This window comes from Lethenteron reissneri, chromosome 51, assembly GCF_015708825.2.
Source record: "Lethenteron reissneri isolate LAM-NWPU_2019-01 chromosome 51, ASM1570882v1, whole genome shotgun sequence".
NCBI classification, from domain to species: Eukaryota; Metazoa; Chordata; class Hyperoartia; order Petromyzontiformes; family Petromyzontidae; genus Lethenteron; species Lethenteron reissneri.
The window spans coordinates 8049995-8191549 of NC_083829.1; the positions used below are offsets into that span (position 1 = coordinate 8049995).

The 141555-nt window shown below is 57.4% G+C and overlaps 6 protein-coding genes across 6 annotated transcripts in view; 1 reads left to right on the plus strand and 5 right to left on the minus strand.

Annotated features, from left to right (window-relative positions):
- The first annotated feature begins 209 nt into the window (after positions 1–209).
- TAFAZZIN (tafazzin, phospholipid-lysophospholipid transacylase) lies at positions 210–10024 on the plus strand. The gene is made up of 10 exons (XM_061572815.1): positions 210–469; positions 2044–2172; positions 2798–2843; positions 3482–3567; positions 4457–4537; positions 5151–5192; positions 5859–5921; positions 6402–6454; positions 7140–7217; positions 7571–10024. Exons 1-10 carry the CDS (start codon positions 358–360, stop codon positions 7667–7669), a joined length of 789 nt encoding a protein of 262 aa, XP_061428799.1. The 5' UTR covers positions 210–357; the 3' UTR covers positions 7670–10024.
- A 2596-nt stretch (positions 10025–12620) lies between these two features.
- LOC133355480 (NF-kappa-B essential modulator-like) lies at positions 12621–21735 on the minus strand. Its single transcript, XM_061572797.1, has 6 exons — positions 21244–21735; positions 17222–17292; positions 16011–16121; positions 14718–14784; positions 14071–14196; positions 12621–13307 (listed from the first exon to the last, which is right to left on the minus strand). Exons 1-6 carry the CDS (start codon positions 21433–21435, stop codon positions 13077–13079), a joined length of 798 nt encoding a protein of 265 aa, XP_061428781.1. The 5' UTR covers positions 21436–21735; the 3' UTR covers positions 12621–13076.
- Positions 21736–24487: 2752 nt separating this feature from the next.
- Positions 24488–43080, minus strand: LOC133355483 (protein shisa-4-like). Its single transcript, XM_061572800.1, has 5 exons — positions 42145–43080; positions 33562–33739; positions 31899–32035; positions 31456–31731; positions 24488–31049 (listed from the first exon to the last, which is right to left on the minus strand). Exons 1-5 carry the CDS (start codon positions 42206–42208, stop codon positions 30976–30978), a joined length of 729 nt encoding a protein of 242 aa, XP_061428784.1. The 5' UTR covers positions 42209–43080; the 3' UTR covers positions 24488–30975.
- Positions 43081–48102: 5022 nt separating this feature from the next.
- Positions 48103–91177, minus strand: LOC133355505 (laminin subunit beta-2-like). The gene is given in 39 exon segments (XM_061572830.1): positions 48103–49699; positions 50922–51081; positions 51278–51454; positions 51846–51987; positions 52944–53151; positions 54323–54467; positions 54895–55098; positions 55636–55877; positions 56396–56456; positions 56458–56581; positions 57206–57396; positions 57940–57996; positions 57998–58122; positions 58943–59039; positions 59242–59462; positions 59916–60140; positions 60403–60566; positions 60891–61117; positions 61119–61123; positions 61587–61730; positions 61916–62108; positions 63228–63348; positions 64092–64219; positions 64386–64544; positions 65514–65600; positions 66850–66994; positions 67120–67199; positions 67439–67551; positions 68383–68562; positions 68889–69077; positions 69721–69841; positions 71883–72085; positions 80361–80424; positions 80950–81138; positions 81320–81393; positions 81648–81789; positions 82482–82669; positions 88064–88127; positions 90928–91177. Coding segments are annotated over 38 exon segments (5457 nt in total). The 5' UTR covers positions 88089–88127; positions 90928–91177; the 3' UTR covers positions 48103–49562.
- A 7359-nt stretch (positions 91178–98536) lies between these two features.
- On the minus strand, positions 98537–104758 carry ATP6V1F (ATPase H+ transporting V1 subunit F). Its single transcript, XM_061572825.1, has 2 exons — positions 104548–104758; positions 98537–100886 (listed from the first exon to the last, which is right to left on the minus strand). Exons 1-2 carry the CDS (start codon positions 104703–104705, stop codon positions 100685–100687), a joined length of 360 nt encoding a protein of 119 aa, XP_061428809.1. The 5' UTR covers positions 104706–104758; the 3' UTR covers positions 98537–100684.
- A 4692-nt stretch (positions 104759–109450) lies between these two features.
- Positions 109451–141555, minus strand: part of LOC133355641 (sarcolemmal membrane-associated protein-like) — a 36087-nt gene continuing 3982 nt past the window's right edge. Inside the window, 28 exon segments of the mRNA XM_061573010.1 lie at positions 109451–112286; positions 113013–113147; positions 113467–113566; positions 114086–114185; positions 114547–114625; positions 114627–114698; positions 115112–115150; positions 115153–115283; positions 116092–116166; positions 117070–117174; positions 118790–118840; positions 119349–119408; positions 120006–120068; positions 120476–120553; positions 121345–121404; positions 122717–122779; positions 123283–123348; positions 123514–123564; positions 123890–123946; positions 124495–124663; positions 125026–125163; positions 125352–125492; positions 125827–125898; positions 126367–126462; positions 127147–127209; positions 128229–128259; positions 130031–130103; positions 130892–131039. Coding sequence (XP_061428994.1) covers positions 112203–112286; positions 113013–113147; positions 113467–113566; positions 114086–114185; positions 114547–114625; positions 114627–114698; positions 115112–115150; positions 115153–115283; positions 116092–116166; positions 117070–117174; positions 118790–118840; positions 119349–119408; positions 120006–120068; positions 120476–120553; positions 121345–121404; positions 122717–122779; positions 123283–123348; positions 123514–123564; positions 123890–123946; positions 124495–124663; positions 125026–125163; positions 125352–125492; positions 125827–125898; positions 126367–126462; positions 127147–127209; positions 128229–128259; positions 130031–130103; positions 130892–131039 — 2400 coding nt within the window. The 3' untranslated portion in view covers positions 109451–112202.

Consider the following 141555-nt stretch of genomic DNA (forward strand, 5'->3'; position numbering starts at 1 on the left):
CAGCCTTTAGACCGAGCCATCAAACTAAACAAAACCCGCATACAACTTCCACCTTTGCAATAACTCGTTACAACTGCACATTCTCAACACGAACACCTCCACACGGCTTACATCTCGACCCAAACAAAACTCGCAACAGTAAACCACCACCACCACACGCAGCAGCAACAACAACAACACAACAACAACAACCTGTCACCATCACATAGACACGACCTCACGTGGAGGTCACTGTATCAGCCGAGTCTTGGGCGGCAGGGAGTGAAGAGGTGGTTGGTGGTGGTGGCGTTTGGTGGTTGGTGGTGGCCTTTGGTGGTGGTTGGTGGTGGCCTTTGGTGGTGGCCCCGTGATGCCGCGATGCCGCTGCAGGTGAAGTGGCCGTTCCCGCGGGGGCAGCCCGGGGCCACGTGGCGCGCAGCCAGCCTCGTGGTGATGGGACTCGTCGGCTCCTACAGCCGCCTGTGGATGAGTGAGTCCCGCGGGGGTTGTGGTGGTGGTGGTTGTTGTGGTGGTGGTGGTTGTTGTTGTGCGGGGAGCGATGGTTATTGTGCGGGGAGCGGTGGTTGTAGCGGTGGTTGTTGTTGTGCGTGGAGCGATGGTTGTGGTTGTTGTGCGTGGAGCGATGGTTGTGGCGGTTGTGGTGCAGGGAGCGATGGTTGTAGCGGTGGTTGTTGTGCGGGGAGCGATGGTTGTAGCGGTGGTTGTGGTGCAGGGAGCGATGGTTGTAGCGGTGGTTGTTGTGCGGGGAGCGATGGTTGTAGCGGTGGTTATTGTGCGGAGAGCGGTGGTTGTTGTTCTTACTGGACTAAGAGTTCTCACTGAGCGAGGAGTTCTTATGGACTAAGAATTATCATTTTTATTTAAAGCTTTCGTGATTGCAGAGATTCTTCTTCTTGGTTCTTTCGGTAAAGTTACGTAGAAGGGAAATAATAAAATAATAAAAATTAAAATAAAATACAATTCTCACGACGTTTCGGCCACAACGCAAGCAGCCGTCCTCAGGTGACGAACAGGTCTGTCGGAAAGACAGCGTCTGAATCAACACCACCAAGCTTGGCAGCGTATATTTAATCCTACATAATGCACGGGCATAATATGACTTTGAGACCCCCCCCACCTCCTACACATTCCACAAGTAGTGACTAATCCCATATCTGCATTTACCATAAATATGCTAAATTCCTCTGTTGATATGCAAATTCCTTTGTCAAGGCGCCCTTTCTCCTCTAACCCAGTTTAAATATACGCTGCCAAGCATGGTGGTGTTCATTCAGACGCTGTCTTTTCGACAGACCTGTTCTTCACCTGAGGACGGCTGCTTGCGTTGTGGCCGTAACGTCGTGAGAATTGTATTTTATTATGTTTTATTATTTTATTATTTCCCTTCTACGTGACTTTACCGAAAGAACCAAGGAGATGAGAGTTCTCACTTAGCTAGGAGTTCTTACCTGGCCAAAGAGCATTTGCTTGACCCTTGATTGGGGCCAGAGATCGCAAACGGGCTTTGATTCCTTACCCGTACCCAGCCGCACCAGGGTCTCAAATGGGTACCCGTACCCGGCTGGGTACGGGTACCCGTTCCCTACCCGTACCCTACCCGAAATGAGTGACAAACGGTTACTCACCAATCTTAATTTTGGAGCTTTCGTGACTGCAGGAATTATTCTTTGGTTCTTTCGGTAAAGTCACGTATAAAGATAAAATAATAAATTAAATAATAGCATACTACGACGTTTCGATTGCAACACAAGCAATCATCATCAGGTATAAAAGAAATAGCAACAAAAATCTAACCAGAAAACTATAGACAGACATATAAGCAGACATATATCACAAAGATACACAGAGAGAGAACATGTATCGGCAGTGACTCACGGCCTACCAGTACCCGTACCCGGCCGCACCAGGGTCGCAAACGGGTACCCGTACCCGTACCTGGCCGGGTACGGGTAGCCGGGTATCGGGTAGGGTACGGGTATCGGGTAGGGTACGGGTATCGGGTACCCGGTTGCGACCTCTGATTGTGGCTCCCGCTGCCCGCAGGAGTGGTCAACCGGCTGGAGGTTCACAACGCGGCCGCCCTGAACGAGGCCCTCGCCGAGCGGCCGCCCGGAACTCCGCTCATCACGCTCGCCAACCATACCTCGTGCATGGACGACCCTCACCTGTGGGGTGAGCAACTACCCCCGACACCTGTGTGGTGAGACTGGCACAGAGGTGGGTCGATGAACTCGTTTCATCGACAAAGAGTTTGTAATCGACTGCTTGTTCGATTACTCGGCCCCATTACAAAGGGCGAGCACACCCCGACATCCTGTCTCCCGAAGGCAGGAAACCCCCTACAGGCCACGCCCAGCGGCACACGTGGTTAGGCCCCCATATTCAGCCCCAGTGGGCCTTGATGCCGTTATGATCAGCCGAGGCTGCCCCCCTGCCTCCCTGGGAGCCTTGCTCCCTTTTTCCACTGTCACCTCCGATCCGAGCCAGCGTGGGGCCCTCATGGCGCCCTAGCTTTCCTGAGCCGAGCCAGAAGCAAACTGGTTGCATCTGGCTTGGGGCCAAGCAGGGCCAGGGCTAAAGACGTGTTGGTTGCGCGTGACGTCAGCGCCACGGCTCAGCCTTTTGCAGTGGGGAAAAACAATCTGGCACCGCCCGCCGGCACTGCTCGGTCGTGCAGTGGAAGAGACAGGACCCCGAGAGCCCCAACGCAAGAGTGATCTTTGAAGGAGCCTCACCTCGCACGTACGTCCTGTGTTGTGTTACATGTATGTTGTGTGGTGTGTCATGCTCATGGCAGGGTCCCTGAAACTCAAGCAGCTGTGGAACCAAAAGCTGATGAGGTGGTGAGTAGCGTTCAGGGAAGTTCCACAAACCAGGCAGCAAACCTCGCAGTCCTAACTTCACCATCGCGATACAATTGGTGGTTATCGTATTGATTGTGACTGCGCTTAGTTTTAGAACGTGTGGCTCTTTAGGAATAAGTCGGTGCTCAATAGGTGCACAGTGATTCAATCTCCGACAATCCCATGAATTTTCGTGATCTGGGATCGCAGTTGGATTCGAGGATGTATTTGATTTCAAAACAAGGGTTTTGTAGACAATTCCACGATCCATATCTGTTTTTGGGTGAGACCACGTCGTAGTTTATGCCCCAAATCCTCATGCGTTGGAAATCCTTAGATCTGTATCGGTCGGAATTTGACGAGTACATCCGCACGTATAAACAACACATTTGTAAACGTGACCGTCCTGTCGGGTGGTTGAGCGTTCACGACAAGAATTTTGCCTTAAAATCACCACGTGGCCTAACCCACAATCAGAGGTCGATCGGTACGGTTCTGCGCGTCTCGCGTGCACCGTTTGTCTCGTGCGCTCTGCCCTGCTCTGCCTCGATCGTAATGAGCCGAGTGACGGTGGTACCCCCCCGCCCCTCACCCCAAACTGCTGTCACGCTCCTGCACCCCCCCTCCTCCAACCCCAGGACTCCAGCCGCCTCCGACATCTGCTTCACCAAGGAGCTGCACTCGCGCTTCTTTAGCCTGGGGAAATGCGTGCCGGTGTGCCGCGGTGAGGCCGCAACAGCAGCAGCAGCAGCACACCACTGAGCGTTGCAGCAACGCTTTCATCGACGTGGGCGGGTTTCTCCACGCCACGGTCGCGACACGTTAAATACCTCGCCTGGTATACAGGAGGTCGTGATTTTGAAGCCGACCCTGACGCCTGTTGTATATTTTGGAGTTTGCATGTGCTCCTCGTGGTCGCGTGGATTTTTCTCCGGGTCCTCCGGTTTTCCCTCCACGTTTAGAATCGACGTTACGCGTTGAGAGTATTTGGGCTGCTTTAAATTTCCACACGGCGATAAGCCACTTCGTTGAGCTATCATTTGTGGCCGGGTCTCTTCTGAAAAAAGAGCTATACAGCTCAGTGGGCCTTAGCTGGTAAAATAAAAATTGTTGAATAGTTTTAGTTTAGTCCCCAACAACAATGCAATCTTATACCAGAGTATTGTTCGTAATGGCGACTCTTTACTAGCAACATCACGGCCCTCCACTACAGACTGGACAGAGCTCATGCAATGTTGCTCCAGCCGTAGGTGGAGAGCGTCAAAGAGAAACGTTGGTGGCCAATCACGTGTGGGTTTTCTGTTGAGCCGTCGGGACAAAGTGCTTTTGCGAATGTTTATTTTTGCTCTGGTTTGTCACCCCTAGTGTTTGGCAATAACGCTTTAATCGGTGCGTCTGGTTTTCTCTGGGCGAGTCCCTAACAGCAACACGACTTGACGCTCAAGTTTTGTCCATATTGGACCGTCTTGACGAGAGTTATCTCGACCCCCGTTATACACGGACGGACGGAGCTCATGCATCGGCGCCTTTTATCTCGCCTGGAGAGCGTTGGGCGCACGGACGAGGCGACGGTGGCGCGGCTGTGTCTGGGTGCTGTGTCTGCGCGGCTGCAGGTGACGGCGTCTACCAGCAAGGCATGGACTTCCTCGTGGAGAAGCTGAACCGTGGAGACTGGGTCCACGTCTTCCCCGAAGGTTCTCACGTTCGCCTCACACGGCCGTCCCCAGCCGGTGCACAGCACAGCGTACCGGGGGGGGTGGGGGAATGGAGACGAGAGGGTTCAGGGCGGTGGCGCAGTGGTGACGCCTGTGCCTTGCAGCAAGAACGCCTGGGTTTGATGCCTGACTCGGGTGCCTTTGTGTGTGGAGTTTGTACTTTCTCACCGTTTTTGCAGAGCGCGAGTGAGTGAGTGCGCGCGAGTGTGGAGTTAGCATGCGTGGCTATGTACGCATGTATGTTGAACTTTTTTCGCAACGTACGTAGCCGACAGTGCCAATCGGAGATGTGTCGGGTATGAGAGTGTGCGTGGAGTTTCTGCGCGTTAAATTCTGTGTGCGAGCGTGTGTGCGAGTACTGCTCAACAGTGGTTGTCACTCGATAAGAATGTGGAAATTCCATCGCTGGCTGCTCGTTTGAGCAGCGGGAGGTCAGTGTGACTTTGACAAGTGGGGCTAGTGGGCAACAGCTGCGACCGAGAGCAGAAGGGGCGTTGGACAAGGAGGGACGCCCTCGTCAGACACATTGTGAATAAAGTCCACCGAACGCAGGATTCGCGTCGACCACTGAGCATTGCCTCTGTCTCCCCAGGCAAGGTGAACATGAGCCAAGACATGATCCGGATTAAATGGGGTACGTGCCCGCTCTTGCTGCCGCCGACGCCGCTTTGCCGGGGATGGGGCCGTGAAACTCACGGTCGCGTAAAGGACCGAGGCACAGAATGGGCGGCTCTCCGCGTTGGCCTGGAGAACACGAGCTTTGTGTTCCGAGGGACGTGCCGAGTGCTTTTCAACTGCGAGGCGATGTCACGCCACCCCTCGTGGCCACCGTGCACTTTGGGCAATCGCTGCCGGAAACTGTCACCGGCAACTCTTTTACAACGCAACGCATTTACACCGCGTTTACTATGAGCAACGGTGGTGACATGGCACGGCGATGATCTGGAGCGACGGAGTTGAGTCTGGCCAAAGAAATTAGTTTGTCGAGAAGTGTTATGAACAGAAATTGGGCTATGGAGCACGCAACCTGGGGTTGTTACGTGACCCCACTCTGCGATGTCAGTGATCCGATTGGAAGTTTTATCTCCAGAGTTGCGATTTGTCCACATTTGGGTGACTAAAAGTATTATTTTTACAGAAAAACTTCCAGAGCAACTGTTGCCGGTGACAGTTGCAAGCGACGATTGCCTTAGTCATTCTGGCATATCACGTTACCTTCGCCGGTGTGGCCATCGACGACGGCGTGTGTGGTGCAGCGTGGTGTGTGATGGCGTGTGGTGGTGTGTTCACCATGGTGCAGGGATCGGCCGCCTCATAGCGGAATGTCGGCTCAGTCCCATCATCCTCCCGCTGTGGCACGTTGGTGAGTCCACCCCTCCCACCACACAAACACATTCCTCCTGCGGAGGGAGCTGGTAGGAACGTTGAGTTGCTCGGTCAATGGCCAGGGTCAACGGCGGCGTGGTGTATTCCGCAAATATGGCCGACTGTGAGGGCGGGCACAAGCCGGCGTGAGTAGGTTAAACGTTGAGTTTTATAAGGGCACCACGGGGTGACCAGCCCCTCCCCACCCAGCCCCACCCTCCCCACCCAGCCCCTCCCCACCCAGCCCCACCCTCCCCACCCAGCCCCTCCCTGCACGACAGACAGACACATTAATCCCCTGTGGGCTGGTGTAACCAGGAGGTTCCTACCAGTATTACACACAATAGTTATACCCTGCCACGCATTGCCATGCTCCACCATAACACCCCGTCATGCATCATCCAACAGTGGATTCGCAGGGATCGGTAAACATTTGCACTCATCGTTGTGTTTTGTTCCCCCCCACTGCCCGGATCAGGAATGAACGACGTGCTCCCAAACAAACCCCCGTACGTCCCTCGGCGAGGACAGGTGAGTTCCGGCCCTGCCACTACTGCCCTGCCACTACCACCCTCCTTCACTCTCCCCCTCGTCGTTTGCCAGCCGCACATCCATCGAGACAGTCCCAGGCTCTGTCAGCAAGGTCACGAGTCGCGGCCCGTGACTTCCATCGGAGGATCATGGCTACCTTTCGGTCACCAATCCATTTAAGAATAATTTCATTTCACCTCCCTCATTTGCAGCGTCTCCCCATATGCTCCATCATTCGCTTGGTCTCGTACGTTCTCATACATTCCGCGGGGCTCATTTTGTCCTTCCGGTGTGTGTCCCGTCTTGCTTGTATTTGTCAAAACAATAATTATGGCCACACCTTCAGATCTTTTAAGTCGGTGGTCCAGACAAGGCCAATAGCATTGTACAAGAAATGTGGTGATCACATGACATGCACACAAGAGGCATGGCGGCCGTCCCTGTTTGTGAGAAACACCTTTGTGTGTTATATCTATTGTGTCATTTATTCCATCTCATTTGTATTCTCATGTTTTTTTCTCATCTGTTGTGTTCCACTCCATAAACCTAAAACGAACAGTCTGTGAATAACTGTTGCGATGTTGGAACCGCGAGCCGTGAGGAATGCATGCTAACTGGTGACTCGTTGTGCATGCCGTGGTGGCGCTGTGCGCCTGTGTGTCTCGCCCGATCACTGTCGTCACAGCGGGTCACGGTTGTCGTCGGCAAACCCTTCACTTTGAGAAACCTCCACGAGACTCTGCGCCGCGAAAACCACAGCACGGTGAGCGAGGCTGGGCGTTTGTCACATCGGTGACGCGCTTACGAATGAGTCATCCTGGTCGTTTCCTGTTCACGTAGCAGTCACCGCCCCCTCCTGGCAGACGAATGCCCATGTGCCGCACAGGTACAGCTGGGTGCCACTGGAGGTGCCCATTGAAATGTGTTGAGATGAAATGAAAGTCACTGTGCCAGGGTGTAAATCGCTTCGAGACGCCCCGGCGTAAATATAAGACACTCCATCGATAACAAATTATTGTGCTGATCAGAAAGGGTGAAGGCTTGGGGCAGCCTTCAGCTAGCAGTGGATTGTGCATGCCTCCTGCTGCTGCTGCCGTTGATAATGCGTGTTCACAGGTGGAGGTGCGCAAGGCGCTGACGGACGCGGTGGAACGGGAGCTACGCGCCCTCAAAGACAAGGCCGAGGCCCTGCACAGCGCGCTCAGCACCGGCTAACAGCGCTGCCTTGGGCCTAAGGGAGGGTCGCTGGTACTGCCGCCGTGACCTCGCGACACACCAGCGGTCAGCCGCCCCCTAAACTCTCCGAAGAAGTTTCCGCACGAGTATGACGGCGGAAATGAATGCCCGCACCTGGCACTTAATACTCGGCTGCTTTCGTATCGGCTGTACGCACGGGTGGTACATGTAGTTGCCACCAGTTCCTGGTTTTTTCAGGACCGTGTTCTTATTTGAGGTATCGTATTACCTGGATTGAGACGCTCCTAAAAGCAGGACACACGTACGCAAAAAGAAGTTATATAAAGCTGGTCACATATGTACACACCTACCAGAGTAAGACACACCGAATGAAGTTTTATGAATTTAATTATACACCCACTGCATTATAAGATGCACCCTCAAACCCTCGCTTGAAAATAAGAGGGAAATAAAATGTGCAGCTTATACTCCAAAGAATACGGCAGCTGCTGTCCTAGTAAATCGACCCAGGACATTAAAAAGTTCCAGTGTTTGTCAGTTGCGCAATAATAGTAACGCACCAATCGGCACCATGCAATTACACGTACCTCCCCTCTAATTTCGACTGTGCGCTCTTCTTCCTCGGGAATGTTCACATTTTTAATTTTTTAAACCTCAGGTGGGAGCCCGAGTTTGCACAACGGTCAACTCTTGATTATATGGAGTTCCGAGGAGGAGGGGCTGGTCCAGATTTTGACATCGCTGGTAATGCAAAGCTTGCGTCCATTCGTCTATGGAGCCGCGTTCGTGGTTTCACGCCGGGAAATGGTGAAGGTGTCGTGCCGCGTCCTCCGTTCTTATGGCTTCTGACGGTAACCGATTTTGCTCGTCGCGTTTGCGAGCGGCAGCTCTGAACGAAACCGGCGATGGGCAGAATTTTTCCGCGAGCACACGCGAGCCGCTGCCCACGTATTCGAGAGTTGCCTCTTGCTTGGATTGTTCTTGGCAGGAGTGGGTGATGGGCGAGGGGTGGCAGGGTTCTAGGATTGTGCCGAGTGCCATTCGCCCAACTACAAGCCCCACGAATTGTGTTGTTGAGCCTGGGCCGTGTGCGATCACATGCCGTTTCCCAGACTCACAAGTTCCAGACGTGTATATACACACAGTGGAAACTTGAGAGTTAACAAAACTAAACATCCCACACCTTTGCCAATCCACTCCTGAAGGCATCCCCACCCCACAATGTATCATCGGTCATGGGGCTTGTTTGACCATACTTTACCACATTGGACATTTGTGAAACGGCTTGTTGGGGGGGGGGGGAGGGGGGGGGGCGTTGGACCCAGGACCGGTTCAAATATCGCTTCCCAGGAATCGAACTCGGCACACTAACCACTATATCCTGCACGACGATATATGTGTATGGAACCGATGGCTCCCATGCGGCGTTCTAATTGACGCACGGACAATATAGTGCATGTGTGTGCGTGTGTAGAGTAGCAACAGTTGACTGCCTTAACGAGGGGACTGCCTCACTTGAGCGAGCGATCGCCAATCATGCAATAGGATTCCTGCATTAGAATCCGATGTTGCAATAGGATTCCAATGCAAGGGACGTGTTTGCACGTCCGTTTCCCTGCACACAGTTGCCTACAACCACCTGGGCATAGCTGCTGTCCGCCGTGTATATACCTCTTGTTTTTCCCCCACTGCACAACCGAGCAGTGCCAAGGGCTGTGCCGAGCCGGCCCCGCTCAGGAGGCACCAGGTTTTCCCCCACTTTAGAAGCTGAACCGTGCCGCCGGCTTGGCAACGCGGTGCGTGATGTCAACGTCACATGTTCGGGTGTAGCGATGCAACGTCACATGTTCGGGCTGTAGCGATGCAACGTCACAAAAGTGGTTCACCCAGCCCCTTGGCCCTGCTCGGCCCCCCCGAGCCAGATTCACGGGTTTTCTTGCAAGGCCAGCATAGCACGGTTTGGTTCTGGCTTGGCTCGGGGAAAAAAAACACATGTACTGTCAGAGGCCCTGCGCTGGCTTGGCTCGGATGCACCAGTGGAAAAGGGGCCGTTATTGCTGCCAGGTCGCCGCCGCTGCTGCTGCCGGGAAGGCGCCCGAGTACCACCAGCTGCTGTGTCCGCCGGGGTTCTGTTCCTTTGACACCCGAGGCACCAGAGAGCCGGGGTGACTCGCTCGACAGCGCCCCCTTGGACCCGCGGCCCTCGGCATGGACCCACAAGGTCACCCGACGGGCACTGACCTACCACTTTTGTGGGTTCGCTGCGGGGATAACCGCACCCTACACCCGACTGTAACCTGGGGATTATTCTGTAAAATAATGTGAAATAAAGTTTGACGACGAAGGCGCACGTCGTGTTTTTGGAAGCGCACACCTGGCCCATTTCATTGTCGTTTTCCTCCAATCCCGGGTACTGAAGACAGCACAGATTTCAGATGGAGCTCTGCGAGATCTACTTCCACGGGACGTTCTCTTAAGACAGTGGGTCGCATTGCTCTGCGGGCGATCTGAACGCATGCCGATGGCGAAATGGGAAATAAAATTGGGGAACAAATCCCCACGAAGATGTTTTTTAGACGCAAAAACCGAATAAAATTATTTTGCAGAGCGCAGTGCAAACCGTCACCCGTGTTAAACAGGCGCCGGAAGGTGACATCAAAGCACGACTCGAGGCCTTTCAAACTTGTCCCTTGTCCACAGTCGATGACGGTGCGAAATGTATTTTTAACCATCGCACCGTGACAAGGCATTGCGCAACCCTGAACCCCCGCTACGAGAAGAAGTCTGCCGGTTCAAGGCTGCCGCAAGAAGTCGTCCGCTCTAGCGCCGACGCAATGCCAGTCGGTAACCCCCAACTCGTGGTCACCATATTCTCGTCTAGCAGGATTCACTTGCATTATAGCAGGTCACGTGACCTCTCCCCTGGAGAGCCCTGGCTTATGACACCCACTGACACCCACAGCGAACCGTTATAGCATTTAATGATTACACACAACACCGATAGCACGTAGAGTCACCCCCACTGAGAATAGATTGCACAGTCCCACTGCCGAGAAGACGTCACACCGTGTGTTAAAGTACCACCACCGTGTACACGTACGTGCACGGCCCCGCTCATCGATCCCGCTGCTGGATGAAGGCCTCCCCGCGCAGGTCGTTGGGGGGCTGTTTGACCACATGGCACATGGGTCTGCCCCGTGACCTCCTGCCAGCGGGCGTTCGACACTTCACGTGGCCTTAACGTGCACATAGCCTGGCGCAAGCGCCGTGGTAACGTCATCGCCACTTAGTAGAGAATGGCAGTTGTTCGACCACACGTGGCCGTGCGGGCTCCGTGAAGGGAGGGCTCAAGGAGCGAGATACGTTGCGCGAAAATTGCTTGGAAAGCGAAAACTCGTTAAACGATCGTCGTTTTCCAATTGACTCCCGATGTAATAATAACCTTTCTTTTTACATGAGAAATACAAAAAAAAATTTGAAATGGAGGAATCAAACATCAAATGTAACCTATGCCACACGACGAACCACAGTGCTTGCAGGTGCCCCTGGCATGTTGTTTCAAGGGTAAATGTTCGTGGGTGGAGGGGAGTAGCAGCAGGGGCCATGCAGGACCGCTGGTTAAAATATGACTCGGCTGTGGCTTGGAATCGAACCACGTTTGCTGGGTTCAGAGCCACGATGCGAGATGGAGCGAGACTTCCTGTCCTGAGCGTCTGCAATTAGCGCCGCCCGTGCCACCACGAGGCCCCCTCCTGCATGCGACGAATCACGCGGGCACACAGCACACAGCTGGTAAACAGCTGTGGGCCGCAGTGCGCTCCCTGCATTAGATCGGTCCGTCTCCACTCGCTAAGCAAACTTTTTGCCCGTTTTGCGAACAAATTGGTCGCAAGGCACGCCTGTACTGCGCAACAACGGGCTTTGGCGCACTGCCCCGCAGCGACCTTTGACCGCCTGTTTGCACGCGGCCGTCGCCCTTCCAAGCATTGGCCAGGTTCCACCCTTGATTGGCTTTCCGAGATCGGTTGAGACCCCGGCACGTACCGGGTGGTTCGGGTTTGGGCCACGCGATCGGACGGAACTAAAACGGAGCTCAGGTGAAGTCGGTGAAGCCGCTCCCACCCCGCACCGAGTCGCACGTTACGAAGAGTGCGGTACGTGTACGCAGTGGCGGCTGGTCACGTCGACCGCACGCATCACGGTGCAGACTCGGCATGCACCGATCACCACACCACCATCCCCCTCCACCCAGCGACTCCGAATCGAGGCTGGATTCTCTCGTACCATCTCAACGGCCGGTCTTGGTCGTCTTGTTTTGGCTGTCCTACTCCCATCTCATTTGAACGGCGACACTCATTTGTGGTTTGCACCTCGTCAGTTTGCATGTTCTCCCTGTGGTCACGTGGATTTTTCTCGTCTTCCGGATTTTCCCCCTTCACATTTAGAAACATGCGTTTAGAGTATTCGCCTGCTGTAAAATTTCACGCGATAAGCCACTTCGTTGAACGGCCGTTCATTTAGTTTGATTCTATTGCCCCATTAAAACATTTTATTTTTTTAAACCATTCCCTCTCACTTGAAACAATCACGTTCACCACCCCTACGAGCTTCAACTGCAACGCTGCCAAAGTCACTTATGCGAATCGAGAGCGCGAACGATTGGGACGCGTAAAACAAATGCGTAACTATTCATCTTAAGCAACGAGTGGGCGACGCAAATCACACGACGACCTCAAACCCCGCCAAGCACTCCGCCGCAACGCCTGGCGGCAATGGAGGCTGCGGTGGCGGTGATGGTGAGTTATGCGTACGAGCAGCAACCCGTGTCGACCGGCGTACAAAACGGCACGGACACGTACTCACACGCACACACGCTCGCACACACGCACGCACACGCACGCACGCATGCACTCACACGCACGCACACACTCACACGCACACACACGCACACGCGCACACACACCACACACGTACACATGCGCGCGCCATGACTGGCAGCCCGGTGGGAGATAGTACTTCGATCCCCATGGACTTCTGACCCTGGGTAAGATTTTGATATATTATTTGAACTCTACCCCCTGTGGTAGTTTAACCCCACAGCCTAATTCAGATTCCAGGGGAGGGGGCAAGCTAGGGGACCGGCTAGAACTCTCACCGTAATTCTGACCCTGACACTAACTAATAGTATTTGCACCCCTTGGCGTCCAAATCCTATAAAGTATCGCCAACCCCCGGGAAGCGGAAGGGTATTATTTCCCCACAGTGTGGTGGGAGTCACATTACCAAAAACATAAATCAAACCCGGGGTCAAAAAACAAAGCATCGTATTCTGGATCCACCGGGGTCCAAATTGCTGTGAGTTGGGGTCAAAATACTTCCACTACGGCCGCTGCCGCCACCACCACCACCACTGGGCATGAGGCGCTCATGTGATGCATCCCTGCACGTGGATTTCGAGGGTGTCATAGTCCGGCGCGCAGTAGTTGCAGATGGGGCACTGGTACTGCGTGCTGGGCACGGGAATCGAAGACGAGTTCTTGAAACGCCCGATCTCGGTGCGTGCCAACTCCAGCTGCGAGAGCAGCTGCCGATTCTCCTGATCCTTCGCGGCCAGGGCCCGCTCGTGCGCGTTCAGGTCCTCCTGCAGCTCGTGCACCTGCAGCAGAGCGAGGACGCGGGTGGGCAGGGGGGAGATGCCCACGGGGGGGGGAGGGGGCGGTGACGTGGGACGGGAGGAACAACGCGTTCGTCGCTTGTTGCAGGGGTTCGTGGTTCCAATCCGGCAATGGTTATTATCTGTGACGTCATTCGAAGAAAAGTAGGCAAATGTGCGTTGGCGTCGTGGTGCAAATTTGGCAAGTTGTAAAAATCGCTGTGAATACGACAATTAGAAAACACACACATACTGTGTCCTGAAAAAGCGTCATGAGACTCAGCGAGGCTTTCTTTGGAAAACGAGCAGAAAAATTGGTATATTTAGGGGCTCTCCGTGGCTAAAGAGCTGCACTCCGAGATGTTTTCTTACGTGATGGGTGTAACATTCCGCACCTCCAATTAGCGCAGTTGCCTATGTCCGGTGCAAAAGAAGTTCAACATACACACAATATCAACACAAGTTATATTTATATTAGCGTAACGCACACGCATGCACACACACACAGATCAAGCTGTTGTAGCCTAAACACTCACACGGGCTCCACGCAGACTGATCTTTGCCGTGGGCGGGAATCAAATTCGGGTCTCGCCAAGTTTGTGTCGCAGTGCGCTAGCCACTGTGCCACCGCTCTCCACACACACTCACTCGCACACGTCCACGCATACAAAATTGGGTGACTGTGGGGGGCCCGTGGGGGAGGTGATGGCCGGGCCCGTGGGGGTGGCGATGGTGGGGCCGATGGGGGGATACGGGGAACTTGTACCTTTTCACGCAGGGCGACGACATTTTGCACCTTCGAGTGCTGGGTCTCCAACTCCTCCTTCAGCTTGTCGATGTGCTCCTGCTTGGCCACCAGGGCCTGCTCGGCATCCTTCAGCTCCTCCTCGTACTGTGGAGGAGGGGGGGGGGGGGCAGGGGGGGGGACCGCGTGGGTATCAACGCCGGTGCAGGACGTTCTACCGGTAGAGAACTGCGCGCTGGCCACCACTCGCGACCGACACTGGCACCACCAACTACGCCGGCTGTGGGGAGCCTTCGGCCTGTGGGGCGGATGTGCCCCGCAACCTCCCGTCTCATACGGCCCCTGGCCAAGGGGCCTACCGCTTCGACGTGGCGTGAAGCGGGGGTCAAGTGTGCCTTCTCCCACATCCTCCAAGACGCCTGGAAAGCATGGAAGAGTAGGCCAAATACCCTCGGGAGCGAGCGGGGGGGGGAGGCACTTCTGCCGGAAGTGTGGCGTGAACAATTGCAGGGCTGTGCCTTGACCATTTGGCCCGGGCTACCTGGGAATAATTTGTCTTTTTCTCAAGCGTAAATGTATTAATTCTGGCTGCATTGATAATATTTCTGGGCAATTGCTCCAAAGCTTTGCCTTCCCTTCCACCACAAACACCCCCCCCCCCTTCTCACCTGGGAACCTTCAGGCTTGGCTTCCATTTTCCTCTTGTAGGCCGCCTCAATCTCTTGGATTTTCTTTCTGCACGGTGCGAGAAACTCGATGTGAGCATTGCATCGACGACGATCGAGGCGGCGATTCTGGCTCGAATGCTAGCGAAACTTGGCGTCAGGCTTTTTAAATAGGGCCAGACAATAACAAAACACACAACCAAAACACCGACATTCGGGAGGGGCGGTGGGGAAGCGGGGCCATCGTCTACGCCGCACCCGCACACGTTGGATCTGCCACCGCTCGGAGGTCACGGTGGTCACCGAAAACGTGAATTTGTAAAAACGTGAGAAGCTAATCCTCGGGCAGTGGAAACGCGGTAGATTAGGAGCTCCCTTTCGTTAAGTTTCCGAACGTCGTCTGTGACGTGCTGAGAACAGTGCTGCCATTGTCATGGCTACTGGGGAGGGGGGGGGGGTAGGGGGTTGGAGGCCGGTGGGGTGGAGGGAGTGGGAAATGGGCTGTCCCTACGCACATCCAGCGTCATCTTCATCCACTCCTTTGAATCGATATCCAAACTGCTCCGTACCAAAATGAGCAGACAGCACGGCTCCCTCCCATAGCCGTCTCTCCACATAGCGCCGTGGGGGTATCGACCATAAAAAATTAACCCGTAAAAACAAAGTTTTTCACTATAAATCCTTTATATGCGTGGCATCGGGGCGGCTAGAGTCCTCTCGTCCTCTGGCTTGAGATGGCTGCCACCTATGGGTCAGATGCTTGTCTGGCAGCATTAAACAATTGGTAAATAAATATTTTAAAAATTTCCCTAAACAGTGTAAAATTTAGCAAATTTTTTTTCACGAAAATGCATTGTCACGCACAACGAGTCTGTGTGCAAAATGTCAGCTCGATTGGATCACGGGAAGTGGGTTAAAAAAACGACCGAAAGATTTGCACGGTCCTAAGCAAGCAAGCGAACTTAATATAAAGGATTTAAAAATACGACTCGCCGTCAGATTCCCCGTGGACGTAAAACATCCCGTGACGGCATTCGCAAGAGCAGGCCGCTGCATGCGGCGTCACGATCCCAATTTGCCGACCTTCAAAAATTACACTGCAAAATTTACTCGATTGGAATACACACGGCGAGCATCGCCTCCTCCTGTGAAAACCTGGCAGGGCCCTCCTGAAAAAGTGTCATCAGAGGGCATCCCACCGGCCCCCCACAGCCTTGTGGGAGTCAATGTGTCAATGATTTCAGCAGAATTGGTTCAGCACAAGGAACGCTCCGGAGCGGTTGCCGCCGGGCTCACTTGTCGGCGACGCTCGCATTGCGGAGCTTGTTGATCTCCATCGTCATGGCCTGCTCCTCCGCCTCGTGCCTCCTCCTCTCCTCCTGGAACTTCCTCTCCAGCAACTTTGCTCTAAGCACATGAAGACAAAGATCCCCCCCCCGCACCCCCGGTGTCGTCAAAGGGGCTGCTGGGGCAAGCGCTGCAAGCGAGCACCTCTGAAGACCGGCGCTACAGCGCAACTGCCTTCGTCTCCCTAGTGCTGATGTTTACACACGATACTAGGTACACGCATTTAAGGCCGAGTCCACCTAGGGCACGAATGTCGAGTGTGACTGCTGGCCCACCTACGACTAAGCGTGAGCGACAGTGGCGACACGGAATCCCCGCTGCCTGAATGAAGATGCAGACTCAAGATAATGTAATAGTGGTATTAAGAGACTGCAATGCACCGAAGAAGGCCAAACAGGGCGACCGGCTGTGTCTTTAGATAAAGATCTGCCGAGTTCACCGACCGTCTGACCTTGTATCACGAAGGACGCCTGGCTCAGTGAGACCACTCTCGGTGACCAGAGCGAGAGAATGACGACACGAAACCCTCAGAGGGCCGCACGCTCAGTCGCAGCTTGACTCAGGCAAGACATCTCTGCGCACTGTCGCAAACGCGCTATCAGGATTCGTGGGAGCCGAGCCCAAGCCGAGCCAGGACTGTGAATATGGCGCCGACGCTCGGCCAGAATTCCACCGGCTGTAATCGACGAGGCCGAGAAACTACGACTGCGATATGAGGAACCCGCCTACCGCGGCACCACTGCGACCGCCCCCGCTGCACGAGGCACCAGAGGTCGCAAACGGGTTTTGATTCCTTACCCGTACCCGTACCCGGCCGCACTAGGGTCGCAAACGGGTACCCGTACCCTACCCGATACCCGGCTACCCGTACCCGGCCGGGTATCGGGTAGGTTACGGGTACCCGATTGCGACCTCTGGGATGAAGCCATGTTGCAGGCGCGGGTGGGTTGATTCTAGGAACTTGAATTGTGAGAGGAGACAAGACGTTGGAAAATGAGTGACAAATGGTGACTCACCAGTGACTCACGGCCTACCCGTACCCGTACCCGGCCGCACCAGGGTCGCAAACGGGTACCCGTACCCGGCCGGGCACGGGTAGCCGGGTATCGGGTAGGGTACGGGTATCGGGTACCCGGTTGCGACCTCTGCGAGGCACTCACCGCTCGTCCAGCCGATCCGCGTTGCCCTGCGCCGCCGCCAGCTTGGTCTTGTACGCCTTGAGCTCATCCTCCTGCACGAGGGGCCGAACAACACGGGCACAGAGAGACAAAGATCCCCCGCGTAGCCTTTAGCAGAATTCGGGGGGCAAGGCCGGCGTGGCGCACGGGGTGACCAGCACCACGCCCGACCGAATGTCTCCCGAGTGCCGATGTTTTAAGGCTGAGTCGACCTACGGGAGCCCCAGGAGCAAATATGATATTCGGAATAACTGCCAACATACCAAACAACCCAACACATGTGATATATACACGTACACAAAAAGACAAAGATGCCTTGTATAGCCTTAACAGACTGTTGGGGCAAGTGCTGTTAGCGAGCGCCTATGAAGGCCAGAGCGGGATACGAGGGGGTGGGTGGCCAGCACCACGCCCGGTCGCCTTTGTCTCCCCAGTGGCGATGTTTTTACACACCGCACCAGGTAATCATTTTAGGCCGAGTCCACTTAGGGGAGGCCCAGGACCAGTTCAGATAATCGTCACTGATGTGGGCCGTGAGCAGGAATCGAACTCGGATTTGCACACTAATGCTCCACACACACACACACCATACAAACTACACATACACACCATACAAACTACACACACACCATACAAACTACACACACACCATACAAACTACAACCACACCATACAAACTACACACACACACCATACAAACTACACACACACCATACAAACTACACACACACACACCATACAAACTACACACACACCATACAAACTACATACACACACCATACAAACTACATACACACCACACTAACACACCATACACACCACACTAACACACGTCATACATACACACCATACAAACTACATATACACACCACACCATACAAAATACATACACACCACACTAACACACGTCATACATACACACCATACACAATAACTCACAATACGGGTCCTTCAAAAAATGTGAACACTTCGAAGAATTTGCAAGAACACCACAATAAACGTGCCTCCGGGCTCTGAAGCATCCTGTGCACACACATACCATACTAACGCACGCACACACACGTCGTATATTCCATATACACACTGACACACACCCCAACACACACCCCAAACACCAACACACACTACACACCCCATCACACACATCACACACACCAACACACATCACAAACCTCAACACACACCATACACACCCCAACACACATCATATACACCAACACACCCCAAACACCACAACACACACCACACACCCCATCACACATCATACACACCAACACACCCCTACACACCCCAACACACCACAACACACACCATCACGCATCACACACACCAACACACATCACACACCCCAACACACACCACAACACACACCATACACACCCCAACACACACCCCATACACACCCCAACACACCACAACACACATCACAAACGCAAGCACACACCAACACACCCTTACACACCACAACACACACCATCACGCATCACACACCCCAACACACATCCCAACACACATCATACAGGGGACCTCTTTTGCACCGAGGGTGAAATGTCTCGCATTCTTTGGCACGAGGCCGCGCGTGGGCACAGACTGCGGAGCACGTCGCTACCGTCAGCGCCACGGTGGCGATTTGCAGATCCGTCAACCCGTGCGGCTCGGGGCGCATTCTCGTGCAGGGAAATTGAGTTTGCAGGTCCATACGGCGTACAGTCGTTTCAAAAATGTGTTTGTCTATTTGTTTGTGATTCTCCCTTGTGATGGAAATTTGTATGATGAGCGTTGAGATTTGTCAAGGGCACCACGGGGTGACCGCTAAGCTCTGAATTGGTCTGCAATAAGGTAGGCAGCACTGATAAGGGGTTGACAGGTAGTATTATAGATAGAGACCCATAGACATCCATAGAGACCCATATAGACCCAAAGCGATACATAGAGACCCATATAGACCCACATCGATACATAGAGACCCATATAGACCCACAGAGATACATAGAGACCCATAGAGATCCAGAGACCCACAGATACATAGAGACCCATAGAGATCCAGAGACCCACAGATACATAGAGACCCATATAGACCTACAGCGATACATAGAGACCCATATAGACCCACAGCGATACATAGAGACCCATATAGACCCACAGAGATACATAGAGACCCATAGAGATCCACAGAGACCCACAGAGATCCATAGAGACCCATAGAGATAGCTAGATATAGCATAGATGTCAACCCATACGGTTTACCCCGTATTCTTGTACAGAGAAATTTAGTTCAGGTCCATACAGCGTACGGCCGTTTCAATACTTGGGCAAAGAATGCATCGTCTGTTTGTTTTCGCCCTTGTGATGGGGCTTTGTAGGATGCACGTAGAGATCTGTAAGGGGCACGGGGTGACCAATGAGGTCTGAATTGGCCTGCAGTAAGGTAGGCAGCACTGATAAGGGGTTGACAGCTGTGCGTTTGCCTGCTTTAGCAACAGGCGCTGCTGCTGCTGCTCTCTAGACCCCGATTAGGGCGGCTACGGATTGCTGGCAGTGACGGCAAACCGGGGTCGTACCACGCACGAAGCAATATGAACAAATCAGTGCCGCTACATCCCATTTAGAGCCGCAACGATGTTGACACGGGACGAGTTGTGAGCTGCTGCCAACGCAGAAGCGCGCTAAACATCTTCCTAAAGCCAGGCAGGTGTCGGCCCCTGGTGCCATAAATGACGTCACGCGATTTTGAACGATTTTTGACCCCCCCCCCACCCCTAGTCACACGGCGTCACAAAAAGTCAGACCCACCCCCCCCTCAAACATGACGTCACAAAGCTCTGCCCCCCCCCCCAAATAAACTAAAACATGCTTCAAATCGCTTTAAACTATTGTCATTGTAGTGCGTATTTAATGTGGCGCTGCACTCTGATGTTGTAGGAGAAAACATTTATTAAAAAGTCTATTTTATTAAGTAGAACGTGTTGTCTATATTTATTTAAAGTTGCGCATTTTGATGTGACGTCACATTTCTCGAACCCCCCCCCCCCCTCGTCACACATCGTCACAAATGTCTGACCCCCACCCCAACCCCAGGTGCGTGACGTCATTTATGGACGGCCCCCAAGGACATCACCACAGCTGCAACTCAGTTTGTAGACTCCAGGGTATTGCAAGTCAGGAATGACATCTTTCACAGATGGGATTAGATCACGGATTTTATGCACTGTACTGAATCGGACCTGGATGTTATGTTTGTTTAGAATTTTGGAGATCTTCTTGGTCACGCCTGCTATGCATGGCAACGTGAGAGTTTTGATCGGAGTTTCAAGTGGCTGTTTCTGTATGGTGGGAGAAACAGCTTGAGGGCTCGATGTACATGTCTCAATTCACTGGCCAGGTGGTGTTGGTCAGAGATGCCATGAGCTCTGTGCTATAGCGTTTTGATGAGATAATTCGTTTGAGCCGGGTAGTGGTGGTGGTGGGAATCAGGTTTCAAGTAAGAATCTGTGGGTGGCCTTCCTGTATACAATGTCCCAATGACATTATGATCAAACCAAATCATCTCGAGATACAGCCCCCCACAGCGTCTAACCCTCCTCCTCCTCCTCCCTCACCTCCTCCTCCTTCCTCACCTCCTCCTCCTCCCTCACCTCCTCCCTCACCTCCTCCTCCTCCCTCACCTCCTCCTCCTCCCTCACCTCCTCCCTCACCTCCTCCTCCTCCCTCACCTCCTCCTCCTCCCTCACCTCCTCCTCCTCCCTCACCTCCTCCTCCTCCCTCACCTCCTCCCTCACCTCCTCCTCCTCCCTCACCTCCTCCTCCTCCCTCACCTCCTCCTCCTCCCTCACCTCCTCCTCCTCCCTCACCTCCTCCCTCACCTCCTCCTCCTCCCTCACCTCCTCCCTCACCTCCTCCCTCACCTCCTCCCTCACCTCCTCCTCCCTCACCTCCTCCTCCCTCACCTCCTCCCTCACCTCCTCCTCCCTCACCTCCTCCCTCACCTCCTCCTCCTCACTCACCTGTTCCGTAGGCCTCAGCTGCTCAGCGGGCCTCTGTTTATCCTTGAGGAGCTCCCGGATCTGCTGCAGCAACTCGGCGTCGTAGCCCGCGTCGACCCGAGGCGACGTCCCGACGGTCGTGGGGCCCGCGGCGCCGGGCCGAGGGGTCGCTTCCTCTCGCCCCCCATTCCCCTGCTGCTCGTCGTCTCCCATGACGAGGTGGTGAGGAGGAGAGACACGGTGGATGTGTAATCAGATGATCAGGTGGTCAGGGGTGACCGTAAGGACATCGGTGAGGAGGCGGTGAGGGCAGCTGGAGATGAAGAGGTGAGGGCAGCAGGAGATGAAGAGATTGAGGGCAGCAGGAGATGAAGAGGGCAGCAGGAGATGAGGAGGTTGAGGGCAGCAGGAGATGAAGAGATTGAGGGTAGCAGGAGATGAAGAGGGCAGCAGGAGATGAAGAGTTGAGGGCAGCAGGAGATGAAGAGATTGAGGGCAGCAGGAGATGAAGAGGGCAGCAGGAGATGAAGAGTTGAGGGCAGCAGTAGATGGAGAGGTGAGGGCAGCAGGAGATGGAGAGTTGAGGGCAGCAGGAGATCAAGATATGAGGGCAGTAGAGGCGGTAAGGAAGTGAACGTGGGAGCCCCCCAAGACCCGTAAACACACGAACACTTCCGCGTTAGGAATCGACTCCTACTGCGCGGTAACACACGAATCGATTCAAGTGCGCGCCAGTCCCCTTCGACAGGGGGAATCGATTAAACCTTAGACTCGCTTGCACTCGAGTTGATAGCGATCCGGAATCGAACACGCGAGTCACGTGACCGCCCACATGAGAACACTGAGTTCCATCCCACGTGGTGTTGTTGTTGGCTGCTCTGCGAGCTTCAGATTTCAAAAGTCGTGACCCATCCACTGCTGGAGACGAGGGCCTCCCCGGTCCGTGGCCAGCTCTCACGACGCTGCCATTCTATTAACAGCCACGGCGTGCCCCGGCCAAAGCTTCCTGGCATGCTGCACAATCGACGCGATCCTATTTGTCTCGGTATACAGTAATCTCTCATAAGGTGCACAGTGCTTCTCTCCAGTGTGCTCATTCACACACACAAACACATTCCTGCGGAGGGAGCTGGTAGGAACGTTGGGTTGCTCGGTCAATGGCCAGGGTCAACGGCGGCGTGGTGTATTCCGCAAATATGCCCGACTGTGAGGGCGGGCACAAGCCGGCGTGAGTAGGTTAAACGTTGAGTTTTATAAGGGCACCACGGGGTGACCAGCCCCTCCCCACGGTGACCAGCCCATCCCCACCCCTCCCACCCCCCACCCAGCCCTACCCCTCCCCACTCAGCCCCTCCCTGCACGACGGACGGACACAATAATCCTCTGTGGGCTGGTGTAACCAGGAGGTTCCTACCAGTATAAGTTATCTCTTGATTTGAAGCTTTCGTGACTGCAGGAATCCATACTCTGGTTCTTTCGGTAAAGTCACGTGGGTATAATTTTTTTAAAAAGAGAACACGACGTTTCTGACGCTTGTGTTGCGACCGAGACGTCGCGTTTTATTTTTTTCAATCTCCGTGACTTTAATACGTTCTGTTCCGCGTTGTCAGTGGCTCGGATTTCATACACGCTGTTGCCACCTGTCCCGGGTTTGTCCAGGCAGTTCGATAATTGACATCTGCTCAGGTGGCAGGAATTGATTTGTTCCGAGCTGTGATGTCATAGTGTTTGAACCTTTGTAGTCAATTCTTCAGTCTTGATGGACCAAGGTTGACTTGAGAAATATTCCCCCACCCCTCCGGCCAACTCATTGACCAACCGACCGATCCTCTCACTCGCGTGTAGCGTCGGGAATGCACATCTTACACCGTCGGTATCGACTTACCTGCAGTTGCAGGCACAGGCCCATAGGGGGTGCCACCCTGAGCTGGGGAAGGACAGGGAGAGCTGGACCGTTGAGAGGCCGGGTTCCCCCCCCCGACCCCAGGTGAGGGGTTGGGGGGGGTTCTTCCAGAGCCCCCTGGAAGGTTCCAGAAAGGGGGGCGGTACCGTGTGCGGAGAGCCCCCGACAGCTCGGGTCAATGCTTTGAAGACGAAGAACCGAAGACCAGCAAGGCCAGGACCATGGGACCCGACGTCCTTGTCAGGGCTGGGGCCGAGCTCGGACCAGTGGTGAGGACCCTACCTTGGCTGGGTCGGGTTAGAGTAGCCTCCCTAGCTAGGACCCTGGGACCTCGAGCCCGACGTCCTTGTAAGGGCTGGGGCCGAGTGTGGACCAGTGATCGGGACCCGTACCTTGGCTGGGTTGGGTCAGTCAGCCTCCCCTAGGGCACAGATAGCCAGAGGGCTTGAGAGCCAGGTGACCCAGTGTGAGGGCGCGCTAGCCCGGAGGCTGTACCTACCTCGATAGTGGGAGTTAAGAGGAGTTATGTTTGTAGTTTATAAACACATTCCTGCGGAGGGAGCTGGTAGGAACGTTGGGTTGCTCGTCAATGGCCAGGGTCAACGGCGGCGTGGTGTATTCCGCAAATATGCCCGTGAGGGCAGGCACAAGCCGGCGTGAGTAGGTTAAACGTTGAGTTTTATAAGGGCACCACGGGGTGACCAGCCCCTCCCCACCCAGCCCCTCCCCTCCCAACCCCCACCTTCCCCACTCAGCCCCTCCCCACCCTCCCCTCCCTACCCAGGTCCACCCCTCCCATTTTTGGATGCACGACGGACGGACACAATAATCCCGTGGGCTGGTGGAACCATGTGGTTCCTACCAGTATAAACCGTGTTGCCTCTAAAGACGTCTCCAGTCTCCGTGGAACCCACTACACATGCACCCAATCACCAACCCACCCACCCTCTTGGGTTGCCACCGAGATCTTGGTGGCAATGTTGAACTGCACAGTTTTAGGTTTGCTCTGTGGAAGAGGTGGCAACCGTCCTAGTTCCAGGTACGAAAGCAAAACTCGCCAAGAACCGCAATGCCAGAGAAACCAAAATGACTGCACCAATGTACAGCAATGTTAAATAGAATCACCATCCCTATGGTAAACACGCCGAATACAGTTACCAAGGAAAATGACAAATAACGGAGGTTAGTTTCCGATAAAACAGCAAATTTCAACGCGTTTCTCCACCCAAAAACAAACGTGGGGCGACGCTCATCTTGAAGCCAATGGGGGGGGGGGGGTCTTCCACCTTGCCATGGCCGACGAATGTTTATCCACCGTTGCCCAATGGGGTGACTGCAGGCACATGAAGACGTTGAGCTGTGTAACACACGCAACAGGCTTTTTAATATCATCACCATTTAACCAATGAAACGAAAGGTACTATTTTACAAAAGGAAGGGGGGCGGGGGGCAAACATTTATCGGTAACCACCAAGTCCGGTTGCGTCACCGCGCCACATTTCAATTCGCCCGCCGAATGTCTCGCCAACAAACTGACCCCGGGGGGAGGATGGGGGGGTGGGGGGGTTGACACTGCTGCTCAAAACTCCTTCCCAACCAAAGTCAAACGCGTTCGTGCCATCATCTCCGTCCCGTCTGTAACGGTCACGGAAACGGTGTAAAGATGAACGTGAACAACAACAGTCGACTATCAAATGGTGCCGCTGTTCGGGCGGTAGTGGAGGCGGAGAGGGTTGTTTGGTGGTGGTGGTGGGACCAGAGGTCGCAACTGGGTACCCGATACCCGTACCCTACCCGATACCTGGCTACCCGTACCCGGCCGGGTACGGGTACCCGTTTGCGACACTGGTGCGGCCGGGTACGGGTAAGTCACTGGTGAGTAGCCGTATTTTATGTTTTATTTTTATTATTTTATTACTTCCCTTCTACGTGACTTTACCGAAAGAACCAAGAAGATGAATCCCTGCAGTCACGAAAGCTTTAAATCGAAAAATAGAGTAGCCGTTTGTCACTCATTTCGGGTAGGGTACGGGTAGGGAACGGCTACCCGTACCCGGTCGGGTACGGGTACCCGTTTGCGACCCTGGTGCGGCCGGGTACGGGTAAGGAATCAAAACCCGTTTGCAACCTCTGGTCTCGGGTGGCGATGAAAATCCTGGCCGTGGGTGGCGTCCGAGGTTGGCCTATACCCTGGATCGCCAGGAGGGGGCAGTACAGCAAGTGGACAAAGCGCCATCGGTTTCCATCCGGGTGGTAGCACCCCGAATGCGCTTGGGTTTACTCTCGCTTGTTATGAGGACATCATTTAAATGGTTGAAACCATCTTAAAATCAAAACCCAACTACAGGACCCTCGTGGAAAGAAAAAAAAAGTCGTGCGGCTTTCCTCGATAAATAACCAAATTGTGATTATTACCACCCTACTAGAACACTGGCCACATTGATCAAAGGGATCCCCGCACCTTGAGATGGATGCATTTGCCTCGCCGACCAACAGGGGCGGGGGGGGGGGGAGAAGACGTCGTCGCGTGCGCCAACCTCGCGCACCATTGTGGACAACCTCAGGAGCTGCGGTGAGGAATCTCAGCTGGTCTCCACTCTCAGAACAAACGCGAGATCCGTCACCTCAACTCGTCGAATTGTCCACAAGCAACGCGGGAGAGAGCGGCTCGCACAGAACCGCTCAAACGTCTGTGCGCCCGAGCCAGACGAAAACAAAGGCCACACTCGGATCGCGAGCGGATTTGTAATCCTACGCGCAAACACTTGCACGTTCTTTAATGCTCCAGTGGAGGTGCCTTCCGCAGCAGGTGGCGTGAGCGAGCAGTTGCTGGGGCTGCGCCTTTAACGCGAATGCTCCCGTGCGAGTCGCGTGGGTCGCGTGCGATGTGAACTCGAGGCTGCTCCTCTACCCCGAACCTCCCATCCCCGAAGGGATAAAACGACCGCTCACTCCGTCGCAAGGCGCCTTTCGAGCTGCCCGGCAAAATCGTCGCAAGGCGCGTGTTTCCACGCATGCAATTCAAACGTCGACACCAATTCATATATAGAGTTAAATTAGCGAAGCACCCAGTGTACAGCTCACCAGGAATGCAAAAAAAGCATCAACTGTTACATCAAGCACGGCTGCAGGGCGGTCACGAAGTGAATTAATACACTCGGCATCGATTCCACGGCTTCTTACGCGGACGTTACAAGTATCACGAGAACGCGTCCGATCGGAGAGCGCCGCTGGGCGAGACGTCGAGCACCTGCGCCGAATGAATGAGGTGACGAGACGGGCTTGAGCAGCATCGCCGAGGACAATACACCGGCGAACGCGAGCGATTGATGAACACAATGGGCAATCGTTGTCTCTTATTGAGAAGCTCCAGGCAGTTGAAGCCGGCTGCACTTTGCCGAGGGGGTTTTACTGAACCCAACGCAAACGCAAGAGACACCCCCCAAACCCCCTTCCATGCGTGTCGCGTGCTGTGTGCGCGACACGCATGGAGGTCGCTCCCGGGATGGATTACGCGTGGCGATGACTTTCGCCGTTAAGGGAACATTTCGTACGGGTTCCCGTGTTGCCACGCGTATCGCGCACTTTTTAGATGGTCTTCTGCGGCCGTCTGGAACGTTCTCTTTCCTTCCGATATTAGGAAGCCGCTGGAGGCATGCTCTTTTAAATCGTCTAGATTTTTTTGTTGCGTTTAGTTTGTTTGTTGTCCTTACACCGCACTTCGGATTAGCACGGCTGGCTACGTGCGGTGCGAAAGAAGTGCAGCGTACACGTAGTCGTACGTGTAAAATGTACGATTACACTTGAAAGAACTTTCATTTGCTTATGCACTCAATTGAATCGAATCAATTTTATAACATTCATCGCTGAATTTGAACTTCTAAAGTAATGCTCCATTATTTAAAAAAAGTCAACATTTTTAGACGTTAATAGTTTACGCAAAGTGAACGCGCCAATCGTCAACACGGTGCCACGCGCCGCCACTCGGAGCAGGAAATGCAGGCGACGTTTCGGGAGGCGACGTCAAATTTGCTGCTTAACTGTCGGTGCCGGATTATCCCAGTAGCACAAGTAGCTACATATGTGTAGTAGCTACTACACACACGTGTAGCACAAGTAACTACATATGGAGCTACACAAGTAGCTACATGCGTAGTAGCTACTCGTGTAGTAGTAGCTACATGCATAGTAGCTACTACTACACGTGTAGTAGCTACATATGTAGTAGCTATGGGCCCCGCACTTTCAAGGGCCCCACGCTAAATGCTTTCAAGCCATCAATTCATGTTCAGTGATTCTGCACTTGCTCTATTACTATAGTACTATACCGCCTTCAACTTTTATGAACGACTGGGTGTTTAAGGTTAGCGATTTGTCGTACTATCTGGCTGTATAGCAAATGAAAAGATAGAATTACTTTACTAGGCAAGTAAAATTTTAGTGTTTTTTATATTTGTGCTTTCTTATATTTAGGGCCCCTTTATAACATATGCTACAGGCCCCGCACTAGTTTAATCCGGCATTGTTACCTGTCAACACCTCATCAGTGCTGCCTACCTTATTACAGACCAATTCAGACCTTAGTGGTCACCCCGTGCCCTTTATACATCTCAACGTTCATCCTACAAAGTCCCATCACAAGGGAGAAACACAAATAGACCAAAAAAAATACTTTTTCCCCGTATTGAAACGGCTGTACGCCGTACGGACCTGAAAACTCAATTTCCCTGTACAAGAATACAGGGTAAACCGTATGGGTTGACAGGTATGTATTTGGGGCCAAAGCAAACTCCTCCATTTCCTATCTTGGCCCCATTTTCCAGTCAATGCGAAGATGGGGGAACGTGTACAGAATGCGATTCATGGGCAGAATCCAGACTCCCCCACGAGCTGCCAATTTGCCAACGACTCCGTTTTTGCAACTCGATTCATCAACTGTTTTAACACCGCAGTGGATGTCGCGCGGCCTCTCGTGGCTTTGTTGGGGGGGGGTAAGAATGGACATGAAATCGACACGTCATTGCACCTAAAGCCGTGCAGTGTCAAGACTCTAAAGTGTCGCAGGGTTAATCTCTGTGGCCAATAATGCGTTCGCAAACACTCGGCGTGGGGACAGGGGTGACGATGCCCGCAGAACGCGACAACCCACACACGTCTTCTTGAGGCGCACTAATGCTGAAGGGGTCAGTGCAGAGTTCCGTCCGTCCGTCTGCATGTAACGCGGTGGGGGGAGGCGAGGTGACGCTTGTAAACCTGAACAAATAGACGTTAAACTTTGGAATGAAGTCACGTCGGTGTTATCGAGTTACCCTCTTAATAATTGGCCAAAGTGATCAAAGGGGATCCCCCCAGAACTTTGGAGACTCAAACCAAAGAAATATTAACCATTTACAAGTACGCAAACGCATCTCTGTGACGACAGCTGCCCGTCGGCTTGCGCACAGGAAGATACTTCTTAAGCACATCGCAGAGCACCACAGGATCCATGCGTGCGCAGGTCGTTTCTGCCTTGTCGTTGCATCCTCCCCGACGGATCGGCCCCACAAGAGGCACAATCACGTTCAGCAGATCCCCACTTAGCCCGCATCGTCACTCTCAACAAAAGCGCCTCCGCTACTCTGGGGCCATGAGACGCCGCCGTGAGTTATCAAGAGCACCACAGACGTCCCCTGCTAAGTTTGGAGCAGCGCTCACGTCCACTCGCGATCCCGAGCCAGTCGAATTCCTGCAAAGTAGTACAAGTTTAGCGACCACCGGGACACGATGATGGGCTGAACAGCGTGCTGGTCTGAACCTCCTTTCTTCGGCCGGGCGATCGACGGCCTGGCCATAGCCAACCAAGATTTGCATTCATCATCAGCCATGGTCAGTCCACTGCTGGATGAAGGCCTCACAAAGCTGCTGGCATCTCCCACGATCTTGCACGATGTACGACATGCATTACAACTCCAAAAATAGATACCTCCGCAATGTATATCGCGTTCAATATAATGAATGTTCGTAAAAAACCATCAGCAGTACTATGGGCAGGTCCAGGTACATCCCAACATGGATCGCTTTCCGCCCCCCCCCCCCCCCCCCCCCCCTCATGCATTAGGTTGCACTGCGCGTTGTTTGGCCCGGCGCGTCGTCCGACGTTTCGCTCCACATGCTGGAAAAATAGACGATGGCAGGGAATTCCAGTCTGGCCGTCGACAGGCTGTGGAGTTTAAGAGTCAAGTTCGTCCACGAGTCGTCCTTCTCGGGTGTCTGGCTGACTAGAGCAGCCATTTAGTGTTTGTCGCCCCTCACCCTCACATTTAAAAACTAAATAATATCATCAGGTCAGCCAAATGCCAAACACGATAAACCTTTAAATATAGACACAGCCAACTAACCATGCCGGTTCGTCCTCGGCGCACTTGGCACGCTCTGACTGACAAGGCGACGGTCTTCGCCTGCGTCTGCACCCTCGCTGGTTTCCTCTCCCGGCGGTGCGCCACTGCCGCCACCACCACTGCACCAGCTGCTGCAGCTGCACCAGCTGCAGCAGCAGCTGCACCAGCTACAGCAGCTGCAGCAGCAGCAGCGGGAGGAGCGGCAGGAGGCGCACACTGGCGGCTCTAGGAGGGCGTAGACTTGGCCATTGCCACGCTCCGCAAATATTTCCTCCGCTCGCAAGCCGTGACAAAACCAGTGGGGGGGGGGGGGTGATTGCCCCCTCCGTGAGACCCCAAAGAGTTGTAATTTATTGATATCAGAAATTGTTGTATTTAATGTGTTACTTTACCTTTGTTGGGCCATATTTTATAAAAAATGCTCGGCATTCTGAGAACGCACGGACTGCCGCCCCTCCCAATGTTTGGGAAGTTTCTAAAGCCGCCTCCGACTCGGCAGGCATCTGGTAATCGTCAACTAAGGTAAAAACAAATACGCGTGACGAATATGACATCACCACCGATCCCGCTAGGGAAATCAACGCTGGCACAAAAAATGCATCACCAAGTCGATCAACAAAACCCCTACACGCATGCAATACATTCAAGGGCAAACAACGTACAGGTCCGCCCAGAGCCCAGCGAGGCGTGGGTCGGAGCCGCAAGAACACGACGCAACACCTGCCCCCTCCCGAGAAACCTCACGGGCACTCGGTGCCGATGCTCGGCCACCCGGAGGAACGACCGGCGTGGTGGAGAGGGAGGCGTTCAAGACGCCCGCAAAGTGAAATTCCAAAACAACTCAACTTTCATTTTAATACCACAAGCGGTGTGCAGGTCGCTCGGCGAAATAGAGACAGCCACGATTGGTGGGAAGGACTAGCCCCGGTTGACAGCGGCGACCCATGCCGTGGAAACGTTACGACCGGGCTGGCATTGTGGTGGGTGGGGGTCGGCTGTGAACTATGACCAGGGGCTTAGTCGGCCGGGTCTGTGTGGGTTGGTGACCAAGAAAATATTTCCACAGCCGGGACACCGCATCCAGTATGCCTCACTATGGCTATCACTACTACTCGGCACATGATATCAGCGCCCGTCTATACCAGCGACCCGGAGAATACTCAGTGAAGAAATTAATCCCAACACAAGACGGTCACGAGCTCTCATGCCGATCCGGTCGCTAACCCCCGAACCCTGTGCGCGGGTGGCAATTGGCGGCGCGGTGATGCGAACCACCACGATAAGGAGCGGTGTGTGGGGGGGGGGGGGTCAAGATAAATAAATGAAACCACGAGCGATGAGCTTGCGTGTTTGGTGGGCATGGTTGGACTGTGTGAGCCGTGTGCGAGCGAGCGAGCCAGCAGGCGTGTGGGCTAGCAGGTGGGTTCACAGGTTGCCAGGCGGGCGGGCGAGCGAGCGGCCGGGCGATGAGCTTCACATGGCTTTGTCGGGCGCTGACGCGTAGCCCTGGTGGTAGGTGGGGTGCACCGGGTATGGTGGCTGAGGAGCTGGGTTTCACACGCACACACAAAGAGACAGAAGTCAGCCGCATTGGCTTGAACGGTTGGAAAAAGTGCTAATAGGGTGCTGATAGGGAGCACTTATTATGGCCAGGATGGAACACGAGCAGGTGGTGTGGCCAGCACCACACTAGGGCGTGCTGATGGTTACACACCTCATCTGAGGCTGAGTCGACCTAGGGGAGGCCCAGGACCGGTTCAGATAATCGTCACTGGTATTGGCCATGAGCGGGAATCGAACTTGGGTCACTGGGTTTGTAGCGAAGCGCGCTAACCGCTACACTACCGCTCCCCACTCACACGGACTTAGGTACCCATTCACGTACACACAAACGCACACAGCGGAGGCGCGCATGCTAGCCGGGGCTCCGTCGCCAGCAGCGGGGTTACTCACCCATGGCCGAGTCGTAGGAGGGCGGCGCCATGGGGTACGGCTGGTACGGGGGCCCCTGGGGGTTGTAAGTAGGCCCCTGCTGGGGGTACCCGGGCCCCTGGGGGTACCCGGGCCCCTGGGGGTAACCGGGCCCCTGGGGGTAACCGGGCCCTGCGGGGTAGACGGGCCCCATTGGGTAGGCGGGGTACGGCTGGGCCGGTGGGGGCCCCATCGGGGGCTGCTGGGGGTAGGCGCTCTGTCCGGGTCCCGGCTGCATGTTGAGCTGCATGTGCTCAGCTGTGACGGACAGAACGAAGACGCGCGGTCAGACACAAACAAGAACAACGCAACAACAACACGAGCAACGTTGAACAAATCCGCGAGCGTGACCAAGTCATCGCACCACCGCCAGACGGCCACACGTAATGACGCGTGGCCGGGGGCCCCACCGCCGCCTGCTGTACCGGTGGTGTAGGAGCGGAGGTTTCCCTGACGCCAGCGTCGGATGAAGCAGCAGGAGCACATGAAGCAGCAGATGGCGGTGATGACGATGACGAGGAAGACGAAGATGCTAGACGCGATCCCGGCGACCGTTCCGGGGCTGCGGTGCGAGACAGGGCGGTGCACGGGGTGACGGCAGTGAGCAGGAGTGTGAAGATGTTTTTAAATCCTTTATATTAAGTTCACTTGCTTGCTTGCTTGCGTGCTTACGACTGTGCAAATCTTTCGGTCGTTTTGTAACCCACTTCCCGTGATCCAATCGAGCTGACATTTTGCACACAGACTCGTTGTGCGTGACAATTTATTTTCGTGAAATTTTTTTCCAAAATGTTACACTTTTTAGGAATTTTTTTTTTATATTTAATTACCAATTGCTTAATGGTGGCAGGCAATCATCTGACCCATAGGTGGCAGCCATCTCAAGCCAAAGGACGAGAGGACTCGAGCCGCCACGCATATAAAGGATTTATAGTGAAAAACTTTGTTTTTACGGGTTAATTTTTTTCGTTTTTTATGCTTTCCAAATTAAGCCGGGTTCACGTTGGAGCCATCAGCTGCACCGGCAAACCATGCAAGAAAATCGCACATCCTCGTCGCATGCGACTGCTTTCGTCCACACCCGAGCGAGTAGTTGGGCAGTGAGGAAATTATGCGGGATGCGTTCAGGGTCGTAACAACCAATCGTAAATCGTCAACGTGCAGAACGTGATGAAACACGTTGCCGAGCAGCTACACAACCTGCAACCGGTTGTGCAGTTGCACAATGTTGCGTTACCGTTCAGGTGCAGCTGTCAACCAAACCCGGACAGAAGGCCGACACGGGACCAGTCGATTCTCGAGGATGGTTGGCAACTTCCCAAATCCTGAGGATTCGTCAAGTCCCCGGGAATCGAAGATAACGAGTGAATCGTGGGACAGCTCACTGGGGACATTGCGGCCTCGTTATTTGGGAGGAACTGGAGTCCACATTCTCCCCCAGCCACATTCCTCATGCTGCATAATGGGTCCTGCGGTGAAATTGCGGTTACTCCTACCCAGAAATCCCGGCACACCCACAGTCCACAGCCAAAACACTAATGTCTCGACTGAACCAAATAAGCACGTTACAATGCTACCCCAAACCACATCACCACCATTAACAGCATCGCTTCTATGATCACTGTTTCATTGCTTTTATGCCTTTATTTTGGTGATTTTTAAAAAATTTTTCGGTTTGGCCATGTTTGTTTGTTGTAGTACAGAGTTAGACTGATGGCCTTAATCTAAGTTGTCTTGTGGTTGTTGTTGTTTGACTTACATCCCACTGGGATTTTTTCACACAGTGTTGGTGTACGGTGCTTTTTCTGCAATATTTTTCTGTCTTTTCTTGGATTTTCTGTTTGCACATAGTCACTTTAAGATGTTTTCTTGTTCATGTTTTTGCTTTTTTTGTTTGTTGCGGTTGCACCCGATTCAAGAGCCGAATGGCTCACAGGGTTATACCTAATAAATGAAACTTTAAACTTGCCTCACCACCCCAAAACCCTCAACTCCGACCGCTGAACTCCAAACACTCAACCATGAATCCTGAACCCTTAACCCTGACCCACAAACCCACAAACCCTGAACCCCAAACTCCGTGCTCACTTCACGGCGAAGTAGGTGCAGTGCTTCTGCATGCGCTCGGAGATGCGCTGGCTGGACACGGAGCAGCACGAGCGCTGGTAGCAGCTGCCGCAGCACGACTCGGGGAAGATGCAGTTGATGCCACGGTGGAATGTTCCATTCTTGTCCGAGTAGCCCAGGCACTCGCGGTCTGCGGAGACTAACGGACAGAGACGCACGGAGGCACCACACGTGCAGCATTAGCGGGCAATTGCTTTTTTTCCCACACTGCACGAGCGAGCTGTGCCCCGGGGCCGTGCCCAGGCAGCCCGGCGCGGCTCAAAAGGTGCCAGGTTGGTTTTCCACTGCAGAAGCAGAGTCGTGCCGCCGACGCCACGTGCATCGAACGACGTCACGTGCATCGAACGAGTCGAGGCGCTTGTCGATGACCCTGCGACGTCATGTCCTCACCGCGTACCAATTGACGTCGCGCGATGGACGCATCGTTAGCCCCATCTGTGGCCCCGCTTGGCTAACCGAGCCAGATTCAGACATTCTGCTTGTGAGGCCAGCGCAGCACGGTTTGCTTCCGGCTCGGCAAATCGTCAGTGGAAAAGCACCCGTGCCGTGAGAGCCCCGCGCTGGCTTGGCTTGGATGTGCCAATGGATAGGGGTGCATGAGCCTCAAGGAAGCCCCAGTCACTCAGTTATCTCTGTTCTACGTCCACGAGGATTCATTTCTCCCTATAGGCGAAAATAATAACTCACCTACTTTGAGTTTGTAGAATATCGATGTGCTCTAGTTTGGCTCGAAAAGCCCAAAGGAAGATCCACTGGGTTTTATATTAAACTAGCTTTAATACCCGGCTTCGCCCGGGACTTGGATTCACCATGCCTGGCCGCCTTTGTCTCCACAGTGGCGATGTTCACACACCACACCAGTTACCCGTTTGAGGCTGAGTCGACCTAGGGGAGGCCCAGGACCGGTTCAAATAATCGTCATCGGTGGTGGCCGTGAGCTGGAATCAAACTCGGGTCGCCGGGTTCGTAGCGAAGCGCGCTAACCGCTACACTACAATGCGTTACGCTTCCACATGCGCGGGTCACGTGACAGATGTGACGTCACAGCTCACTTGCCGTGCAAACAATCTATGCATTATTGAGCTCCCCCCCCCGCAAAAAAAACAAAAGTGTATTTTATAATTGTTGCATGGTGTACAGTCTGGAAAGTACCCACATGGCAAATTTCCAGTTTGTTGCATGTCGGGAAGTACGCTAAACATTTTGAACAGACACACCTATTCACAACTTTGCCTTTATATATATGGAGGTGATGTAGGATGTCAATGAACCTTTGGTTGGCTCTGAGCACAGACAACCACCCAGCACGTTATATAACAAGAGTTTTCACCACACCAGTGTGCCTTGATGTGGCTCCAAGTGTGTGCTCAGTGACAATGGCGGAGCCAGGATTTTCAGGTAGGGGGGGGGCAACCCCTCCAGCAATGAGAAATGATAGAGGAGTTGTGAGTAAGGACTTGTTAGTGAGTAAGGAGTTGTGAGTAAGTAAGGACTTGTTAGTTAGTAAGGAGTTGTTAGTAAGTAAGGATTTGTTAGTGAGTAAGTAAGGAGTTGTTAGTAAGTAAGGACTTGTTAGTGAGTAAGGAGTTGCTAGTAAGTAAGGACTTGTTAATGAGTAAGGAGTTCTTCGTAAGTAAGGACTTGTTAGTGAGTAATGAGTTGTGAGTAAGTAAGGACTTGTTAGTGAGTAAGGAGTTGTTAGTAAGTAAGGACTTGTTAGTGAGTAAGTAAGGAGTTGTTAGTAAGGACTTGTTAGTGAGCAAGTAAGGAGTTGTTCGTAAGTAAGGACTTGTCCCTTGCTTTTTATTCGACGCATGTGCGGAGATGGCGCAGCCATCGATTGAGGGTCGAATTCGAACCGCGTTGTGTGATCGGCATCGCGCTCGCTGAAGGTGTTGATGCCTTCAGGGAACTCGTGTCCTGTATACGCAACTGCGCACAATTCTGTGAGTCGCTTATAACCGATTTGCCGTTACTTATTGCCAATTATGGACTCAGACTATTGTCCTATCATCTCATAGAGTCCTTGGCATATAATAATATGCTACACAGTGGCAGTGGGGGTCGTAAAATGTCGATTTATTACTAATAAACCCTAATGATCCGATCGAAATTAGGTATTTCGATCGGATCATGACTCCGCCAATGCTCAGTGAGATCACACCATGATAGTCTGTACCAACTATCATCTTATTCTGGACTTGAAGTTTTCGTGACTGCAAGGATCCACACTCTTGGTTCTTTCGGTAAAGTCAACAAAACTTGCTGCTGGCTCACCGGCGTTGTGATGGGCCTGGGTGTAAACCATTTCAAGGGCACCACCAGTGACAAGCCATCCCCTATGCCCACAAGGCGAGCATTAGTCGTCTGCCAGTAGGCGAGCACTGATCGTTCGTGTGTCATCCCAATTTCAGTAATGTCTAGAATTTGGCAAATTGGCGACATGATGCCGGCACACAGCGGCGTTCTCAATTTCGCGTAACGCTGGAGGGGGGGCAGGGGGAGGTATTTAACGTCCACGCTGAGTGAATCAGACAGGGAGATCGTAGCCGTTCCACCGCTGACGACTGAGCCGCAAAGACGCCACGGCATTCACCGGGGACGACTGTCGCCACCGGGGATCGAATCTCGAACATCTGCGACAAGCGGGCAAAGCGCAAACGTTGAGCCACGGGCCAGGCGCCGACGTATAACCAACCTCGTGTGGCTCCGGACACGTGCGCGTTTGTGTGTTGAACACCTAATGTCGCACTCATCTTCTTGGTTCTTTCGGTAAAGTCACCCACCTTAAATATACGCTGCCAAGCCTGGTGGTGTTCATTCAGACGCTGTCTTTCCGACAGACCTGTTCGTCACCTGAGGACGGCTGCTGAAACGTCGTGAGAATTGTATTTTAAAATGTTAAATTTTTATTATTTTATTATTTCCCTTCTACGTGACTTTACCGAAAGAACCAAGACGATGATTCCCTGCAGTCACAAAAGCTTTAAATCGAAATTTAATGTCGCACTCTTAGTTTTTTTCGGTAAAGTCACGTAGTAATAAATAAATAATACAAATAAATAATAAACCTTATAGAAATAAAATAATAAATCACGACGTTTCGGAGGCAACACAAGTCTCCGTCATCCGGTGGGACCGTCACAGCTAAAATTTACTGTATCAAGTGACTTCACCGAAAAAACCTAAGCGTATGAATCCTTGCAGTCGCGAAAGCTTCAAATCTAGAACTAATATCGCCACCGCACGCACTAAACCCATGATCGTCTGGGAGGTGCGGGAAATGACAACAAACCAAACGCACACAACGCACATTTCATGGAATGAGTGGGGGGATTTTAGAGTGCGCAAGCAGCTTCCTAACATCGGAAGCAAAGAACGTTCCAGACGGCCGCAGCAGCAGCAGCGAATCTGAAAACGCCACGCGGCCTGCAGCCAAAAGCTGCTGCTGATGTAAATTTCGATTTAAAGCTTTCGTGACTGCAGGGATTCGTCTTCTTGGTTCTTTCGGTAAAGTCACGTAGAATGGAATAAAATAAAACATAATAAAATAATATAATATTTCTCACACTGATGACGATGACCGGAGTTAGCGTGGTGGTTCATGCTCATTGAAGACATCAGCGAGGTATCCGTGGTTCATTCGCGGCAAGCGCTGCGTGTGTATGTGTCTGTAATAAGTGCGACCTCGTAACGTAAATCGTTGGGCAACGGGAAGCCGATGGAGGCTCAAGCGGGCACATCACAGGGCCACCGCCAAAGCAACTCTCTCGTCTCCGCCATCAAGGCACAGCGCAGAAATCGCAGCCACGACAACAATCGAAATAACAACAACTGCTGCTGCAACAACAACAACAACAGCACCACCACCACAACTGTGTAACGTCAAACGCAGCGGAAATAACTCAACACCACCACCACCGTCAGCAACCTCCACTGTTGCAGCATCAACCGCACTGAAACGACAGCCCCAGCAGCAGCTACTACAGCCGCAACCCTCACCACCAAACGAGCAACAACTGAAACAACAACAACAACAACCGTAGGAGCAACAACAACAACTGTAGTAGCAGCAGCAGCAGCTGTTGTGTGGGAATTGCGTGAATTGTATCGGGGCTATGTCAACACCGCGGCGAGGTGGGAACCCTGCCCAGACCCCCCACCCCCACTTAGCTCACACCACACCGGCTCAATCCCAATAACCCCATACAACAGTGGGACCCTGCCCAGACCCCCCTCCCCCACTAATCTCACACCACATCGGCTCAATCCCAATAACCCCATACAACAGTGGGACCCTGCCCAGACCCCCCTCCCCCACTAATCTCACACCACATCGGCTCAATCCCAATAACCCCATACAACAGTGGGACCCTGCCCAGACCCTCACCCCCTCCACTAATCTCACACCACACCGGCTCAATCCCAATAACCCCATACAACAGTGGGACCCTGCCCAGACCCCCCACCCCCACTAATCTCACACCACACCGGCTCAATCCCAATAACCCCATACAACAGTGGGACCCTGCCCAGACCCCCCCTCCCCCACTAATCTCACACCACATCGGCTCAATCCCAATAACCCCATACAACAGTGGGACCCTGCCCAGACCCCCCCTCCCCACTAATCTCACACCACATCGGCTCAATCCCAATAACCCCATACAACAGTGGGACCTTGTCCAGAACCCCACTAATCTCACACCACATCGGCTCAATCCCAATAACCCCATACTACAGTGGGACCCTGCCCAGACCCCCCCCTCCCCCACTAATCTCACACCACATCGGCTAAATCCCAATAACCCCATACAACAGTGGGACCCTGCCCAGACCCTCACCCCCTCCACTAATCTCACACCACATCGGCTCAATCCCAATAACCCCATACAACAGTGGGACCCTGCCCAGACCCCCCCCCCCCACTAATCTCACACCACACCGGCTCAATCCCAATAACCCCATACAACAGTGGGACCCTGCCCAGACACCCCCCCCCCCCATCTCACACCACACCGGCTCAATCCCAATAACCCCATACAACAGTGGGACCCTGCCCAGACCCCCCCTCCCCCACTAATCTCACACCACACCGGCTCAATCCTAATAACCCCATACAACAGTGGGACCTCTGCCCAGACCCCCCCCCCACTCTCACACCACATCGGCTCAATCCCAATAACCCCATACAACAGTGGGACCCTGCCCAGACCCCCCTCCCCCACTAATCTCACACCACATCGGCTCAATCCCAATAACCCCATACAACAGTGGGACCCTGCCCAGACCCTCACCCCCTCCACTAATCTCACACCACACCGGCTCAATCCCAATAACCCCATACAACAGTGGGACCCTGCCCAGACCCCCCACCCCCACTAATCTCACACCACACCGGCTCAATCCCAATAACCCCATACAACAGTGGGACCCTGCCCAGACCCCCCCTCCCCCACTAATCTCACACCACATCGGCTCAATCCCAATAACCCCATACAACAGTGGGACCCTGCCCAGACCCCCCCCTCCCCACTAATCTCACACCACATCGGCTCAATCCCAATAACCCCATACAACAGTGGGACCTTGTCCAGAACCCCACTAATCTCACACCACATCGGCTCAATCCCAATAACCCCATACTACAGTGGGACCCTGCCCAGACCCCCCCCTCCCCCACTAATCTCACACCACATCGGCTAAATCCCAATAACCCCATACAACAGTGGGACCCTGCCCAGACCCTCACCCCCTCCACTAATCTCACACCACATCGGCTCAATCCCAATAACCCCATACAACAGTGGGACCCTGCCCAGACCCCCCTCCCCCACTAATCTCACACCACACCGGCTCAATCCCAATAACCCCATACAACAGTGGGACCCTGCCCAGACACCCCCCCCCCCCCATCTCACACCACACCGGCTCAATCCCAATAACCCCATACAACAGTGGGACCCTGCCCAGCCCCCCCCTCCCCCACTAATCTCACACCACACCGGCTCAATCCCAATAACCCCATACAACAGTGGGACCCTGCCCAGACCCCCCCCCCCCCCCACTAATCTCACACCACACCGGCTCAATCCCAATAACCCCATACAACAGTGGGACCCTGCCCAGACCCCCCCTCCCCCACTAATCTCACACCACATCGGCTCAATCCCAATAACCCCATACAACAGTGGGACCCTGCCCAGACCCCCCCTCCCCACTAATCTCACACCACATCGGCTCAATCCCAATAACCCCATACAACAGTGGGACCTTGTCCAGAACCCCACTAATCTCACACCACATCGGCTCAATCCCAATAACCCCATACTACAGTGGGACCCTGCCCAGACCCCCCCCTCCCCCACTAATCTCACACCACATCGGCTAAATCCCAATAACCCCATACAACAGTGGGACCCTGCCCAGACCCTCACCCCCTCCACTAATCTCACACCACATCGGCTCAATCCCAATAACCCCATACAACAGTGGGACCCTGCCCAGACCCCCCTCCCCCACTAATCTCACACCACACCGGCTCAATCCCAATAACCCCATACAACAGTGGGACCCTGCCCAGACACCCCCCCCCCCATCTCACACCACACCGGCTCAATCCCAATAACCCCATACAACAGTGGGACCCTGTCCAGACCCCCCCTCCCCCACTAATCTCACACCACACCGGCTCAATCCTAATAACCCCATACAACAGTGGGACCTCTGCCCAGACCCCCCCCCCCCCACTCTCACACCACATCGGCTCAATCCCAATAACCCCATACAACAGTGGGACCCTGCCCAGACCCCCCTCCCCCACTAATCTCACACCACATCGGCTCAATCCCAATAACCCCATACAACAGTGGGACCCTGCCCAGACCCTCACCCCCTCCACTAATCTCACACCACACCGGCTCAATCCCAATAACCCCATACAACAGTGGGACCCTGCCCAGACCCCCCACCCCCACTAATCTCACACCACACCGGCTCAATCCCAATAACCCCATACAACAGTGGGACCCTGCCCAGACCCCCCCTCCCCCACTAATCTCACACCACATCGGCTCAATCCCAATAACCCCATACAACAGTGGGACCCTGCCCAGACCCCCCCTCCCCACTAATCTCACACCACATCGGCTCAATCCCAATAACCCCATACAACAGTGGGACCTTGTCCAGAACCCCACTAATCTCACACCACATCGGCTCAATCCCAATAACCCCATACTACAGTGGGACCCTGCCCAGACCCCCCCCCCTCCCCCACTAATCTCACACCACATCGGCTAAATCCCAATAACCCCATACAACAGTGGGACCCTGCCCAGACCCTCACCCCCTCCACTAATCTCACACCACATCGGCTCAATCCCAATAACCCCATACAACAGTGGGACCCTGCCCAGACCCCCCTCCCCCACTAATCTCACACCACACCGGCTCAATCCCAATAACCCCATACAACAGTGGGACCCTGCCCAGACACCCCCCCCCCCCCATCTCACACCACACCGGCTCAATCCCAATAACCCCATACAACAGTGGGACCCTGCCCAGACCCCCCCTCCCCCACTAATCTCACACCACACCGGCTCAATCCTAATAACCCCATACAACAGTGGGACCTCTGCCCAGACCCCCCCCCACTCTCACACCACATCGGCTCAATCCCAATAACCCCATACAACAGTGGGACCCTGCCCAGACCCCCCCTCCCCCACTAATCTCACACCACACCGGCTCAATCCCAATAACCCCATACAACAGTGGGACCCTGCCCAGACCCCCCCCCTCCCCCACTAATCTCACACCACACCGGCTCAATCCCAATAACCCCATACAACAGTGGGACCCTGCCCAGACCCCCCCCTCCCCCACTAATCTCACACCACACCGGCTCAATCCCAATAACCCCATACAACAGTGGGACCCTGCCCAGACCCCCCCCTCCCCCACTAATCTCACACCACACCGGCTCAATCCCAATAACCCCATACAACAGTGGGACCCTGCCCAGACCCCCCCCTCCCCCACTAATCTCACACCACATCGGCTCAATCCCAATAACCCCATACAACAGTGGGACTCTGTTGTGTGGGGTTATCGGGTTTAAAGGCCCAGGCAGGGACATGGAGACCTGCGTCTCGCACCCAAGGGCCCCCTGGGGGTGGGGACTCAACTCTCACCTCATGAGGCTTGGACCACGACCCGGCAGCCTGGTCCCAAGGACCCCAGCATGGACCCCCTAGCCACCACCATCACCATCACCACCACCATCACCACCATCACCACCACCACCACCACCATCATCACCACCACCACCATCACCACCACCACCATCACCACCACCATCACCACCATCACCACCACCATCATCACCACCACCACCATCATCACCACCACCACCATCACCACCACCATCACCACCACCATCACCACCACCATCACCACCACCACCACCATCACCACCACCATCACCACCACCATCACCACCATCACCATCACCACCACCACCCCCCCCCCCGTTGTTACCTTCGCCGTGGGCGGCCACAAAGCAGAGCAGGGCGAAGACGAGAAGCGGCGGCGGTGCCGGCATCGCGTCCACGCGGCGTCTCCCCCTCCTCCCCCCGCCGCCTCTCCCGAATATTCCGACGAGAACACCACCACCCACCACCACTACTACCAGCACCACTACCCACTACTACCACCACTACCACCCACCACCACCACGACCACCCACCACTACCACCACCACTACCAGCACTACCACCACGACCACCCACCACTACCACCACCACTACCGTCTACTACCACCCACCACTACCACCACCACCACTACCAGCACCACTATCCACTACCACCACCACCACAACCCCCGTGCGCCTCTCCCCGCCTATCTCCTGCCGCCGCCGCTGCTAGAGGCCTCTCGTCTCCCTCCTACCCACACAGCCACCACCACCACCACCCCCAGAGTCTTCTCCCGACTCAGAGCTCGCCTCGCCTGCTCCTCCCGTAAGCGTGCCGCCTCCCTCGCCCCTCTCTCGCACTCTCACCGCCAATATCTCTCCTCTACTCTCTCTCCACTCTCCCCTGGACTCTCTCCTCGCTCTCTCCCCTGGATTATCTCTCTCCTCGCTCTCTCCCCGCCAATCTATCTACTCTCCTCTACTCTCTATCCCTCCTCGCTCTCTCTCGACTCTCTCCACGCTCTCTCTCGACGCTTCACTCGACTCTCCCCTGCACTCTCTCCACTCTCGACTCTCCCCTGGACTCTCTCTCCTCGCTCTCTCTCCACTCTCTCCTCGCTCCCCTCGACTCTCCACTGCACTCTCCCCTCCACTCTCCACTGCACTCTCTCTCCACTCCCCCCTGCACTCTCCACTCTCCCCTGGACTCTCTCTCTCCTCGCTCTCTCTCCACTCTCCCCTGGACTCTCCTCTCTCCACTCTCCCCGCGTCTCCTCCGCTATCGCTGCCTCGACTGCCCACGACTCCCCCCGCTCCCCCCCCACCCCCCACCGTTTGCTTTGAGGTGGTCACGTGGCCTCGGCCTCGCGCTCTCATTGGCGAAGGCGAGAGCGACGTCACTCGCCGCGGTACGCACTTCCGCTCCGGGGGTCGCGCGCGACGCCACGTGACCGCGAGTGGGGTTAATTAGCCTCGTGAATATTCATGAGGGTGGCTGGGCTCATGAATATTCATGAGGGTGGCTGGGCTCATGAATATTCACGAGGGTGGCTGGGCTCATGAATATTCATGAGGGTGGCTGGGCTCATGAATATTAACGAGGGTGGCTGGGCTCATGAATATTAACGAGGGTGGCTGGGCTCATGAATATTAACGAGGGTGGCTGGGCTCATGAATATTAACGAGGGTGGCTGGGCTCATGAATATTAACGAGGGTGGCTGGGCTCATGAATATTAACGAGGGTGGCTGGGCTCATGAATATTAACGAGGGTGACTGGCCTCATGAATATTAGCTAGGGTGACTGACTTCATGAATATTAACGAGGGTGGCTGGCCTCCGGCGTGAGTAGGTTAAACGTTGAGTTTTATAAGGGCACCACGGGGTGACCAGCCCATCCCCACCCAGCCCCACCCCTCCCACCCCCCACCCAGCCCCACCCAGCCCCTCCCCACCCTCCCCCTCCCCACCCAGCCCCTCCCTCCCCACCCTCCCCTCCCCACCCAGCCCCTCCCTGCACGACGGACGGACACAAGAATCCCCTGTGGGCTGGTGTTACCAGGAGGTTCCTATCAGTAAAATTGTCTTCTAAGAAACCGGTCCCTGGTGCCAAAAAGGTTGGGGACCGCTGCCCTCTCGCGCCCTCCGCACGCAGTGTCCGCTGCCCCCTAGCGCCCTCCGCTGCCCCCTAGCGCCCTCCGCACACAGTGACCGCTGCCCCCTAGCGCCCTCCGCTCGCAGTGTCCGCTGCCCCCTAGCGCCCTCCGCTGCCCCCTAGCGCCCTCCGCACACAGTGACCGCTGCCCCCTAGCGCCCTCCGCTCGCAGTGTCCGCTGCCCCCTAGCGCCCTCCGCTGCCCCCTAGCGCCCTCCGCACACAGTGCCCGCTGCCCTCTAGCGCCCTCCGCTCGCAGTGTCCGCTGCCCTCTAGCGCCCTCCGCACACAGTGTCCGCTGCCCCCTAGCGCCCTCCGCACAGTGTCCGCTGCCCCCTAGCGCCCTCCGCTCGCAGTGTCCGCTGCCCTCTAGCGCCCTCCGCACACAGTGTCCGCTGCCCCCTAGCGCCCTTCGCACGCAGTGTCCGCTGCCCCCTAGCGCCCTCCGCACACAGTGTCCGCTGCCCTCTAGCGCCTTCCGCACGCAGTGTCCGCTGCCCCCTAGCGCCCTCCGCACGCAGTGTCCGCTGCCCTCTCGCGCCCTCCGCACACAGTGTCCGCTGCCCTCTCGCGCCCTCCACACACAGTGACCGCTGCCCCCTAGCGCCCTCCGCACACAGTGTCCGCTGCCCTCTCGCGCCCTCCGCACACAGTGACCGCTGCCCCCTAGCGCCCTCCGCACACAGTGTCCGCTGCCCTCTCGCGCCCTCCGCACACAGTGACCGCTGCCCCCTAGCGCCCTCCGCACACAGTGTCCGCTGCCCTCTCGCGCCCTCCGCACACAGTGACCGCTGCCCCCTAGCGCCCTCCGCACACAGTGTCCGCTGCCCTCTCGCGCCCTCCGCACACAGTGACCGCTGCCCCCTAGCGCCCTCCGCACACAGTGTCCGGCACGACGCTCGTGCCCCCTGGTGGCGTCACGCTGCGGCCCGCGAGCTGCTCCACGTCGTGGGTGGTGGTGGTGGCTCCTTCCTAGCTCACCCGGGGACCTTGTCGGTGAGTGCGAGTTGGGTGATAAAGTTGGGTGATTGTTTAAGTTGGGTGATTGTTTGAGTTGGGTGATTGTTGAAGTTGGGTGATTGTTTAATAGGGGATGATCCCCTATTAAGAGTGAAACGTGGCTTCGTTTCCCACGGTTTAAATCCCTTACCGTAACTTACCTGGTTACCTTGACATATTCCTTACCTGGTTACCTTGACGACAGATTCCTTATCTGGTTACCTAGATGACAGGTCGCTTACCTGGTTACTTAGACGACAGATCCCCTACCTGGTTACCTAGACGACAGATCCCCTACCTGGTTACCTCAACGACAGAGCCCCTACCTGGTTATCTAGACGACAGATCCCCTACCTGGTTACGTCAACGACAGATCCCCTACCTGGTTACCTAGACGACAGAGCCCTTGCCTGGTTACCTAGACAACAGATCCCCTACCTGGTTACCTAAACGACAGATCCCCAACCTGGTTACCTCAACGACAGATCCACTACCTGGTTACCTATACGACAGAGCCACTACCTGGTTACCTAGACGACAGATCCCCTACCTGGTTACCTAGACAACAGAGCTGGCTACATTCGCATGCCGGTCCTTGCCGTCGGCATCGTCGCGAGCCGATGAACCCACCACATGGCCACCTCGCAGCGCCGCGCTCACAGCAGCAAGACTCCAGCCTGATGATTGCTCATTTTTGCTTTTATTGCGACCGCGCCAGCGCTGACGGTGAAGGCCCACTACTCACCGGGTGTGCACCACGGCCCCAGGTGAGCTCCTCACCTGGCCAATTGCCTCGGTAACGGACCCGTCACCCCGTTAACAATTTAACAGACGCATTGCCGAGTTCGGTTGACAAATCCATCATCTGTTTACCCAGGTGACACACGAGTTGCCCGGTTGCCAAGGTGACAGGTGCATTACCCAGGTGACAGATCCGTTACCTGGTTACCTAGGCAACAGACCCGTCACCCAAGCAACAAAACCCATTACTTGCTTAACCAAGCGATAGACCCGTCACCTGGTTACCCAGGTGACGGGTCCATTACCTGGTCACCATGGAAACAGATGGGTAAACCCCACACACTCCGGTGACCGTCAGCGACCGTAAATGTTGACGGTCGACCGCAATAAACGCGCCCTGACCTGGCACCCGCGTCCCGCCACTCTCGAAATCAGTGTCCGACCGGCGCCGTGGAATGCCCCACTCACCATCGTCAACTCCTAGCGACGACGGTGAATGGGGCATGAGTGGTTGATGCGCGCCGATGGGTTGCCACCTTCAAACGAAAATAACGGGACCTATTGCGGGAACAAGAAGAATGTCCCCCCCGCCCGCCCGCCCCACTCACCCTAGCATAGCAGGTCGAAAGTTACCAACATTTTGGGGAAATTTTCCTGCATATTACCAATTTCTGCACTATTATGACAACTCGCCCGATGATGCTGGGTGTAATTACCAGCGGAAGGTCGTATTCAAAATTGTAAATGTTGTGGATTTACTCTCCAACGCACCGGTGGGCTTAAGTAGTAACTAATTGGCGTTTTGTTTACGTGACAAACCTTACTGGCTGTGTTGGGTGGTGGAGGGTTACGACACATTTATACTTACGCGATCTAACCCAAAAACCTTTATCATGAATATTGGTCGCAAAAGCCTACGTGTTAAATGACTAATTTCTGTTCGGTGCCATCGATTGAGGTAGGAATTTTTTTAACAAAAATCAAATGCTTTAGGGCAAAGTGGTCCCAACATCGCCAATTCCAGGCCCCAACAAGATAGACATCTTGGCTAGGTCCCAACACCAGCAGGCGAGGCCCTAGGCAGGCGTGGCCAGGCTGTTATGGCCGTTTGAGGCGAGGGGATCTTTCCTCCTCCCAGGGGTCGAGTGAAGCCGTGCCAGGTCAGGCCGCTTCCGCACTACAGCTACAGCTACAACCCTACAGGCGTGCGTCTCAAGCCTCCGCGCGCGACGCGTGTTTTCCCAATCAGATGCAGCTCTCTACTGCAGGGGCACCGATCGGGATCGGGGAACCCGTGCAGGCCCGAACCAGAAACCACAACATGCAGAGAGACAAGGCTGGGAGGGTTCCGCGTGCAACGTGGTGGTCGCGTGGCAAGCGCCCCTGCACACCCAAGGCACTTGGATGGGAGTCGCGCCTTTCCTGCCGTTTGTGGGCACCGTGCACCTTTGCGTGTTGGAATTTCTGACTGCGTTTACATGGGGGGGCCACGCGGCGGAGGCTTAGGAGGCAGGTTCAAGCGTAGAGGTCCGGGTCCACAGTTCGCGATTCTCACAGAGCGACACGTTCGGTGCTCGCTTGGACAGCCGTCGGTCCGGGCGTCGCTCGGATCGTCGGCCGCGAAACGTTCGCTGGGATGGTCGAGCGAGTGGTGGCGGAGTGACACGATTGGTGGTGTTCATCTCTTCGGCGAAATTAGTGACGAATATATTCCGCGGGGTGCGCGCGCGGCTCTTTAATTGCAGAGTCATAGGATGACTCTATGAAGAGATTGACAAGAGCTCGTGGATTTTCTGACTTGACGATAACGGAAGGGGGAATTGCGCGCCCCTCACACCACAAGCTATTCCCCTTGAGCGTTTAACTCAACGTTTGGCATTAGTCAGCCAGTCTAAGGGAGAATGGCGACGTGAAATTCACAGCCTCCACGCGGGTCGTCATTGCCCGCGCTAAGACTGGGACTCACGCGACCCACTCCGTCTCCATCGACGCCCGAGCGGAGACATAGGCGACGGTCGCTCTGTGCGAACCGCGCGGCACGGACCGGACCGCGGTGATTGTGGTGATGGTGGTGGTGGCGCTGGTTGAGTGAGAAGATGCCGCCGGGTCCTAGCGCCAAACCCACGGCATCCGAGTGGACACATACATTTCGATTTAAAGCTTTCGTGACTGCAGGGATTCATCTTCTTGGTTCTTTCGGTAAAGTCACGTAGAAGGGAAGTAATAAAATAATAAAAATGAAACATAATAAAATACAATTCTCACGACGTTTCGGCCACAATGCAAGCAGCCGTCTTCAGGTGAAGAACAAGTCTGTCGGCGAGACAGCGCTGTCTCACAAGTCTGTCGGGGAGACAGCGCTGTCTCCTCGACAGACCTGGTCTTCACCTGAGGACGGCTGCTTGCGTTGTGGCCGAAACGTCGTGAGAATTATTTTATTATGTTTTATTTTTATTATTTTATTATTTCCCTTCTACGTGACTTTACCGAAAGAACCAAGAAGATGGACACATACAGTGCACCCGCAAAATGGGCCACGGCTCCCCACGTGTTTGTGTGCGAACTGTACGGTCAACAATTGTGTTTAGTGATGGTAGTGCACACTGTATGTTTGACGTTGTTGTTGTTGTTGCTTAGGATTGCTTTGTTACGATTTGTAATGGATTTTTGGGTTTGGCCACGTGATGCCCTGGCCACATTTGTGTCGATAACACCCTCCCCGCCACCTAACGACACAAATGTGGCCAGATCGTTACGTGGGCCTCACGCGAATTTCATTTCTGAATCCTGATGCTATGGCTGCATAAACAGCTACGTGATACATTGTTTGGGATTGTAACGGTGAAAAGGCACAAAGCGAGGAGCAGCGCTCCAATGTCTGCGCACTGAGCAGCCACGAGCATCCCACCAATCAGAGCGATCCAACACGTCCCTCTTCCCTTTCTAGATTTGAAGTTTTCGTGACTGCAAGGATCCATACTCTTTGGTTCTTTTGGTAAAGTCAGCTCCCCCTCCCCTTATTCCCCCCCCCCACCGCCCTCTTCGATTTATATAAACGCCTTAACTCCGGCTTCTCTCCCACTTCAGTAAAAAAAAAATCTTGCTGTGGTTGTCACACCTGATGATGATTGCTTGTGTTGCAATCGAAACGTCGTGATTTTTTTTATTTTTTTTATTTTACCTTTTCACCTACGTGACTTTACCGAAAGAACCAAAGAGTACGTTCCTTCCCATAATGCTTTGCTGTTAGCGTAGGCTTGGTACCCACTGCTCTGTGCCAAATGGTCGACTGCCGGGCGCATTTTTATTTCGACCGCCCAAACGGACCGCTTTGGTAAACATCCGTGGGATCGCCGTGCTGATTGGTGTGGCCGCTAAACAGAGCCGGTTTAAAGGAGCCTTGAGGTCACCTGATGAAGGCACTGGGGCAAAACAAATCTCGACTTCTCCCGCAACGAAATCGAATCGTGCGCGCGTAGCGTTCCAGCGAGAGCACGTGCACACGTGTGTGCGTGCGTGAATGCGTAAACATGCGTGTGCGCGCAGTAGGCATGTAACAGTTCACCCCACCTCCCCCGCGATTTGACAAATTGTACGAGTTCGCCGTCACGATGCGGTTTTCACCAACCGATTGTTTTTTTTATCCATCTCAAATCGTCTGTCTAGTTCGGGCCATCTCACGCGTAATGACTGTAACCCAACACAAATCTTCGCATAAAACGTTTAACAAAACCAAAGTGATCGGCTTCTTAGTTGACGGATCCCTGAATCATTGCATGCCTATCGCGCGTGAGAGCGTGCGTGTGTGTGTGCGAGTGCGTGCGTGCGTGTGTGTGTGTGTGCGAGTGCGTGCGTGCGTGCGTGCCGCCGATCACTGGCACGTGTTGTAGACGGTGATCTGGCGGTTGATGGCGTGCAGGATGGCTTGCATCTTCTCCTCGAGTCCGTCCAGCGAGCGAGCCTTGTCCTCCAGCGCCTGCTCGTTCCTCTCGTACTGCTCTTCCAGGTCTGCTCCCACGAGCAACGAGGGCGACGCCGGTGAGACGGGACACACGGGGAACAACACCGCAGCATCGTCGCTCAGAAAATCGCAGCCGAGCTGCTCACCCCCGGGCGGGGCGATCGCGCATGGCACGGCCTGGTTTTCCACCGGCTCTTTGCCGTGGCGAGCCAGATCCAAGCCGTGACTCGCTGGCCTCAAAATCTGGCTCGGAGCCAAGCAGGGCCAGGGGCGGGGCTAGCGGTGCGTTCAATGCGCGCGACGTCTAAACAAGTGAAGATAATCCAACATCAACAAAGGAGAGCGAGTGTGTGCGCCCTGTTTGGAACAATCAGGCTGGCCTGCCTATGATCCATCCTGGGTTTGACCAGACTGGATTGTGTGAGGAGCTCACACATCCTTGGCTTCTGTTTGGCTGGATAGAAGGGCCTAAATGGGAGCCGCACGGGCTGGAGAAGAGATGGGGTGATATGGTACAGAAGGATGTGGGGCTGAGTGCACTTGCTGATGACTGGTACCAGCGGTGTCATGATCGACCTCTATTGAGGAGGCTCGTGAAGGATGCTACTGGACAAGTGGAGGCAGTTGCCCTCCAACAACAACGGAGGGCAAAGGAGTGACGCTCACAACAATGAGTGGAGCGCTGGGTGGCTAAAATGCAGCAAATTAGCACGTTGCAGCTGCTAGTCAGCACAGTGACCTGCCAACAGCGAGCCTTCGACACTTCACGTGGCCTCAAAGCGCACTTAGCCTGGCACAAGCGCCGTGGTGACGTCACCGCCACTTAGTGGCAAATGGTGGCTTTTGTCTGAGTAAGTGTGTCTGTGAGTTCAGTTTGAGCGTGTGTGCGAGTGTAGGCATCACCACATCGACGCTACACATGGCGTATATCAGCGGAATGGCTGTTTCTTCAGTGGAATAAAAATAACCAATGCCTCCTAAGTCGCGGCAGGCTCCTGGCACGGGCTCCATTGTACAGTGGGAGAGAAGTTTAGTTTGGGTCGATAGTCCACAAAGAGGTACCCATTGTATCGACCCCAGAGGAATGATGGGTTGAGTCAACCACGACCTTTCCTTGCTGAGCCGCCCGTTCTACCGCTGGGCCACTTGGCCCGCTAAAAAACACAATTTCCTAAACCACCCAAATCTATAAAGCAACGGTAAACCCGCAGCAAATTCCTCACGAGTTTCACACAACCTCCGAGCAAAGCATCAGCAAGATAAAATTACCCATGAGCCTCTGCAGCTTGTCCTGTGCACCGGTGAGGAGTTTGCGGGCCTGATCGCGCAGGGCCTCGGCTCGCTGGCGCGCCGTGGTGGCGCCGTCCGCCTTGCTTCGAGCCTGCGTCTCCAGCAAGCCGAACTTCTCCCTCAGCTCCCCGCCTAGGATCTGGGGACCGGCGGATGGGGGACACGGGGAGAGAAGAGGAGAGGGTGCGGCGCGATTGGGGGATGGCGCCGACGCGAATGGCACGACCGCAACTACCGCAACTACCGCAACAACCGTGACAACCGCGAACGACGCCCGACCGTGGCGACAACCTCGCCCCCGCGGCGACCGCCGCCCGCGGTGCTGGGGTCGGTACCTGCTTGGCTTCGTCGGCGCGGAGCTTGGCGTTCCCCGCGGCCTTGTCGGCGCGCGTGCCGGCCATGGCGGCCTGGCTGCTCTTGATCTTGAGCGCCGCGACGGCGTCGTCGAGGCGCGCCGCGCGCTCTGCCGCCTCGCGCAGACGCTGCTCCGCGGAGTCCGTCTCCGACGCGATCTGGACGTGGGGTGGAGGGAGCGGGGGGTGGGGGAGAGGACGGAGGAGCGTGGCAGTGCCACGGTGGCGAGATGTTAACTGCCTCGCCTGGTCGCGGGTTCGATGCCAATGCTGACGGCTGCTGGTGTATATTTTGAGTTTGCGTGTCTCTCTGCACGTGATCGCGCGGAATTGTTCTCCGGCTTCTCCGGTTTTTCCATCCGCAATCAGAATCGACGTGCTTTGAGAGCATTTGGCTGCTATAAATGTCCACGAGATGATAAGCCACTTCGTTGAGCTATCATTTGTGGCACGTGCTCGCTAACAGCACTTGCCCCAACGGTCTGTTCAGGCTATACGGGGGATCTTTATCTTAGTCTTTATGTGTGCATGTGTGTGTGCATGTGCTGACCGATGCCAGTGTGTTCTGCGCCCCTTGGATGTCTCCCTTCGCCTGATTGATCGCCTCTTGCGCCGCTTTCTGCGCCATCTCCGCATCCTCCAGTGCCCCCTTCACTCCCTCCGCCGTCGCCAACACGTCATCGGCACGCGTCCTGCGAACACGCGCGCACGCACAACAACACGCGTGTACGCATTGTACGCACGCCCACGCGCGGGCAGAAGTGCAAAATGCGTGGCTGTGGATCGCAGTGTCACTGCGTGCCGGTCGCTCTGTCGCTCCCACGACTCTCCGCCCTTCGCTCGGCATCGCGTTCCTCGTTGTCGGCGGCGACACGGCCCAGCGCTCGTCGCGTGTTGCGGAAGGTCCGCGGTTAGGCGACGACCGGCTGGCCGCTCCTGGTCGATTACCGCGTGCGAGCAAAGCGTAAAAATAAAAACACCGCGCGCCGCCTGCTTCACGGCGACCATTGAAGATGCCGTGATGCCATCGCGTGCCGGCGTCGCGGTCCGAGTTTGCCAAAGTTTAAAAAACGTCCTCCGCAAACTCCTCAATTGGGACGACACGAAATTCCGTCACAGTTCCTATGATTGCTTTTTCATTGCTTTCATGGCTTTATTTTGGTGATTTCGAAAAGTGTATTGGTTTAGCCATGTTTGTTTGTTGTAGTACAGAGTTAGACTGATGGCCTTAATCTAAGTTGTCTTGTGGTTGTTGTTGTTGTTTGACTTGCATCCCACTGGGATTTTTGCACACAGCGTTGGTGTACGGTGTTTTTTCTGCAATATTTTTGCTGTCTTTTCTTGGATTTTCTGTTTGCACTTAGTCACATATTCACTTTAAGATGTTTTTTGTTCATGTTTTTGTTTTTTTGTTTGTTGCGGTTGCACCCGATTCAAGAGCTGAATGGCTCACAGGGCTATACCTAATAAATGAACTTGAACTTGAACAGCGACGTTGCTGCCCACCCCGCCCGCCCCCCCCGTACGAAAGCACCGCAGCCTGTGCCGCGTGCCAAACACGGCGAGACGACCACCCTGCGCCATGACGACGGACGGCGGCGCCCGCTCTCCCATCGTCAACCGTCTATTGCGGCGTCGGCGCCCTCACTTGGCGTCGCGCGCCTCCTGCAGGAGGCTGTTGGCGTCGGCGATGTCGCCGCTCGTCTGCGCCAGGATGGCGTCCACGTTGGCGAGGTCGGCGACGCGCCGCTTGATCTCGGCCGCCAGCTCGTGCGTCTGCTCGGCCGACGCCGGCACGCTCAGCTCCAGCACGCGGTTCGACACCAGCTCGATGTCGTCGGGGCTGGCGCTGTCCTCTGCGCGCGGGTCAACGGAGAAGCATGGGCGAGGAGTTACGGCGGACAGGGGGTAGAGGGATGGTGAGAGATTCGCGAGTGAGGCAGGAGAGGGGAGGGTCGCGGAGAGAGGCTCGTGAAGAGTGACGAGGAGTGATGGCATGATGTTATCTCAATCGCCTAGTTTGCAGGAAGTCGGGGATTCGATCCTGACCCTGACGCCGCTTTATCTGGAGTCGGCATGTTCTCCCCGTGGATTTGTATCTTTCTCTCCACATTAAGAAACATGCATTGAGATTATTGAGAGTATTTGGCTGCTGTACATTTCCACACAATAAGCCTCTTCGTTGAGCTATCATTTGTGATGGCCAGGTCTCTTCTGAAAAAGCGCTACATAGCTCAGTGGGCCTTACCTGGTCAAATAAAACGAGTTTATAGATGTTTTATAGAGGGGGAGAGAGGAACACGTGGAATGGAGAACACCACGCAAGTTCGAAGAGGCATCACTGCAGTGACTGCTAAGAGGCGTGAAGTGGGCCGTGGGTAGGACACGGTCACGGCTAAAAGAGACGATGATGATGGTGATGATGGTGACGGTGGTGGTAATGGAACAGTTAATAACAAATGTTTAAATAACACCTACTTCACGTCGCCCTTAATCCCGTTCCGTGCGATGTGAATGACCCTGAGCCGAACACTAGGGAAGGGATTTGGATAGTTTTTTATTCGGATTTTTAAGAACGTTTGGGATTGGGGTTGCGATCACTTACACGGCGCGAGAGGCGCTCACACCAGCAGTGCCATGCGATGCCACGTGGCACCGCGTGGCACCAGCTTCGAGCGGAGTAACAGCTGATGTCGACGAAACCAGATTGGTTTGAACCGTCCGACATTTTGTGTTTTCCGACGTTTTTTGGAATGACGTGAAAATCAGGAGTGTGTACTCATGGAAAGGAGCTTCATAACTCATCGGATTGTCTCCAGGATAAATACAGATTCTGATTCTGCTGGGGCACGTAGCGGGGTGGAGGAGGTGGGGAGTGAGGGGGAACTAAGTTCCATTCCCGGCCACAGTCGGCATCAGTGGCGAGCGATGTCTGAACGGGTCGTGAGCCTGGGCCCCTTCGCCAACGCCCCCGCCCTGCGCCCGGCGTGGTGAGGTACGGATAAGTCCGGGGGCACGGTGACTCACGCTGCAGGAAGTCCTTGATCTGCTGGATGAGGGCGCGGAGCTGAGCGTTGGCGCGCTGTGCGCGCTCCCGCGTCCTGTTGGCTCTGTCCAGCGCCGCCTCCGCCTGCCCCCGGGCCTGGTGCGACCTCGCACGCGCATCCTGGACCTGCCCGGTGGGAGGGGGGGGCGGCGGCGGTGGCGGGGTCAGAGGGCACGGTGCGGAGAGGGGCAAAGCAAAACCGTCGCAAGAAGCATGAACTGGGCGACGCGGCGGGCGAACTCGCCGCTTGCTGCCGAGGTTCACGGTTCAAATCTGGCCGGCCGCCCCGGTTAATACTGCGGTGTGGTATTAACTGTCAAATATTCAACGCGCCGTCGCTCACGGTGGACGTGAAAGGTCCCGCGCGGCCACTCGGAAGCGAGTGGACCATTGTGTGCCGGCATGGGGAGTCAACGGCACGGGCGGCTCGGGGGGGGGAGGGGATTCCGAACGACTCAACGATGAGGGCCACGGCGACCTCCCGGCGGAGGGGCGCGCCGCCCCCCAAAACCCCCCCCAGCCCCCCCTCGCCCCCCCCCCCCCCCAGTCGCACCTGCTTGTTGAGCTCCTCCACCTGCGCCGCGGCCTGCTGGATCTCCAGGTCGGCGTTGCGCGCTCGCTCCAGCGCCTCCGTGGCGGCGGTGGCAGCGCCGTTGCAGCCCAGGCCCCCGCAGCGCGGGGCACCGTCCTCGTCCCGGCAGCCGGGGCCCCCGCACGGGGAGTCCGAGCACGGCTCGTCACCCGGGGAGCCGCACACCTGGGGGAGGGGGAGGCAGCGGTGCTCGGTCACGTGACCCTCGGCCACGCGCGATCACGTGACGGTCAGCGAAGCACAGGCACGTGAGCCACGTTGAGTATAGTCACGTGACTGTCCATCCGTCTAGGTGTGACCGTCTATCCCCCCTCTGTCCGTCTATCCGACCTCCATCTCTCCGTTCGACAGCCTGTTTGTCCGCGTGTCTGACTTCCATCTATCCGATCGTCCCGTCCGTATTCCGCCATTTACATCCGTCCAACCGTCCAACCGCTTATCACCTGACCTCCGTCCTTCAGTGCCACCATCCGAACCGTCATTCACCCGTGCGACCATCTATCCGTCCGACTCGCCCATCTGACCTCCGTCCTCCGTCCCCTCTGACCTACATCCGTCTGAGTGAGTGACCGTCCGACCCCTTGTGGGCCCGACCTCCCTCCGCGAGTTCGGGCGTCCGCCCACCCCGACCCACGGACGACCTCGCCGCCCGTACCCTGCGGCGCCACCCCGCCGCCCGCCGGCCTCCGCCGGGAGTCGCACCTTCTCGCTGACGGTGCGCAGGCTGAGCGAGCGCACGTCGTCCGCGAGCGTCTCCAGCGCGTCGCGCCCGGCCGCGTTCTTGCGCCGGAAGTCGTCGCGCGAGGCCTCGAGCAGCGCCCGGGCTCGCGAGCGGGCGTCGGCCGAGCGGCCCACCGGGCTCCCGTCGCCCGCCACGGAGGCGTTGGCTCGCGACTCCGCCGCCAGCGAGTCGGCGTGCAGCTGGCGCACGCTGTCGTACGCGCCTGTGGCAGCGAAGGAGAGGGAGGGCGGGGAGAGGAACGAGGAGGGTGAGGTTGGGCGGGGGGGGGGGCGAGAGGGAGGGGTGGCACGAGTGGAGGTTCGGTGAAACAGTGGCACCACGTGATTGGTGAGTGTCTGAGTGCGAGTGGTGAGTGAGTGGTGAGTGAGTGTGAGTGGTGAGTGAGTGTGAGTGGTGAGTGTCTGAGTGCGAGTGGTGAGTGAGTGAGAGTGGTGAGTGAGTGTGAGTGGTGAGTGTCTGAGTGCGAGTGGTGAGTGAGTGTGAGTGAGTGTGAGTGGTGAGTGTCTGAGTGGTGAGTGTCTGAGTGGTGAGTGTCTGAGTGGTGAGTGTCTGAGTGTGAGTGGTGAGTGAGTGTGAGTGAGTGTGAGTGGTGAGTGTCTGAGTGGTGAGTGTCTGAGTGCGCGTGGTGAGTGTCTGAGTGCGAGTGGTGAGTGTCTGAGTGGCGAGTGTCTGAGTGCGAGTGGTGTGAGCGAGTGTGGTGATGCTGTGTGTGTGCCGCACCGCGGTAATTGGAGTTCTTGATGACATCCAGCTGGTGCTCCAGGCCGCCGGCGGTGCGGTTTCAGGCGCCGCACGTCGCGCTCCAGCTCCGCGATCCGCCCCGTGGCGTTGGCGTTCCGGTCCTGGCTTTCCGTGAGGTCGATCTCCAGCGGCGTCAGCCGGTTCGTCAGCTCATCGATCATTTTCCTGCGTGCGGTGATTTTCATTTAATTATAACAACAAAAATGCACCGACAATTTTAGCGCGACCACGTTGCCGCTTTCCCTTCGCGCCGGAGGACAGCCCGCAGGTGCGGATATCACAGAGCTACCACCGATGACCCCTTCAATCGACCCCTGTGCCACGCAGCCAGGGGCAGCAGTTTCCCACTCGCCCTGCCGCTGAGCGGAGCGTTCATCACAAGACGGTCAAACCCAACACGTTCGATTTTCCGAGCTGGAGTTGAGCCCCGGTAAGTGCAGATTGAACGCGGTGTGCCACACCGACCCTGCACTCCCTTGCCAGCGAGACGTTCCTTCTCTAGGGATCGTCGGCCGTGATCAGTCCACTGCCGGACGAAGGCCTCCCGCCCAAGCCGAGGCCACCTCTCGCGGTCGATCCGCCCGGCGCCCGCGAGCTCATCGCTCCGTCTCCCTGACACTTTGTTGCCTTTATTTAACCCGGGGGAAGACGCCACGGGCCTCCTGCGCGCGTTCTCTCATCCACACGCTGTGTAATTCCCACCAGTGTGCGCCTCTCTCCGTACTGCGAACGCGCGTAACGAGCGGGGGGGGGGGGGTGAAAGATGTGGTCGTAAACGCGGCCCCGCACCGGATGTCCTCCATGGAGCCGATGAGGGCGGTGACGGAGTGGGCCGTGGCGACGCGCCCGTCCACGATCCTCCGCGCCTCCGCCAGCTTCTCCTCCAGGGCTCCAAACTGCTCCCCGAAGGCGCCGACGGCTCCCGACTCGGCGAGGCGAGCGGCGCGCTCCGCCAGGCCGCGCGACCGCTCCGCCAGCGACTACGCACGACACAGGCGACGTCGTGAATGGGGTTTCCCCTTTTTTTTACTGGCAACAAAACAGCTGTGTTGAGATGTTACAACACCAAACTGAAACCTTTTACAAGGAATCATGTGTGCATTAACCCACAATACTTGTGGTCAGAATGCAAACAAAAACATACTCTGATTATATATGAATTGTCTTTGAATCTGATTGGTCCACACCAGAGACGGCTTTCTTTCGAGCCTCGTCTCAAAACGGTGTTAGGCCAGAGGACGCCAAAAGGCGTACAGCACAAAGACAATGCACTATCAGAGTAATGAGAGCTCGGGGTGAGCAGCTACATCATGGGACCTCCTTTGCCAAAGGAGATCCCATGATGGAAAGAGTCAACGTCGTTATCGTCAGGGCCGACGCTATCCTTGTTCCAGTGTCCCTCCACATCCTCCCGCGTCCCCGTGTCCGCCCGCGTCTCCACGTCCCCACGTGTCCCCCCGCATCCCCACGTCCCCCCGTGTCCCCACGTCCCCCCGTGTCCCTGTGTCCCCCCCGCGTCCCACCTGCACGATGCGGTCCCAGTCCCCGAAGCACTGGTGGCAAGGCTCGCAGTGCGGGAAAGCTCCCGGAGAACCCGCGCGCGCACGTGTCGCAGCGCACCCCCGCCACGCCGGCGCGGCACACGCAGTGTCCCGTTGCTCGCTCGCACTGCGCCGTGGAGATCCCACGCGCATCGCACTGGCACGCTGGCGCACGGGCAGGCGACGCACGCAGCGGGGACAGGCGACACACGCGGGTGAGCGGGAGGGGAGGCCGGAGGGTTGGGCGGTGGGTGACAGGCGTGGCGGGTGGTTGGGTGGATCGGAGAGTGGTTGGGTGGATGGGTGAGTGGTTGGGTGGATGGGTGAGTGGTTGGGTGGATGGGCGAGTGATTGGGTGGATGGGTGAGTGGTTGGGTGGATGGGTGAGTGGTTGGGTGGATGGGTGAGTGGTTGGGTGGATGGGTGAGTGGTTGGATGGATGGGTGAGTGGTTGGTGGATGGGCGAGTGGTTGGGTGGATGGGCGAGTGGTTGGGTGGATGGGCGAGTGGTTGGGTGGATGGGTGAGTGGTTGGGTGGATGGGCGAGTGGTTGGGTGAGTGGTTGGGTGGATGGGCGAGTGGTTGGGTGGATGGGTGAGTGGTTGGGTGGATGGGTGAGTGGTTGGGTGGATGGGTGAGTGGTTGGGTAGATGGGTGAGTGGTTGGGTGGATGGGCGAGTGGTTGGGTGGATGGGTGAGTGGTTGGGTGGATGGGTGAGTGGTTGGGTGGATGGGTGAGTGGTTGGGTGGATGGGCGAGTGGTTGGGTGGATGGGTGAGTGGTTGGGTGGATGGGTGAGTGGTTGGGTGGATGGGTGAGTGGTTGGGTGGATGGGTGAGTGGTTGGGTGGATGGGTGAGTGGTTGGGTGTGCGGATAGGCAGTTGTGTGGACGGGTGCTTCAGCAGGCGGAAGGGCAGATGCGTGAGTGTTTGGGTGGTTCAGCGGCCGGCCGGGTGATCGGGTGTGCAGTGCGCACGTAGTTACCGATGCACTCGACGCTGGGATTGCCCCAGAAGTTCTCCATGCATTCGGTGCAGGAGCGGCCCCCGAAGCCGGGCTGGCACTCGCACTGCCCTGTGAACTACGCGCACAGAAAACAAAGATCCCCCCGGATAGCGTTTAAACGGACTGCCGGGGCAAGCGGTGACATTTACACACCGCAGCAGGTATTCATTTAATGCCGGGTCGACCAGGCGAGGCCCAGGACCGGTTCAGATTAGTTGTCATCGGATCGAACCAAACTCGGGTCGCAGGCTATCGTCGCGCGCGAGCGGCGTCCGCACCTCGTTGCAGGCGTCGCCGAGCGCCTTGGTGCGGTCGCAGGCGCACGCACGGCACCCCTCGCCCTCGGCCAGGCCCCAGTGGCCGGGCGCGCAGTGCTCGCACGCGCGTCCCAGCGCGTGCGGCCGGCACGGGCACTGCCCCGTCGCCGCGTCGCACTCGCACAGCGCGCCGCCCGGCGGGCAGCGGCGCGGGTCCACGCCGTGCGGGCTGCACGCGCAGCCTGCACACAGACAAAGACAAAGATCCCCCTCGCGGCCTTTAACATGCTGTTGGGGCGAGTGCCGTTAGCAAGCACCTGTAAAGGCCGGCATGGCGCACGAAGGGGTGGGTTGTGCCAGCACCACGCCTGGCCGCCTTTGTCTCCCCAGTGGCGATGTTTACACATCGCACCAGGGACTCTTATGAGGCTGAGTAGACCTAGGGGAGGCCAGGGACTGGTTCAGATAATCGTCACTGATGTTGGCCGTGAGCGGGAATCGAACCCGTGTCGTCGGGTTCGTAGCGCAGCGCGCTAACCGCTACACTACCGCTCCCCACACGCACACACACACACATGGGTACACACGCACACATGGGTACGTGTGCGCACGCGGGTATGCGTACACGCAAAGCGTTGTTGGACAGCGAGTACAGAATCTGTGCACGGTTTTGTCATCCGCGTCTCGGCGCTCACGTTGGCAGCTCTGCTGCGTGGCGTTGCCGTAGAAACCGGGCAGGCAGGCGCCGCAGTCGGGCCCGTGTGAGTGGTGCAGGCAGCGCAGGCAGACGCCCGAGCGCCGGTCGCAAGACCCCGGGTCGGTCGGGTCGATGTTGCCGTGGCAGCGGCAGGGCCGGCACGAGCCGCCCGCCTCGTGCGGGTTGCCGTGGTGACCGGGGGCGCACTCCTCGCAGCTCGATCCTGGCGTGGTAGTTTGGGGGTGGGGGGGGTGGGGGCGGGCGCGTGGTGAGCGGCGGGGGTAACCGAGAGCCGCGGCCGGCGATCGCCGTAACCACGGAGGGGATCGCCGGCGACTCGAGAAAGGCGTTGGGGGTCGTTGCCGCTGCTTCGTGTGTACCGCCCTGATGGGGAGGCGCGGCGCGGTGGGGTGCGGCGAGATCCGGCGCGGTGACGGCGCAGCGCGGTGCGGTGCGGCGCGACCCGGCGCGGTGCACTGGTGTACCGGTGTATCCTGGACGGCAGCTGCAGACGACGCGCTGCGAGTGCGGGTCTTCGTGGCACGAGCTGGCGAAGTGACGCCCGGAGCCGGGGCCGCCAGGACACGGGCAAGGCCGGCACTGCTCGCCCGAGCCCAGCACTGGGTTTCCATAGTAACCGTCCGCACAGCTGTTGCCAGGGAAACGGGGAACACGGGCGCCACAGTTACGGAGAGGAGGGGTTCTACACGGCGCCTCTAGTCACGCGGGGGCAATCTGTGGGGCTACGGAGACGCGGGGAGACGTGGGGAGGTGCGGGGAGACACAGGGAGAGACACGGGGAAATGCCAGGAGACGCATGGGGAGACCCAGAAAGACGCGGGGAGACGCGGATGCACACGGGACACGTAGGAATGCACAGGGGGACACATGGAGACAACGGAAGACGTGGGGAGGGGACTCGTGGCAGGGCACACAAAGCAACACACACGGGGACACACAGAGACATCCTCACCGCTCGCAGCTCTCCCCGGCGGTGTGCTCGCGGCACGAGTGGCACGTCCCGGTGACCGGGTGGCACTCCTCGGCGTGGCCGTTGCACCGGCAGGGCCGGCACGCCGGGAAGCCCCAGTAGCCCGGCTGGCAGTGGTCGCAGCGCCGGCCGTACGCGCCGTGCCGGCAGCGGCACTGCCCGGTGCGCGCGTCGCAGAATGCGTGGTGGGAGCCCTCGTCGCTGCACTCAGCACGCTGCGCAGGGCGGGGGGCGGGGGAGGAGGGTTCAGGAGGGGGTCACGTCACTAGTCAGCTGACCCACGTCACTAGTCAGCTGACCCACGTCACTAGTCAGCTGATCCCACGTCACTAGTCAGCTGACCGCACGTCGCTAGTCAGCTGACCCACGCGTCAATTGTCAGCTGACCCCATGTCGCTAGTCAGCTGACCCCATGTCGATAATCAGCTGACCCACGCGTCACTAGTCAGCTGACCCAGCCTCGCTCATCAGCTGACCCCATGTCGACAGTCAGCTGACCCAGCATCGATAGTCAGCTGACCCCGCATCGCTGGTCAGCTGACCCCGCATCGCTGGTCAGCTGATCCCACGTCACTAGTCAGCTGACCCACGCGTCAATAGTCAGCTGACCCAGCGTCAATAGTCAGCTGACCCAGTGTCGCTCGTCAGCTGACCCTGTAGCTCGGGTCGGGCACTCACAGAGGCAGCCGCTGGGCCCGAAGCCGTAGGTCCCAGGCGCGCACGCGTCACAGCGCCGCCCCACCACGTTGGGGCGGCAATGGCACTGACCCCCGTTGGGGTCGCACTCCGTGCTCAGCGAGCCCTGCAGGTCGCACTGGCACGCTGTGGGGGGAGGGGGTGTGCAGAGGGGGGAGGGGGACAGATGGGGGGGGCAGAGGGGAGGAGCACAGGGTGATTGTGTTTGTAACTATATCTTGGAGTTTTATACAGATGCTACTGCTGCTGATGGCGGCGATGAAAACGGCGGCGGCGGTGGCGGTGGAGGGGGAGTGTGCCGGGGCTCTCACGCAGGGCGCCGTCGTGCAGCAGCGCCGACAGGCTGCAGATGAGGCCGGCGCAGACCTCCGTCACCGGCTGCTTCATCACGGCCTTGCCGCTCTCCTGGCACAGGTAGCGGTCAAAGTTCTCGCGCCGCCGAGTCGACTCGCGATCGTCCCCGGAGAACATCTCCAGCGATGTGTAGAGCGGCAGCAGCACCAGCTACGGTGGGGTGGGGGGGGGCACAGAGCGGAGGAAGTCGGCGGTGGAGAATGATGGAGATGGCAGTGGCGGTCTAGGTAGTGGTTGTGGTGGTGGTGGTGGTAGTGGTGGCAGTGGTGGTGATTGTGGTAGTGGTGGTGTAAGTAGTGGTTGTGGTGGTGGTGGTGTTGGCAGTGGTGGTGATTGTGGTAGTGGTGTTGGCAGTGGTGGTGATTGTGGTAGTGGTGGTGATGGTAGTGGTGTTGGCAGTGGTGGTGGTGTTGGCAGTGGTGGTGATTGTGGTAGTGGTGGTGATGGTAGTGGTGTTGGCAGTGGTGCTGATTGGGGTAGTGGTGGTGATGGTAGTGGTGTTGGCAGTGGTGGTGGTGTTGGCAGTGGTGGTGATTGTGGTAGTGGTGGTGATGGTAGTGGTGTTGGCAGTGGTGGTGGTGTTGGCAGTGGTGGTGATTGTGGTAGTGGTGGTGATGGTAGTGGTGTTGGCAGTGGTGGTGGTAGTGGTGTTGGCAGTGGTGATGGTAGTGGTGTTAGCAGTGGTGGTGATTGTGGTAGTGGTGGTGTAGGTAGTGGTTGTGGTGGTCTCAAGGTGCATATGGCCTGGCACAAGCGTCGTGGTGACGTCACCGCCACTTAGTGGTGAATGGCGGTTGTTGTTGCGGTGGTGGTGGTGGTAGTGGTGTTGGCAGTGGTGGTGATTGCGGTAGTGGTGGTGATGGTAGTGGTGTTGGCAGTGGTGGTGGTGAAGGTAGCGGTGTTGGCAGTGGTGGTGATTGCGGTAGTGGTGGTGATGGTAGTGGTGGTGGTGGTGTTGGCAGTGGTGGTGGTGATGGTAGTGGTGTTGGTAGTGGTGATGGTGATGGTAGTGGTGGTGGTAGTGGTGTTGGCAGTGGTGGTGGTAGTGGTATTGGCAGTGGTGGTGGTAGTGGTGTTGGCAGTGGTGATGGTAGTGGTGTTGGCAGTGGTGGTGGTTGTGGTAGTGGTGTTGGCAGTGGTGGTGGTGATGGTAGTGGTGGTGGTAGTGGTGTTGGCAGTGGTGGTGGTAGTGGTGTTGGCAGTGGTGGTGGTGATGGTAGTGGTGTTGGCAGTGGTGATGTCCGCGGTTGTGGTGGTGGCGGCGCTCACCGAGTCGATGAGAACGTGGGCGCTCTCCGTGTGCTCGTGCGTCGTGTAGCGCGTGAAGTCGGCGCGGATCACGTAGCTCACTCCCTTCTCCAGGCACACGGCCTGGGGCAGCACCACATAGCTGGGCGCACGGATCACGCACGCATACACACACGCGGGTCACGCACGCGTATACACACACACGCGTATACACACACACGCGTCACACACGCGTATATACACACACACGCGTCACACACGCGTATATACACACACGTGTATACAAACACACGTATACACACACACACGCGTCACACACGTGTATATACACACACGTGTATACACACACACGCGTATACACACACACACACACACGTGTATACACACACACACGCGGGTCACGCACGCGTATACACACACACGCACGGGTCACGCACGCGTATATACACACACACACACACGCGTACACACACACGCGCGTCATGCACGTGTATACACACACACGCGCATCACGCACGCGTATACACACGGGTCACGCACGCGTACACACACACACACACGCGTATACACACACACACGTGGGTCACGCACGCGTACACACACACACGCACACGTATACACACACACGTACACACACACGCGTATACACACACACGCGCGTCACGCACGCGCGTACACACACACACACGCACGGGTCACGCACGCGTATATACACACACACACACGCGTATACACACACACACGCGTCACGCACGCGTATAGACACGGGTCACGCACGCGTATATACACACACACACACGCGTATACACACACACGCGCGTCACGAACACATACACACACGCACGCGTACACACACACACACACAGCGTGGCGGCCGCGTCTCACCGCGACCCGGGCGGCAGCGCCACGGCGAGGTGGTCGTCGGCCGGGATGGTGTTCCCGCACGGCGAGTGCGTGGGGATGTCGCTGGGGCGCAGCACCGTCACCAGCACCACCTCCCACTCCTCCGGCAGCTGGGAGCCGCACGCGACGAGGGAAGGGGCGGGTGAGGCGGGAGGGGAGGGGACGAGGTCACGCGGGAAATGAGAACGTGCGACAGGGACGTGCGTGGTGGCTACGCAAGCGTGCGGGTGCGTGCGGGTGCGTGCGCGCGCGGGCGCGCGCGGGCGCCCCGCCGACCTGCGGCTCGTAGCGGATGAGCAGCTCGTAGTCCATGGAGTGGGGGACGTCGGAGACGCGGAACTCGAGGCGGCCGCCCTCGGGCACCCGCACGAAGCCCGGCCCCGTCCACGTGGGCGCGCGCCCCGGCGTGGGGGCTCGCGGCACCAGCGCCAGGCCCTGCCGACAGACGCGGCGCGGCGCGGTGTGACGACGCGGCACGGTGTGACGACGCGGCACGGCGCTGCACGTTGCGCGACGACGCGTCGGGAGCCGTGCCGGTTCAGGCCGCGCGGTTGCAGCTGAGCGCACGGCGCCGCGTTAATGCGTTAATGAAGCGGACTCCGCGTGGCAAAGCCGGTGTGCGTCCTGTGGAAAGGAGGGGTCGCGGTGTAGGGCTCACGGTTGGGGTCGGGGTAAGGTCAGGGTGGGGAGGGTCAAGGCATGGGTTAACGTTAGGGCACGCTAAGGGTCAAGGTCACTGTAGGGGTCACGCTAAGAGGTGCAAGGTTAAGGATCAGAGGTCGCAGGAGGGTCACACAAGAGAGGCCTTTTGCACTGGCAGCCACGACCCCAAGGCTGGTCTGGCAAAATCGGACAGCGTGGCGCTGCGAATCAGGGTGAGACACAGTGAGACATCGTGGAACACGGGCAGCTCAGGTCTGGTGGGACTTGCAGTGAGGGCAGCAGCAAGCCATGCACAAGCCAGCAACGGGCGGGGGGGCAGCGGTGGGGGCAGTGACGAGGGGGCAGCACGAGCGTCCAGGCCACCACCGCCTCTCTCGCGGAGCCGGTCTAAAAAACTTTGAGCCCGGATCCCGGTTCCACCCGAACCGGGCTCTCGGTGTCGCGGGACGCGGCGTCCGTCTAGAGGTCGAGCGGCGAGCAGCGCTGCCCGCCGCCGTGCGGCCCAGAGGTCGCTCGAAGCGATCTCGGAAGCGCTTTTGCGATATCCGAGGCCGTTCTCTGGCACGAAGCGCCGCGCTGCTCTACGAGATGCCGATCGGACGCGTCGTCTCACCGAGTTGCGCGAACGGCGGGAGGGGGGGGAAACACGAAGCGTTGTTGTTGTTGTTGTTATTGTTGCTGAAAGCCCGAGGTCAGAGGTGAGTAATCCGCGCAAACTGGATGAGGCCGCGGAGGTTTTACCCGGCCTGTGGGGAGGCCTTGCTTGACGCGCTCTCGCTCCTCACACAACGAGGGGGTCAGCAGGGACTCCGCCAGCCCCCCGGGGGTCTGGGGCCCAGCGCCGTCCGGTCACGGGAGGAGGGGGGCACGCACGGAGGCACACGCGCACACAGAGACACACGCACGTGGATAGACACACAGAGACACATGCACATGGAAAGACATTCACACAGAGACACATGGAAAGACATTCACACAGAGACACATGCACACGGATAGACATTCACACAGAGACACATGCACATGGAAAGACATTCACACAGAGACACGCATAAATACACACACACACAGAGACACGCGCACGTGGATAGACACACAGAGACACATGGACATGGATACACACATATAGAGACACATGCACACGGATAAACATTCACACAGAGACACGCATAAATACACACACACACAGAGACACGCGCACACTGACACACATGCACGTGGATCCAGACGCACACAGAGTCGGGCGCTCACTCAATATCGCACCGACTCACACAAACACTCGCTCACTCGCATTGTCACCAAGACACCCATGCACAAAGTCACTCACACCCTCGCTCGCTCACGACGGAGGCTGTGCGGACCCAACGTCGCCTGAGCTTGGAGAAGGCAAGCGCGGAGTTTGAGGTGCACGAGGAGGAGATGAACAATCGGGTCGAGAGAACCAAAGGTTACCGCTGAGGGTGAGGTTAGGGTGAGGGGTAGAGGCCGGGCCAGGATCGTATCGGCCATGACCCAACCACAGCCACATTGGAGCGACCGATACAGAACAGGTGGCCTCTCCTCCGGCACCATCCCTGCAAATGAATCGGTACACTCACGACCGCCGGCATCGGCCACGATCGATCCACTGCCGGATGAGGGCCCTCCCCAAAGACCGCCACCCGACGAGCACCCAAACAGATTTCGCGGCTCCGTCTCCGAGGGGGACGTCTTCCTCTCGGGGCGCTCGCTCCCGGCCCCGACCGCCGCTCCGCCATCGTCCCTCCCCGTGCCCTCCACCTCGTGCCGTGACAGCGCAGCCTCCAGTCGCGCCGCTGACCAATCAGACGCTGCCCACTCGTGGCCCTGGTCCAATCAGAAACCCCCCCCAGGTGCCCCCAGTTCGATCGTCCCCCACCCTGCATTGCCCCAGTCCCCCCACTTCCTCCGGCCACTACCCCGGTCACCCACCATGACCCTCTCTCGTTCCCCGGAGACCCACCTCCCAACCGGTTCCCATGATTCCGTGACCGTCCGCCGGGTCCGCCCACGAACCCCCCAAACCCCTCCCCCCCCCGCCCCCTCCGCGGGAACTCACGCCGTTGGAGTCGACGGGCAGCGCGGTCTCGGCCTCGTACGTGTAGTGGTCGAGCGCCATGCAGAAGAAGCCCGAGTCCGGCTGCGAGCACGGCCGCCCGCCCATGTGGCCGCGGCAGTGGCACTGCCCCGACTCCACGGAGCACCTGCGGGCACGCGCGCCGACGGCACCGGTCAAACAGCGGCGCGGCACGGCCCGCACCGCGGGGACGTCGCGCCGGGTGACGACTGGGGGGGGGGCGGCCGCGTGCCGCCGGTGCGAGACCCGTACCGGTTGTCGACGGCGCCTCCCACGTCGCACTCGCACGGGCGGCACCCGCTCCCGTCGTGGCTCAGTCCCCAGTGCTCCGCCTGTGGGGAGAACGCGACACCGCGGGTCACCCTCACGGCACCGCGGGTCACCCTCACGGCACCGCGGGTCACCCTCACGGCACCGCCCGGTGGTCGGCAAAACCCAAAAACCGTAAGAAGCCGCCGTCGGAACGGCGCTCGTCATCGGCGATCTCCGATCCCGCGGCACCCCGCGACCCCTGACCCCCACCCCCCACACCGCGACCCCTGACCCCCACCCCCCACACCGCGACCCTCACCAGGCACTGGTCGCAGCTGCGCCCCGTGACGAGACGCTTGCAGTAGCAGTCGCCGGTGACGGCGTCGCATGCCGCGGCGCCACCCACCGTGCCCAGCGGGTTACAGTGGCAAGCTGGGAGCACACGGCACGCGCACGCGGTCAATACACACGCACGCACGGGGAGGATGACACGTGCCACGCACACGCACCACACTAGCCACACGGGACACGAGACGCAGCGGCGATGAGATCGGCTGGCCGTGCGCGGCAGCCAGACGGAGCGTGGTGGCATCGCAAGAACGTGAGAGATGGCAATGGCTTGTGGAGGCCTTCGTCCAGCAGTGGATAGATCACTACTGATGATGATGATGATTGATTCTTGATAATAACCGGGCGGCAATGTGTGCTGCTGCTGCTGCTGGGATTAACGTTGGGTGCGGTTATCGGTGTTAACGTGTTCAATGATTCGCGGTAATGGCCATGGTGATTGTCAGTAACAGTTAACGGTGATTGGCGGTCATGCATGCGGTGCTGGCGGTGGTGGCGGTGGTCACGGCGGTGGCAGTGGTGGTGATGGCAGGGGTGGAGGCAGTGGTGGTGGTAGCGGTGGCGGTGATGGTGGTGGCAGTGGTGGTGGTGGTAGCGGTGGTGGTGATGGCGGTGGCAGTGGTGGAGGCAATGGTGGTGGTGGTGGTAGCGGTGGTGGTGGTGGTAGCGGTGGTGGTGATGGTGGTGGCAGTGGTGGTGGCAGTGGTGGAGGCGGTGGTGGTGATGGCGGTGGCAGTGGTGGTGGTGGTAGCGGTGGTGGTGATGGTGGTGGCAGTGGTGGAGACAGTGGTGGTGGAGGCGGTGGTGGTGGTAGCGGTGGCGGTGATGGTGGTGGCAGTGGTGGAGACAGTGGTGGTGGAGGCGGTGGTGGTGGAGGCGGTGAGGGTGATGGCCGTGGAGGTGTCGGTTGCTCACGCTGGCATCCGTCGGGCTGCTCGGCGTCGAGTCCGTAGAATCCGGCCCGGCACTGGTCGCACCGCGGCCCCTCCACGTGCGCCTTGCAGCGGCACTGCCCGGACTCGAGCCCCGCCGACGGGTCGGTGTGTCCGTCACACATCCCCCCGTTCAGCGAGCCGTCGGGGTCGCAGTCGCACGCTGCCCGCCCGACGCGCACGCACGCACAAGCACGCACACGCACACAATAACAACAACGACCGCCATTCGCCACTAAGTGGTGGTGACGTCACCACGACGCTTGTGCCGGGCCATGTGCACCTTGAGGCCACGTGAAGTGTCGAACGCCCGCTGGCAGCAGGAGGTCACGGGGCAGACCCAGGTGCACACGCACACACACATACGCACGCACGCGCGGAGGCAACGTGAGTGCGCGCAACGAAAACGATGACACGGCCAAGTGCGGTACCGCGTGGTGGCACGGCGCCGGCGGCGAGAGAGCGACGCGGCGCGTGTTGGCGACGTACGAACGCAGACGGCGGCGTCGCGGATGTCGCGCAGCGGGTCCTGGTAGAAGAAGGGTTTGCAGAGCTCGCAGCTGCGCCCGGCCGTGTTGTGCTGGCAGTCCTCGCACACGCCGCCGCTGGCGTTCCCCGTCGCGGCAAACACCGCGCCGTCAAAGTGGCACCGCACCGCGTGGTTGTTGCAGTTGCAGCCTGCGCGGGGGGGGGGGGGGGGGGGGGTGGCGGGCGCGGGGCGAGACACACACACACGCACACACGCACACACGTGCACACGCAAAACACAAAGATAAAGATCCCCCGTATAGCCTGAGAGTGCTGTTAGCGAGCACCTATGAAGGCCGGAACAGTACGTGAGTGGGTGGGTGGCCAGCCACCTTTGTCTCCCCAGTGGCGATGTTTACACACCGCTCCAGGTACTCATTTGAGGCCGAGTCGACTTAGGGAAGCCCCAAGACCGATTCAGATAATCGTCACCGGTGTTGGCCGTGAGCGGGAATCGAACTCAGGGCGCCGGGTTCGTAGGGCGGCGCGTTAACGGCCACACTACCGATCCACAAAGACAAAGATCCCCCGTATAGCCTTAACAGACTGTTTGGGCAAGTGCTGCTAGCGAGCACCTCCTCACGCGCACGCACGCGCACGCACGTACACACACGCTCGCACGTACACACACACACGTACACACACACACGTACACACACACGTACACACACGTACACACACATACACACGTACACACACACACGTTCACACACACACGCATGCACGCTCGCACACACACACACACGTACACACACACAAGCACGCGCGCGTGCGAAATGGAGCGTGCACGCACGCTTGCAGGCGTTGGTGTTGCGCCCCTCGGCCGGGCGCCACGGCATGTCGTTGTAGAAATCCTCGCAGCGCTCGCAGTTGAGCCCCTCGGTGTTGTGCTTGCACACGCAGCGCCCGTGCACCTGCAGCAGAGAGAAAAACATTGAGAGAAATAAAAACCGAAATGATGAACGAAGCAAAGTGCCGACTACACCGAGCATCTTCTTGTTTCCTCTGATTGTAAAAAAATAGAAGAGAGCGACAGACCGCCGCACCGCGTTGCGTCGTTCGTTCGTCACGGCAGACGACGGTGGGCCGGGAGACGGCTGTGGGAGGGGGACGCGAACCGACCGGGGGAACTCTGCGGCGTTCGCGGACCCAGGGCGGCGACGGAGGCGGTCGGGGCGGGGGGGGGGGGTCGGAGCGATGGAAGATGGAATGGCAGGGCGAGCGAGGGCAGAGGGAGCGGCGATTTGGGGTCACGGCGAGCAGTGCAGACACGTGGCAAATGGGTGGGCAGGGAAGCGTGCCGGATCAACGGGGCTGCTGCCTCCCCAGCGCCGCTCTTCACACACTGCACCAGGTGTTAAGGCCGAGTCGACCTAGGGGAGACCCCAGCGCCTGTCAAATATTCACCGTCCGACGTTGTCGGGAACATCGCTCGGCTTGCGGTGATAAAGATCCCCCATATAGCCTTAACAGAATGTTGGGGCAAGTTCTGTTAGCGAGCACCTATGAAGTCCAGAAAGGCACACAAAGGGGTGGGTGGCCAGTACCACGCCCAGCCGCCTTTGTCTCCCCAGTGGCGATGTTTTTACACTGCACCAGGTACTCATTTGAGGCTGAGTCGACCTAGGGGAGGCCCGGGACCGGTTCGGATAATCGTCACTGGTGTTGGCCGTGAGCGGGAATCGAACTTTGGTGGCTGGGTTCGTAGCGCAGCACGCTAACCACTACACTACCGCTCCCCCTCTCCCGTGCGCCCCGTTATCCCAGCGTTGTGATTCCGTGCCTGCGTCCCTCCCACACGCACGGCCTCTGCCCACTCCATCAACTTGTTGCGTGTGACCTTTGCTTCGCTCGCATCTCGAATCTCTCTCCGGCTCCGCGCGCGCGATCGGCGCGTCTTTGTGCCGCCGCCGCCGCTATCGCTAACCCATCGGCCGCTCGCTCGGATTTTTCCTTGAAAGCCCAAGAACAAAACAACGCAAACAATGCGGCCGCAGCTGCCAAGATTACAGACGCCGGCACGCTCCGCAGGTGCGCCCCGGCGCAGGTGCGCCTGGCTGCTCCGCCGGAATGTGAGGGCTTCTGGGAATTTCCACCACCGGACCTCTCACCGGACGAACCGAGAGGCCCCAGCAGAGGAGATGTGCCGCGAGCAGTGGCACGGGCGTGCGGCGCGTCATGGTGTGCGTGTGTGTCATAGGTGCTCGCTAACAGCACTTGCCCCTACAGTCTGTTACAGGCTATGCGGGGGATCTTTGTCTTTGTTCGGTGGGGAGTGGTGGGGCAGTGGCTAGCGCACCGCAAGCTGAGTTATGTTCCCGAAAAACGTCGGCGGTGAATGTTTGACTGGGGGCACCACGGTGGCTAGGAGATGTTAACTACCTCGCCTGGTATACAGCAGGTTGTGGGTTTGATCCCGACCCTGACGTCTGCTGCTGTATATTTGGAGTTTGCGTGTCTCTCTCTCCCCGTGGTCACGTGGATTTTCTCCGGGTCCTCCGGTTTTCCCCTCCACATTTAGAATCAACGTCGCCACGCGTTCAGAGTATTGGGCTGCTGCTACAAATTGTCACGTGATAAGCCACTTCCTTGAGCTATCATCTGTAGCCAGATCGCTCTGAAAAATAGCCACATAGCTTAGTGGGCATAACCTGCTGAAAATAAATTTGTTTTAGTTTTAGACTGGCGCTGGGCCTCCACTAGGTCAACTCGGCCTCAAATGAATTCCCGGTCCAGTGTGTAAACAGCGGCGCTGCAGAGACAAGAGCAGGCCTGGCGTGGCCACACCGCCCCCCTGGACGCGTGCGTGCGTGTGTGTCCGTCCGTGCGCGTATCCGTGTGCGTGTGCGTGCGTGTGTGTGCGTGTGTCCGTCCGTGCGCGTGTCCGTGTGCGTGTCCACGTGCGTGTCCACGTGCGTGCGCGTGTCCGTGTGCGCGTGATCCGCGTGCACCCACCATGCCGTCGACGTCCCCGCGCACGCCGTCGATGGGCGCGCACTCGCTCGCGTGGCCGTAGCAGAAGCAGTTGCCGCGCACGACGAGCTCGTACAGCGCGTAGTAGTACTTCTCCTTGATCTCGACGCGCGAGTCCAGCAGGTTGTCCCCCAGCGTGTGCAGCCGCGTGAAGTTGATGCGCAGGTTCGTGATCTTCAGCAGGCCTGCGACGCGGCGACGCGCGGAGCGGAGGGGGGTTGGGGGCCGTGGGACACGAGCGGTCGAGTTAGTCCACAGGAGGCTCGCAACGAATCGGCGATCCAGCGACCGCACGCAGCGACCGTGCCGCGTCGCGTCGACTACTCGCGATCGCCGCAACGGTCGAGAGGGCGAGCGGGCGTGATGGCGCCGGCAGCTCGGGTGGGACGAGGGCCGGCGGTCAAGATGAACGACGGAGCGGCAGCCAGAGGCGGCGGCGGGGGGCGTTACCGAGAGCGCGTCCCCCACGGAGATGGGAGCGGTAGAATCAGCTGGCGCGCAGGAGATCGACGGACTGTCGCATCGCAAGGTCCCGAGGGATGTCGACGGCTTAGAGAGGCCCTGATCGAGCGGTGGAGAGATCACGGCCGATCGTGACGCAATGTGTCCGCGCTAAATGAACATCGCTGAACAGACGAGACGGCCACGGCGCGTGTGGGGTTCCCGCGGCCAGCCGGTCACGTTACAAATCGCCTGGTCTGGACCGGCCACGCGATGGCATCGCTGGAGTTCCCCATCGCGAAACGTCGCGGATCTAACCGCTGCTAGATGTGGTCTCTAAACTCACCAGGTGAGACCTGCTCTCCCTCGCCCGCTATGCAGGAAGTCGTGGGTTCGATCCCGACCCTGACGCCAGCAGCTGTATAGTTGGAGTTTGCACGTCTCTCTCTCCTCCGGGTCCTCCGGTTTTCCCCTCCGCAATTTGAAAACATGCGTTGAGATTATTCAAATTATTTGGCTGCTATAATTTTCCACGCGATAAGCCGCTTCGTTGGGCTATCATTTGTGGCCAGGTCACATTTGAAAAAAAAAAAGGCCAACAGTTCAGTGGGCTTCGCCTGGTAAAATAAAAAATACTTTATTTTCAAACATTTCTTATTTGCCTACCGTTCCTATTCTTCACACTCCTATTGCGTTTGTTGTTTTGTTTCTTGCTGCAACTCGCTGACCCCCCCCCCCCCCCCCACTGGACATGTGTGAAAAAGCGCTTCGCAGCTCATCGAGTTCCTCCTGCAGTCTTCAACAAAGATCCTGAGCCCGATGAGGGCACTGTCCAGGCGCGAGCGACCGCTCTCTCGCGCGTCGGTGGCCGAAAAATTCGAGAACGAAGCGAGGAGCTCGCGGTGACCTTCGCCAACCCGCAGCCCAACGTCTCCCCCCCCCCCCCTCGTTAGTCGAAGGCCACAGCGACTCGGCGAGGCCATAGAAACTCGGCGAGGCCACCGCGTCGCTTGCCCCAGGCCCACGGATGCCCCCGCCCCCCCTCCCAACGCCGCCCGCCCCTTGGCTAGATTCAGGGTCGAGCCGCGGCCTCTGCCGTTATCCGTCCGGATCCAGGAATAGAACGGAAGGGCGGCGTTTGTGCCGCTGGGGGACGTGGACATCCGCAGGGACCCGTGCTGCGGTGACGGGCACGTCGCCCGTACACCTGCAGAGCGTCGTGGGGCGGTGGCGCCGCGGCGGTCACGAACCCGGACACCCGAGTTCGACTCCCGCTCACGGCCGCCAACACCCGGTGACGATGATCTGAACCGGTCCTGGGCCTCCCCCTCGGTACGCAGTCGGGAGACAAAGGCGGTAGGGCGTGGTGCTGGCCACCCACCCCCTCGTGTGCTGTGCCGGCCTTCATAGGTGCTGCTCGCTAACAGCACTTGCCCTGACAAGTCTGTGAAGGCTACACGGGGGGATGGGGGAGGTAATCTTTGTCTTTGTTGTAATGGGGAGTGCCACCTTCGAGGTGAGTAGAAAGCGGGACATGAAAAACGACGAGGAACCATCGAACAAGAGCGCATTGGGGAGCGGTGGCGCAGCGGTGAGCGCTGCGCTACAAACCCGGCGACCCGAGTTCAATTTCCTCGCACGGTCACAAACACCGGTGACGACTACCTGAGCCGGTGCTGAGCCTCCCCTAGGTCGACTCAGACTCAAACGAGGACCCGGTGCGGTGTGTAAAACATCAGCACTGGGGAGACAAAGGCGGCTGGCCGGGCGTGGTGCTGGCCACCCACCCCCTCGTGTGCCGTGCCGGCCTTCATAGCGCTACTCGCCAACAGCACTTGCCCCTACAGTCTGTCACAGGCTACACGGGGGGTCTTTGTCTTTGTAGACGTGCGTGTGTGCTGGGGGGGGGGGGTTAAGCGCGGTGTAAACAGGTTCCATTTCCAAACAAGGTTCCTTTCAAGGCTGGGGCTTTTAGAGACTGTGGGTTGGTGGTGGGGTTGGGGAGGGGGAGACGAGAGGGGGAGAGGATGTTTGGATTGGGAGGCTGTGTGGGGGTGGTGGTGGAGTGGAGGTGATGGTGGTGGGGGTGGGGGGATGGTGGTGTGGGGGTGGTGGTGGTGGAGTGGGGGTGATGGTGGAGTGGAGGAGATGGTGGTGGGGGTGGTGGAGTGGGGGTGGGGGTGGTGGAGTGGAGGTGATGGTGGTGGGGGTGGTGGTGGTGTGGGGGTGGTGGTGGTGGTGTGGGGGTGGTGGAGTGGGGGTGGTGGAGTGGAGGTGATGGTGGTGGGGGTGGTGGTGGAGTGGGGGTGGTGGAGGTGATGGTGGTGGGGGTGGTGGGGGAGCGGTGGTGTAGCGGTTAGCGCGCTGCCCTACGAACCCAGCGAAGCCGACTTCGAGTCCCGCTCACGACCAACACCGGTGATGATTATTATCTGAGCCCGTCTCGGGCCTCCCCTAGGTCGACTCAGCCTCAAATGAATAACCGGTGCGATGTGTAAAACATCAGCACTGGGGAGACAAAGGCGGTCGGGCGTGGCCACCCATCCTCCTCGTGTGCCGTGCCGGCCTTCATAGCGCTACTCGCCAACAGCACTTGCCCCAACTATTTTGGAGCTATTCGGGGGATCTTTGTCTTTGTGGTCGTGGTGGCGGTGCCGGATTATCCCAGTAGCACAAGTAGCTACTTTAGTATGTAGTAGCTACTACACATGTAGCTACTACATACACAAGTAGCTACATTGTGTAGTAGCTACTACACAATGTAGCTACTACATACACAAGTAGCTACATTATGTAGTAGCTATTACATAATATAGCTAGTAGCTACTACACATGTAGTAGCTACTACATAATGTAGCTACTACATAATGTAGCTACTACACATGCAGCTACTACACATGTAGCTACTACATAATGTAGCTACTTGTGTATGTAGTAGCTACATTGTGTAGTAGCTACATGTGTAGTAGCTACATGTGTAGTAGCTACTACATAATGTAGCTACTTGTGTATGTAGTAGCTACATTGTGTAGTAGCTACATGTGTAGTAGCTACATGTGTAGTAGCTACTACATAATGTAGCTACTTGTGTATGTAGTAGCTACATTATGTAGTAGCTACATGTGTAGTAGCTACTACGTAATGTAGCTACTTGTGTATGTAGTAGCTACATGTGTAGTAGCTACATGTGTATTAGCTACATGTGTAGTAGCTACTACTACATGTGTAGTAGCTACACGTGTAGTAGCTACATGTGTAGTAGTAGCTACACGTGTAGTAGCTACTACTACACATATGTAGAAGCTACATATGTGTAGTAGTAGCTACATCATATGTCGTAGCTGCACGTGTAGTAGCTGCACGTGTAGCACGTGTAGTAGCTACTACACGTGTAGTAGTAGCTACGGGCCCCGCACTTTCAAGGGCCCCGCGCTAAATGCTTTCAAGCTATCAATTCCGGTTCAGTGATTCTGCACTTGCTCTCTTACTATAGTACTATACCGCCTTCAACTTTTATGAACGACTGGGTGTTGAAGGTTAACGATTGGTCGTATTATCCGTTTGTCTAGCAAATGAAAAAAATACAATTACTTTACTGTGCAAATAAGAAATGTGTGTGTTTTCATATTTACGTGTTTTTTTATATTTAGGACCCCTTTATAACATAATCCGGCACTGCGCGGTGGTGATGGGTGGTGGTAGAGTGGGGGAGGAGAGGGTGATGGGATTGGGGGGATCGCAGTTGGGTGTGGAAAAGCAGAGAGCAGTGTTTGTTTTTGTGTGTGTGTCAAAGTCGCCCCCCCCCCACTTCTCCCCTCCCACCCCCCCCCTATCCACTTCAAACAGCGAGGAAAGAGCGAGTGCCGTGGGTGATTGTGTGAGAGAGCCGCCGCTTCGCGTGTGCGGAGTGACTGCGTGGTGAGCGCGTGTGGGAGAGGGCGAGGAAGGGAGTGCATTCTTGTGGACAGTGCGGTGGCGTGAAACGTCAGCACGGGGGGGGGGAGACAAAGGGGGCCGGGTGCAGGTCACCGCACCGGCTCGCGAGCCGTGCCCGCCGCCTTCACGGGCTCCGCTCGCTAACGGCGCTTGACCCCACCACCCCCAACAGCGCGAACAAGGCTCCATGTAGCGTGGCTCCATGTAGCGTGGCTCCGTGTAGCGTGACTCTATGTAGCAAGGCTCCATGTAGTGTGGATCTATGTAGCGTGGCTCCATGGAACAAGGCTCCATGGAACAAGGCTCCATGTAGCGTGGCTCCATGGAACAAGGCTCCATGTAGTGTGGCTCCATGTAGCGTGGCTCCATGGAACAAGGCTCCATGGAACAAGGCTCCATGGAACAAGGCTCCATGTAGCGTGGCTCCATGTAGCGTGGCTCCATGGAACAAGGCTCTGTGTAGCGTGGCTCCATGTAGCGTGGCTCCATGGAACAAGGCTCTGTGTAGCGTGGCTCCATGTAGCGTGGCTCCATGGAACAAGGCTCTGTGTAGCGTGGCTCCATGTAGCGTGGCTCCATGGAACAAGGCTCCATGTAGTGTGGATCTGTGTAGCGTGGCTCTATGGAACAAGGCTCTATGGAGCAAGGCTCCATGCAGCGTGGCTCCATGTAGCATGGCTCTATGTAGTGTGGCTCTATGGAGCAAGGCTTTGGAACAAGGCTCCGTGTAGCGTGGCTCTGTGTATCGTGGCTCTGTGTAGCAAGGCTCTGGAACAAGGCTCTGTGTAGCGTGTGGCGATGTCTGGCTTTGCCTCTCCGAGTGTGCCGACGCGTGACGTGGCGACCCCACACATCGCCCCCCCCCCCCGGCACCCTTTGGGTCTCGACCTAAAAGAGTTCCCAGCGATGCGATGGTGGTGACCCCCCCACCACCCACCCCCCCGGCATAGGAAGAGTTAGACTTCTGTATTTGGGGGGTGCAGTGGGTTCGCTTTGTCCCTCGAATTAGGAATCTCGTGTCGAGACAATCACATTTTTTTTACATCTTAATTGTAAACTACTGAAAATAAGATCATTGTTTTTTTTACCCTCTTATCTGGCAACAAAACGGACACCTTTTTTACGAGGAGTCATGTTTAAAAAAAAGTGTCAGTTTTGTTGACAGATGAGAGGGTAAAATACCAATTATCATATTTTTTACTGAAAATAAGTTAATAAAGTTGACCAGTTTTTTTTTGGGGGGGGGTTGCATTACCCCCCACCTCTCCAAACTCCGCTCATGACCGCCAGCATACGGGGGGGGGGGGGGTGCCGAGCGAGACCCACAACCGCCGTGTCTCTACCCCACAGACAGTGTCACCAAATATCCACTCGAGCGCAATGGCCATATGTGGGCACGAACAGTGGCATCCTTGTGAGTTCTGCTCTGCGGTGAAACACAGAGGCGCCGTTCTCTTCCCAGCGACGCACTAGCAACGCAGCCCCCTCTCTCACCCACCCACCCAGCTACCCACAACTCTGTTGGACCTGCAAGGTACCATGGGGATTTCTTCCCATGGTGCCGTGCGGTGAGAAAGCAGAGTCCAGACCTCGAGCCTTCCCTCCCACGGGTCGGCTGGACCCGGAATTGTCAAGCTCTTTGGTTCGAATCGGGACTCACGTTCACAAACACACAAACACACACAGACACACACACAAACACACACACAAACACACAGACACAAACACACAAACAAACACACACACACAAGTGCTGTCGATGAGCGCCTACGAAGGCCCGGCCGCATTTGTCTCCCCAGTAGCGATGTCTTACACGACGACTCGTTCACCATCACCGGTGATGCTCGCACGCACGCATGCACTTGAAGCCAACTCTCCCCGGTGGCCTCGCGGGCACGAGGCACAAAATAAAAAAAGAGTCTGCCAGATTTGCCAGAACACCCTCGTCATAAAACTCCTCCACGCGATGTCTGGCATCAAGACACCACGCGAAAGCCGTTCCCACGAGGGAGGCACCCAGCGCTAGCCCAGAACATCCAACCCCCACCCCACTGCATCATCTCTGGCCCACGCCCCGCCGGGGACCAAGTCCACACTTGGAGCCACTCTTCCCACGTTCCCAAACCTCTGGAATGTCTCTGCAAGTAATTAAGAATGAGCAGCCAGACGGAAAAAAAAACCCGAATACACAACTCGGACCCAGCTGGGCCCGGCCGCCGTGGTGAATGCTGACCCCTTGTACCAACAACAACGTGGGCGGGGAGCGGGCCTGGTGGCGACAGCTGTCGGGACCGGCGGCGCCTCGCAGCAAGAGGGGCCTAGGTTCGATTCCTGACTCGGGTGCCGCTTGCTGCGCGGGGTCCGTAGGTTCTCCCCCCCGCTTGTCCTGCACGGGGGTTTCCTTCCGGTTGCCACCACATCCCATAGCTAAACCCACACACACACTCACACAGCGGGAACCGCTATCGGCCAAAGGTCCCAACGCCGAACAAATCGACCTCCACCATCGCTCAAATTTGGGATCGCACCAAACTTGGGGAAACTTGGGAGCCTGCGAGGCCCTCCTGGGTAAACGTGCGCAATGGCAACGCCGTGGCTTCCTCGCCCCGCCACGATCGATCCGCTGCTGGATGAAGGCCGCGCCCCCAAGACTTTTGCCAACCTCTCCCCGCGCAAGAAACCCGTCGTTCCGTCGCTCCATCTCCTTTGGCGGACGTAACCGCTAGACGCTCGTGCAGCGCTGTCCGCCCAGCAGCGTGGACGCGGCGTGGTGCGGTACAACGCGGAGGAGGAGGCCAGGCACCCTCTAGCAAGGAGGGGGAGGGGCTCTAAATGCTTCCTCCAGTGGAGGCTCCTTCGGCCAGCAGTGGCGCCAGCCAGCCGTTGCAGGGCTGCGCCTCTGCCTATTGTGAACTACCTCACCTGGTGTGCAGGAGGTGGTGGGTGCGATCCCGACCCTGACGCCTGCTGCTGAACAATTAGAGTTTGCTTGTCTCTCTTTCATCATCATCATCATCACGGTGGCTAGGAGATGTTAACTACCTCGCCTGGTGTACAGGAGGTCGTGGATTCGATCCCGACCCTGACGCCTGCTGCTGTATATTTGGAGTTTGCGGCGTCTCGTGGTCGCGTGGATTTCCCTCCGGTTTCCCCCCCCCCCCCCATTTAGTATTTGACCGCAATACATTTCCACACGATAAGCCCACTTCGTCCAGCTATCATTTGTGGCCAGGTCGCTTCTGAAACAAAAACGTCCAATAGCTCGATCGGGGCCTTACCTGGTAAAATAAAAAAATAAAAAAAACGCGTCGATAGTTTGTGAACGCGCCGCCATTCTCTCGGCCGTGCCGCGTGCTCCGGGTTATTTCGGTTGTTCCCACTGGGCGACGAGGGGGGCTGTGCGACCGGAGGCCACGCGAAGGCCGAGCATCCTTGAATCAGCCACGGCGGCGGGGGTGCACACGTGTAAGGGAGGGTGGGGGCCGGTGGTGGGGGCTGTGGGAAGGGGTTAAATGAGACCCTGGGGGGGGCGGGTGGGGAAGGAGGTGGGGAGGGAGTAGCGGACTAACGCACAACCTCATCCCAACCCCCCCCCCCCGCTCTCTCGCAGCTGCGCACACAACACTATCCTGCAGCACGCCCGGCGCAGGGCTGTTAGCGAGCGTCTATTGAGGCCGGAACGGCGCTCCAGGGGGCGGTATGGCGAGCACCGCACCTGGCCGTCTTGGTCTCCCCGGCGCCGATGAGTACACGCCGCACCAGATACTCGCTTAAGGCCGAGTCGACCTAGGGGTCCGGTTCAGATATTTGTCGTCGGTGTTGCCCCGTGAGCGGGAGTCAAATGGGAATCAAATTCAGGTCACCGGGTCCACAGCGCAGCGCGCTAACCGGTGCACCACCGCTCTCAAAAGACGAAGAGGGAATCACACACACACAGAATCGCACACACAGAATCGCACACACACAGAATCGCACACACACGCAGAATCACACACATAATCACACACACACGCGCAGAATCGCACACACACAGAATCACACACACGCACACACGCAGAATCACACAAGCCGGAGGTCACTCACTCTGGATGGCCGGGCTGTAGGGGTCGGTGATCTTGATGGCTGGGTCCAGCACTCGGAAGATGACCTGCGGAGACACCGACCGGGTCACCGCACGCTCACCTCACATCACCTCGGGGACCCCCCGGCTCTCACCCCCGGTGCGTGTGTACGTGCGTGTGTACGTGCGTGTGTACGTGCATGTGTACGTGCGTGTGTACGTGCGTGTGTACGTGCGTGTGTACGTGCGTGTGTACGTGCGCACGTCCTCATCAGCACAGCGAGGGTCTCCCCTGGTGCGCATGTGCGCGACCTGGGTCGCACGTCGTGTGTTGTGCCGTGTGTTGTGCCGTGTTGTGCCGTGTTGTTGTGCCGTGCTGTGTGCCATGTGTTGTGCCATGCTGTTGTGCCGTGGTGACGTGCTGTGCTGTTGTGCCGTGTTGTGCCGTGTTGTGCCGTGCTGTTGTGCCGTGCTGTGTGCCATGTGTTGTGCCGTAGTGTTGTGCCGTGCTGTTGTGCCGTGTTGTGCCGTGCGGTTGTGCCGTGCTGTTGTGCCGTGCTGTTGTGCCGTGCTGTTGTGCCGTGGCGGTGTGTGGTGGCGGCGTTGCCGTGCCTCCCCCTCGGTGGACGGCTCGATGTCCGAGTATCGCGACTCGCAGATGACGTCGTCCACGCGGCGCAGCGGCCCCGTGGCCACGCCGGGGAAGGCGGCGGAGCAGTCGTAGGCGAAGTAGCGGTAGATCTGCCACGTGCGGCCAAAGTCGGCGGAGCGCTCGATGAGCAGCGACGCCGGGCGGAACGTCTGCGCGCGGCACGCGAAGGGACATCCGTCAGCGCCGTCGTCGTAACGAGAACAGAATCGTCGTCATTACCGTGAAGTTAACACGATCACCGCCGTCATCACAGTTATCGTCACGATCCTCCTCATTATCATCATCATCAACAACAACATCACAACCACCGCCATCGCTTTGACCTCTGACCTTAAAGGTCATGATGAGGTGGGTGAAGTGGAACTCAGCCTCCAGGTCGAGACGCAGGGTCACGTTCTCCACGCCTGCACGCGACACGCGACATGGGAACATGCGACATGGGAACTTGGGGTGAGTGGGTGAGCGAGCGGGTGAGCAAAGCGAGCGGGGTGAGCGGGTGAGTGGGCGAGAGGGCTGATCAGGCGAGTGAGTGAGCGTGCGAGCTGGGTGAGCAGTTGAGAGGGGCGAGCAGGCGAATAGTTGAATAGGTGAGCGGGGTGAGCGGGGCGAGCGGGGTGAGCGTGGTGAGCGTGGTGAGAGGGGTGAGTGGGTGCTGCACCGTTCTCGCTCTGCCACCAGGCCTTCTTGCGGTCGAGGGCGAAGGCGGTGATGACGTTGTGCACGCCGTGGCTCAGGGCGCCGTAGCCGCCGCCGCCGCCCACCTCCTCGCGCGAGTCGCACGTGAAGCACTTCTTCTCATCCTGCGGGCGCGACGTGACCGCGTGAACCCGCGTGAATCACGTGAACCGCGTGAAACCGCGCGAACGCGAATTGGCGAGCGCCTATTAAGGCCGGGCTCGCATACACGGACGACCCGCGGACTCGCTTCTCTGGGGAGATTTCCCGAGCAGCGACGCGACTCTCTACCCCGAGAAACGTCATCGACGTCGGCTCGTCGTCGCTCCGACGAGGTTTCCTCGGGAGTCGCTCGTCAACGAGGGGCCCCCGCCGCTCCACTCCCCGGGGGTCACTCCCGTGGAACGAGAAGCAGGCGACCAATCAGGGGCCTCCTCTCCCCCCTCGGCAAAAAAACAAAATCCAGAGCGGCTGAGAATTTTGGCGCCCGCGTTGGAACCGACTGAATTGGGGTGTCGCCACGGGGTCGTTCAACGCTGGCCGGTCGGGACGGAGGCGTTGGCTCGACTCATATTACAGTCGCTTTGTTCGTGTGTTTCACAGACGGGTGTAGTCTGCGTGGGCATCGTGACTGAACGTGTGTGTGTGTGGGGCACGGTGACTGAACGTGTGTGTGTGTGTGGGCACCGTGACTGAATGCGCGTGTGTGTGTGGGCACGGTGACTGCGTGGGGTCTGTTTTGACTCCGGGTGCCGACGGTGGCACCGTGGAATTCGTAAACAGACGGCGAGCGTCGTGTGTCGTGCGTCGTGCGCACCTGCAGGTGGCTCACGATGCAGTACGGCTGCGGCTGCGCAAGGCCGCACGTGGAGGAGGCCCCGAGGCGGTCGCTGCGCCCCACCAGCAGGTCGCCCGTGGCTGGGTAGCAGCTGCCCTGAGCGCAGCCGTGGGGCATCTCCGGCTCGCCCGAGACGGGGCCCAGCAGGGCCAGGAGCGTGGACGCCGCTGCGGGAAACGGACGGGGCGCGTTCACGTGGCGGGTAGGGGGGCGAGAAGCCGCGGCCGCGATCCCTCGATCGATGTTGCCACACGCCCCGTCCCCACCGAGTAACGGGCGGCGCAATTTGGACCGCGAGCGCCAGCGCGCGATGATGACGTCCGACTCTGTCGGGATGGCGTCGCGGGACGCGTACGACGGTCCGCTGGCAAGCGGGCGGCGCGTAGCGTTCTACCGGTGGATGAGTGCCGCGATGTTGACCGGGGCGGCCTGCCGGATCTGAACCGCGAGCCTCTGCGGTGAGCGGCGAATCGTTTCAGTGCGCAGCTGTGCTTTTGCTTTTCGCCCAGGGGGCCTCGCTGCTGCTGATGGCAGCTGTCTCTGCGTGCCACCGATTCCCCCCCACCCCCTGATCATCAAAGTCGATTTTTCTTATGGGCTCACGATGCACATGGGGGGGGGGGGTGGGCGATGAGGCGCGACCTGGGCAAAACGCAGCGCGTCGAGGCTCGTGGGGGGGGGGGCAGGGGGGGCCGGGGGGGCGGGGGGCAGGGGGGGGGCGGGGGGGTGCGCACTCGAAGCAGGGGGACGGAACGAGACCGACGTGCAACCGATTCCAGAAGCGAACCCTGACCCCCCCCCCCCCAGATCACGTGGCATCGTTCGTTTTGGGGCTCGTGTGGGGGGGGGGGGTGAATAATTACAGGGGTCACCCCCTCCTCCACTGCCTTCCCACCCACCCCACCCACTACCCATTAACCCCCCCCACCCACCCCACCCACTACCCATTAACCCCCCACCCACCCCACCCACTATCCCTGGGTGGCAAGGGGCTTGACAAATTCCACCGCATGGCTCCGCAACAAAGGCCAGAGGGGGGGAATAAAACCTCCTCCTCCTCCACCACCACCATTACCACCACCACCAACAACAAAGCCATCAATCACCACCATCATGCTGACCTCCACTATCACCACCATCAGACTGTCGGAGCAAGTGCTGGTAGCGGGCGCCATGGGTGGGCAGCACGACGCCCGGCTGCCTTTGTCTCCCTTGTGACGATGTTTACACACCGCGCAAAGTACTCATTTGAGGCAGAGTCGACCTAGGGGAGCTCCAGGACCGGTTCAGATAAATCGCCGCTGGTGTTGGGAATCGAACTTGGGCCGCCGGGTTCATAGCGCCCCTGCCACTATCATCGCAAACACCACTACAGCCTCCACCATAACTACCACCACCACCATCATCACTACCGCCATCACTACCACCACCATCACTACCACTACAGCCACCACCATCACTACCACTACCACCACCATCACTACCACTACAGCCACCACCATCACTACCACCACCACCATCACTACCACTACAGCCACCACCATCACTACCACTACCACCACCATCACTACCACCACCACCATCACTACCACCATTACTCCCCACTACCACTACAGCCACCACCATCACTACCACCACCACCATCACCACCACTACCACCATCACTCCCCACTACCACTACAGCCTCCACCATCGCAAACATCACCATCACTACCATCACCACCATCACTACCCTGCTACCACCACTACCACCATCACTACCCACTACAGCCTCCACCACCGCAATCATCACCATCACTACCACCACCATCACTACCATCACCACCATCACTACCACCATCACTACCCACTATCACTACAGCCACCACCACCGCAATCATCACCATCACTACCACCACCATCACTACCATCACCACCATCACTACCCACTATCACTACAGCCACCACCACCGCAATCATCACCATCACTACCATCACCACCATCACTACCACCATCACTACCCACTATCACTACAGCCACCACCACCGCAATCATCACCATCACTACCACCACCATCACTACCATCATTACCCACTACCCCCCCCCCCCCGCAAACACGAGCAGGGGTAGGCCTTTGGGGTTTTTTTCAAAATCAGATAACGAAAAAAAACCCTCTCGTGGCGGAAACCCCCGGGGGGGGGCACTGGAAAATCGTCCCCCGCCATCCCCCTTATCCCCCTCATCCCCCCACCCTTCCTTCTCATCCCCCCCGCCCCCCTATCCCCCCACCCCGCCCCCCATCCCCCCACTTCAAACCCAGCCGGCCGGGCCACGGCCCACGTGGTGCGTGGGAGGAGGGGGGCCTCGGCCGGGGAGAGAGACGGAGCGCATTCCCAGACGCGCGCGCAGAGGACGAACGGTGGGGGCGGTGGGGGAGGTGGGGGCAGTGGGGGCGGTGGGGGCGGTGAGTCTGTGGCGATGAGTTTTCTTGATGAAAGCAAAGAGGAGTGGTGGTGATGGTGGTGGTGATTGTGGTGTGTGGGGAGCGGTGATGCAGCGGTTAGCGCTGCGCTACGAACCTGGCGACCCGGGTTCGATTCCCGCTCACGGCCAACACCCAGTGACGATTATCTGAACCGGTCCTGGGCCTTCCCCTACGTCGACTCAGCCTCAAATGAGTACTTGGTGCGGTGTGTAAACAAAGGCGGCCGGGCGTGGTGTTGGCCACCAACCCCCTCGTGTGCCGTGCTGGTCTTCATAGGCGCTCGCTGCTGGTATTGATGATGTTGCTGCTACTCGCACCTGCTTTTCCAGGTTTGCTCCGAGATTTATTGAATTTCGAGTCCCGCCTGCGGTTGCCTTGGCAGGGCCACACCAGATGATTTCGCGGGCCTCATACGGCCCGCGGGCCGGACGTTCCCCGCCCCTGTGGGCCTAGATGGAGTTTGTGGCCAGAATGGGCGGGCTGGAGGTCCAAGCCGACAATGCGCCCGCGGCCCTCTCGTTTGAACTGAACTAAAAAAACAACTTTAATTGATTCCACCAGATGTGAGACCCACGGATCTTGAGAGCTAAGAGTGTTTTTGCAAATGATAGCTCAAGGAAGTGGCTTATCGCAACTATCATCGTCATCACGTGGAAATGTAGAGCAGCAGTCAAACACTCTAAACGAATCTTCTTGTTTATTTCGGTAAAGTCACGTAGAAGGGAAGTAATAAAATAATAAAAATAAAACATAATAAAACAATTCTCACGACGTTTCGGCTACAACGCAAGCAGCCGTCTTCAGGTGAAGAATGAGACACTACCAAACTAGGAGCTTATATATAAGCTGCATTGGGGGTTGAAGAGCGCCTTAACAAAAAGAATGTGCATGTGAAGAGGGATTTAGCATATTCATGGAAAATGCGTCGGCGTTGGGCGGGGGGGTGTCAAAGTCATATTATGCCCATGCATTATGCAGGATCAGCAGCAACCAAGGGGGGTGCAGGGATTAGCAGTAACAAAGGAAAGGAATGTTAATGATATGTAGCTGCAGTTACTCAACAACCACGTAGAAAACTAAAGTATAAACTACATAAAAAACTAAAGTATAAACTGCATCGCACCATCAGTATACTTACTATACTCTATAATAAGCTGAGTTACTAACAGCAAGTAATACATTACAATTTTACCTCGTAAAAATTCTATAATATGCTTCCATCTAAACCTTATTCTCTTACATCACACGAGCATATACCGTACTATATACTGCCATAGATAAACCCAACATTAAATTATATACTGTATTGCTGTAAACCAACCTATATCTTATACATAATGCATGGGCATAATATGACTTTGACACCCCCCCGCCCAACGCCGACGCATTTTCCATGAATATGCTAAATCCCTCTTCACATGCACATTCTTTTTGTTAAGGCGCTCTTCAACCCCCAATGCAGCTTATATATAAGCTCCTAGTTTGGTAGTGTCTCATTCTTCACCTGAAGACGGCTGCTTGCGTTGTAGCCGAAACGTCGTGAGAATTGTTTTATTATGTTTTATTTTTATTATTTTATTACTTCCCTTCTACGTGACTTTACCGAAATAAACAAGAAGATGAATCCCTGCAGTCACGAAAGCTTTAAATCGAAACTCTAAACGAAGTGGGGATTTCTCAATTGTGGAGAAGAAAAACCGGGAGGACCCGGAAAAAAATCCACGCGACCACGGGGAGAGAGAGAGAGACACGCGCGCGTCAAATATACAGCAGCAGCAGGCATTGTCAGGGTCAGGATCGAACCCACGACCTCCTGTATACCAGGCGAGGTAGTTAACATCTCCTAGCCACCGTGATGATGAGAGAGACACCGAAAACTCCAAATATACAGCAGGCGCCAGTGTCGGAATCGAACCCACGGCCTCCTGCATACCAGGCCGCCTTTGTCTCCCCAGTGGCGTACCCGGTGTGGTATGTAAACTTGAGTGCCGGGGGAGACAATGGCGGCCGGGCGTGCATGGTACTGACCGCACCACCCCCACGTGTGCTTTATGGTTGCTGATACTAGCTAACAGCACTTGCCCCAACAGTCTACTGCAGGCTACACGGGGAGCTCTGTCTTTGTGTTTATGCGTCAGGAAGATCGTCCAAATCACCAACACGACGCCCAACACACGCAGACTGGAGAGGAACCACGGCCATTGGGGGGCACGGCCACGAGGCGGTGACGATGGTGACGGTGATGGTGGTGACGATGGTGACGACTATGGTGGTGACGATGATGATGGTGACGATGACGGTGGTGACGATGATGATGGTGACGACGATGGTTTGGGACGATGATGGTGACGACGATGATGGTGGTGACGATGATGATGGTGACGGTGATGACGATGATGGTGGTGACGATGATGGCGACGATGATGACGGTGACGACGATGATGATGGCGATGGCAGAAATTATGACGACTATGATGGCGCCGATGATGATGATGGTGACGATAGTGGTGGCGATGGTAGAAATGATGACGATGGCGATGATGATGATGATGATGGTGACGATGATGGTTACGATGATGATGGCGATGGTATAAATAATGACGACGATGATGATGATGATAGTGGCGATGATGGCTACGATGTGGATGACCGTCCCCCCCACCCCCCCCAACACAACCACCACCCCCACCACCATCACCACCACCACCCTCTCCACCATCACCACCACCACCCTCATCACCACCACCATCACCACCACCCTCTCTCTTCACGCCGAAACTTCACCGCCAGGAGCGGATGAGGGATGCGGTGGGGGCGAGCGGCTCCGGTTAAAGGGGGGGGGGGGGTGGAAACGAACTCGCCGAGATCCACAGGTCTCTGAACGTTTAATTTTACACCCGCAGAATCCGATGAGCGATGAAGCTCTTCGTTTTTTCGCGCAGACGCCCAACGGGACAGGCAGGAGTCGTGGTCTCCCCCCCCCCCGTATGCTGGCGGCCCGCATCGCTGTACAAGAGGGGGTGGGCGATGTCCCGGTCTGTCTGCGTGTTACTCTGGCGGCTGTACCGAGGGGTGGACGACGCGAGAGAGACTCACCCAGGATGGCGGTAGAGACCCCCATCGCGGCTCCGTCCGTCCGGTCGCTGTCAGTGGCCGCGTCCTGGTGGAGGGACAGACAGGGACATCATCGTCTCTCGCTCTCGCTCGACAGACAGATTTGTGTAGAAGTCCACTTGTTTCGTTCCTTATATACAGTGAGGGAAAAAAGTATTTGATCCCCTGCTGAATTTGTACGTTTGCCCACTGACAAAGAAATGATCAGTCTATAATTTTAATGGTAGGTTTATATGAACAGTGAGAGACAGAATAACAACAACAAAATTCAGAAAAACTCATGTCAAAAATGTTATAAATTGATTTGGATTTTAATGAGGGAAATAAGTATTATTTTGTTGTTGTTGTTATTCTGTCTCTCACTGTTCAAATAAACCTACCATTAAAATTATAGACTGATCATTTCTTTGTCAGTGGGCAAACGTACAAAATCAGCAGGGGATCAAATACTTTTTTCCCTCACTGTAGAGGCGTAGATGTGACGAATTGGCCACGTTCTGTTTTACGTGACAACCCTCACTAGTTGGCTGTGTGGGGTGGTGGCGGGTTTTAACGACACATTTATATATTTACGCGATCTAACCCCCCAAAACACCCCTCTTATGGATGATATTGTACTCCGTGTCTTTGTCTATTCCAACTTTGGTAGTGCCGCTTTGTTGCTGGTCGCTTGACGGGTCTGACCTTAGGGCCTTAGTGTGCTGGGCGAGAGGGGACGGGGAGTGAAAACTACACAACAATTTAAATTTCGATTTAAAGCTTTCGTGACTGCAGGGATTCATCTTCTTGGTTCTTTCGGTAAAGTCACGTAGAAGGGAAATAATAAAATAATAAAAATTAAACATAATAAAATTATTCTCACGACGTTTCGGCCACAACGCAAGCAGCCGTCCTCAGACGCTGTCTCCCCGACAGACCTGGTCTTCACCTGAGGACGGCTGCTTGCGTTGTGGCCGAAACGTCGTGAGAATAATTTTATTATGTTTTATTTTTATTATTTTATTATTTCCCTTCTACGTGACTTTACCGAAAGAACCAAGAAGATACGCAACAATTGTTTTTTATTTCACCAGGTAAGGCCCACTGAGCTACTTAGCTCCTTCTCAGAAGCGGCACGGTCACACACGTGAGCCCAACGAAGTGGGGACTCATCACGTGGACATTGATAGCGGCCAAACGCTCTGAACGCGTGGCGATGTCGATTCTTCACGTGGAGGGGGAAAACCGCAGGACCCGCAGAAAAATCCACGCAACCACGAGGAGTGAGAGAGAGATGCGAACTCCAAATACATAGGCGTCAGGATCTAACCCACGATCTCCTGTATACCAGGCGAGGTAGTTAACATCTCCTAGCCACCGTGATGATGATGACAGAGAGAGAGACACGCAAACTCCAAATATACAGCAGCAGACATCAGGGTCGTGATCGAACCCACGATCTCCTGTATACCAGGCGAGGTAGTTAACATCTCCTAGCAACCGTAATGATGATGAGAGAGAGAGACACGCAAACTCCAAATATACAGCAGCAGGCATCGTCAGGGTCGTGATCGAACCCACGATCTCCTGTATACCAGGCGAGAGAGTCAACATCTCCTAGCCACCGTGATGATGATCGATAGAGAGAGAGACACGCAAACTCCAAATCTACAACAGCAGGCGTCAGGGTCGGGATCGAACCCACGAAACCGCCACAAACGACGACTCAACGTCTGTGATAGCCTCCTAGGGTGCTGCTGGCGGCAGAGCGCAATAGGCGACGCGACTGTGCCTCGCTCGAGCCCGGCGCTGCTGATGAGGCACTGAAAGGCGTGAGCGACTGTCCGCGGTGTGGCCGAGGCGATGCGCCCCCGCGGGCGTGCGGGGAAGGGGGGTCCGTGTGGCTGGCGGGGTCGCGAGAGCGCGAGAGCCTGGCCGCTCGGCTCCCACTCGCTGGGAACTCGAAACTCTTCATCGTCATCGAGACGATCATCATCGAGATTCATCATCGAGACGATCATCATCGAGACCAATCGTCATCATCATCCTGCCGGGGGAGCTATGGGCAGCACCTCTGAAGGGCTGTGTGGAGTCTCCGACTCTTCCACTGGCGGCCAGACGTCTCGACACTGACGAGGGCACCCACCCGCACTCTACCCCCCACCCACACCGCACTCTACCCCCCACCCACACCGCACTCTACCCCCACACCTACACGCGGTTAACCCCGCGGGCATTGCGTGACGGTCATCGGCGGGCGAGGCAGAGCGAGCAGAGTTCGTGGGAGCCGCCCGCCGCGCCCGGGTGGTGACACAACCAGCGGCGACCTCCGCACGGAGCGGTGAGCAGCGCTCGAACTGAAAGCCCCCGTCGGTGCGAACTGCAGATGGGGGTCGCTCCTGCGGAGTTGACGACTCGTGACCCAGCCTGGCGCTGCGGCGAGTCATAGACTCCCCAAGTGACTCTCACACAGACCCCCCGTGACACTCACACAGACCCTCCGTGACACTCACACAGACCCCCCCCCCACGTGACTCTCACACAGACCCCCCGTGACACTCACACAGACCCTCCGTGACACTCACACAGACCCCCCCCCCCACGTGACTCTCACACAGACCCCCCGTGACACTCACACAGACCCCCACGAGACACTCACGCAGACCCCCCCCCCCACGTGACTCTCACGCAGACCCCCCCCCCCACGTGACTCTCACGCAGACCCCCACGTGACACGCAGACCCCCCCCCCCCCACCTGACTCTCACACAGACCCCCCCCCCGTGACACTCACACAGACTCCCCCACGTGACACTCACACAGACCCCCCCACGTGACACTCACACAGACCCCCCTCGTGACACTCACCGCGACTCGTCTGAAGTTTTCTGCTGCACGCGGCTTGCCACTGGAGATTGGGCGAGGGTTCTGGGTCTCTGTGTAAGAGTCTCTGTGTGTGTCTGTGTGTGTGTCTCTCTGTGTGTGTGTCTCTGTGTGTGTCTCTCTGTGTGTGAGCGTATCTCTCTCTCTCTGTCTGTGTGTGTCTCTGTGTGTGTGTCTCTGTGTGAGAAGTCTCTCTGTGTGAGAGTCGCTCTGTGCGATGCGGGGCTCGGAGCGAGCGGGGAGGATTTGGGGAGGGGGGAGTCAGGAGGAGGAGGAGGGGGGTGAGCATGGGGGGAGGGGAACACGGGATGAGAGGGGCATGGCTGGGCGGCTGGCGTGGTTGGAAAAAGTGGTGGTGGTGGTGCTGGTGAATGTAGTACAGTGTTGGTGATGGTTGGGGGTGTTCGGGTTAGCGGCCGTGTAGCGGTTCAATGCCCTGCGCAACGAACCCAGCGAACCGAGTTCGATTCCCGTTCGCGGCCAACACCCAGTGACGATTATCTGAACCGGTCCTGGGCCTCCCCTAGGTAGACTCAGCCTCAAATGAGTAGCTGGTGCGGTGTGTAAACATCGCCACTGGGGAGACAAAGGCGGTGGGGCGTGGTGTTGGCCACCCACCCCCTCGCGTGCCATGCCGGCCTTCATAGGTGCTCGCTAACAGCACTTGCCCCTACCGTCTGTTAAGGCTCCACGGGGGATCTTTGTCTTGTGTTGGTGATGGTTGGGGGTGTTCGGGTTAGCGGACCGGTTCAGTGCCTTGCGCTACGAACCCGGCGACCCGAGTTCGAATCCCGCTCACGGCCAACACCCAGTGACGATTATCTGAACCGGTCCTGGGCTTCCCCTAGGTCCACTCGGCCTCAAATGAGTACCCGGTGCGGTGCGTAAACATCGCCACTGGGGAGACAAAAGCGGCCGGGCGCTGCACCGTGCCGTAGGTGCTGCTCGCTAACGGCACGTGACCCCAGCAGTCTGTCGACGGGTCATACGAGGGTGGAGAGATCTTTATTTTGCACTTTTGAGTGCACTTTAAAATAAAAACGTTGTTTAAAAAAATATTTTTTACGGAGTTTATGGGATTCCTGTTGGTGAGAAAAGTGTTGTGGCTGGCGGCGAGGGGGGGGAGGGAAGAGGCCGCGGTGTTTTTCGGGGGTCGCCGATTGCCCCCCCCCCCCACACACACAAAGGGAGAGCGACTCCGCCCGCGTGGATGTGGCGGTCCAAATCGTCGCAGTTGGGGATGGATCCTCCCAGGGGGGGGGGGGCGACTCGCTGCGTGGAGTTTTATTTGGTGCGAGGTTCACGGGGGGCCCCCCTGTGTGCGCGCGAGGCCACGTGGAAGCGGCACGTCCCGTCCGCCCTTCGCAATCGGTGCCCTCCACGTGAATAACAACAACAAACAACAACAACAAACAACAATCAACGCGTCTTTACGCATCCCGTCAGACGCATCGGCCAGTGTCTCTTCATCAGCAGCATCATCATCAGCGGTGGCAGCAGCAGGAGGAGGCTCGAGGTGACGACTCCGTCACGGCCGAGAGACGTCGCTCGCAGAGGCCCCGCGCGGCCGGACGGGATGAGTCGAACGACAAAGCGGGCGGGCGACATCCCCCGGGCGCCTGCGTCGTGTTTGTTGGGCGGTCGGGAGGGGGGGGGCAGGGATGGGAGGTGGGGGGAGGGATGGAGGGGACTGAGCGGGGGGGGGGGGGCAGGGATGGAGGGGAGGGGCAGGGATGGGAGTGGGGGGAGGGATGGAGGGGACTGAGCGGGGGGGGGGGGGCAGGGATGGAGGGGAGGGGCAGGGATGGGAGTGGGGGGAGGGATGGAGGGGACTGAGCGGGGGGGGGGGGGCAGGGATGGAGGGGAGGGGCAGGGATGGGAGTGGGGGGAGGGATGGAGGGGACTGAGCGGGGGGGGGGGGGGGCAGGGATGGAGGGGAGGGGCAGGGATGGGAGTGGGGGGAGGGATGGAGGGGACTGAGCGGGGGGGGGGCAGGGATGGAGGGGACTGAGCGGGGGGGGGGGGGCAGGGATGGAGGGGACTGAGCGGGGGGGGGGGGCAGGGATGGAGGGGACTGAGCGGGGGGGGGGCAGGGATGGAGGGGAGGGAGTGAGGGGGGCAGGGATGGAGGGGAGGGGGGGGATGGGAGTGGGGGAGGGATGGAGGGGAGGGAGCGGGGGGCGGGAAGCGGAATGTGACTCCGGATTTCTTTGTTCATCGCTGGCGGGGGAGGGAGGGATGGAGGGGGAGGGTGGAAGGGGGGAGGGAGGGAGGGGAGGAAGGGGAGGAAGGGGGGAGGGGAGGAAGGGAGGGGGGGAGGGGAGGAAGGGAGGGGGCAGGTTGACCCCGCCAGGAAGGCGCGAGGCTGTGTGGATGTTTTGGCCGCGCGGGTTTTTATCTCAAACTGGAGCCCAGCCGCCATTTCCCTCTGATGATGAACTGGCTGTTCAGATGCTCTCCCGCCACAACCAACACCACCACCAGCCACAACACCACCAACAACAACAACACCACCAACACCACCAACACCACCACCAACAATAACACCACCAACAACACCACCAACAACACCACCACCAACACCACCAACATCACCACCAACACCATCACCAACAACACCAACACCACCAACAACACCACCACCAACACCACCAACACCACCACCAACAATAACACCACCAACAACACCACCAACAACACCACCACCAACACCACCAACATCACCACCAACACCATCACCAACAACACCAACACCACCAACAACACCAACACCACCACCAACAATAACACCACCAACAACACCACCAACAATAACACCACCACCAACAACACCACCAACATCACCATCACCAATACAACCGCCATTCGCCACTAAATGACGGCGACGTCACCACGGCGCTTGTGCCAGGCCATGTGCACCTTGAGGCCATCACGTGAAGTGCCAAACGCCCGCTGGCAGCAGGAGGTCTCGGGACAGACCCAGCAGGTGCCACGGGTCGACTGACCGAGATGACTGGCTGATGCACCACCTGTGCCCCCTACTGTGCCAACTTGCTGTGCTTTAGCCACCCGGCGCTCCGCTCGTTGTTGTGAGCGTCGCTCCTCCGCCCTCCGTTGTTGTTGGAGGACGACTGCCTCCAACTGCCCAGCAGCGTCCTTCACGAGCCTCCTCCACGGAGGCCGATCTTGACACCGCTGGAACCAGCCGTTGGCAAGTCCACTCAGCTCCACATCCTCCTGTACCACATCACTCCATCTCTTCTCCAGCCCATGTCGTGCCCGTTTAGCCCGCTCTATTCGGCCAAACAGAAGCTGTTTAGGCATGCGGTGGCTGGGCATGTGGGAATGACCCAGCCAAGGCATACTTGCCTGCCGGACGAACTCACTGATGGGAATGTGTCCAAATATTTAAAGGATTTGTGAGCTTCTCACACAATCCAGCCTGGTTAAACCCAGGATGGATCGTAGGCATGTCAGCCTGAATGTTTTTAACCGGCGCAGATGTTCCATTAGAGGGGTCCATGTTTCACAAGCACAGAGAAGGGACGGCATGACTGTGGCCGAGAAGACCCGAAGCTTCGTGCAGAGCGACAGACCAGGTAGCTTTTACAGAGTATTGCACAGCCGATTAAAAGATAATGCCGCCCAATTTATTCGGAGTAAGACTTCTACTGTCAACCCGGAGCTGGTCATAAGCACACTGCTCAGGTACGGGAAACTCTCCACTCTCTCCACAACTGCTCCATCACCAATGGGGAGCTGAGGGGTGGAGTGTTTGATGGCACAAAATACCCAGGCAGGTGCTTAGTATTGGTGGGGCTGATGGTAAGGCCCCACCTCTTAGTGGCACACTCCAGGTTCAGCAGCAGCGTCTCCAACTCTTCTGAGCAGCAATCACCAGATCATCAGCATACATAGCGTGGTTGACCAATAGGGAGCCATGCCCCGACCATACCCGGGCATCGATACGCCTCCCGTTGTATCTGTACCAGATGGAAATTCCTCCGGTACAGCCATGGAACAACACCACTAACAACATCACCAACCACAACACCACCAACACCACCGCCACCAACACTACCAACAACACCACCACCACCAATACCAGTTCCAACAACACCAACAAAACTACCACCCCCAAAAACAACAACCACCACCACCACCACTCGGCTGCTGTAGCTGCTGCAGTTAAACATTTTAACCACAACCTTGGAGGCGCACATTGGGCAACTTCCTGTAAATAATATCACGGGGTGTTATACAGACTGCTGTGGTAAACAAGATCGATGGTGGTGGTTATGACGATGATGGTGGTGGTGGTGGTGAAAACTATGAGAGTTGGCGGTGGTAGTTGAGGTGGACACGATGGTTGCGTGTGGAGCGAGTGATGGAGATGACGCGCGTGGTGGAGATAACGCGAGTGATGGAGATGACGCGCGTGGTGGCTCCTCTCCCTCGTGGCAGCAGCGACATCGCGCAGGGCCTCAGGGTCGTGGGTCTCCTGGCCACGACGGGAAATGGCCGGCCACGAGGCCAATCGGGCCCGAAGTCCCTCTCAATGGTCAGTCTCTCTGTGCCAAATGCCGTGTTCGGGCATTCCCTTATCCTTGCACCACTGTAATCAGAATCAACTCGCCCCTGTACATCGCTGGCAGGGGAGGGGAATGGGAGGGGAGGGAGGTAGTCATTGTAGTGCGTATTTAATGTGGGAGAAAACATTTATTAAAAAGTCTCTTTAATTAAGTATAACGTGTTGTCTATATTTATTTAAAGTTGCGCATTTTGATATGACGTCACATTTCTTAAACACCCCCCCCCCAGGTGCGTGACGTCATTTATGGACGGCCCCCAACACCCAGTGACGAGTATGTGAAACGGTCCTGGGCCACCCCTAGGTAGACTCAGCCTGAAATTAGCACCTGGTGTGTGGTGTGTAAACATCAACACTCGGGAGACAAAGGCGGCCGGGCGTGGCACTTGGCTACTAGCACCACGGGTGTGCCACGGGTGTGCCGCCGTGTCGGTCCTGGGCCACCCCTAGGTAGACTCAGCCTGAAATTAGCACCTGGTGTGGTGTGTAAACATCAACACTCGGGAGACAAAGGCGGCCGGGCGTGGCACTTGGCTACTCGCACCATGGGTGTGCCGCCGTGCCGGTCCTGGGCCACCCCTAGGTAGACTCAGCCTGAAATTTGCACCTGGTGTGTGGTGTGTAAACATCAACACTCGGGAGACAAAGGCGGCCGGGCGTGGCACTTGGCTACTAGCACCACGGGTGTGCCGCCGTGTCGGTCCTGGGCCACCCCTAGGTAGACTCAGCCTGAAATTAGCACCTGGTGTGTGGTGTGTAAACATCAACACTCGGGAGACAAAGGCGGCCGGGCGTGGCACTTGGCTACTAGCACCATGGGTGTGCCGCCGTGCCGGCCTTGTCAAGGATGCTGCTACTTCGCCAACAGCACTTACCAAAGGTCTGTTGTGGCTATAAGGGGGGTCTTTGTCTTTGTTGCGGTAGTGTGGTTGTGGTGTAGTTATAGAGTAGTTGTGGTGTCGTCTGTGGTTGTGGAGAGTAGTTGTGGTGGTGGTTGTGGTGTAGTGTGGTTGTGGAGAGTAGTTGTGGTGTGTGTAGTGTGGCTGTGGTGCAGTGTGTGGTTGTGGTGCATTGTGTGGTTGTGGTGCATTGTGTGGTTGTGGTGCAGTGTGGTTGTGAAGAGTGGTTGTGGTGTGGTGTGGTTGTAAAGAGTGGTTGTGGTGGCGTGTGGTTGTGGTGGCGTGTGGTTGTGGTGTAGTGTGGTTGTGGTGCAGTGTGGTTGTGGTGGCGTGGTTGTGAAGAGTAGTTGTGGTGCAGTGAGTGGTTGTGGTGCAGTGTGGTTGTGGTGGCGTGGTTGTGGTGGCGTGGTTGTGGTGGCGTGGTTGTGAAGAGTGGTTGTTGCTGGTTGTTGACCTCATGCCGCCAGACCACCGCTCGCCTCCCCACCACCAGAGCTGCTAATCGACCGCGAGGAGGTTGCAGGCGACTGGCAGAGCGGCTACAGCCACAGCATCGGATTCTTGAATCCACCTGTACGGAGTTGTCACCCCCCCCCCCCCTCCTATGCCAAACTCTGAATTAATGGGATTCATGGCCAGGCACCGCGACGTGGCAGTGCCCGCAGTTGGGTTTAACTCTCCAACACACCACACAGTCAGTCGGTAAGGGTGCTGAACTATTAACTCATTGCTCACGTGACATAGCTCCTCACTAGTTGGCTGTGCCAGGTGGTGGCGGGTTTAACGGCACATTTATTGATTTACGCGATCAAACCCCCCCCCCCCCGATATTATGGATATTAGTGGCGAAAGCCTTCGTGTGAAATCGCAACCGCGAGTGGCTCCATGGCGCCACCTGGCGGTGACCACGGGTGCCGTACCCGCTTTGCTTGCGGCCAATCGCCACCAGCCAGAGGTCGCAAACGGGTTTTGAGTCCTTACCCGTACCCGGCCGCACCAGGGTCGCAAATGGGTACCCGTACCCATAGCCGGCCGGGTACGGGTAGCCGGGTATCGGGTAGGGTACGGGTATCGGGTACCCAGTTGCGACCTCTGCCACCAGCACCTCGGGCAAGGGGCCCGTGCCCAGAACGTCCCCCCCCCCCAAAAAAAAAGAAAATGGGACCGTGTTCTGTGCGGTTCCTTCCGTGTCAATCCACGGCTCCACTGCCGGACGAGAGCCTCCCTTTGACCGTGCGGGTCTTGGGCGGTAAATGACCATACTTCACCGGGCTGGTAAGTGCGGTTCGTGAACACGGAGGGCTTGAGAACGAAACGGGATTTCTCCGCAAATCTGGCTGTCGCGTGATGAGGCTGGTTGCAATTACTGGCGAAACGTCGTACTCTGATTGTAAATGTTGTGGATTTACTCTAAAACACACCAGTGTGCTGTACTAGTACACTATACACTACACTACTATACACTACACTATACACTAGTGCTGTACTAGTGACGAATTGGCACGTTCTGTTTACGTGACACAACCTTACTAATTGGCTGTGTCGGGTTTAACGACACATTTGAATATTATCGCGATCTTACCCAATTAAAAACCTCCATTATGGATAATGTTGGTCGCGAAAGCCTTCGTGTTAAACGGACTTGGCTCCACTGCCCTCTTCTGCCCTCTTCTGCCCACGAGCAGCCTATAGCACCTGGTACGCACCTCGGGGTTCCCATCGTCGGGTGGCCGGCTACGGGAGCGCTCGTCATTTTTGGCGAGGCCCAAGTAAGCAAACGCACGGAGCGAACAGCGGATTATATAATTGTTCGCGGACAAATGAAACACACTCGTAAGTCATGCTGAAAAAGATCTTCAGAGGACCGCGAAGCTTGGACAAACGTTGGCACCGTCCGGCTCGTCCACGGTGACTCTGCGGCCGCGGGGGGCAGTCCGCACGACGATCCGCGCGACGATCCGCGCGTCGTTTCACGTGACCGGGCAGACGAACCATCGGAGACCCGACCACGGGTTGCCCGGGATATTTCTTGACCATTTCCTCACCGCTCGAGAGCTTCCCCTCCCCCCCTCCCCCCGAAGGACATCTCAGCTGGCAGGCGCACTCCGTCACCGACGTTTAATGTTTTTTGATGATGGGTAACGCACCTCTTACACACACTTTATACACAAGACAGCAGCATTTCAGGGTTTTGAGTTAAGACGATCATAATCACAGCGAAGGGTTAATAAATTCGCATTCAGTTTCTTAAGAAGCTCGCAGCGCGTGGATGGAAACGTCGGGGCATCGTACCGTGCAGCACGCGGTGCAATCGGAAGAAAGCACGGGGGGGGGGGGGGGGCTGTACGCCGAAGCGCACCTGCGGGCACAGGGTGCAGTGTCGGTGCTCGCTCCCCGTGGAGCCGGACCCCCCACCTGTGTCTGTATGCAGGTCAAAGTGCAGCCCCTGCAAGTGCTCACTCCGCGTTGCAGCTGCGCGGTTCTGTACGAGCAGTGGAACGAACGCCTTGGCGCAGCGGGGGACGAGAGAGAGAGCATCCCACGGAGACCGGCACCGGCCTCGCCGTTGCCGGCAGGGGGAGCTCAAGGCTCCAATGAGACCGAGTGACTTTGTTGACAGGCCGAGTCGGTCCAATCGGAAGGACAGAGTCGGGGTAAAAGTGGCGTTCCCAGAGGTCGCAAACGGGTTTTGATTCCTTACCCGTACCCGGCCGCACCAGGGTCACAACCTACCCGTTCCCTACCCGAAATGAGTGACAAACGGTTACTCACCAGTGACTCACGGTCTACACGTACCCGGCCGCACCAGGGTCGCAACAGGTACCCGTACCCGGGTATCGGGTAGGGTACGGGTATCGGGTACCCGGTTGCGACCTCTGGGCGTTCCCCTGACTTGCCGAGTGACTCGGGTGACCGCGCGCGTTGGGCAGGGCTTTCCCAGAAGCCCTTGCGGGTGGAAGGCATCACGAGTGCTGCGGCGGGTGGAGGCCTCTTGCCAGCGGTGGCTTGCGCAATCGCGGGGCTGCACGTTGACCTTTAGGAAACGTCAGGACCGCGTTGCTGACAACATTAAATACCGAGTGTTAATTGTTACGTAATGTATTATCACGCAGGATGTTTACGCTGAAACGTGTGATCGTGACATTAAAAGTGTAGAGGCGAACGTCGCGGCCAAACGACAAGCCGCCCGCTTTGAGCCGCGCCGTTTGTCGACATCGGATCGCTGCCGAGTTGTTGCCAGGGCGGCGTGACGCCGGGCCGGAATGTTCTGGCTGCGGCCTGAACCCCTGCCCAAGTCGAGTTGAAGAAATTGAACAATTGGAGACACGGTGCCGAGTCGGCAGCTCCAGTTCTAACTCGATTGGAGCGGCTCACGGCAACCGGGTGCAGACATCCGAACACGGCAGTCGCCCAGCACAGCTCCCAAACAAGACAGCCGAAAGCAAACCACAGGCGGTTCTGTTTATACTGCGGCAGAGGTGAGGCCGCTGCAGCCACGGCAGCGAGACAGGGAGGTTGCGACATTGACCGCGATGTGAAATCAACACGAGTTCTCCGACCAAACCGCGACTCCGAATCGCACCGATCCATTGCACCACGGAGGAAAATTACTTGCACGCGCAATCGTTACTCACAGATTACTTTAGATTTGGAGACAGCAAAAAAAACATCACAACTTCGAAGCCATTAACATACATTCACAAGTTAAGCAGTTACACTGAGAAGACGAGAGATAACACGCTGGCTAAAGACATCACGGTGACTGTGAAGAGGAGTGGGCATGGGGGCAGGGTCGCGTCGCCGCTACGAGGGTGACGATGACCGACGGTTGCCACGGGCGGCAGCCGAGGGACGCTGCAGAGGGACGCTGCAGCGTGCCCGAGGGGGTGCAGCCGGGTGGATTAACACATCGCAGGGTACCGCGCGAGATGGCGACATGTTTGGGGGAAGCCTTCATCCAGCAGTGGAATTACCATGGCTGATGATGATGATGACTCAGTAAGTGGGTGACACTTCAGCAATATAGCGACAGACACTGGGAGTGGGTTGACGCATTGGTAAGCGGACGAATAGATGAGCGAGGGGTTTAGCGAGTGAGTAGGTGTGCAAGCGGATGAGCGAGTGGGCGAGCGAGTGGGCGAGCAAGTGGGCGAGTGGGTGTGCAGGCGGATGAGCGAGTGCGTTAGCAGACGAGCAAGTGGGCGAGCGGGTGGTCGAGCAGAGCATGCGGTGGAGCGGGCGGGCGAGCTCACTACCGCGCGTCTTCCGCGCTGTACATGCCGCGCGCGCGGCGCAGCACCGAGTCCTTGGTGGCGTCGTAGGGGTGCTCCTTGGAGGGGATCTCCAGCACGGCTGGGATGGAGCGGTTGTGAGCGTCCACCACGTGGCGGATCATCTCGGCGATGAACTGGTTGATGAGGATGATGGCGATGTCGTCGCGAACGAGGAAGCTCCTGTCGCGAGACAAAGAGAAACAAAGCACGTAAGTGAAGGTTACATTTCACGTTTACCATCCCCCCAACCGCCTCGCCCGACGTTACCCGGACCGTGCCATCGGCAAGTGGCACAACACCAAGAGACCTTTGGGATCCTCTTCAGGTGACCTGAGCCTCACACTTCAAGGGGGCATCTCTCTTCCACCCATCCACATCCGAGCAATGTTCGACCGCGTGACGACACAACCGAAACCCAAGCATCGCAGGTGGATTTAGTCACGGCGCAGAGAAGAACCCAACTGAACAAGGTGTTTTTGTTGTTGTGGTCAAGGTGCGTTTGTTGTGATCACTTGGGGAGACCTTTTGACTCACTCACTCCACTTGAGAACCCCGATCCCAACCCAGCGTCTCAGCGGTGCCAGCTCAACGCTCTGACCTCTGAGCAAGTGCTGTTAGTGAGCACCACGTGCCGGCCACTTCGGTCTGCAGTGTTGATGTTTAACCCACTACACCAGGAACTCGTTTAAGACCGAGCCAACACAGGGCAGGGCTTGGACAGGTTAAGATGTTAAATCACCACTGATGATGGCCGTGGGCAGGAGTCGAACTGGGGAGGCTGTGTTCATAGTACAATGTGCTAGCCACTACACTACCGCTCGCCCCACACACACACACCTCAACACAACGACTCGTACAATACCCACTTGCTAACCACTGAAACCGGGATGGTTATCTGGGTTATGGCCAGGATCGAGGCAGCTTGCACGAATCGCCCCTCTATGCCCATTGGAGCCAAGTGCTGGGCCGACAGGCACCTGCAATAAAGACGCAGCACGAGACATGCAACACCGTGCACAGCCATCGCCTGCCATGGTCAAACCACTGCTGGATGAAAAGGGGGTCTCTCCCCCACATCACGCGGTACACAAACGGGGCTACAACCACAAATGGGGGGGCACATTCAACTCGTAGCGACGTCTCCCGACTCCGACCGTTGCAGCCCATACTAAGCCGGTGGTGAAAATTCGATATTTCTCTGGCCGGGACCAGTGATAGAAAAGAAAATGTGTTCGTAAAAAAGAAAGTGTTTGTTAAGAAGAGTTAGATTCCGGGCTGATGTCAGTGGCGAAATGAGAATCGGTTCCAAGTCTCCCCACTCCAGCCTCCCCAAATCCGCGGTGACCAGCGTGGTGAAGTATGGCCAAACAGCATCAATGACCGACACAGGCCAGGTGGACGCAGTCATCCAGCAGTAGATGAGGACACAAACACACAGAGACGAGTACACAAACACACAAGAGGCGAGTACACAAACACAGAGACAAGAACACAAACACAGAGACGTGTACACAAACACACAGAGACGTGTACACAAACACACAGACAAGAACACAAACACACAGAGACAAGAACACAAACACAGAGACGTGTACACAAACACACAGACAAGAACACAAACACACAGAGACAAGAACACACAAACACACAGAGACAAGAACACAAACACAGAGACGTGTACACAAACACAGAGACAAGGACACAAACACACAGAGACGAGTACACAAACACACAAGAGGCGAGTACACAAACAGAGACGAGTACACAAACACACAGAGACGTGCACACAAACACACAAGAGACGAGTACACAAACACACAAGAGGCGAGTACACAAACACAGAGACAAGAACACAAACACACAGAGACGAGTACACAAACACACAGAGACAAGAACACAAACACACAGAGACGAGTACACAAACACACAGAGACAAGAACACAAACACACAGAGACAAGGACACAAACACACAGAGACGAGTACACAAACACACAGAGACAAGAACACAAACACACAGAGACGAGTACACAAACACACAGAGACAAGAACACAAACACACAGAGACGAGTACACAAACACACAGAGACAAACACACAGAGACAAGAACACAAACACAGAGACGAGTACACAAACACACAGAGACAAGAACACAAACACACAGAGACAAGAACACAAACACACAGAGACAAGAACACAAACACACAGAGACAAGAACACAAACACACAGAGACAAGAACACAAACACACAGAGACAAGAACACAAACACACAGAGACAAGAACACAAACACACAGAGACAAGAACACAAACACACAGAGACAAGAACACAAACACACAGAGACAAGAACACAACGACTGTAATCACGTGGAGTATCCACCGTCGAGGCCGCGAAACGGAAATTTTCTCTCGAGCGAGAAGGCGTCGGGCATTTTAAAACGCCACCACCGACAATGATGATGAAGATGACGATGACGACAACGATGATGACGATGACGACGAACACGATGATGATGACAACGACGATGATGAAGATGATGGATGACGACAACGATGATGACGATGACGACGAACACGATGATGATGACAACGACAATGATGATGATAATGACAACGATGATGATGACGACAACGATGACGACAACAATGATGACAACGATGACGATGATTACAACGATGATGATGACGACAACGATGACGACAACAATGATGACAACGATGACGATGATTACAACGATGATGATGACGACAACGATGACGACAACAATGATGACAACGATGACGATGATTACAACGATGATGATGACGACAACGATGACGACAACAATGATGACAACGATGACGATGATTACAACGATGATGATGACGACAACAATGATGACAACGATGACGATGATTACAACGATGATGATGACGACAACGATGATGATGACGACGACGACGACAATAAGGATGACGACGACGATGATGACAACAATGACGACGACGACGATGATGACAACGATGATGATGACGACGACGACGACAATAAGGATGACGACGACGATGATGACGACAACGATGATGACGACAACGATTCCCGTGCCGAGGTCTTAGCCGCGGCAGCCGTGTCGAGGTTCAGCTCAGCTCCATGTATATTAGACACAGCCCTGTGAGCCAGAGGTCGCAACCGGGTCACCCGATACCCGTACCCTACCCGATACCCGGCTACCCGTACCCGGCCGGGTACGGGTAAGGAATCAAAACCCGTTTGCGACCTCTGCTGTGAGCCCTGCGGCTCTTGACTCGGTGCACCCTCAACAAACATGAACAAGAAACGTCTTAAAGTGACGATGAAGATGATGATGGTGGTGGGACCCCCCCGCTCCGCTAGGCCGCAAGCCGCAGGCGCCTCGCGCGGGGCTCGCGAGCTCCCGAGGGCGGCAGAGAATCTATCCGAGCGGCGGTGACTCACCCCCCCCCACCCCCCACCACGATTCTCTTAGTAACGTGGAACATTAAACTCTTTGGTTCTTTGGGTAAACTCACGTAGAAACATGATAATAGATCACTAAGCTTAGTATTTGTGTACGTAGTCATCTATTTTATTTTTATTCTACGTTACTTTACAAACACAACCAAAGGGTTTCCTTAAGTCACGAAGGCTTCGCATCAAGACGTGGAGCATTGTTTGAACGCGGCACGGACGTAGGTTAACCTTCTTTCGCACCGTACGTAGCCAACCATGCTTATCAACCCATTCAGAGAATAATTTAGTAGCGTTACCCCCCCTCCCTGTGCGTCTTCATTCACAAACCCAAACAATCATTCGGCCTACAACCCTCCCCCCCTCCTCCTCCTCACTTGAAGGTCTCCTCGATCTCCGTGACGCTCGTCTCCTTCTCCACCACGAGGAAGTTGGGCTTGCGGTTCTTGTTCAGCTCTCCCACGCCGCCCAGCAGGAAGCCCGTGCACGTGTCCTGGTCCCCGATCACAGCGATCAGCTTGCCGCGGCCCGCCATCGAACAACCTCCTCCTGCTTCTCTAGCACCACGGCGAGTGAGACGGAGAGTCACGTGACCCGGCAAGCCGGCTGACACGTGACCCCTCCCCCCACCCGCTCCTCCCCCTCCTCCCTCCCTCCCTCCCTCCACCCCCTCCCGCCCGCTGGCAGCAGGAGGTCACGGGGCAGACCCAGCAGGTGCCACGGGTCGACTGACCGAGATGACTGGATGATGCATCACCTGTGCCCCCTACTGTGCCAGCTTGCTGTGCTTTAGCCACCCGGCGCTCCGCTCGTTGTTGTGAGCGTCGCTCCTCCGCCCTCCGTTGTTGTTGGAGGGCGACTGCCTCCAACTGCCCAGTAGCAGCGTCCTTCACGAGCCTCCTCCACTGAGGCCGATCTTGACACCGCTGGTACCAGTCATCGGCAAGTCCACTCAGCTCCACGTCCTCCTGTACCACATCACTCCATCTCTTCTCTAGCCCCGTGCCGCGCCCGTTTAGCCCCCTCGATCCGGCCGAACAAAAGCTGTGTAGGCATGCGGTGGCTGGGCATGCGGGCTACATGACCCAGCCAACGCAGCCTTGCCTGCCGGAGGAGCTCACCGATGGGACTTTGCCCAGATCTTTCAAGGATTTGTGAGCTCCTCACACAATCCAGCCTGGTTAAACCCAGGGTGAATCGTAGGCAGGCCAGCCTAAATGTTTCCAACCGGCGAAGATGCTCCATTAGGGGGGGGGGGGTACACAAAACAAAGACAAAGATCCCCCGTATAGTCTTGACAGACTGTAGGGGCAAGTGCTGCTAGCGAGCATCTATAAAGGCCGGCTCGGCACACGAGGGGGTGGGTGGCCAACACCACGCCCGGCCGCCTTTGTCTCCCTAGCGGCGATGTTTACATATCACACCAGGTACTCATTTCAGGGTGAGTCGACCTAGGGGAGTCCCGGGACCGGTTCAGATAATCGTCACTGGCATTGGCCGTGAGCGGGAAATCGAACGCGGATCGCCAGGTTCATAGCGCAGCTTGCTAACCGCTACACCACCGCTCCCCCTTGGTGTACACACACGTACACACACACACACGCGCGTAATACTAGATTTGAAGCTTTCGTGACTGCAAGGATTCATACTCTTAGGTTTTATCGGTAAAGTCACGTAGGTAAAAATTAAATTAAAAGTTAAAAGTAATAATTGGAATAAATAAAATAAATCACGACGTTTCGGAGGCAACACAAGTCTCCGTCATCAGGTGGGACCGTCACAGCTAATAGAATTACTGCAACAATTTTAGCTGTGACGGTCAATTTTAGCTGTGACGGTCCCACCTGATGACGGAGACTTGTGTTGCCTCCGAAACGTCGTGGTTTATTATTTTATTTTATTCCAATTATTACTTTTATTAATTTTTGTATTTTATTTTTTTACCTACGTGACTTTACCGAAAAAAACCGAAGAGTACACACACGCGCGTCTTTGCACCACACTGTTACCGCCCCCGACGCTGGAATTCGCGTTGTTTATTAATCGCAGCAACCCACCGCTCCCAACTCGTGCGCAATGAGGCGGCCTCCGGCAGCCCGAGCAGAGCTCAAACCGGCCGACTCCGCCCTGCGTGGCCGTTCCGACTCCCTTCCCGTGTGGAGTGACTCATGCAGCCAGCTATGGCTGCAGAGTTTGGTAATACATGTTGTTTAACGTCGTTTATTGTGAACATTCGGTCACAGTTCCTATGATCACTGTTTCATTGCTTTATGGCTTTATTTTGGTGATTTTTGAAACGTTTTTCGGTTTGGCCACGTTTGTTTGTTGTAGTACAGAGTTAGACTGATGGCCTTAATCTAAGTTGTCTTGTGGTTGTTGTTGTTGTTTGACTTGCATCCCACTGGGATTTTTGCACACAGCGTTGGTGTACGGTGCTTTTTCTGCAATATTTTGTTGTCTTTTCTTGGATTTTCTGCTTGCACATAGTCACTTAAGATGTTTTCTTGTTCATGTTTTTCTGTTTGTTGCGGTTGCACCCGATTCAAGAGCCGAATGCCTCACAGGGCTATACCTAATAAATGAAACTTGAAACTTGTGTGCCCACAAACAAACAACAGCAGCAGCAGCAGCCGCCGGCTCGCACCGGTCCGGACCTGCAGCCCCACCGTGGCCGGCATCTCCCTCGCCCACCATCTCGGTAGTGGCGGCGAGGAGGGGAATCCAGGGGACGCGTTCCGATATCGAACTCCAGAATCCATGGCGGATCAAAAGCGCGGCGCGTATAACCGCAGTGGCACCCCGCGCCGCGCTCTCTTTAACAGGAGGGATCGCGATGGTCAAACTCGGGCTGCGGCGTCTTCATTCTGCCCGGGTCAATCCGTCTCGTCACACAGTGGTCGCTTTGACCTCTGGCGGGGCGAGACAGTAACATGATAATTTCTCACGTTAACATCACGAGCCCCGGTCACTTCTTGATGACCCTTGGGCTACACCCATTTCAAACCTTTTAAAAGTTTGCCTCAGCAGCAGAACCATGGCTTTCCCACCTGATGACGGACGCTTGTGTTGCGCCCGAAACGTCGTGATCTATTTTATTTTCTACCTACGTGAAACAACCAAAGAGTATGGATTCCTGCAGTCACGAAAGCTTCAAATCAAGACTGAAACAGACTGTTGGAGGCAAGTGCTGTTAGCGAGCACCGAGAAAGGCCGGCACGGCACACGAGGGTGGTTGGGTGGCCAGCACCACGCCCGACCGCCTTTGTCTCCCCGGTGGTGATGTTTAACACGGGGACTCATTTGAGGCCGAGTCGACCTAGGGGAGGCTCTGGCGGGGCAGTCACCGCGGGGCTCTGCGGTGCATCCCCTCCCGCGTGCTCACGGCTCGCACCGCGCGTTGGTCAGCGTGACGTCCGACGTTTCGCTCGGCGTGCCGGTAGCTCTTTCAGACGAGCTGAAGTTCCCGTGAGAAATCTGTAAATGTCCCGACGAAGCTCCCGGCGCTAAACGTCGGACACCACCACCACGCTGACCAACGCGCGGATGTTTCCATAGCGAGAAATTCCGCCACCAAATCGTGACCTCTGGGAGAGAGAGAGAGGCACGGGGTGAGGAAGCAACTGGAGCCTTTATTCCACATGCGCACCCGGAGCCGCTGTTAGTGCAACGTCATCACCCACCCACACACGAAATACGATTCTCTTAAGAGTTCTCTATTCATTCATTAATTCATTTATTTTTCAAACTTTTTTTCATTTTTCTTTCTTTTAAACTTCTGTTTATAACCCACGGCACTGTTTACAAAATAGTTCTTTTCAACCATTTGACTTTACAAAAAGGAGAGGTCGCCGCCGCCGCCACCGCACAGCTGTGAGACAAATATTTCCAAACGCAGTATTTACACGCGTGACGGCCAGCAGACTGATCCACGAGGGGGTTGGGGGGGGGTCAAGAGTTCACAAACCCAGACACGAGCGGGGAAGTGGGGGAAGCCAACCCAGGTGTGTCGTTCGCACCTGTGGTGGCACCACCGACACTTCTGTTGGGATGAACTTGTTACGGGGTTTCGTTGTGGGTGCCCACAACACACGATGTGTTCGCGTGTGTATACAATACACGCGCGCGCGTAGTGATACACTCATGCATTCGCACGTGTCGACCAAGGCAAAGTCCCCACCCACTCGACAGCGCTGTTAGCGAGCTCCTATTTAGGTTGGCACGGCACTCAATGGAGTGGTGTGGCTCGCTCCACACCCGACCGACTTTGTCTCCCCAGCGCGGATGATTTACGCAGGGCACCAGGTATCACTTCAGATTGAGCCATCCTAGGGGTGGCACAGGACCGCTTGTGTAACCGGGGTTTGTGCATTTCGGGAGAGGTGGGCCAAGAGAAGCCACGCACCTTCGGCGCACACCGCCAGCTCGCGGTCAACGCACACGGTCAACGCGCGCGCGCGGAGCGAATTCTCTCGCGATCAACCTGTGCGCTCACAGTCGCCCCGCGCGCACGCGGTCACCTGGTGCGCCCCAGTGTCTCCGTGTAACCCGCTCGTCTGTGGCACCGCGCGTCTCTCATCTCCCCAATGGCCGCGTTTGCCAGCAGCGGTCGGGCGCGACCCCCCAACGCATGAACCGCGGTGCCCCCCCCCCCCCCCCGCCGCAAGCTCTAGTGTTAAACATCTCCCCCAGCTGCACCATAAACTAGTGTCTTAGAACAGCGCCCAGCCTGGTCTGCGTCACCATGGCAGCAGTGCCACCCCCGCCCCCGGTTCACATCGCCACCGTTAGCCAGGTACTTCCTTGGTTTAGCCGACTACCAAGGCCCCGCGCGCTTCGTCGCGGCTCGGCTCGGCTCTGGCTCAACGGAGCCGGCTCCGAGCCATGCGCTTCACTTGAGCCGGCTCCGAGTCACCGTCCCAGCCATGTTTAGGGTTTCCGCGAGCCCGAGCCACGACGAAGACTTGCGGCCGTAGTTGTGGAAACACTTTACACCCCCATCTGCTGGCCACCACGCGGCACTTGGGGGTTAAGAGGGCTTTACAAATCTCTACGTGACCCACCAACCCTCACACCTGGCCGTTCTTGCGGCCTCCCCCCATCCGCAGCGAGAAGCCTGGCGAGCCGATCGTAACCCCTCCATCGCCATTCGCCCCGCTCGGCCTGTCGGGGTCTCCACAACCTGCCCCCCCCCCCCTCCCCCCAAGGCTCTGTAGAATCCCGTAAACGACCAAGGGACCTTCTGAAAGAGTGCGGTTTTGACACCGCCGAATGTCTCTCCGCCACCGCGACGCGCCTCTCGTCGCGTCCACCACCGCACCACTTCACCTAGAGCCGTGTGCGGCACAACGCGGGCACGCGGAGGGCGGCGACCGCGAGCGACGCCGCATGCACAGCAGCTGCCCTGCGCTCTTGAAGCTCACGGCCGTTTTCACGCCGCCCTCCGTATAATTCTTTTCTTAAAATGTACAAATATTTATAATCCCGCGTGTTCTGCATTGTCAAAAATTGGCAGCGACTCCCCCCCCCCCATCCCAGCCCGTGGAATATTTACAAACGGTGCCCTTCACAAAAACTCCCAAGCACAAAGCGCCAACAGCAGTGGGCGAGAGCAGACAGCAGCCGTGCGCGTCGCCCTCACCCCACTCGCCCACACTGCCCATGCGTTCCTCCCCGCAACGTCGCCACCACCGCCACCAGCACCAGAACCGCCGCCGCCAGCAGCGCTACCACCAGTAGATGCCAGCGTTGACAACAACCGCACGAGAACCATCTCCGTACGAGGTCCCAACGGTGGGACTAGCCGGGGGCTCGGCTGAGCTAGAAACCGATAACGGCCAGGGTCGGCTTCTCGGGAGACCACGAACCCTGGTGGAACGCCGGCCCTGGTGGAACTCCAAACCCGATGGAACGCTACCCTCAAGCGGGACGTCAATCCCACGTGGAACCGGACGCTGCCACCGCCACCCACAGCTAGAGGCAGACCTCAACACGGGCGACACGGGGCCGGGGGCGGCGGTGTGCGCAGGGCAACCGCGGCCTGAGAACAACGCGGGCCGCCGGGGATGTTCGGTGGGATGTTCGGTGGGCCGAGGCGGCGTGCGGGTTTGGTGCAGCGCCGGGTCCTGGACGCCGGAAACGGGGAGACCGGTCGCCACGGTGAAGGGCGGACGCCGCGCACACGCCCCCCCCCCGACCCGCCCGACGGCCGCGTGAAGGGAGCGGGGCGGCCGGGCCCGCGAGAGAAGCGGCCGCCGGTCGGCGCTGCCTCTGTAGTGTTTTGCCTTTCATCAGGATGTGCAAAAACAGAGTTGGGTAAGAATGTCCTCCCGCCTACGCAACGTTGAACGCGGCGGCTCTACGTAGCCAAACGCGACTTGTCACGACGTTATTTACAGCATCGATTCGTTGTTAACCGGCGGACGGGGGCCGCGCGTGACGGCGCAGAGGCCGTGCGTGCATGTGCGCCTGTGCGTGTCCCGTGCACAGACAGCCTCACGTCGTGGTGCACGCCAGCTGTGATTGTAGCTGCGAGTGTAGTCCGTGTGGGCCTCTGTGTGCACGATGCGCATGTGGTTGCATGTACCTGTGTAGTGTGTGCCAGGGTGCATGCGGTTCTGTAGTCTGGCCGGAAAGGTGCACCCAGCCTGGCACAAGCGCTGTGGTGACGTCACTGCTAATTAGTAGCGATTGGCGGCTGTTGTTGTTGTTGTCAGTCTGTGTGCCAGTCATAGGTGTCTGCAAAGTGGCTTGTGAATGGAGTCTGGTGAGTGATGGGAGAGTGTCGAGTGGTGAGCAGGTGAGGAATCTGGTATGTGTGGCATGTCCAAACGCTGCCACGTGTCAAGCAGTGCAGGAAACACGAGTACCGTATTCTCCTTAAAACCATTACCGAGTCTTACTTTACGGAGCCTCTTATAACCCAGAGAACATGGTACTTACAGATATAGCAGACAAGGGGTACCCCAATGCATTTACAATAACAAGGTGCAATTATATCATAGCCACCAGATTATAGGGACAAACTCCCCCCCCCCCACCACTGCATATTAAAACAAAAGTTGGGGGTGCGTAGTATAATCCAGAAGGTGCGAGCATTTGTTAGTGGGTGTCAGTGTGTGCGTGTGTCAGTGTGTTACAGTGTATGGAGGAGCCTCGTGAAGGACGCTGCTGGGCAGTTGGGAGGCAGCTGCCCTCCAACAACAACGATGGCCAGAGGGGGCGACGCTCACAACAATGAGCGGAGAGCCGGGCGGCTAAAATGCAGCAAGTTGGCACAGTAGGGAGCACTGGTGGTGCATCTGTCAGTCGCCTCGGTCAACCCGTGGCATCTGGGTCTGTCCCGTGACCTCTTGCCAACGAGGCTTCGACACTTCACGTAGCCTCAAGAGTGCATCTGGCCTGGCACAAGTGCCGTGGTGACATCGCCGCCACTTAGTGGCGAATGGCAGCTGTTGTTGTTGTTGTGTCAGTATGTGTGTGTGAAACTTCATAGACCCCGGGACCCATTTTGGGGTGTGCTTTACTCTCCCAACCAGGGGGATTTAAGAAGGAATTCCTCCCCCGTGGGTTTCCTGCGCAGCTCCCCGGCTGGACGGCTGCCCCGTGGATCCCGAGGGAACTGCCTGCAAAGAGCGCCGAGACTCCGCGGGGGGCCGCCATCAACGTAGAAAGATCACGCTGCTGCCCCCGACGTCACCCGGAGGCGACGGAGCGTTTGCCTCTTGCGCCAGAGGCTTCATTTCAGCCGGGTTGGCGGCCCAGGTAAACCATTTCCGCGCGCGGCTTTTATACCTCTTGCAGCGGGGCCCTGGCTGATGCGGCGGCTACGAACCACGCGCCACCGGCCCCCGTCTACCGGCGACCCGGAATATATTCTGCATAAGACGTGGTCCTGGCGGACACGGCCCGCGGTCACGGCCCGCGGGCGGACTTTGGGGGCCTGGCGCGGTGAACGTGCCAGGGATTGGGGGGGGGGGGCGGGAGAGTTGGGGGGGGGGGGGGCGTCGTTCGTTGAGGCCGCCGGGGGGCGCGGTTACTCCGGGCGGTAGAGCATGGTGAGCGTGACGGCGACCACCAGGCACATGACGGGAACAATCCTCGCCCAGGAGGTCTGCTGCTGACGAGAGGGGGCAACAGGTCACGTGCGCACTCGGCGCCCACTCTTTGTCATCATCGGTCAAGGTGACAACTCAGCTCCACGTTAACCACACAGCTGTCAACCCCTTGTCAGTGCTGCCCCTACCTTATTACAGACCGATTAAGACCTTGTCGGTCACCCCGTGCCCCTTGTAAATATCAACATTCATCAAGCCCCAGGGAGAAACACAAACAAATAGACAAAAACATGTTTTTACTCAATTTCCCTGTACGAGAATACGGGTAAACTGTATGGGTTGACAGATATGTAACCACAACACTCCCACACCCTAAACGCATGTACAAAGACAAAGATCCCCCACGTAGCCTTAAAACACTTGTGGGGCAAGTGATGTTAGCGTGCACCTACGAAGGCCTGCGGGGCACACGAGAGGGTGGGTGGCAGGCACCACGCCCGGCTGCCGTTGTCTCCCCAGTGGCGATGTTTATACACCACACGAGGTACTCATTTGAGGCTGAGTCAACCTAGGGGAGGCCGAGGACCAGTTCAGATAATCGTCACCGGGTGTTGGCCGTGAGCGAGAATCGACCTCGGGTCACCGGGTTCGTAGTGGAGCGCGCTAACCGCTGCGCTACCGCCCCCCGCAATGCATATTCACACACACACACACACGCCGCTTCATTGTTGTGTTTTTGCTGCGCAGAATCAACTGCGATGTTGACAGATGCAGCCGCCGTGCCTCACCTGTTGGGCTCGCTTGCGGGATTCATCCAGGGAGGTCTGGAAGTGCGAGATCTGGGTGCTGAGCTCTTCCTTCTGCTGCTGAGCCGTTGCGAACTTCCGCTGCCAGCATTCGGCCTCCTCCCGTACCTCCTCCACCTGTGACACCGAGCGGTCGTGGGTGGGTGGGTGGGCGGGCGACGAAGCAGGTGAGCGAGCGAGTGGGTGGGTGACAAGGTGGGCGAGTGGTTGATTGGGTAAAGGAGTGAGAGAGAGATTGGGTGAGCGAGCGTGTGAGCGGGGAGTGGGCGAGTGGGTAGGTGATTGGGTGAGCGAGCGAGTGAGTGGGCGAGTGAGTGCGTGAGCAAGCGGTCGTGTGATTGGCTACTTCTGGTGCTGTTGCTGAACACACGTGCTCAGGCGAGTATGAGTGTGCGCGCGCGTACGGGTGCACGCGTGCATTTGCGTGCGTGCGTACTTGGTCGAGCAGCGCTTGTGTGCGATCCTTGGCCTGGCCCAGCTCGGCCTCGAGTTCGCTCTGCAGCCGCTGCTGCTGCGCTGCCAGCTGAACCTCCAGGCTGCGCTCACGGACGCCAACGGAGAACCGCGAACAACCACCACACACCGGTCAGCAACCGTGGGCCCTCGGCAGCGAACTCGACAGACAGAACGGGCGACACGTCTCTGGCAGCGGCCCTTCCTCGCGGCACACAGGCACGCGGGGTATTCGCGCCGTAGGGAAATGGCGCGAGCGGCCATCGCCGGGGCCGTGATGCTGCGCGCGATCCCAACCGAGCCGACCGCGGCGGCGTTTGTCGAATTTGGCAAAACATTCCGACCGCGACGCCGGCTCGCGATGTCCAACTCGGCTGGAATGCCCGTCGCGGGATCCGTACCGGGCTGCCGCGAAGCTGACGGCGCCGTAGTAGTCTACGGTTCATGCGCACCGCGGTTTTAACCGGGAGCCCGAGGGGGATATGGAGGAGAGCGAGGACGAGGGGGAGGGTGACGAGGAGGGGGGGGCAAGGGGGGCAAGCGGGGGGAGGGCGAGGGGGAGGTGGGGCGTTGACGAGGGGGAGGAGGGTGGCGTCGGCTACCTGCGCAGCGCCTCCTCCCGTTCGGCGAGAGACACGCGGAGCTGGTGGCCGGACTCGAGCAAGGCCGCCCGGTGCTCCTCCTGGGCTCCGGCCAGATCGGCTGCACACAGACGCGGCACAGTCGCGGCACAGACGCGGCACAGACGCGGCACAGACGCGGCACAGACGCGGCACATGAGGCTTAGAGCGGCGCTCGCCCACCGGTCGCGCCCTCACGGCGAGGCACCGGCGACGCTGGTGCCACCGAGCCGCCCGTGCCACCCGGCGGCACGGCGGCACGGCGCGTTGTGATGGGGAGGTCGTGACAGGTGACGTTTATGGTGGCGGTGCCGCGGTGGCTGCACTGTGGTGGTGGCGTTGTGGCGTTGTGGCGGTGGTGGCAATGTGGTGGTGGCGTTGTGGTGGCACTGTGGTGGTGGCGTTGTGGCGGTGGTGGTGATGGTGCTGCCAAGCGCTCGCACCCCTGAGCTGCGCCATCTCCTGCTGGTGCTGCTGCTGCAGGGCGAGCGAGCGCGTCTCCACCTGCTGGCGCAGCGCCGCCAGTCTCGTTCCGGTGCCGCACGACCTCGGCCTGCAGCCTCTCCAGCTCCTCCCGTGCTCGCCTCAGATCCATCTGCTCGACATCAAACGCAAAGAGACCCGCAGACTCGCACAGAGACTCATAGACTCGCTTGGACTATCGCCGATTCGCCTCGACAACGGATCGGGCTGCGCGATGCCGATCGCAGCGATCGGAATCAACGTGGGGGAGAACTAAAGCCAAGACGGACGCAACGAGATGGAGCCACGCCGATGGCCCTTCCACGGATACGTGGCTGCGGCGGTGCTGGAGGTGGAACTCGTGATGGCGGTGGCAATGATGGCGGTGCTGTGGCGATACCTGTGAAGTTTGTAGTGGTAATGGTGGCCCTTGATGGTGATCGCGGTTCGTGCCGGTGGCTCTCGTAGCGGTGACAATAGTGCCGGCGCTCACACCTGCAGGGTGCGCGTACCTGCAGGGTGAGTGTACCTGCAGGGTGAGCGTACCTCCAGGGCGGCCGTCTGGTCGTGCTGTCCGGCCTGTGCAGGCCTCGACTGCGACGCTGCAGGTCGGCGTTGTCGCTGTGCGCACGCGCGAGGCGCGACTGAGCCTCCTCCCGCTCGCTCTTCTGCTGCGTATGCAACCCCGACAGCTCCTCCTGCGCCTGCACCAGGAGCTCTGCATCACCGCACAAAGACAAAAATCCCCCCGTGTAGCATAAACAGACTGTTGGGGCAAGCGAAGTTACCGAGCATCTGCGAAGGCCGGCACGGCGCACGAGGGGGTGGGTGGCCAGCACCACGCCTGGCCGCCTTTGGCTCCCCAGTGCTCACGTTTACACACTGCACCAGGTACTCATTTAGGGCCGAGTTGACCTAGGGAGAGGCCCGGGACCAGTTCCGATATTTGTTACCGATGTTGGCCGTGAGTGGGAATCGAACTCGAGTCGCCTGGTTCTCAGTGCAGTGCAGCGCTAACCACGACGCCACACACACGGACACACAAAGAAACGTGCAGACACAAAGAAGAAACAGACACAGAGATAGATATACATGCACACACACACGCGTGCAAACACAACAACATTCGCCATTAAGTGGCGGTGCTTTTGCCACGGTGCTTGTGCAGAATAGGTGAACTTTGAGGCCACGTGAAGTGTCGAAGGCTCGCTGGCAGGTTATGGTCCAGACCCAAATGCAATGGGTTGACTGAGATGATTGGTAGATGCACCAACTGTGATCCCCACTGTGCCAACTTAGTACAAACACACGCACGCACCTCCGGTTAGCGTGGTTGGCTACGGTGCGGAAGAAGTTACATATACACACACACACAAACAAAATAGACACAAAATAGACTAAACGGCAGCACTCGCTGAATTCATGCGCCTGTGCGCTGGCCTGGTCATTGTAAAAGGTCATGACCCCCCCCTCCCCACCGTGGCACAGGTGAAGTCACGCAAGTCACACAGGCAGCTAGGACTCACCCTGCAACCTTTGAATCTGCTTGAGGTACCCCTCCACCTTGGCCTTGCTCTCAAGCTGGTCCTTCTCCACGGTGGCTGTGGAACGACGAAGACAGAGCACGTTCACCATTTGTCACCACCGCCACCACCACCGCCACCACCACCGTCTCCGCCACCGTCACCCACCACCGTCACCACCACCGTCACCACCACCGTCTCCGCCACAATCACCGCCACCGTCACCGCCGCCAGCTTTTTTAACCACGACGACGCCGCTCCGTCTCCGCCGTGACGGCACAGCGGTAGAGCGAGCAACGCGCAGTTGGCAGTCGACTCAGCCCATCACCCCTACGGGGTAGATAAAATCAGCAACCAACTGTGTGGGGAAGTCAACAGTGGTTGTACTACGGATAGACCCGCCCCTCCCCCCGCCATAGCAATGAGGAATTTCCATCGCTGGCCCGTGGCTACAAACAGAGGACGAGCAACCCCTTCGGTGCTCGTTTGAGCAGCAGGAGATCGCTCCGAGTTCCTCCGCGGGGGAACGTCCCTTCGGCTGCCACCGTGGCCCAGGCGGACGCCCTCGCGCGTTCCTCTCCGTCCCCAGGCGGACGCGCGCCCCACACACGCCCCACACGCGCCCCACACGCGCCCCACGCGCGCCCCCTCCGCGTTGTCAGCGAGCGCCCGTGAGGAGCGGCGAAGGAGGGGCGTGCGCCGCTGCACGCTACGCATGCATGAACTCGTTTCACACCGTACGCAATCGGAGGTGCGGGGGAAGGATAGCAAACTAAACGCAAAAAAAGCCGTTCGAAAGAAACGGGGTTTCAATCGCCACGACTTAGAAGTTGCCATGGCTCCCAGTGGCGTCCTAATATCGGAAGGAAGAGCGTTCCAGACGGCCGCAGAAGCGCATCCCAAAGCGCTGGATGCGGTGGCCGTCTTTGCTCGACGGCCAGCAGCCAAAAATCCGCCGCCGCCGCGAGGTGCGATCGGTACCCAGCGTCTGCCGCATCTGCTCCTTGCCGGACTGCGCCGCGTCGCGCGCCCGGCTCAGCTCCTCCTGAAGCCGCTCCATCTCCCCGAGGGCGGTGCCCGGCTCCTCTGCGGCGACAAGACGTGGCACTCGGTCAGCGCGCCGTTGCTTTCCTCCCGTCCCTTCAGATTGTCCGAGACGGAGGCCGTCCCCGTTCTACGGGCGAGGTGAAACTTCCCTGCTGCGGACCAAGCCCCTTCCCCCCCCACCCCCCCCGATAGGAATCAGAGATGCGGGGAAGAAGCCGGAGGTGTGGAGGAAGGAATCGGAGATGCGGGGAAAGGAATCGGGATGGGCACGCAGGCCGCTCTGCCAGCCTTGCCCACATCCCAGAGAATCCATGAATACGTGTTTTTAATTGTGTGCACACGTAAGAGATAAAACAATAACGATGCTAGTAGCCCTTTGTGCTGTGCGCACGACATCCTTGGGAGCTCCCTGTACGCGGGGGCAGGACTCGAAGATGCGGGGGAAGGAATCGGAGGGGCGCAGGAAGAAGTCAGAGGTGCGGGGGAATGAATCGGAGATGTGGGGGAATGAATCGGAGGTGCGGGGGAATGAATCAGAGGTGCGGGGGAAGGAATCGGAGGGGCGCAGGAAGAAGTCGGAGATGTGGGGGAAGGAATCGAGGTGCAGGGGAATGAATCGGAGATGTGGGGGAATGAATCGGAGGTGCGGGGGAATGAATCAGAGGTGCGGAGGAAGGAATCAGAGGGGCGCAGGAAGAAGTCGAAATGTGGGGGAAGGAATCGAGGTGCAGGGGAATGAATTGGAGATGTGGGGGAATGAATCGGAGGTGCGGGGGAATGAATCAGAGGTGCGGAGGAAGGAATCAGAGGGGCGCAGGAAGAAGTCGAAATGTGGGGGAAGGAATCGAGGTGCAGGGGAATGAATCGGAGGTGCGGGGGCAGGAGTTTTCGCATGGAGGCGCGGGGAAGCGGCGGTGCGTCCAGAACCGGCGCTACCAGCAATGGGCCAAGCTCTGTGCTCTCGTAGTGGGAAATCTGGCCAACTCCATAAGAGTTTTTTAGGGTTAGATCGCGTAAATATATAAATTTGTCGTTAAAACCCGCCACCACCCGACACAGCCAACCAGTAAGGGTTGTCACGTAAACAGAACGTGGACAATTGACATGTTCTGTTTTTTTTACACGATCTAACCCCAAAAAAAACCTCTTATGGATGACATTGGTCGCGAAAGCCTACGTGTTCAACTAGCCAACTCCATTAACGACGGATTATAAACGAGGGAGAAAACCGGAGTGCCTGGAGAACACCCACGTGTGGAAGGGGGAGAGGCAGCTAACGCTCAATCCCTGTACAGATGGAATTTAACCCACTGGCTGCACTGCCATGGTGCGCCCTGGCAAGCCAGGAGATGACAGCAATGGCCACGTGGAGGGAGGGAGCTTTCCGAGCGGCCGAGCGATCCACCAACCCTCGCTGCTGCTGCCGCCGCCGCTGGGTCACGGTCCACGTGCAGCACCGCGACTCGCGCCCCGCTCAACCGGGGACCACATCGTACAACAACCGTACCGCGCGGAGCAATAACCGCGTGGCAACAATGTGGCAACTGCGTCGTGCCGCGTAGTAACCGTGGGGTCCCACGTGGTAAGCACGTGGCAGCGACACGGTGCCGCGTGGTAGGCCGTGCAGTGCCGCGTGGACTGCCGGGGACGTTACCGGCTATTGGCGCGAGTCTGTCCTGAGGTTCCGTGTCTTCACGTGAAGAACCTAGAGCAGCAGCAGCAGCGGGGTTGGAGACAGAGAGGGAGTCGGTTCTTTCCCTCCCATCGTGCTGTCAAGTGGGGCATGTTGCCCGAAACGTCGCCGATTGTACACGTTTCCTTAAGGCCACAGAGCCTTAAGGAAACGTGGACAGGGAACTCCCACGGATGCCGTGCGCACAGCACAAATGGCTCCGAGCATCGTTATTGTGTTATCTCTTACGTGCGCAGACAATAAAAAACACGTCTTCATTGATTCTCTGGGACGTGGGCAAGGCTGTCGGAGCGGCCTGCGTGTCCATCCCGAGCGGGGCTCTACCCGGCGGGGGGACGGCGCCAAGAGCTGCACAAGGACACCCCCCCCACGCCCCACCGGGGTGAGTTCGGTGGCGGCGGTCACGTGCAGTGAGAGCGGGATGGGAGGGGGCGGGAGGGGCGGGAGGGGCCGGGGGGAAGGAACGGGGTCCCGGCCGGCACTCGGAGCGGCCGCTTGGGACGGCGCAGGCGCAACTCACTTGAGCAGCTGGACACGGTGTCCTCCTCGCAGGCGGCGGCCTCGCGCTCCTCCAGTCGCCCTGCCGAGCGGCAACGGCGGCGTTCAACACCGCTCAACGCCGCTCAACGCCGCTCAACGCCGCTCAACGCCGCTCAACGCCGCTCAACGCCGCTCGTACGCACGGAAAGATCCTCCCCCCGGCACAGGCCGCGCACCCCGGCGGTGCCGTTAATGCGAGCGGCGCCTCCCAAGGCTGCCACGCCGTGGGGCGGTCCAGCCGACGCCACGCCCGGCCACCTTTGTCTCCCCAGTGCTGGTGTTTGCACACCGCCAGAGCCGCAGAGGCGGATCTCTCGAGGGAGAGTCCCCGAGAGCGACACAACTCGCTGGCTGGGCTCACGCTGGGTCATATATACTTTACGTTAATCGTGACCCCCGCTGCAGGCTGATAAACAGAGAGACAGACGGACTTGACAGATGACGGATAGATGGATAGACAGACAGATGGACGGACACAGACAGATGGACACAGATGGATGGACACAGACAGACGGATGGATATAGAGGGACAGTTGGCTGACAGATAGATGGATAGACAGACGAACGGACGGAGCGACAGACAGAGCTAAGCAACGAACGCCGTCACCTTCGTTGTGAGACGCGACCAAGGCCTCACCTTTGAGGCTCTGGATCTCCGAGTTGGCTTGGCACAGCTGCTGTCTCGTGTGGCCGAGCTCCTCTGCGGGTAAGAAAAAACAAAACAATCAACGCCACGGGGAACACGTCGGACACGGGGTCGGCGGAGCACACAAAGATCATCGATCGCACTGCGACTGTTTCGACGAGGCGGTGCCTTGGTAACGAGGCGGGACAGCAAAGGGGAGGTTGGCCTCTTCGCGTGTGCGCGCTCATTCTAAATGTGGAGTGAGAAACCGGAAGACCCGGAGAAAAAAATCCACGCGACCACGGGGAGAACACGCAACCTACAAATACACAGTTGGCGTCAGGCTCGGGATCGAACCCACGACCTCCTGTATACCAGGCGAGGGAGTTAACATCTCGCCACCCTACGTCACTCCACTGCTGGATGAGGGCCTCCCCACACATCGCCACACCGGTCAGCGCGGGCTGGCGGACGAGGCTCACCTCTCAGGGTCTCCACGGCTGCCGACTGGTCATTGGAGTGTGGCTCAGCTCCTGGGGTGCCCGGCTCTGAGCAGACTCCTGTGACGCAGCCACGCACGGCTCATCAGGGTGGGGTTGGGGGGGGGGGCAAGGTGCTACTCGGAAATGCGCCATTGACAGAGCTGGCTCACCTGAGATAAGATCTGCACTACCGGTGGGTCTGGCTCACCTGAGATTAGATCTGCACTACCGGTAGGCCTGGCTCATCTGAGCTAAGAGCAGCGCTACCAGTGGGCCTGGCTCACCTGAGATAAGGGCTGGGCTACCAGTAGGCCTGACTCACCTGGGCTACCAGTAGGCCTGACTCACCTGGGGCTCAGCCAATCCCCCGAGTGGCCTCCCAAAGATAACCAGTGCTCAGGAGTTAACGATGTTGCTTCGTTTGGGTTTTATTTCCAGACATGTAGACGTCGGTGCAGATTACTGTAGTGACATTCGTTTAATCGTTCTATTTTATTATCATCATCAACCCTGATCTATCTGCCGCTGGATGAAGGCCCCCCCCTCCCCCCCAACAAGCTGTTGACATCTCACGGAATTGCAGTGCCAGCGATCCACCTCGCACCTGCGCGAGAGCCGATCCCATCGCTCCACCTCCACGGTGGACGCCCCCATCGGGCGCGTCCCACACTGCCTCGGCCGTGTATCCCCAATCCCTTCCCTCACCTTCACCTCACCCCTGCCTTCCCCCTCGCCTTGTCCCCCGGCCCCCTCCCCCAACACAAATAACGTTGCGGCCATTCCCACTCCCATTGGGCCCACAACAAATGCCGAGTTGGTGGCAGCGGTGTCTTTGCGGCGCGACAGCGACGCCCAGCGGTAGCTCTCACCGTCCTGGGTGGACGGGACCAGCTTCCTCTGTGCGGCCTCCACCAGGGCCCTCAGCTTGGCTGGGCGGGCACAGGCGGCGGTGCACGCAGACGCACGCACGCAGACGCACGCACGCAGACACATGCATGCAGACGCACGCACGCAGACGCACGCACCCAGACGCGCCCACCCAGACACGCCCACGCATGCAGACACACGCACGCAGACACACGCACGCAGACACACGCACGCAGACGCACGCACGCAGACGCACGCACCCAGACACACGCACCCAGACACACGCACGCAGACGCACGCACGCAGACGCACGCACGCAGACGCACGCACGCAGACGCACGCACCCAGACACGCCCACGCATGCAGACACACGCACGCAGACACACGCACGCAGACACACGCACGCAGACACACGCACCCAGACACACGCACACAAACAAAGATAAAGATCCCCTTAACAGACTGTAGGGGCCAGTGCTGTTAGCGAGCACCTATGAAGGCCGGAACGGTACACGAGGGGGTGGGTGGCCAGCACCACGCCCGACCGCCTTTGTCTCCCCTGTGGCGATGTTTACACACCACACCAGGTACTCATTTGAGGCTGAGTCGACCTAGGGGAGGCCCGGGACCGGTTCAGATAATCGTCACTGGTGTTGGCCGTGAGCGAGAATCGAACCCATGTCGCCGGGTTCATAGCGCAGCGCGCTAATCGCTACACTATCGCTCCCCACTACAAACAAAGACACACACGCACACACACGCATCCCTGAAGCAGGCATAACACGGACCGGTTTCAACTTCTCTCCGTGTCTCCTCATCAGCAGTGGATTGACCGTGACTGATGATGACCATGCAGCAATTGGTGACTACCGGTCTTCCTCGGCGCACTGCGGCCTCTTAACACCGCTGCTGGACGACCTCCGTCCTCAGACGCGGGGATTCCGTCTCGACGCACGACGAGCCGTGGGTGGGAGTTGCGTAGCCAGCGTCGCGGCGCTCAGTCTTCGTTGGCGTCCACTCACAATCGTCGTCATCGTCACTCTCGTCCATTCACCGCCGTGCCACCGCGCTCTTACAGAAACTTCCTCGGCAAGCGTTTTCCCTGACCGATGTCGCGAAACGAGGCTCACGCCGACCGGCGCCACTCGGCTGCGGAGTCGGCGTGCGGCGGCGGTCATTAAGGCTCGCTTCAAAAACTCAAACTCTTCAAAGTTACCTTTCCCAGAGTGGGGGGCGAGGGGAGGGAGGATGGGCGGGGGGTGGGTCCACGTGGGGGCACGCGGGGTTCGCAACGTGGACGACGGGAGGAGTGGGGCGGGCGCGAGGTCACGGAGAGGCGCGGCGCCGGCGGTCGCGGCGCGCGCACACACGAACCTTGCAGGTCGTTCATCTCCGCCTCCATCGAAGGGTTCGAGTCGTTGGAGATTCCCAGCTTCACTGCAACGGGCACAGAGCGAACACGGCGTCACCCCGCGAGCCTCGCGCAACACGGGCAACTCGGGCAACTCGCGCAACCCGATGACGAGTGGCCAGCGACACGAGAGCGACGAGGGAGGCGACTGACCGCCGGTGAGCGGGTGACCGGAGTGAACCGGTGAGTGCCACACCGTGTAACGGACCGTGTAACTGCTTTTCGCCGAGTGCCGGGCACGGTGAAGGGAGCATTTAGGGGGGAGGCCGCTTTTAGGGGCATTGTTTGGGAGCCAAAGTCAAAGGGCCCCACTGCTCAAAAGAACACTGGCACATTGGGTGCTCCGTTTCCAGCGCTGCGGATTGAGCGGCGGAAATTCCACATTCCTATGGAGGGGGGGGGGGGGGGGAACCAATTTGGCGCATTCGTGGCGATTAGGCGGTTAGACAATGGGGGGGGTTGCGCTACGGAGAGTCGGGCCGGTGGAGCGCGAGGGTGTGAAGTCCGGAGTGCGGTGACGGGCGCTTACTCTGATGCTGTACGATCTGCTGCACCAGCTCCGTGAAGGAGTCCACGCCGGGTGGTGCTACGTGCTCTACACACGCGCACACACAACACACGCACAAAGAAAAAGACCCCCCCCCTTTAGCCTTAACAGACTGTTGGGGCAAGTGCTGTTAGCATACGCACACGCGGGCACACGTGAGATAGTGGGGTACGGGTGAGCCCCGGGTGCGGTTGAGCGCGGGGTGCCGCTCACCTTCGTCGATGCTGCCGTTGATTTTGGAGGAGAGGTCGTCCACCCGGTCGTCTATGAGGCAAGGGGGGAGGGGAGGAGGGCAGACAATCGGCCTCCGCACCTCTGAAGTAGGTAGCTGCCTATGTGTCGTGGGAAGCGTCAAGGGTTGGTGTGGCAGCTGCCCGCGTGAAGTTGAATTGGCAGCTGCCTATTTGAAGTGGGAAGTGGCAACGTTTTATTGCTGCTCTCCGGCGTCAGCCCTTCGTCACCAAGTGTGTGTGGTGCATGGCGAGGGTGATGGAAGTGTCACCTCGCCCCGCACATAGGGCGGGTCGAGCTGTTTGTAGCACGCGTGTGCGTGCGTGCGACACGCGTGGCGGTGAGTGTCGCTACTCACCGAGCGAGGCGCTCTCCTCCTTCAGGCTGCTCTTCTCCTGGATCTGCTCCAGTCGCGCTGAAACCAAACAGAGCTGCGAGTCAAGGGCGATGCAGTCCTTAGAACACTATATCCCGGACCCTATATCCCTTGCCCTATATCCCTTGCCCTATATCCTGGACCCCATGTCCCCTCGCCCTATAACACAAGAAATCCCGAACCATAACCCCAACCAGCGCACCAGTCACTCCGTCGCCAGGTGGCCATTCCAATACCCTACACCTATAACCCAAGCCAAAGTCACTAAAACAAATTTAAGTTAATAAAAAGAATAAAAATAAAATAATAAAAACAAAAAAACACTAATAGACTGTAATGTATAAACTGCCAGCACATTCACTCCGATTAACAACCAGGCTACAGTCTACATTAGTGTTTTTATTATTATTATTTTTATTCACTTATTTTTTTCTATCTCCGTGACTTTACCGAAAGAACCAAAGAATATGAATTCCTGCAGTCACGAAAGTTAAGTAAAAATTTAACCAAATCACTGATAAAAAGCCTTCCCCCACCGTCTCTACCCCCACGCCGAGTTGACCGTGTGGCGTAGGCGGTGGCGTTACCCTTGACGGAGGCGAGCTGCTGGCGCGTGAAGTCGTTGTCGGCGGTGAGGGCCTCGACGCGGGCCTGCAGGGCGCTCTCCTTCTGCTCCAGCTCCTCCAGCTGGGCCTGCAGCTCGCGCCGTTCCTCGCCGCCCCGCGCCACCGCCTCCTCCTGCCGCTCCTCCGACACCTGAGGTGGGGTGGGGGGGCGGCGACGTCGTCGTCGTCACGGCGAGGTTCGCGGCGCAGAGAAACCGTTCGTCGCACGGAATGGATTGCACCTCCGCCTCTCCCCGCCGTGGGTGGACGTAACGGCGTTCCGACCGCACCGGACGGTGGTGGGAACTGCCGGGATGGAGAGCGCCGCTCGGCTCCCTGTCAGCCGCCAACGTCCGGGATCGCGGCTCAACTCGCGCATTCGCCCGCGTTTTACCGTCTCTCCCTCCCGGTCGCGGCGACGGCGCCGGCGGGAACGGGGGCAGAGTGCGCCGCGCCGCGAGAGGCCGCGGCGGTGCCGCCTTGCGCGCGTGCGTGTGCCGAGAAGTCGCGTACCCGGAGTTTTTCCGTGAGCTCCTTGACGCTCTCCTGGGCGTCCGTGTGGCACCGGGCGATGTCGAGCACCTCCTCCTGGGACTTCTCGAACATCTCCTTGAGGTGCGAGCACTCGTCCTCCGTGTTGCTCAGCGCCCTCTGCGCGCGCAGGCGACCGCGGGGACAGAGAGGGGCGCACGCTCAGGGGGGGCCTTCGGGGGTGTGGGGGGGGGGACCGCGATCGCTCCGACTCTCTCGCGGACTCGGACCGTCGCTCCGTCACGTCGCCGGCGGCACGGCGTGTCGAGCCGGCGCACGGCGATCGCGCTCGAGGCCGGGCCCCCCACCTCGACGTCGGAGAGCTTGCGCACCACCTCCAGCTTCTCCTGCAGCACGCGGCGCAGTGACTCCTTCGCCGTCGTCTCGTAGCTCAGCTTGTCCTCCAGCAGCGACGTCAGCTCCTTGCGCAGGGACTCCTCCGTCTGGTTCTGCGGTCGTCGCGGGGACGGCCAGAGGGGCGCAGGGGTCGGGGCGAGGGGGACGGCAACGTCAGCATGGTCGGCAAGCTCGCACGGGGTCACCCTTACTTTACCGTGCTACCCGAGTAACTCTCGCCATCATCACTATCGCCAACCCTTGGGTCTCTGCCGCTCCCCTTCCCAGTGCCACCGACACGTGCGGCGGGGAGCGACGCTACTCGCCAAACCGATTCCCGCTGTTGTCTGGCGGCGCTCGCTCCACCCTCTCACTTTCCCACCGCTGCCGTGCCGCCACCACGGAGCGGGGTGAGAGGGGGGGGCGTGCGAGTGCAGGAGGAGGTACCTTGGCGTGCGCTTGCAGCTGACTCTCCAGGACCTCCAACCTGGACAGCAGCCGATCCTCGTCCATCAGCGCCTGCCGAGCGGTAACAGGGACGGCGCGCGGGGGTCATCGTCTCCGCACCTCCCACCCCACGGTCATCCCCACAGTGTCCGCGTGTACACTCCAGTGTGCCCGTGGGCCCCAGTGTGCCCGTGGGTCCGTGCGTGTGTGTTTCCACGTGCTCGTGCATTTGGGAACCCGCGTTCGTGCGCGTGTGTGCCTGCGCGTGTGTGCCTTCGACACTTCACGTGGCCTCGCAGTGCACCGCGGCTGGCACAAGTGCCGTAGTAGTAGCGAGTGGCGGTGGTTGTTGTTGTTGTGCGTGTGTGCACCTGTGCACGTGCGTGCTCCCGCGTTCCCGTATGTGCGGTCTTGTGTGATGCTGTGTGTGCGTAGATCTCTGCGGTCCAGTGCGTATCAATGCCCTGTGTCTGTGTGTACATGTGCGTGTTCCCGTGCGTGCCAACATATGTCCACGTGTCCGTCTGTGTGTCAGCTGACCTGCCAGCTGCTCTCGGATGCCTCCTGGGTGCTGGCCAGGATGCGCTGCAGCGTTGCCAGCTTCTGCTCCAGCATCTGCTCCCTGTGGAGGGCCTCCTGCACCAACACAACCACCACCAATCACCACCACCAAACACCACAAGCACCACAACCAGCACCATCATCACCACCACTACCACTGCCAGAGTGCTGCAATGGGCAGCAGAGGTCGCCGGGTCCATCTCCCGGCGTGGAAGATGAAGCGATGGGGCAAAATTGATAAACCGCCCCCCCCCACCCCCAGCCCCCAACCACCTGTCCCATCCAGCTGTGTAAACGGCTTCACCAGAGTTATGTTATCAGCAGGTCGCCTGCGGAGTAGCCCAATGAATGTTCCGCGGGGCGTTCCAGAGCTCGCTCGCGTGCAGGAGGCCCCCCTTGCCCCCTCCTCCCCCCCTCCGTAGCGCCGCTACCCTGACCATCGCGAGCATTACGACATCGTCGCCATCTCCATCTTACATCCCCTTTGTAAAGTCCGCAGCTGGATGAAGGCCACCGCAAGCCTTGCAGGTCATCGCGGTTGATCGACGGTGCCTCACCGCACTAGTCAGCACGGTGAGGCGGAGGGCGGCCCCCGGACCGATTCGGTCACCGCTCGCCACCGACGATACGCGCGGCTGGAAGTCGAACCCAGGATGTCTGGTTTGCGGCGCGGCGTGCTAACCGCTGCACCACCGTTCCCTCGCGTTACGGCGCGCGCACACGCAGACGCACGGCGGTGGTTGCGGCCGCGTCCCTTACCTTGAGGCACTGCGAAATCTGGTAGAGCTCTTGGGAGTAGGCATTGGCTTGCGACGCAGAGACCTGGAGAGGCACGGCAACGAAACTCAGAATCGTTCGGAGTAGGCCAAACATCCTGATGTAGGCCAACAGAGCTAGGGCAAAGCGTTGGCAGCACCGGATCTGGCTGCCTTCCCGCTTCGTCTGCGATTTCCCTCGAGCCTCCACGTCAAACGCCGCGCACCGTAACAAAAATCGCACGGCGCGCTCTCGCGTGCGTCGTGCGTGACACCGGGTACACGCAGGACACGTGGGCCCACCATGGGTGACCCCTGAGCTGCTCAGTCTTAGTTGCGGCTGTTGCTGAGCCCTGGTAACGAGGCACCCCTCCCGGGCTGTGCAGCAGGGTTGCTCCCCCTCTCCCCCTCTCAATCTCTCACACCGACGTTGCCCTCTGCCCTCCACCGCCTCCCCCAAAATCGATTGCACTGGAGACGCGGGGCGGAGCGGCTTCCAGCCGCGTGCCGCCCGCTCCGTGCCCGGCTCCCGGCGCCGCTTGGCACGAACCCAAGGCCCCGGCGCCGCCGCCGCTCGCGAAGTAGCAAGAGCTCCGCCGCCTGCGCCGCAGCGCAGCAGCCGGTCCAACGTAACCGCAACGACACCGGCCTAGCCGGAAATGCCCCTCTCGAGCCTCAGTGTTGCTGCTGTTGTGTCGGCACGATTGATCAATTCCATTTAAAATGGCGTTTAGTTTCCTGTGCGAGTAAACCTGACAGGCCGGAGATAGCCCACCAAACACAGCAGGAGATAACACTCAAACCCCGCACAGATGGATTCACAAACCGACCTATTCTGCGCTGCCACCTTCCGAGCCCCATCCCACAGCCAGGCACGTGTGGGAGTTATCTCTACGCGATCACCACAGCCGGCCCCGGCACGGGCGCGGTCACCCCGGTGTCACCCGCGCTCCCCGCGGAGCATCAGGTGACGTGAGGCAGCCTACGCGGGGGCGGCCCAGCGGCCTCCACTTCCTGCCGGCAGCCGGCCGCGGAAACGCGAGCAAAACAAATGAACGCAACGCGCGCGGCCTTGGGAGCGCTCACCTTTTCCAGCGTCATCGCGGAGACCGATACCCTGCACAGAGAGACACACGGGGGGGGGGGTGGGCGGGGGGGGGGGGGGTCGGGACGGGGGGACACGCGGACAGAGAGACAACGCTGCGTCAAGTCCCGCCGCGACGCCGGCACGGCCGTGGCGTTTACAGTTTTCACCGAGTCTCCGCGCCCCCTTCCCCTGGGCGACGCGCGATCTTTCAACTGCGCGCGGGCCAAATCTCGATCTTCGGGTTTGCTCGGTTCCCGCGAGCGAGCCGCGTCAGCGCCGCGGAATGCGCGCCGCTTGTTTACGCGCGCGGCAATTTTGCCGACGGGAGGTCAAGGTGCGCGGTGGGCGGGCGAGGCAGCCAGGTACGGGGGCCAGGCCGGGCGGCTCCCGCCGCCGCGATCGGCTGGGCTGCCAAGTTGTGGAAGTCGAGGTGAGCTCGAGGGCTACGCGGTGAGCGGGGGGCGGGGGACCGGAGGCAGCCCCAAGCCAACAGAGCAGAACCCCGCAACTCGCAACCAATCTGTTCTTTACCACGACCCACGTAATAGGGTGCTATACATTTCCAAACATCCTGATGTAGGCCAACAGAGCTAGGGCAAAGCGTTGGCAGCACCGGATCTGGCTGCCTTCCCGCTTCGTCTGCGATTTCCCTCGAGCCTCCACGTCAAACGCCGCGCACCGTGAGCTTCTGAAAAAGAAGCTAATATAGCTCAGTGGGCTTTACCTGATAAGATAAAAATAGTCGAGTTTCATTTATATTTTTGTGATTTGTTTACCTTTCTTATACATTGCACACTCCTATCCGTGTTTTTTGTATTGTATGTTCTGACCCCTTCCCCCTCAACTGTAAACTCATCGAATTCCTCCAAGATAAAAAAAATCAATATTCTGCTCCTGATCTGGCAATTCACCAGCACCAATTCAGGTGAGCCTCACTCTTCTGAATCTCAAAACCCATCTCACAGTTTTGCTTCCGGTGAAACCAGTGAAGATCCACTCCCAGAATGCCACGTGGTCGCCGATGGGAAGTACGCTTTTGTTTAAAACGTTTTGTGTGGGTAGACGACTCCGGGACGACGGGGGACGTTGTTTACGTCGGGGTTATTATTGGCATCTGGAGCCAGGGGGCGTTCTGGGGCTCGCTGATCGTCACACGGGGGGCGTCTCTTGTAGGGGTGGGCGATCTTGTTAAAGGGCTCGGTTATTGCTTCACGGGCCGGCTTTATTCAAGGCGTTGGGCGCGCGCGCGAGTGGAGCGGTGGCGCAGCGGTTAGCGCACTCGCACCGCTTTAAACATGGCGACGCAAGGTCAATTTTCGGTCACGGACAAAATCAATATTCGAGCGACACCGACACACCGGCTCCCCGTTCACCGACCCGCACTGATCAGCACGGTGAAGTACAGCCAACCAACAACCCCCGTGAGTGGCCCAGCGTGAGAGGATGCCTTAATGAAGCGCTCGTTATAATTAGAGAGAGCGGGAGCGATACGGCCACAGAAGTAACTGCACCCCCGCCCCCGCCTCCAACGCCTCCCCCCAGAGTTCTAGCAATGCACAGGACTCCCCGGTGGAGGGAGGGGGGGGCAATCACCGCTCCCCTAAGGCACGAGCCCGGTGGGAGGCGGCGGGGGGGGGGCGTCCAGATAGCTCAGCGTCCCCACCCCGGGCCGGTTTCTATTTGAGTAGGAACCACCACCCCCCCACCTCCCTCCCCCCCAGGACGCAGAGCGGCGCCGCAAGCGAGCGGAACCACGCGGCACAGGCAACGTGCGCGGTCGGGGCGGTGGCGCGTCACGCACTCGGTTCTCCTCCGCGTCTCCGCGCCGTCCGGCAGGAACAGCTTCACGGCCGAGATGATGCAGCTGTGCGTCACTGCAGCCACACACAAAGACAAAGATGCCCCCCGTGTGGCCTCAGCGGAGCGCGTGGCCAAGTGCCACACCTCGGCGAGCACCTGGGAAGGCCGACGACAGCGCACGAGGGGCTCAAGTGGCCAGCACCGTGCCTGGCCGCCCTTGTGTCCCCAATGCTGGCCAGGTACTTGTGTAAGGCTGAATCGACTGAGAGGAGGCCCAAAATTGGTTGAGATATGAGTCGCTGATGTTATGCTGCAGTGTGGATACTGCGCAGGAAAACAAAAGTGTGGATCAGGGAACACTTGCACCGTGTTGCGGTGACTACACTAACTAATACACAATGTGAAACACGCCTTACTAAACACAACAAAGACAAAGATCCCCCGTATAGCCTGTAACAGACTGTTGGGGCAAGTGCTGTTCTGGAGCACCTATGCAGGTCGGCACGGCACACGAGGGGGTGGGTGGCGAGGACCATGCCCGGCCGGCTTTGTCCAATCGGATCTCTCGCACGGCAAAGCAGCAGCGCTTCGCGTCCGAGAATGCCCCGCGGGAGGGGGGGTCCTCTTCCTGCGCGGCCACCTCGGGGTATTGCGTGCCCAGCGGTAGCGAGAACAGACCGCGCCGCGTGTTTTCCCGGTGGCCGGCAGGGTTCGAGCCACGAACTTCTGCAACAAGTGGCGGAAGCGCCACCAACCCGGTGGGTCGCCGTGAACCCCGAATCACGACCAACGATTGCCCCTCACCGCGACGACCCCCACCATCGGCCCCCCCCCCCACCACCGGCCCCCGTCGATCGCTCACCCCTCCGCGAGTTCTCCATGACGTCCACGCCGAACTGGATGACATCTCCGGAGAGGATCTCGTAGGGCGGGCTCTCCTCCGAGCCTTTGCTCAGCCGCTGGTTGTTAACGAACGTCCCGTTGCTGCTCTTGGTGTCTTGCAGGTAGAACTGTGCGCGCACGCGGAGAGCGAGCGAGAGGCACAGAGAGAGAGAGAGGAAATGGCACCACGTGCCGCACGGTGTTAGTTAATCCGCGGTAGTTCCCGCAGACGTCCATGTTGATGTAATCCGCACTGGGAAGACAAAGGCGGCCGGGCACGATGCTGGCCTGGCCTTCCCTTCGTGTGCCATGCTGGCCTTAATAGGTGCTCACCGACGCCACTTGCACCCACAGCTCTGTATAGCTCACGGGGGGAAGTGGTAAATTGCGCACACACACACAGGCGTGCCTTTTTTGGCGAGCAAGTGCTCGTGTCTGTCTGTGCGAACGACCGTGTGCACATTTGTACTCCCGTGTAGTTGTGCGAGTACAAATGTGTATTTGCCGGTGTGTCCGTGCGTGCATCGGTCTGGATTGCGGTTGTGCAGTGGTTATCGAACCCGACGACCAGAGTTTGATTCCTGCTCATGACTGACACCGGTGACAATTATCCGAACCGTTCCTGGGCACCTTGGTTCGGTGTGTAAACATCGCCACTGTGAAGGCAAAGGCGGTCGGGTGTGGTGCAGACCACCCACCCCCTCGTGCGCCGTGCGGACCTTCATAGGTGCTCGCTAACAACACTTGCGCCCCAACAGTGTGTAAAAGTATATGGAGGATCTTTGTCTTCATGTGCGTGCATCGCAACGATTGCACAACTGACACCAGCGTGACTTCCTGCGTAGGTACAGCGCACGCACGCGCTGCTACGCTCGAGACCGATAGACTCACCGAGAGAACCAGGAATTCACAGACACGAAAACTGCTTCTTTTCACGTAGGCTGCCAACGTACAGCGTGCTGAGATGTGGCCGCAAAGAGGTGCTACTACGCCAATTCGGAGACCCACATACGGGGAGAACGCAGAAAGTGCGCCCGAGCAATGAATGGAACCCGAACATTTCTCGCTGTGGGGCCCATGGTGCTGTCACCACTGATGCCCCAAATGCCCCCTTGTTGAGCCAGACGGCCGTCGAGATGAATCACTCGGAGAGATTCGTAGCGAGCCAAGTGGCGGGACCCACCACATGGTGAACACAGTGGACCTTAATAAACCTCCGCACACGAAAAGATACACGGGGCAAGGAACCTTTGAACCCAATTGACGCGGATGACATCTTTACTGCCTACTTATCAGACCGAGAGGACGGGTGGCTGAGCGAGTGTGCGAGCGGGGAGGTGGATGAGTGTTTGAGTGTTTGAGTGAATGGATGAGTGGGTGAATGGGCGAGGTCGACGATTATTTCAACCGGTCCTGGGCATCCCCTAGGTCGACTCAGCCTCAAATGAGTAGCTGGTGCGATGTGGAAACATCGCCACTAGGGACACAAAGGTAGTGCTGGCCACCCACTTCCTCGTGTGCCGTGACAGGCCGTCAAAGGTGCTTGCTAACAGTCTACTGTTTAGGCTATATGGAGGGGTCTTTGTCTTGAGTGACTGGGTGTGTGGGCGAGTGAGTATGTTAATAAGTGGGTGAATGAGCAGGTGTGCGAGTGAGGGGGGGGGTGGCGCAAGCGAGCAAGTGAATCAATGAGTGGGTTGGAGGTGAGCGAGTGTGTAAATAAGTAGGTGGGCGAGTGGCTGAGTGAGTGGGTATCTGAAAGAGTGATTACGTGAGTGGGTATGCAAGGAAGCGTGTGGGTCTATGGGTGATCATTATTTGAACGAGTGGGTGAACAAGTGGGCGAGCAAGTGGATAACTGTGTGGGTGGGCGGGTGAGTATCTGGGCGAGGTGGATAGGTGGGATGGTGGGTTGAGCTTGTATGTTAATGAGGGTGGGTGGATTGTTGAGTGACCGATGTATTGGGTAAATGAATGGGCACACATGGGCACAAACCCCACACAGACACATAAATCGGACACCAGGAGACACACACACGAACAACACACAATCAGGAAGAAGCACTGCTGTGCAGGGGCGCTGATCAAGGTGCTTATCAGCAGTGCGGTGACACTGCACCATAGCCGGCATGGCGTTACACATCGCTGTCATTTCGCCGCCGCGGCGGCGGCGAAACCACCCAGCGGGCAGACCGCGGGAACGGCGCAACACCCAACTTGCTTCTCAAGGACCGAACTCGTCGCCGGAACGTGCGGATTCTGCCGGAACGGTGCCGAAATTAAATCGCCGCTCGAAACGCGACCGTTCCCGGCTTGCGCCTTCGAACGCTGAAGTTGCGGTAGCAGCCCGGAGTGAAATATCTTGAAAAATCGGACGGCCCAGGGCTGGGCTCTACCGATTACAACCCAAGCAATCGATGACTCTGCTGACTATCGAACCCATTGCTCGACCCGTCAGAGAATGGAAAAATCATTGCATGGCTCATGAGCTGGAGGGAGGTGACGGTAAAGGCGCAGCCCTGCAATGGCTGGCCTCTGCTGGCGGAAGCAGTCTCCGCTGGAGGGAGCTATAGAAACGCTCTAAGAAGGCGTTTGGCCTACTCCTCCACCACGCTGGCCACACGGTTCGGGAGAGCTGGACGCACCCTCGCTTTACCCCCCAACCACGCGCGTCCTGCCGATCGTTTAAGAAAACTTGCCCCGCTGTGTCAACTGCCGCGCCGAACTGGCGACCTCTGGATTCATGAAAAAGGGCCTCCGCCAGAAACGTCGCCTATCGTACACTTTTCCTTGTAAGGCGACGCACAAAACAGTTGTTATCGTTGAAAGTGTCGAGTTGTTTTCGTTACGCTTGTGGACCGCTGCCAATGCAGCAGCGGCGGCGTTCCGGCGAGCGGACTGCTACACACCGCACCAGGTAATCATTTAAGGCCGAGTTAACTTAGGCGAGGCCCATGACCGGCTCAGACATTCGCGACTGTTATTGGTCGTGAGCGGCAAACGAACTTGGCTCGCAGGGTTGGTCGCGCAGTGCGTTAACTGCTGCGCCACCACTCCCCAAACTGACCTACACTGACTTACAGACACACACACGAACATTGACCTGCAACACACACAAACACTGACCAGCACACACACACAAACACTGACCAGCACACACACACAAACACTGACCTACACACAAAAGACAAAGATCCCCCGGATAGCCTTAACAGACTGTAGGAGCAAGTTCTGTTAGCGAGCACCTATCAACGCCGGCACGGCACACAAGGGGGTAGGTGGCCAGCAACATGCCCGGCCGCCTTTGTCTCCCCAGTGGCGATGTTTACACACCGCACCAGGTACTCATTTGAGTCCGAGTCGACATAGGGGAGAGGCACAGGACCAGTTCAGGTAATCGTCACCGGTGTTGGCCGTGAGCGGAATTCGAATTCGCCGGGGTTCGTAGCACAGTGCAGCGCTCACCGTTACACGACCGCTCCCCACACACACAAATACACAGAGACACACGCTGGCACACGCGGATACACGGTGACACACTGACACACGCTGGCACACGCTGACACACGGTGACACACTGACACACGCTGGCACACGCTGACACACGCGGACACACGCTGGCACACGCCGACACACGCCGACACACGCCGACACACACGCCGACACACACGCCGACACACACGCCGACACACACACCGACACACACGCCGACGCACACGCTGACACACACGGACACACGCGCAGACCAGCACAGGCGGGTGGCTACGAACACAGACGTGGCAGCGGCGATGCCGTGAGTCACGGGGTAGGAATGGTGCCCACACCTGGTGCCCATTGGCCGGTTTCACTACAAGTTTCTGCACTGGTCGAGCCAAATAAAGAGCCGGCGTCGGCCCGGCACGTGGGCGTTCGGTCTGGCATGGCCGCAGGATCGCCGATTGGTGAAGAAACACAACCGCGGTTGGGTGAACCCCCCCCCTCCCCCACCGAACCGCCGGTCAGAGTTCACTCGTTCCATTCCGCTGCTCCCGGCCTGCAACTCACTTTTGTTGGCGACACGATCATCGTCGGCGTCGTTATGGCTATGACGACGCACTGATTTCACAATCAAAACGTGTTTGTTTTGATGGCAGTGACTCGCTACACCGAGTCTCTACGCGAGTCGGTGGATCTTTATGCAAGGTCAATATGTGAGTCTGTGGATAGCTAAGAAAATGTACGAGTATTTATTCGAGTCCACTGGTCTCTATGTGGGTCTAAGGATCTATACGCGAGTCTATTGGTCTCAACGCAAGTCTACGAGTCTCTATGCGAGTCTACGGGTCTCTTTGAGAGTGGGGCGGCTGAAACCCAGATTCAAACCCGGGACTCTGGTTACGTGTCTGCGACGCATCGCTGCCCAGTTACCCAGCCACGTTCTTATCGCTAAACTCTATGAAGGTCAGATTTGCATCAGGACAAAACAGAGACAACATGTTGCCTGGAGATTTACCCGCATCGCTGGTGGAGACGCAAACACACACGCGCGCCTCTGATGAGCACGGTTGGCTACGTACGGTCAACGTACATGCATACAAAACATGCGCATACACACACAGGGCGCTTCTGCCGAAAAATCTGATGACGGGCTATATTCGCCTCGAAATTCTAGAACTGCAGCAGCGGCGCTTCCCCGTGACCTCAGCTGACGCCGAAACCAACGTCAGCGGACATCCTCTGTCATCATCAGCAGCCATGGTCGATCCACTGCCTTTCGAAGGCCTCCCTAGGTCGTCGCCACGGTCTCCCAACACGACCATCCCGCCTCTCGGCGCCTGCACGGCGAGCAGATTTACGGCTCCATCTCCGCGGGGCGCGTTCCTTTTGCCTTGGCTGCCGCTGCGACGTTCGCGTTGACCACGGCCACCGTCCCACCCCACGCGCCACTCTTCACAATCGCCCCATTTACTACTTTTGTTTTGCAAGGAAAGGCCCGCCGAGATAGTTTTGCTCGTTTTCAGAAGCGACCAGGCCACAAATGATTTCTCAACAAAGTGGATTACCGTGTGGAGATGTTTTAATCGGCCAGAGACTCTAAACGCACGTTGATTCTAAATGTGGAGAGAAAAACTGGAGGACCCGGAGAAAAATCCACGCAAACTCCAAATATACAGCAGGCGTCAGGGTCGGGATCGACCCCACGACCTCTTGCATACGAAGGCGAGGGAGTTAACATCTCCTAGCGACCGTGGCGCTCCTATGTCTCCGACTTGTGTTTGTCTGGTGGTGTCACGGTTATCGCGATGGATTTGCATTCCGCACGATTCCATTTCTCGGTACGGCGGTTAAAACAAGAGGGCCACTTTCTTCAATTCTACCCCCCTGCCACCCACCCCCCCTCCCCCTCAGCTGCCTCTGTCCTCCCAGCAGCGTACATGGGAACTCGCCACGGTTCGTGGATTGCCAGGTTGCGTGCGGTGGGGTAAAGTATAGGTGTTCACACCTCTTCCAAAACGTGTGGCCCGCGTGGAAGAGTAGACAAAAGTATCCTGTAGTGGAGGCCCCTTCCGCCAGTAGTGGAGTAATCCAGCCATTGCACCTTCATCACAAGTGCCTCTTCCCCTGTCTCCCAGTGTCATCCAAAGCACCAACTTCTGCCTTGTTCATCGGTTCCACGCTCGTACACTTTCAGATGCGCTTCTGCGGCCACCTGGAACGTTCTTCCTTCCGATATTAAGAACCCGCTGGAGCAATGCGCTTTTAAATCAACATTGAAAAGGAATTTCTTTAGAAGTGATTTTTGTGTTGAGTTTGTTGTCCTTCCCCCGTAACTCCGATTAAGCACGGTTGGCTACGTACGGTGCGAAAGAAGTTCAACATACATACACTGCTGGACGAACATCAACAAGACAACTCGAACTATGACTTCTAATCAACGTGCAATCCTCTTGCTCCTCTCTCTCTGTGTAATTCCAAGCACGCACCTCTCCACCACGCTTCACGGGGTGACGCACAAATATAAAAATAAAATACAACTTATTTAGGCGCCGCGCCAGGGCCACCTGACACGGAGAGTTACCCTAGTGACCCCACAGTTTAAATCGCACCCCTCACTTTGTTTTGACTTGTTTCACACACGCACGCTCACTTACACGCGTGCACACGCACGCACGCACACACTTTCGTACCGAACACGATGGGCGCGACGACTCGCGTCCCATCGTGTCTAGTGCTCGCTCACACCTTTGCAGAAATCGTCACGATTAGCGGCACGCGTCGGCCGGTACCGCGCGGAAACCTGACGGTTTTACCCACGCGAGAGTTCGGGTCGTACGGCTTGCGTTCCCTCCGCGACGGCAACAACACTTCCCCATTCCTCGGCGGTTCCGTCTTGATTTTTAAACGACGCCCCTGCTCGCCGCTCGGCAACGTGGCCCTCCCGATGTTCGTGAGCAAGGCGCGGGTCCCAACCGGCGCTATTCGCGGTGCCGATAACCGTGATTCGGTAAAACGTGAGGTGACGTCGCGAATGGCTGGGCAGGGAGGAACGAGGAACAGGGGCGGAGGCCATAGCTGGAGGGCCGCCATCCCATGCGAGCGAACGCTGCCGGGTGGTTACCGCACTCTCTGGATTAAAGGAAAACTTGGCATTGCGGTAGCTGTGTGCGTGTGTTCAGGTGCGTGTGTTCAGGTGCGTGTCAGTGTACGTGAGTGAACGTAAGCTCCAAAGGTGGACTTTCCAATGACCAGCGGTGTCAAGATCGGCCTCTGTGGAGGAGGTTCGTGAAGGACGCTGCTACTGGGCAGTTGGGAGGCAGTTTCCCTCCAGCAACAACGGAGGGCAAAGGAGCAACGCTCACAACAACGAGTGGAGTGCCGGTGGCTAAACCACAGGAATTTGACACAGGTGGTGCATCTGCCAATTATCTCAGTCAATCAACCCATGGCACCTGGTTCTGTCCCGTCACCTCCTGCCAGCGGGTGTTCGACACTTCACGTGGCCTTGAAGTGCACATAGCCTGGTACAAGCACAATGTTGACAACACCACCACTTAGTGGCAAATGGCGGTTGTTGTTGTTGTTGTGGGGAGTACTGTTCACCTTGTTGCGTTCTTTGGTCTAAAACTGGTGGGACAAGGCCATAAAAAGGCTGCCATCTCTGGTGCAGGCCAATCAGTTTCAGGGACTGTGCGTGGGTTATTGTCGGGGCATGTTTGTTTGCTTCCTCTGCCGCAGGTCTGTGTGGTTGATGAAAAAGCAATGCTCTGTGGTATATATAGGTGTCTCTTTGGTGTTTGAACATCTTGGCGCCTCCTGTGTTGTTGCCGGAATGAGTAGAGCATTTATTTAAATAAAATATGCTTGTACCATATATAAGCATGTGTGTAGAGCCGCCGGTATAGACGTGTGCGGCATGTGAATGTGGTCTTACATAAACACACGCATCCACGCTAAACACACGGGGGGCGATAGCGGAGCGGAGAGCGCGCTGCGCTACGAATGCGGCAGAGACCCGAGTTCGATTCCCGCTCATGGCCACCAACACCAACACCAGTGACGATCATCGGAACCGGTCTTGGGCCTCCTCCCCTCGGTCGACTCGGCCTCAAATGAGTACGTAGTGTGGTGTGTAGTAAACATCACTGGTGAGACAAAGGTGGCCGGGCACGGTGCTGGCCACCCACGCCCTCATGTGGTGCCTGCACGTGCCAACCTTCACAGGTGCTCGCTGACAGCACTTGCCGCAAAAGTCTGTTGAGGCTACACGTGGGATTTTTGTCTTGTAGGAGTGCAGCAGTTAGCTTCTTGCACTACGAAGCCGGTGACTCGAGTTCGATTCCAGCAGTCCTGCAAGCGAGTTGTTCCCGGTGGTTACTGGGAAGATTACAGGCAGAACCAAGTTCGTCCCTCAATGTTTTGTGAATAACAGGGCATATTCGTTCTCTTGTAGCATGTGCACCAACAGGTGCTTGTGCACAAACAGGTCCACGTACACCTTTTGTTCTCTTTTAGTCCCGCCCCCCCCCCTCCCAATACGTTCCATTCATTGGCTACCACATTCAGATAAGCCCCCCCCCCTCCTCCCCCTTAATTTGTATTTAAGAACTTGCATCTTAGAATCTCTGCCTCACTTGATACAGTAAATCTAGCTGTGACGGTCCCACCTGATGACGGAGACTTGTGTTGCCTCCGAAACGTCGTGATTTTTTATAATTTTATTTCTATTATTACTTTTATTAATTTTATTTTTCACCTACGTGACTTTACCGAAAAAACCTGAGAGTATGAATCCTTGCAGTCACGAAAGCTTCAAATCTAGAGTTCTGTGCTATAACCGTCTTTATCACACGTAGTTAATCCACTGCTGGTTGAAGGTCTCCTCAAGCCACCGCCACCACCTCTCACGATGCTGTGATGTAGTAATCTACTGGGCACCCGCACACGAGTTGGTTTCATGCCTCCATCTCCTTGGTGGACGTTCTCTCGGACGCGTTCCCTCCCCCGTTCACCGACTCGGTACGGGGCCAGAGTGTTTGTGCGCGTGTGCGCGTGTGCGCATTGCAGCATCGGTGCGATCATCACCGACACCGCCTTGTGGATCGGTGAAAAGCGGCGGCTCAAAATGTCACCAATTTTCTGTACATTTTTGTGGGCATCACTTAGTCGTGTCTGAACATGCTGTGGGCGTCTCTAAAACTACATCTATACATTCTATTGGTGTCTCTTAGCCATATCTAAACATTCTGTGGGCGTCTCTTAGCCATATCTAAACATTCTGTGGGTGTCTCGTAGTCACATCTAAACATACGGTGGGCGTCCGGACAACCGCGACACCCACAGTGGATACGCCTCCCCCACCCCGCCACCCCGCGTGTGCCAAGTGGCAGAATCCACCGCACCATCCAGCGTTTGTAACAGCGCTGCGCTCGAAACAATTTCTCAAGCGCTCAACCACTCAAGGTTAAAGGCCTCTTCACAATCACTCGGCCAAAGTCACTTATTCCTTATTCTGTGACCAGCCAACGCAGTCGAAAGTCTCTCTGGAGGGGGAGAGCTGGGTGTAACGTTCAAGGAAGTGAGAGCTTGCGCTAAAAGTGCAGCCCTGCAACTGCTTGCTCACACCACTGCTGGCAGAAGAGGAAGCTCTGGAGAGAGCCCCTTTATAGAGGGCATTTGGTCGGCTCTTCCACACTGGTGGGAGTACCCACCATATGGTCCTTCAGTTTCAGTTTTCAGTTTAATTTATGAGGTATCACCCTGTGAGCCATGCGGCTCTTGACTCGGGTGCAACCGCAACAAAACAAAAACATGAACAAGAAACATCTTAAAGTGACTGCTTGACCGAGTGGACAAGCGGCGGTAAGGGGGGGGGGATTCAAGAAACCTTTCTCAATTGTTTCTGACCGTTGCACCGCAGTGGCAGAAGAGGGCTGGGGGTAAGGTTCAAGACGGCTTAGACTCGTGGTAACCAAACGTGAGTGGAGAAGGAAAAGCAGCAAATTAATCCAAAGCGATGGTGCGCAAGCGGTCAAACCAAATACAGTCCAACGGTGCACGTCCGACTCGCTCGGGACTGGGGAATAGGCAGATAAGCCAACAGGTCGGATTTGTGAATTTGTGTACGAAATTACAGTTACACCACCGCGCTGCATACACTGCAGACGGTTAACTGGTCAGGGCAGACGTGCGACGGGCAGAATACGCAATGCGAGTCCGGTGATCCGGCCGAAACGACTCGCTCCACTCGAGAGCGCCGTACAAGCACAGGCGGCTGCTGAGACCAGGATTCGACCGCAGGTTCTCAGCAGAGCCGGGCTCGGCATCTCCGATCTCCGGGCCACTCGTTTCCCTGCGGCGCTACGATTTGTCACGGCGTTTCAATCTCCCCAAAGTGAGACGGGGGGGGGGGGGGGGGGGGGGGTGTGGAGGGTGGGGAGGGCGTCGTTCCCGGCTCCGACACTGCCGCCAACGCCGTCCAAAAAAAACGTTGCACGAAATTAACAGCGGTTGCCTTGTTCCGTCGGCACTTGCCACGGGCATTTAAATGAATTACAGGAACCAAGCGACCGGCCCTCCTCCACCACCGTTGAGACCGGCAGACTGTCCACATTTGTTACTCGCCGAGGAGGCGGCGGCGATGTCAACAGACTCCCCCCCCCCCCCACTGCCACGAATTCTAAAAATAAGCCGGCTGTGCGCAAATTTGGAAAGGTAAGTGTACCCCCCCTGCCACCATACCGACGGCCGTCCACCCCCCCCCCCCCCAACCACTTCCTGGCTCCGTTGTGCATTCTGGAGCATGCCGAGGTGCCGTCCATCATTGCCGGTATGGCCGGCACAAAACCAACGAGCCAAAAGTTTCTCCTACGGCAAAACGATCGTGGCTTTGGCGATGTGATGTTGCCGGTTGTGGTCGTGCACGAGTTGTGGTGGGGTCTTCGTGCCGCGGGTCCACGCAGCTACGGTATTCGGCAGGTAAACTTAACTCTCTCAAAAACACTGTCGAGCAGACTCGCTCTCCGGCTGAGACTCTCAAAGGAAGTGACGCTCTCTCCACCGGACACACACTCTCTCTCTTTACGCACACACACACTCATTTATATTGTTGTCATATCTTGGGTGAAGCACCCAGTTTCCTACCTCACTGCACTTGATAGAATTCAT

What these genes read in the sequence shown, in the direction of transcription:
- LOC133355483 (XM_061572800.1), bottom strand. Translation starts at nt 42,208, where the DNA reads ATGCCGGCACCGCCGCCGCTTCTCGTCTTCGCCCTGCTCTGCTTTGTG. An exon ending in TGCACCTACTTCGCCGTGAA is followed by an intron (nt 32,036 to 33,561) that starts GTGAGCACGGAG and finishes CTCGCACCGCAG; the next exon opens with CCCCGGAACGGTCGCCGGGA. An exon ending in CTCCTACGACTCGGCCATGG is followed by an intron (nt 31,050 to 31,455) that starts GTGAGTAACCCC and finishes TGTGAAACCCAG; the next exon opens with CTCCTCAGCCACCATACCCG.
- TAFAZZIN (XM_061572815.1), top strand. Translation starts at nt 358, where the DNA reads ATGCCGCTGCAGGTGAAGTGGCCGTTCCCGCGGGGGCAGCCCGGGGCC. An exon ending in CTACAGCCGCCTGTGGATGA is followed by an intron (nt 470 to 2,043) that starts GTGAGTCCCGCG and finishes CGCTGCCCGCAG; the next exon opens with GAGTGGTCAACCGGCTGGAG. An exon ending in GCCGCGAAAACCACAGCACG is followed by an intron (nt 7,218 to 7,570) that starts GTGAGCGAGGCT and finishes GCGTGTTCACAG; the next exon opens with GTGGAGGTGCGCAAGGCGCT.
- LOC133355480 (XM_061572797.1), bottom strand. Translation starts at nt 21,435, where the DNA reads ATGGGAGACGACGAGCAGCAGGGGAATGGGGGGCGAGAGGAAGCGACC. An exon ending in AGCTGAGGCCTACGGAACAG is followed by an intron (nt 17,293 to 21,243) that starts GTGAGTGAGGAG and finishes CCCCTCGTGCAG; the next exon opens with GAGGATGAGCTCAAGGCGTA. An exon ending in AATGCGAGCGTCGCCGACAA is followed by an intron (nt 14,785 to 16,010) that starts GTGAGCCCGGCG and finishes CGCACCGTGCAG; the next exon opens with AAAGAAAATCCAAGAGATTG.
- ATP6V1F (XM_061572825.1), bottom strand. Translation starts at nt 104,705, where the DNA reads ATGGCGGGCCGCGGCAAGCTGATCGCTGTGATCGGGGACCAGGACACG. An exon ending in GAGATCGAGGAGACCTTCAA is followed by an intron (nt 100,887 to 104,547) that starts GTGAGGAGGAGG and finishes GTCTCGCGACAG; the next exon opens with GAGCTTCCTCGTTCGCGACG.